Source organism: Peromyscus californicus, unplaced genomic scaffold, assembly GCF_007827085.1.
Source record: "Peromyscus californicus insignis strain IS unplaced genomic scaffold, ASM782708v3 Scaffold_21__1_contigs__length_65335640, whole genome shotgun sequence".
In the NCBI taxonomy this organism is placed as follows: Eukaryota; Metazoa; Chordata; class Mammalia; order Rodentia; family Cricetidae; genus Peromyscus; species Peromyscus californicus.
Genome location: NW_026294514.1, coordinates 31,454,565 through 31,598,743, shown reverse-complemented (window position 1 = coordinate 31,598,743; position 144,179 = coordinate 31,454,565). Strand labels below are relative to the sequence as shown.

Below are 144,179 nucleotides of genomic sequence, written 5' to 3'. Positions count from 1 at the left end.
TATATATTAACCTAAGCTATTGTCCAGTAGGATGTAAGCTCTCCAAAGGCAGAGGCTGTTTGGATTGCTGTCGCCACTGCACACAGCTTAGTGTTATTCATAGAAAACATCCCATGTAGTGAACAGCTAAACCACCAGTCAAGCCTGCCTTCGAACAGTTTACACTCCCCGACCCACACCCCAAACACAACCCACCCCCACCCCACCCCCATTACCAATTCCCTTATCTGACACTGACCTCTTATCCACATTCCTGGGAGCTTCCCTACACTTTTCATTTAGTGTATTAGGAGCGCGACTTTCCATTGAATACTGAAGCAGAATGCTTTAAATGTCAGCTATCTTGTGAAGACCTGAAAGGCTTCATCAAACCAAACCATCTTCCAGACTTAATGGCTGTGCGCCGGGACGCTGTGAACAGAGTTCCTCCGCCATCTTGTGGGCAACTCTGGAACTACAACTACAACCAAGCCGATTTCCTGCTTCCACGCGTGCGCGTGAGAAATGAGTGCTTATTGAAGTCCCTTCCCAATCCCAAAAGCATCCCCCCCGACACACACACACACACACACCCCGAGGCCCTCGCCAGGCCTCGGTTTCCAAACGTTCCTTGGCTAGAAGTGTTTTTAAGTTAGTGATTCTCACTCTCATGAAAACCAAATTTCCTCTTGGCCCAGCAAGCAGGCCTCCATCCTCCCAGCACCCGCCCCACACCCCAAATCAGGAAGCCCTGGGGGAAAGAGGCATGACTCCAGGAGCAGAGCTTGCGGTCCTCCCAAATCAAACCTGATGAGGCAGCTTGAGGCGTGCTACCATATGTCTTCCGTTCCAATGTCAGACCCCAGGTGCTAGGTATAAACACTCCTAGGAGAAGGGACCACCGAGCTAGCGGTTCAGTGATTGTGGCTATCACGACCACCAGCTAACATGCAGATCCTTGAGGACAGAGGTGGAAGGCTACTGGTCCACTAGAAGGCAAATTGTAGAGGCAGGTGGACATGAAGGGGCGGGTCTGTGACTCAGGCCAGGGGACTCCAAATTCAACTTCACAGGTGTATGAATTACCTTCTGCTCTGCCTGGCTAGCTATACACGACAGCACAGAATCCCCGCCATGTGCTGGGATCCGGGGAGCGAAAAGAGGCCAGGGAGTAAGTAGTTCTGTGTCACCTCAGCTCAGCCTGTCTGGACAACAGTCACGTAAAGCTGCTGGGAAAGGGCTGTGGACTGCGTGGCGCAGCTTGTTGGAATGAGATGAATCATTTGAGAAGACCCCATTTCTGAGTTATGAGAAGGTTCTGGAATCACATTAGCCAAGATTATAGAGGCTTTTTTGCTTTTGCATCATTTATAGAAGAAATGAAAAAGAGCACAAAGTCTTAAGATTTCAACTTCGAGCCGATGTATCTGAATTACCCTCAAGATGGGAAGGAGGAAAATCCACGGTAGTGGAGCGCTGTGGGAAGCACAACCCAGGCACCTAAATTAAATAGCTCTTCTCAGCAGCCAGCTATGTGAACTTGGGCTCCACCTCTCTGGCTTCCATGTCCCACCCTGTGAAATGGTAAACTAAAGCTGTGAAAGGCAGTTTGCCGACTCCTCAAAAAGTTCAACACAGGGCTCTCTGCTCCTCCCGCTTCCAGAGTCTGCTGCATCTTCTCGTGCAGGGCCAGCCTCATCCCTGAGACACGATGGTGAAGGTCAGAATGAACGGATTTGGCGGTATTGGGAGCCTGGTTACCGGGGCTTCCTTCATGTCTGGCAAAGTGGATGTTGTGGCCATCAATGACCCTTTCATTGATCTCAACTACATGGGCTACAGGCTCCAGTGTGACTACAGTGTGACTCTGCCCATGGCAAGTTCAATGGCACAGTCAAGGCTGGGAACGGGAAGCTCTTCATCAACAGGAAGGCCATTACCATCTTCCAGGAGCAAGATCCCGCCAACATCAAATGGGGTGATGCTGGTGCCCGAGTATGTTGTGGAATCTACTGGCATCTTTATCACCATGGAGAAGGCTGGGGCTCACTTAAAGGGTGGGGCCAAAAGGGTCATCATCTCCACCTCTTCTGCTGATGCCCTCATGGCTGTGATAGGTGTGAATCATAAGAAGTATGATAACCCACTAGAGATTGCCAGCAATGCTTCCTGCACCACCAACTGCTTAGCACCCTTTGACCAACATCATCCATGACAACTTTGGCATTATGGAAGGACTCATGACCACAGTCATTGTTGTCACTGCCACCCAGAAGACTGTGAATGGACCCTCTAGGAAGCTGTGGCATGATGGCCATGGGGCTGCCCAGAACATCATCCCTGCATCCACTGGTGCTGCCAAGGCTGTGGGCAAGGTCATCCCAGAACTGAACAGGAAGCTTACAGGCATGGCCTTCCATGTTCCTATGTCCAATGTGTCTGTCATGGATCTGACATGCCATCTGGAAAAAATCTGCCAAGTATGATGACATCAAGAAGTTGGTGAAGAAGGCATGTGGGGATCCACTAAAGGGCATCCTGGTCCACACTGAGGAGCAGGTTGTCTCCTGGGACTTTAACAGTGATGCCCACTCTTCCACCTTTGATGCTGGGGCTGGCATTGCTCTCAATGACAACGTTGTAAAGCTCAGTTCCTGGTATAACAATGAATATGACTACAGCAACAGGGTGGTGGACCTCATGGCCTACATGGCCTCCAAGGAGTAAGAAGTCCTAGACCACCTGCCCCAGAAAGGACACAAGAGCAAGAGAGAAGCCCTAAGCTGCTGAGGATGAGTCTCTATCCCAACTCAGCCCTGGACACAGAGTATCTCCCTCACAGTTTCCATCCCAGACCCCCAAAAGAAGGAGGGAGACTCAGGGAGCCCTATTCTCTTGAATACCATAAAGTTCACTGCATACATGAGAGAGAGAGAGAGAGAGAGAGAGAGAGAGAGAGAGAGAGAGAGAGAGAGAAGTAGGCAGGCACTCAACCAGAATTCCGCACTGATGAAGGTGAAATACCCCAAACGCCCATCACCAAGTGATTGAATAAACAAAATGTTGCACTGTGATGATGGGTTATCATCATGCTTTTGAATGAAAAGAAATTATGCACTGAGCAGTTAAGAACACTTACAGAGAACCAGATTCCAGTTCCCATGTCAGGTAGCTCGCAGCCCTATGTAACTCCAGGGAATCCAACATCACTTAATGGCCTCTGTGGGTACACACACACATGCATGCATACAGAGCATACACACAAAGAGGGACAAATGAAAAATGAATCTTGAAAAAAGAAAGACGCTCTCATGCCAATTATAGCATGAAGTTGGAGACATCAATGGTATAGCCAGGTCCTAAAGGATGAACATGTCTCCACTGAGGTTCCTAGAATAGATGATCTTCAGAGAGCACTTGGGCTTGTGAGGAGATGGAAGGGGAGTCCTTCTTCCATATGTGTAGAATTTCTTTTCAAAATGAAAGGCAATGTTACCACAATAAGAAGCAAACCCATAGATCAATAGATGAACCGGTATGAAGACTAGTGTTAATTATCAACTTGATAGAATCTAGACTCACCTGGAAGTTGGCCTACAGGCATACCTGTGGAGGACTGTCATGTGTTCATTGATATGGGATGGCCCATCTTAATGGTGGGTGGCACCATTCCCTGGGCTGGCAATCCTGACTGCACAAAATGGAGAGAATCAGTTGAGCATGACTACTCCTTGCTCTGAATGAGGACATGATGTGGCCAGCTGCGTCAAGCCCCCCGCTGCCTTGATATCCACACCATGATGGACTGGGCCTGAAATGATGAGCCAGAGTAAACCCTCTCACCCTTAAGTTGCTTTGGCCAGAGTGTTTTACTGCCCCGACAGGGAAACTGAGAAGAAAGGTAAGAGCTGCATAACAGGAGATGACAGGTAGGTGAAACAGATAGATAATGATGGGAGGTTATAGACAGATGTGTGGGCAGAGAGGCAGTAGGAAAGACAGAAAGAATGGGAAGTGACTGCACAGTCATCCCTTGTGATGGCTAACCTGGGTTGTCAACTTGACGCTGTTGGGACCAGGAAGCTTGAAGAATTGCCTCCGTCAGATTGGACAGTGGCCATGGCCGTGGGGCATTTTCGTGGTCATTGATTAATGTAGGAAGACCCAGCCCTCTGTGGACCGTTAACACCTCTGGGTGTGTGGATATGCACACACGTAGAAGGAAGGTGGATGGACATGAGCCTAGGAACAAAACAGGAAGTGGGTGTCTGCTCCAGGCCCCTGTCTTGAACTCCTGCCTTGGCCTCCCTCAATGATGAACTGTAACCTATAAGAGGAAATAAACCTTTTCCTCCCCAAGCTGCTTTGGGTCCATGCTGATTACAGTATTGCATTATTGCAAACAGTTGCTCAGTCTCTCCTCCAAAACAGCCAGTGCCTGTACTATACTATCTATAGGGCTGTGTAAATGTAGGTTCATTCACTGTGTTCAAAAATTGAGTTCAGTAGACTCTGTGAGCTAATAGGTGTAGCTTTGTTGATTATTAGAGCACAAAATGATAAAATGTTCTAATGAGTTGACACAGGAAGGATACTCATAGTTTTCCTCCTGAGTCTCCTCCATCCTGGACCAGACTCTCTCCAACTCCTGTAGGGATGGCAACTTCCTTCTCTGGAATTAAGAATAAAATCTCTAAAATACACTTTTCCTCCCATGTTCAATGTAGAAGAATGACTGTTCTTCTTCCCCTTTTAATCAATATGGACCATTCTGAAGCCAGGAAAAGTCATGTAATAGATGAATGGGGAAGCTGGACACCATGGGAATGACAGTTAACAGGATACAGCCATTTGCCAAAAATGTGACCTATGAGGCTGAAGACCGTGTCATGATGCTCCGCTCATGGTTTTTATTTGGGTGTGCTGGAATCGGCCACTTGGTTTGCTTTGGGGAAAAACATCCGGCTACTCTGGGTGTGGGTGAGGGAAAGAGAAAGGAAGAAGGTACTGCTCCAGAAGGGGAGGAAGGGGAGAATCCCTCAACTCAAAACAACTGGAAATTCCAAGCGGAAGTAACCTACTTGCCCCAGCAAACCAAAACAAACAAAAACAAGAGATAATTGATAGTAAGACTCCCAAGCTCTAGTTTTTCTAGAAGGAAAGGAAGTCAAGCGGATCGTAACTCTAAAGGAGTTAGAGCGTGGGTGTCTACACACAGAGCCCTTCCCGTGGTTTCTTATCACATCCAAATCCTGTAGATGTGCATGATCCGGGTTGGAAATATTGAAGACCATAAAGTAGAGATCCAAATGCCTCTCCGGCTATGAGTCCCTCCTGTGAGAAAACACGTCTGTGAGTGCTGGTGACCAGAAACATAGAGCAAAGCAGTGATGCTCAGTGTAAAAGCTGTCTCCATTGGTGAATGTGCTGGAGTGCCTTCTATACAGACCTCTCAATAAGGAACAAAATGAGCTCTTTCTCCACTGCAGACCATATTATAGTTGAGCATTTTAAAGAAGCTAATCCCAAACAAGGAACTGACTGGAGTAGCTAATCAGTAAATGATGTAGAAAGTGGGAATCCTAGGGACTGGGACCACAGCCCAATTGATAGAATTCTCACCAAGTATACACGAGGCCCCAGGTTGGTCTCACAGCACCACAAGAACCAGGTCTGGCAGTTCATTCCTATAATGTCAGCACTCCATGTCCATCCACCTTCCTTCTACATGTGCATATCCACACACCCAGAGGTGTTACGGTCCACAGAGGGCTGGGTCCTCCTACATTAATCAATGATCAAGAAAATGCCCCACAGCCATGGCCACTGTCCAATCTGACGGAGGCAATTCTTCATTTGAAGCTTCCCGGTCCCAACAGTGTCAAGTTGACAACCAAGGTTAGCCATCACAAGGGATAACTGTAGTCATTTTCCATTTTTTTTCCTGTCTTTCCTACTGCCTCTCTGGCCACACATCTGTCTATAACCTTTCATCATTATCTATCTGTATTTCATCTACCTGTCATCTTCTGGGGTTTTTTTTCTTTTTCTTTCTTTCTTTTTTTTTTTTTCGAAGCAGGAGAACCAGAAGTTTAAGGCTGTCCTCGGCTACATAGCAAGCCTGGTAAAAAGTGAGACATCTTTTATGTATGTAATTGGTTTTTTCAAGACATGGAACTAGTTCTGTAGACCAGACTGGCCTCAGACTCACATAGATCTGCCTGCCTCCACCTCCCAAGAACTGGAATTAAAGGTGTGCACCCTGTAAAAAAAAAAAAAAAAAAAAAGAAGAATTCTAGCTCCAAATAAAAAGTTGGGAAGGTTGGATATGTGCGTCTAATTCCTCTCTCACCTGAGTTTCCAGTAAAATGACTGAAAGAAACGTTAATAAAGATATAGACCTTCTAAAAGAAAATAAGGATGTGGAGACTCATAAATATTCAAAGATAACTAGAAGACAAAGTAGGAAGGGGATCGAAGCAAAGACGGAGGAGGAGGAGGAGGAGGAGGAGGAGGAGGAGGAGGAGGAGTCTCCTAAGGACGCTGTAGTCAGGAGTCTCCACGAAGGGGGACACATTTCAGGACGAGCCTGCCTGCTCTGCTAACCCCCAATGAGACTCAGCTCTCAGGAAGAGCATGGGTGTTGAGAGAAGTGAAATGGAACCCTGGACTTTTCCTGTCCTCCATCTAAATCCCCTCAGAGCACCCACAAGCCACGCGTCCTCATGCCTCAGTCTCCTCTTCGAGTGTTCTCCTCAAATCACGTTGACCCATTGGAAGCATCTCCACTCTCTGTCCTTCAGGATCCCCACACCTCCCAAAGGCAAGGCCACACAGCCAATGGATTGTATCCCTCCACAGGACCTCCGCCATACCTCACACTTACCTTGTGCGAGGGCAACCAAACATTTCAGGATAGATGGGGTCATTTTTTAATGACCCAAGCCAGTGTAAAAAGAAAAAAAAATTAAACCTCTAACAATTGTGCCCATAAAACAAAAAATAAGATGTTATGTCAAGGGAACAAACAAAAATAAGCCCCTCTGTCACAAAATAGCTATCAGAAATGTTCAAAGACTACAAAGAGAAAAATCAGTTAAATAATTAAATTAAATAGAGGGGCTGGAGAGATGGTTCAGTGGTTAAGAGCACTGGCTGCTCTTCCAGAGGACCCAGGTTCAATTCCCAGCACCCACATGGCAGCTCACAATTGTCTGTAACTCCAGTTCCAGGGGATCTGACACCTCCACACCAATGTACATAAAATAAATTTTAAAAAAAATTAAATAGAATCCAGATCATTCAAAACATAGATGGGGGTGGGAAACAAGAGACAAAAAAGACAGGAGAGCTGGAAGACCATTCTGTAGACTCAGTGAGAGACTGGGAACTTAGAGAAAGAGAGGTAAAGAAGTTATTAACGACATAATACAAGACAGTGAGAATTCAGAGGCGCATCTGGACCCTGAGGACTCAGGTCATGAGGAAGTCCGCACAAAGGAGGGAAATTTTCCACCCCGCCTTAAAGAATGCACAAGATTCTGACCAATGGGAAGAGGCAAGACTGTGGAGGTGCACGACACAGCGTCAAGTCAAAGGTCTGGACCAGGAAACGGCACAATCTTAGATTTAAACACCGGTTTCCTAGCATCAGCTTCTTCAGCCACCAGTCTGAGCTCCCTCATGCTGTGCTCACCGGAATCCTCTCCACCACCTCACAGTTCTCATTGATGGACTAGAACCCTCATCCTGGCAGAAGGGGGTGATACATTGATGGACCACACAGCCAGCTGGTCTAGAATTCATGTCCATGATACCTTCAGACTCTATGCGCCCCACTTACTCATCTGACTGGAACTGAAGGTCCTCGGGATGAAAGGGAGGACTCTTTGACTAGACAGATCAAAACATGTAACATAGATGACATGTTCAAAAGCTTCAACGACAGGAGTAGAGAGATGGCTCTGAAGTTAAGGGCACTTTCTACTCTTGCAGAGGACCCAGATTCAGTTCCTAACACTTGTACCTACATGGTGCTTACAACCATTTGCAACTCCAGTTCCAGGGAATCCAGCCTCTGGGAACACTCCATGCGTGTGGTGCAGACACACCCAGGCAAGACACTCACACCTGAAATGAAAAGAAATCTTTTCTTTAAAGTCTCAAATATTATGCAATGGAGTTTTAGGTGCATCGCTAAGGCCATGGGAAGCCGTAGGAGGTTTGTGAAAGGTGAATGGCATGGAGAAAGAGTGCTGTGGAAGGCTGAGCTGGCAGCAGTTGGGCGGTCTGAGGTAAAATAAAAGGCCTCATCATGTCACACTTCTGCATGAAGTCAGGTCTCCATGCGGTTGTGAACCCAAACATATCTCAGCAGGGACTGGGTAGACTCAATCCATTTTTGCACTTTAATCCTAACATACACCCCCAAGAAGTAGCTACACTGCCCATGCTCTCCCCCCGCCCCAGGATCCATGTTTATCACTGGTCTCTATCCCACTTCGTTTGCTGGGCTCTGATTCTAATGGCAGCGCTTGGGGCTCTTTTGCAGAGGCTGGGCCTCCCGTTCCTGGGGTGGGCTTGTGTCTAAAAGCAAGGTAAGGAAACTGAGGTTCTTTGAACTCCAACCCCACAGGCCCTTACCCAGGAGAGATGGGACGTGAATATTAACAGTCCCCTCCACAGCCTGGAGTCAGGCATCCCTGCAGTAGGGTTTATACTCCAGGGACTTTGCAGGGTCCAGCAGAAGCATCCTTCTGTGGGCTCTCCCAAGTGTGTGCTGCTGCCTGTCTGTCTGTCTGTCTGTCTCCTACCACGCTTTCCCAGGAGTCCTCCATACAGCCCTTGCACACACATCTTCAGCTCAGCATCCACGTTGGAGGACTCTAAGCTGAGACAGCGAGAAAGAGGGAGGGAAAGAGGAAGGACATGTCAGGGCAGGTGCAATGTGATGCGGAGCATCTCCAGACCACGGTCCTTGGCAAAACAGCCTCCACAGGATGAATGTGGCATCCTTTTACTGAGATTTGAGATAGGATGCTGTCACCAGGGTTCTTGAAATGTCAAGAGGGCAAAAGATCTGGGGACAGCCCTCCCTCATCACTCTGCCCAGGGGACTTCTTTAAGCCGGTAGGAAAACTGCTCAGAGCCACCCCACCTTGAAGGGGTTTCCTGTCCCATAATTCACAAAGCCAGAAGGAAGCTTCAAAGTTCAGAGGGTAGCCAGACAATTGCTCCCAGGGAGCCACGTTTATCTCCTTCCAGTTTCCCAAAACATACTTGGGGAGGATGGTGCTTCTTTTTTTAATTCTCTTGTTTCAGTTGAAGGGAGGAAAGGCGGCGCTCGGCTTACATTTTGATCTAATTAAGTTAGAGCCCTCGGAGGCAGCTGCGGGGATCAGACAGGAAGTCTATGGAGGTGTGTCAAAATGCAGCAGTGTGCTCCTGACCCTGTGTGAGAAATCCTGAGCTCTGCACCCCAGAGCAATCCAGTTAAATGGCAGATCCTGGAGTTCTCTGCTCCGTGGGAAACAGAATTCTTATTCCTGGTGAGTTTACTTTCCCAGAAGCCTCATGAGTCCATGTACTGCTGAAAAGTCAATTCCCACCGCAAAATTATACTCAGCTGCTGGGGTGGTCTTTGGGAAAGACACGCCATTTTATCATTCATATTCGTGACATATTCTAACTGAAATCACTGTGACTCACTGTTTCATCAATGTGACAGAAGACTTCAGGAAAGCTACTTAAGAGGATAGAAGGTCTGCTTGGGCCCATGCTGGCAGAGGTTTCACCCCCCTGGCCGCCCTGGCCCCATTGCTTTGGGCCTGAGGCAAATCCTGTCATGGTAGCAGAAGAATGTGGTGGAGGCTACTTACCTCATAGTAGACAGAAGCAGAGACATACAGAGAGGAAGAGGCTGAAGACAGGACATGCACTAACTGAAGAAGTAGCCACTCACGAGACTACAGAAACAGGAAAAAAAAAAAAAAGCCAAGTTCACAGAGGTCCCCAAAGCCAATGGACTCTGTGTGAGCCCAATAAAAACTGTGCCTCCAAAAATAAAATAGTCTGGACAGGGTGGGGCACAATTTTAATCCCAGTACTCGGGAGGTAAAGGCAGGTGAATCTTTGAGGGTTCAATGCCAGCCTGGTCTACATAGCAAGTGCCCAGTGAGTCAAAGATATACTCTCAAAAAGAAAAGGATATACCCTTCAAAGGAACATCCCAGTGACCCACTTCCTCCATTCAGGCTCTACCTTTCACGTTTTCTACCATAACCAGTAGTCAATCAATGAGAAAACCATCACTTAATTAATCCATTGATTAGGTCAACACCTTCATGATCCAATCACTTCTTGAAAACACAACTTCTAAGCCTTTAGCATATGAGCCTTTGGAGTTGGGGTAGAGGTGCTAAAGTCATTCTCATAGAGAGATGAAAATGGACCTCACCCAAAAACATGGACATTAATGTTTATATTGGCATTAGTCAAAATAGCCCCAGAGTGGAAACAGTTCAAATGCCTAGCAAGCGATTGACAGGTAAACAAAGTACAATAAATATATCTATACAGAGCTCTCACTTAGCCAGTAAACTTGCAAATGAGACACTTGCACATGCCACAGCACTGACGAACTTTGAAAACCCACTAAGTAAGCTCACACTCCAGTCAGAATGGCTTTCATTAAGAATGACAATGGCTGGGGGCTGGAGAGATGGCTCAGTGGTTAACAGCACTGGCTGTTCTTCCAGAGGACCTGAGTTCAATTCCCAGCACCCACATGGTAGCTCACAACCATCTGTAGTGAGATCTGGTACCTTCTTCTGGCCTGCAGGCAAACATGCAGACAGAACACTGTATACATAATAAGTAAATAAATCTTTAAAAAAAAAAAAAAAAGAATGACAATGGTCAAAAAAAATGCTGGCGAGGATGTGGGGAAAGAGGGACCCTTGTCTACAGTTGGCAAGAATATAAATTGGATCATCCACTATGGAAATCAGCATGTATTTTTCAAAAACTAAAAGAAGAAATGCTCTATGCTCCAGCTATACCATTCTTGGGTATATAGCTGAAGGATTCTAAGTGAACTTTCAGAGGCGCCTGCACATCCGTGTCACAGCAGCCAAGATATGGAAAAACAACCAAGATATGGAACCAGCCTAGACATCTGCCAACAATACCAGGGTGTCGCCTGATAAGATAACAATACCCATGGGTCAGTAAAGGGTGCAGAGATGAACCACTCTGGAGATGGTTTCAGGAAACAGCATCTGCTTTATTGCATGTAAACAGCTATGTAGTGAAAGCCTATTGACTGATTGATCAGTACATTACCTCAGACTGGACAGTGTGTCCTGACACCACCAGGGTCTCTATGTGGAAGAAGCACATACAAGGAGACATGGAGAAAGCACACTCATCAGCAGGCCAGCTACTGGCTACTCACACTACTTCAGAATCAATGTTCTGACTTCTGGGAATACTCAGGAGCATGGTGTGCCATGCTTCTTATTCAGAGGCACAGTGTGCCAGAGAGGCTGGCCACTAGGTCATGTCTGCATGTTCTCCTATAGACATCCACCAACAGATAAATGGATGTGTGTGTGTGTGTGTGTGTGTGTGTGTGTGTGTGTGTGTGTGTGTGATGAAAGAAGGAAAGGGACAATGATGGGTAGGAAAAGGCCTAAAGGGAGAGGTGGAACAAGGGAAGGTAATGGAATATATGTATCATAAAAGTAGAGAGGGACATTATTTGGAGAGAATCAGCTAGAGAGGAGACATAGGCATGGAGGTAGTTTGGGCATGTAAAGGAACAATGCATATTGGAAAGAAGGGGCTTAGTGGGAATGAAAGTGAGCTGAGAGAGCAATGGGGGTAAATATGATCTAAATACATTATGTATATGCATGAAAATGCCATCATGAAACCCATTGTCATGTATAATTGATATATGCTAATAAAATACTTAAATGTATAATGATATGCATATTAAAATGTGAAGATAAAACCTATTTCTTCGTATGCTAACCAAAAAGTAAAAAATAAAAATTTCCCACTGAAAATAAAGTTTGTAAATAAAATCATGTTTTCTAAACAGAAAAAAAAAAACAACAATTTGCTGGGTAGACAAGTTAGCTAAGTGAAGGTACTTAATCCCCACATGGTAGGAGGAAAGAACCCACACCTAGAAGTTGTCTTGAAGCCCCTATATGCTGCCATAATGTGAATACATGTGCACACACACAGACACAAAATGTTAGAAAAATCCTTTTAAAAAAGAAGCCAATCGGGGCTGGAGAGATGGCTCAGAGGTTAAGAGCACTGACTGCACTTCCAGAGGTCCTGAGTTCAATTCCCAGCAACCACATGGTGGCTCACAACCATCTGTAATGAGATTTGGTGCCCTCTTCTGTATACATAATAAATAAATAAATTTAAAAAAAAAGAAGCCAATCATAACTGGCCACATGTTATATATATGTGGTGGAGGTATATGAAATGTCCAGAATAGGTAAATCCATAGAAACAGAAAGTAACTCAGAAGTCTCGAGGGATGAGGGAAGAGAACAGGAAACGATTGCTAATGAATGCAGGGAAATGTTAAAATTAGATGTTGTACTGTTTGCACACATCCCTTAATGTTAGGCATGAACTTTAAGCTTTAAGTGGGTGAATTATATCTCGATGAAATTATTTTTTATAAGGCATAATTCAATTTATGTTTTGGAAAGGTCACCCTGGCGGTAGTGTGGGAAAAAAATCTGAGAAGTATTTTTAAAAAATGAACACAGAAGGGCCAGTGAGGAGGATACCCTAAATGCCAAAGTATCTGTTGACGGGTTGGACCACAGAGGGGCAGAAGGAGGGGACTATTTGAAGAAGACCAAGGTGTCACACCCAGTTCTTGGTGCCTGGTTGGCTCCTGAGCTTGGGTGCAATATGAAGCCAGCCAAGTTCCTGGGTGGTCACAGGGTGGACATGAAGCTTTGTTCCTTCTACTGGAGCAGAAAGCAAAGAGACCAAGCTTGTTTTGATGAAAGGGCAGCTTGGGGCTGAGAATGAGATTCCAAGTTTTGATAGATGGCCAGAGGAGGACAAGCACCATGGGAAATGCTGGAGGAAAGTCAAGACATGTCAGGAGAAAGCAAAGGAGGCCTCCAGTGAAAAGCAATACCTCAAGCTCAGGGCTAACTTAAAGGGGACAGAGGCCAACTTCAAACTTTGGATCCATTGACATAGTGGCCCTGGGACACCACGTAAGGGCTGCTTCCTTAGAGTGATGGGGCCAGAAGCACACGGACATGGAATGAAGAATGAGGTCAAGAAATAGAGGTGACGGGTTGGAGAGATGGCTCAGAGGTTAAGAGCACTGGCTGTTCCCACAGAGGTCCTGAGTTCAATTCCCAGCAACCACGTGGTGGCTCACAACCATCTGTAATGAGATCTGGCGCCCTCTTCTGGCGTGCAGGCAGAACACTGTGTACATAATAAAAAAAAAGAGAGAGGAAAAGAAAGAAAGAAAGAAAGAAAGAAAGAAAGAAAGAAAGAAAGAGAGGTGAGGTCTTTGAGTCAGATTCCACAAGCACACACACACACACACACACACACACACACACACACACACACACACACACACACACACAGAAAGAATGTTTACATCTAGGATCCTCAAGACTGGACCAGCAGAACAAGTGGGAATTGCTACCAAGAAAATACCTCATCCTACGAAAGGCCCTAGAGTCAGCGTGGATGCCAGTGCATTACAGCAAAACCACATTAGCCTAGTGGACTTAAAAATCGATAAATTTTGAGCTCACTCAGTGGAGCAACATGTGATCAGCTTCCCCCTAGCTTGCAGGAGATAACGCCTCTGATGTGAGCTATGATAACCGTTGCCTAAGTTACCTGACAGAAACTTATAGGCCACTTTTGCTAAGAGTTCCTCTCTAGAGACGACAAATGTCTGATGTATGACTGAAATGGGGTCCAAGGCAAGGCCTGTTATCTTCCTTTTTTAAAAAAAAAAAATTTATTAATTTTTTTCATTTATTTTACATCTCAACCACAGCTTCCCTTCCCCCTACCTCCCCTCTGACCCACCTTCCCAATCCACCCGTCTTCCACCTCTGTTCAGAAAAGAGCTGGCCTCCCATGGGTGCCAACAAAGCACGGCCTATCAAGTTGAGGTGGGACTAAGTTCCTTTCCTTGTATTAAGGCTGGGCAAGGCAACCCAGCATTAGGAACAGGTTCCCAAAAGCCAGCCAAAGCATTAGGGACAAGCCTGGCTCCCACTGCCAGGAATACCACAAGTAGACCAAGCCACACAGCCAGCACACTATGCAGAGGGCCTAGGCCTGTCCCATTCAGGCTCCCTAACCGTCAGTCCATAGTCTGCTCCCATGAGCAGGCCAATTGCTTCTGTGGGTTCCCTTGTGATGACCCTGACCCTCCTGGCTCATACAATCCTTCCTCTCTCTCATCAACAGGATGCCTCGGGCTCGGCCCAGTGCTTGCCTATGGGTTTCTGCATCTGTTTCCATCAGCTACTGGATGAAGGCTCTTCGATGACAATTGGGGTAGTTACCAATCTGATCACAGGAGATGGCCAGTTCAGGCTACCTACCCACTATTGCCAGGAGTCTTAGTTGGGGTAATCCTTGTAGATTCAAGGGAGTTTTCCTTGCATCAGGTTTCTACCTGACCCTGAAATGCCCCCCCACATCAAGACATCTCTTTCATTACTCTCCCCCTCCACCTACCCCTCAGCCCTCATGTTCCTATCCCCACCTGCCCCCTGTCTACCCAGGAGATTTCTTCTATTTCCCCTTCCTAGGGAAATACATGCATTCCCCCTTAGGGCCCTCCTTGTTACCTAGTCTCTCTGGGGCTGTGGATTGTAGCATGCTTATCATTTACAGCTAATATCCACTTGTAACTGAGTACATACCATGTTTATCTTTATAGGTCTGGGTTACCTCACTCAGGATGATTTTTTTCTAGTTCCATCCATTTGCCTTCAAATTTCCTGATAGCATTGTTTTTAACAGTTGAGTAATACTCCATTGTGTAAATGTACCACATTTTCTTTGTCCATTCTTCAGTTGAGGGGATCTAGGTTGTTTCCAGGTTCAGGCTAGACATCAAAATATCTAACAGTCCAATTAAAAAATGGGCTAAAGAGCTAAACAGAGAATTCTCAAAAGAAGAATGTCAAATGGTTGAAAGACATTTAAAGAAATGCTCAACATCCTTAGTCATCAGAGAAATGCAAATCAAAATGACTCTGAGATACCGCCTTACACCTGTCAGAATGGCTATGATCAAAAACACTAATGACAGTCTATGTTGGAGAGGATGTGCAGCAAAGGGAACACTCCTCCACTGTTGGTGGGAGTGCAAACTTGTACAACCACTATGGAAATCAGTACGGCGGTTTCTCAGAAATTTGGGGATTGATCTACCTCAAGACCCAGCCATACCACTCTTGGGCATATACCCAAGGAATTCTCTATCATACCACAAAGATGCATGCTCAACTATGTTCTTAGCAGCACTATTCGTAATAGCCAGGACCTGGAAACAACCTAGATGCCCATCAACTGAAGAATGGATTAAGAAAATGTGGTACATATACACAATGGAGTACTACCCTACTTTTCAGGAGTGGCTCTGTGCAACATTTATTGGCCTCCTGAAATTCATCTACCCTCCTTTGATGATACCTTTAAAATTTGTGAGCCTGAATGTAGCCATTATTGAGACCATTGATTCTGCTCCTTGTGTGCTGTTTCTTTTTCCTGTATGGTTCTTAGTTGTTCTTTTGCAGAGCTGCCAGTTTAAGTTGTGCTGGGATCAAGAAAAATGGTCCTTGGCGGTTCGTGTTCCTGGAGCTGTGTCCATGCCAGTGGACTGTGGCAGTTAGACAGATGATGCTCACATGCTCCAGAAGAGAATCTGACATCGCTGTTGCCGTTGTTGCTGTTATAGCAGTGGTGGCCACTGCTGCTACTGTTTCTGGGATTGCTATTTCTTACAACTAGCACAATGGAGACTCTGGCAGCAAAAGTAGCTACCACAGTTAATTAATCTTCCATTCTATTGGGCATGATAAATTTAATTCAACAGTTATATACATTTGAATTGACTTTGTAAGTTGTAAAATTTAAAACTCAAGTTCCATTTGCTTTTGGGATACCATCTTAACAAGGACTCCAATTTGCATAAGGCTCAAAGGAAGGGAATGGCTCAATTGCCTTTAGCCTCCTGGAATGGGTGGGTTAGGACTTCTGTTGGTCTTTTCTGTGTCGCACAGATTGCAAGCCCAGCACCACTTTGAGATCTTTGGCAACAGTTTACTCTACAGCTCACGTGGTTGAGCCTGTATAATAATGAGTATTAAGAGATGGGTAATACTTGGGGAGCACTCACCAACCTAAGACAGAGCACTTGTGTGGCCTGGGCGGGTGTCTCCATGACGGGTAAGGTGACCTGCTGATGTCCCATGCAACCTAAGTCAGAAGCTCATTTTTTAGTAAAAAGGGGGGAACCTGTAGGGCCCTGGTCTCCTCCCATATTGAGTAAGGCCGTTGCCTGCTTGCCGACCTTGACCAGATGTCCTCCCTATGCTAATTCCCTGCTGGTATCCACCCTCCTGAATGCTTAATTGGAAGTTCCTTGTTTGTGTATCCTGCATATTGGGCGTTAACAGCTTAGATGCAAGAATGTAGAACGTTCTGTAGTGAACTTCTGCTCTCTGGGTTCTCCCATTGTGCTATAAGCCTGTATTTAAGGTTTCCTCCCTCTTTCTTTTTTTTTTTTTTTTTGGTTTTTCGAGACAGGGTTTCTCTGTGTAGCTTTGCGCCTTTCCTGGAACTCGCTTTGGAGACCAGGCTGGCCTCGAACTCACAGAGATCCGCCTGCCTCTGCCTCCCGAGTGCTGGGATTAAAGGCGTGCGCCACCACCGCCTGGCTCCTCCCTCTTTCAATAAACGGTATTCGGCATTCTGCTGTGGCGAATGAAAAAAAAAATGTGGTACATATACACTATGGAGTACTACTCAGCAGAGAAAAACAATGACAGCATGAAATTTGCAGGCAAATGGATGGAACTAGAAAATATCCTAAGTGAGGTAACCCAAACCCAGTAGGACAAACATGGTATGTACTCACTCATAAGTGGATACTAGATATAAAGTAAAGAGCAATCAGACTGCAACCCACAAAACCAGGGAGGCTACACAGCAGGGGGGACCCTAAGATGACTGTGGCTTATAGTAAGTTTTGGTTTTACTCAATCACTGGGCAAGCCTCAGTGAAACATTTCACTATTAGGATAAGAATTTGTACTGTATCAAGCTGATAATAGAATAAATAAATAAATAAAAATGAAAAAATAATGCTGCTGAGAACATAGTTGAGCAAATGTCCTTTGGTATGATTGAACTTCCTTTGGGTATATGCTCAAGAGTGGTATAGTTGGGTCTTGAGGTAGATTGATTCCCCAATTTTCTGAGAAACCACCATATTGATTTCCAAAGTGGCTGTACAGGTTTGCACTCCCACCAGCAGTGGAAGAGTGTTCCCCTTACTCCACATCCTCTCCAGCATAAGCTGTTTTTTGTCTTAGTCATTCTGACAGGTGTAAGAATTGTTTTGATTTGCATTCCCCTGATGGCTAAGGATGTTGAACGATTCTTTTTCAGCCATTTGAGATTCTTCTGTTGACAATTCTCTTTAGATCTGTACTCCATTTTTTTAACTGGATTATTTGGTTTTTTATGTCTAGTTTCTTGAGTTCTTTTTATATTTTGGATATCAACCCTCTGTCAGATATGGGATTGGTGAAGAACTTTTCCCATTCTGTAAGCTGCTGTTTTGCCTTACTGACAGTGTCCTTTGCCTTACAGAAGCTTTATAGTTTCAGGAGGTCCTATTTATTAATTGTTGATCTCAGTGTCTGTGCTACACACTTCACAATAGCCATAAATAATATACAATCTTAGGGTAACTAACCTGTTTTCTTTCTACATGTGGTGTCTGTCCCCTTCTTCTTCCTGATAATTTGGCTCAGATTTTACTCAGCTTAGTATGTAGACACAGTGATCATCTTTTAAAAAATGTTTTATCCAAGAATATAACAAAGGGTGAACTTGGCCTAGTGTCCTTTCAAGCTGCCATGTTTCTTCCTATAATTGTATTGTTTCTTTCAACCATTCTTCTCTTACTCAACAAGGATTAATATTAAAAAAAAAAAACTGCAAATGTGGAAAAAGTAGTTAATGGCCAAGTTCAAACTGGAGAAGATGGCCAGTGTGGGGAGATCTTCCTTTTAGTGTGCCCTTCACTGAATATAAAAGAATTCACACTAAGAAAAACTGTGAAGGCATGGGGAAAGCTGTAGCTGTGGGCTGTCCCCTTCCATCTGAGGAAGCTCTCCAGAAGGAAAATCTGTTCGTACACATTTGCAACACCCACAGAGCCATACTAGAGAGGAAGTTTCTATGAAGGGCATCCTTGAGGAAGTCTTCAAGCTGGAATCTTTTTGTATTTGCTAACAAAACCCACATGGGAGGGAAACCCTTTCATCACAAGAAACTGAGGACCGATATGAAAAGGAATCACCAATGGGAGATATATAGATGGAAAAGGGCTAGATGAAGAACTCACACAAGACTGAATGAAGATACATATGTATTAACTCACTCACCAGCTCCATATACTGTCTCTAGAGGCCACACATCATGTTAAGGCACTGGGTTTACTGAGGTAATTCTGAATGGACAGGCCCTTAGTTTACATGTGGAAAGAAATAGTGAGGAGGAGATGCGTTAGAAAGAGATGGAGTTAGAAGAGGTTGAACATGCCGGGCGGTGATGGCGCACGCCTGTAATCCCAGCACTCGGGAGGCAGAGCCAGGTGGATCTCTATGAGTTCGAGGCCAGCCTGGTCTACAGAGCGAGATCCAGGACAGGCACCACAACTACACAGAGAAACCCTGTCTCAAAAAAACCAAAAAACCAAAAAAAAAAAAAAAGGACGGTGAACGTGATAAAAATACATTGTATCTAATTCCTAAAGAATTAATAGATATGTATTTTTAAAAGTAATCTGCAAAAGGATGTTTTTGTGACATATCAATGAAAAACATCACTGAAACCAAGATATATAGATATATGCACTCTGCTGTGTTTAATGCAGTATATCACTGTTTGGATCTTAGATGTCCCTCATAGGTTTTGAAGGATTAGACCCCAGCTGATGGTAAGGAGCCAGGGCTTAATGGGAGGATGCTAGGCTTCTGGGGACATTTACCTGAAGGTGTGGGAAAATCTACCCATGTTTTCCTTCCTGACCACCACAGGACCAGGCACAACAAAGCCTGATTCGAACTTAAACTGATTTGAACTGATCACGAACTGAAACTTCTGAAACCAGAAGCCAAATCAAACTTTGCCTCAACTTAACTTTCCAAGGTATTTTGTCAGAGCAATGGAAAGCTAAAACAGAATCTTTGTATGACAATACTACCTTATGCTAAAATCATATACAAATTTGATGTGCTAACAATGTTTTAAAATAATATTCTGAGCAGTTATTGAAAATGAGATCTGGGTATTTTGTTGATGCAACTAACAAGTAAAACATACTGAAGCTTCAGATACATGAAAATACCTTACCTTGGTTACTACAGGATAACATAAAAAATGCTTTTATATAAAGTGCTAAGTTGGGGCTGGAGAGATGGCTCCACTATTAAGAGAATTGCCTACTCTTCCAGAGGACTTGGGTTCGATTCCCAACATCTATATGGTGGCTCACAACCATCTATTAACTCCAGTTCCAGGGTATCCAACACCTTCTTCTGGCCTCTGTGAGCACTGTACTCACTGTATAGTACATACATATACATGCAGAAAAAAAGCACCTATACACATAAAAATTTAAAAAAAAACTTAAAAGCTAAGTTATAATCAAGTTACATATACCCTGTCTTACCATAAATAAACATTACTGGCAAGGTGGAGTTAGCTTCTGAGATACTTGGCCTGATACAGTCTTCCTACCATAAGCATGGCATTAAAAGTTGGAGAAAAAAAAAAAAGATAGACATTATTTTTACCCAACCAATTTTAATGGTAAATTTACAAGTCTTTATGTTTATCAGTACTGTAACCAAAAGGAGTGAAGGAGGAACTAAGGATAGGCTAGGGAGAAGTTAAGAGTACAAGAATGCTACAACATATTAAGAACACAATTTGCTAGGCCACAGAGGAAAATTCTTCAAACTCCCTTTTTCAACCAATATTTCAGGAATGTCAGTCAAAGTTTAACTTTTATAGAACTTTTCCTTCTTTAGAAAAACACCATAGTTTGCCAGAAACTCTTATATATCTTTATCTTCAAACTTCATGTCATTACAACCAACTTGTTTAGGATGCATACTTTCTTGAGCAAAAAAACAGCAATACCCAAGAACACACTGGAAATCAGCTCACAATAGGCAAGCAGCAGATCCAGGCAGGATGCATCATGGCCATTCAGTGTGGTCCAGCATGCAATGTTTAGCAGAAGCTCTTTGGGGGCACTGCAAATGGACATACTCTTCCTACAAAAGGGACTCACAAGGCAGGTATTTTCCTAAATGTCTTAAAAAGTTGTATCACAGGGGATGTATGTTTTAAGGCTGTAAAACATCTAGTATTCTGTCAGCTGCTGTTATTTTGGATTCATCTATTTTTAAGCAATGCTGAAAAATTACAAACTTTATGCAACATTGTAGACGTCGATGAGAGCTCACAAACTCGGTTTTAATAACAGGTGCTCATTTTAGCTCTTCTGTAGTCAGCGAAACCTGTTAAGTGAAATTTCACCACCACAAAAGCAAGCAAACAACAAAAGACTGAGTGTGAGCATGAGGAGAGATGGCCACCAGGACATATTCTAGAGACAGCTACTTACTGATGTTCAGTTATTCCACAGTTAGCTTATTTCTAGAAAAGAGTAAAAGTGGTTCAGAACCATTCTTTAAGGATCCACATTATTTACACAAGTACATATTTACTTTGAAATTCCTTAGTTTTTGTCCTAAACTAATTAATAATCCATTGGTTTCATTTGGTTAGTTTGGATTTGGGGGATAGGTTCTTGGGTCTTTTTTTTTTTTTTTAACTGAAAGATTTTTCTCCTTGAAACAAAAAAATTTTGTGAATTTTTCAGGTCACCTTGATTGGGCTAGAGAACGGTTTGTTTGAAATGGGTCATTATCATGTTCTACTGTGGCATTTAAGACTTGCCCTCTGATATTTTAGAACTAAACATAATTCTAAACTTAATTCGTGCAAGGAAGTGAATGGAATTTGATAGACTAAAGCAGCTTTATTTGCTGTTCAGAGAAATCGGCCATTACTCTGACCTGATGAGACACTACCTCTTAATTTGACACTTCAAATCACAATTATTAGTATCTTTCCAAATACACTGAAGCTTACATTTAATCTTAAAAAAAAAAATCCTTTGAACAACGGCTGGGAGACTGGGAGGCTGGCTTAGCATTAATAGCATGTACCTCTCATGCACAGGGCTAGAGTTTGGTTCCAATCACCCACATCAGGCTCACAGTAGCCTGTAGCTTCAGAAGATTACATGTCCCCTTCTGACCGCTTCAGTCAACTGCACTTACGCACATACCACCACCACCCATACATATACATATTTTAACACAATTATTCTGAAGGTAAGACATCAGACACAAATGCTCTCCACCCACCATGGGTTAATTATCAGCTCACAGCATTCTGATATTGAGAAGTTTCATTTACTTCTTTCTACACTTTTCCTTCTTTGGAAAGTTTGAAAGTTTTCAAACATCATTTAAGAGTTAAATTTCAACAAAGAAAAAAGTATTCCAAACGTAATATACAAAACCACAAAACACCGTACTAGGATATCTCCAAATAAGTAGTTTGTAACGTGCCGATTCCTCTCCCCACCCCAGCCCACTCCTGACACACACATAAACCTCACCTACACAGGCCTGCATTCTCATGTGCTTTCTGTTCTCTACATCCTTTTTTACTTTTGACGCCTAAAGTAACTGAGATCAAGAAAAATGTCTGGCTGGGTATGGTGGTGTATACTACTTTAATCCCAGCACTTGAGAAGCAGAGGCAAGAGGATTCTCTGTGAGTTCCAGACCATCTTGGTCTATGTGGCAAGACACTGTCAAGAAAGGAGGGAGGGATGAGAGACGGAGAGGAGGAAAGACAGGCTGATGAGTACACTACCACACATGTATCCTAACTGATGCAATAGGACTCTTCACTAGAAATGACGCAGTAAGAAGGATTCATGGACAGGCTAAACTTTCATGTTCGAATATGAAATGCTACAGTGGTAAGGAATTGTGATTTTAACAAGCTCCTACCACTGAGATATCGGTCTACCCATCTCTCTACTTCTTGTACTCACTCTCTCTTGAACATGTGCACTACTGTTAAAACAATTCATTACAAAATGAGAACTATCTAATGTTAGAAAGTAGGCGAGTTTGAACAGAATCGTTTTCTATGACTAACCTGAGGCAAATAAGTGTGCATACAATCAGCGAAATAAATAACAGGTTTCCATCCTTTATTTTTGTCTTTTTTTTTCCCCCGTGAGAAAGGGTCACACTGTGTAACTGTGGCTGACCTGGAACTTTCTATGGAGACCAGACTGCCCTCATACACATCTGTCTGCATCTGCCTCCAAGTGCTGGAATTAAAGGCGTGTACTGCTAGCGCCAGCACACACAGCTCCGTCCTTTCCTTGTGAGATTGCACTGTCATTCAGACTGTGCCCACTCACTCTAGTCGTGAGGCTGGGAAGCCACATGACAAGCACTGACTGTGCTGGCGTCAGGCCCTGAAGTGCCACCAGCCTTGTCACTGAACTCCATCGCTCTCCTGCTACTTCATTTCATGCAGTGCCAACCCAACTGTCTTCCCAGTTGAAAAATAAGTATACAAAACCAACAGTGTCAGGCAGGTATTCGCAAGATCTGAATTTCTTAAAACGTAAGTCTGAGTATATTTATTTCTCTCAAATGCATACAAGACAATAATTACACAGCAACAAATCTTTTGTTCAACAGTGACTTGATTCATAAGCATTTAAAATTTACATAATTTCACATTGATACCCTTTTATTTTTAAATACAATAAGTAAAAAAGCCCCCCAAATAACCAATTTTTATATTTCCTATTTATCCTTCTATACATCCAAACTTTAAAAAGTTACAAACTGAACAATTGTACAGAACATATAAATCATGTTTAAAAACTTGAGGTTTTAAAATCACTGCTTCCCCAGTATGATTCAGAAAAATTCTCCTATTGACAAACACAGTCGTAGATGCCGAAGCAAACTGGAGGAGGGGAAGAAACAGACACAGGTTTGCTGTCTTAACATTTTACTAATCCTGTCCGTTAAAAATGGTGATGGAGTGAGAAGTAACAGCTGGGGTAATATGAGGACCGGAGTTTGCCTCGGCCAGAGACGTACATTTCAAGTATTTTCCTATTTGATCTGAGCTCACTTTAGCAAACTGATGCCAAAACGAATTATTTTCTCCCATACATCCGCTCAATGTCTGCCTGGTAGTGTGTTTTAAGCTCTTTGCGTTTCAACTTGAAGGCATCCGTCACCAGACCAGTTTCAGGAGTCCATGGGTCAGGGCTCAAACGAATTTTCACTGGAATTTCAAACTTTTCCAGACTTGCTGAGATGGTGAAAACAAAGGAAAACACAACAATAAGAATCCACACTCATTAGAAACAGAGTCAACGTTCTGAGCAACCAGTACAGTTCTTCGAGGCATACCCACCCAAACAAGCAACCCATCAGTATCAGTCTCACTTCTGAGCTTCAAACATATAAGTTTTTGACACATGGGGACTATAATAGAAAAAATCATTTAACAAATTAATTTATCCATAGGAGAATAAACTAAATAAATGATATAGGTGTTAATGGAAGGCAGTTCTGTCATTAAAACAATTGCGTTTATGTGGTTATCCAATCCATTACTGGGCTGGAAAAGTGCAGCACACAGCACTAACTAGACAGACAGACAAGAAGAGCACATACAGACTCACTGGACAGGGACACACACCAAACTACACCATGCACCTCCGGGAGCTGGAACCAAGGAGGAAGGACAAAGAAAATGAAAAATGACATCTGCAGGAAAATGAAAAGAACTAGACATTGTTGTGTCAAACACAACATGCTAGACTCAGAAAGGCAAGCATTACATGCTGCCTTCACATAACACGTAACGTCGTTTAAATTTCTATGTCTGTGCGTGTAGAACATGCAAGTGAGAAAGGGAGTGTGAGAGGAGAGAAAAAAGCCTGAAGTTGAAAAAGAAGGTGGTACAGGCTATGCATGACATTAAAGCAGAGGGGAATTATTTGGGAGGACTACAATCAAAAAGGAATAAGGGAGGGGAGCGATGTATAGTGAAGTGTATGTACAAACGTGTCACGACAACATTAATCTGCACGCTAAGTAGTAATAAAAGTATATCTTCTGGCTAAACTACTCCTGGGAAAATACAGACTTAAATGATTACAACTCAACATACCACAGAGACACACCTCAATGTTTACTGTTACAACAGTCAATACATGGATCCTGGCAGATACTATAGTGGGATACACCTCTAATCCAGAAAGACACAGACACAAAACTGGCCTAGATATCGTCAACAGATCAGCTTACATAGTGAGTTCAAGGTCAGCATAGGCTACACCCTATCTCAAAAACAAGCAAGTAAAGGAGAACAAAGACTGAAAAAACATTTGCAAAAGAAGACATACAGGCCAGCAAGTGCAATGAAACATAACCAATAATCATTAAAAATGGCAATCAAGCCATAAGAAGATTAACACCTGGAATCAAAAGAGCAATCAATAAGGCAGGGATATGGAAAAATTGGAATTCTTAAACACCAGTGGTTAAAAGGCATCATTTTGGAAAATCATATAGAAAATGATGAAATAATTTTAGAAAAAAAAGTCTGGCTACTCTTTAAAAGGAGTTATGAAAAGTTAACCTGGGATCCACTGCTTTCACTAACAGGTATGCACCAGGGAGGGAGAAAACATGTCCACATCAAAGCTGGAGTATGAATGGTCATATCAGCTCCACTTTCAAGAGCCAAAAGTGAGAAGGAAAATGTCCTTCTATCTATCCATCCACACAACTGACAATAAACGAGGCTGAGGACTGATCTATGCTACAACACGGATGGACTTTGAAAACATGTTCAAACGTCTACAATCCTGCAGGATGGCCCCACTAACATAAACATTCCCAAACTGGCCAGTCTGCCCAGACAGAATGTCTACTAGTGGTTTCCGAGGACAGGGAACTGAGAGGCTAAGGAACAGTGACTGCTAATGGGTAAGGATTTTTTCTGCGGGTAGAGGCGGGTGATGAAAATTGACTAGGGTAACAGTTGTACAAGCTGTTGAATGTAAAAACCATGTATTTATACGTATTAAATAGGCAAGTTGTATGGTACGCTCACTGCAGTGCAGTAAACTTGTTACATGTAAAAATAGGATTTTTTATTTACTTTTATTTATGTGTGTCTGTGTTTAAGTGCATGTAAGTACAAGTCCCTACACCAGAAAAGCATGTCAGATGCCCTAGAGCTGTGAACTGACCTCCATCCTCTGAGAGAGCAGCAAGCACTCTTTAACTGCTGAACCATCTCTTCAGACCCACTGGACAAGCCTTAATGTTTCCATATTCTACCTTGCTTAATAATGGTATATGTTTTAATGAATATTAATTAATAGTATTAATGTTGGATATAAACTAAGTCAATTTAGAATTAGTCCAAAGTTTTATATTACTAAAAAAATGTTAGAAACTATTTTCAAGTTCATAAATTCCAAAATATAATTACAGTTGAAATAATGGACCAAAATAATTACCTCATTTGGAAAATGCAAATTTAAATTTTTTAATATCATATCTAACAGATCCAGGTAAAAATAGAATGCAATGCTTGTGTGATATTTAGTATTTCACTTAGACACAGATGTTTATTACTGAACAAACATCAGTCTTTGACAGGAAGAAAAGGAGAGGCCTCTAGGCGGCTGTGAACAGTTGCCAGGAGCAGGAGCCACTCTCCAGTGGTGTGGCCACTAGTACAACACTCCTGCTCCTACAACTGCCCCTCATCCACACTCCTCTAAGACACCCTGATTACCTCACCTAGGAACTGAAGGACATCGTAGCATGTAGGAAAATGCCATGAGACTCATTATTACATATAATTAACATAAACTAATACAGATCTTTAAAATACAAAAAGAGGATATAGGACATCCCAGTATAACATACTGGTGACCTTTCACTGGGAACTACCACGCCCTGGAAACAGCAGGGCTCTGCAGAACAACAGAGGCAAGCAGAGAAGAGGCAAAGGCAGAACATAAAGGCTAAAAAGGATGAGAACAGCCAAGAGACTATAAATCCCAACTTGGCATTTCCTGATTGCGGTGCTTAATACTGTCCACTTAACAGGATCTAGAACCACCTGGAAAATGGGCCTCGAAGAATGCCTATGGGAGACTGTTAGAGAATATTATTTTAAGGTGTGTTATTTTTGTTTATGTTGCCTTTGTTTAACTCTGTGAAGCTGTGTTACTGTGCCTGTCTAAAACACCTGACTGTCTAATAAAGAGCTGAATGGTCAATAGCAAGGCAGGAGAAAGGATAGGCAGGGCTGGCAGGCAGAGAAAATAGAAGGAGAAATCTGGGAGGAAAGGAAGGAGCAAGATGTTAGGGGCCAGCCACCCAGCCACCATGGAGTAAGAGTGAAAGTAAGATTAGAGAAGTAAGAAAATGAAAAATCCCAAAGGTAAAAAGTAGATGGGATAATTAAAGTTAAGAAAAGCTGGCTAGAAATAAGCTAAGGCCGGACATTTATAATTATTAATAAGCCTCTGTGTGTGATTTATTTGGGAGCTGGGTGGTGGGTCCCCCAAAAGAGCAAAGAGTAAAAGAGCAAAAACCAAACAATAACAGGAGATTATCCTGATTAGGTTAACTCAAGTGGGAAGATCTGCCCACTATGAGTGGTACCATTCCCTACACAGCATAAAAAAGATGAAAGCTGGTTGAAAACCAACATTCACCTCTCTGCTTCCTGACTACGACATGGATGCAATGTGTCTGGTTTCCTCAAACTTCTGCCACCATAACCTCCCCACCACGATGGACTGAACTGTGAGCCAAAACAGACTTGCCCTTAAGTTGCTTTTAGCAGGGTATTTTATTACAGCAACAGAAAAGGAAGACACTAATTCCATATTATATATGTATTATAAAAGTGCCATGCACGCATTTTAAAAGAAAATTAGAAATTTTTTAAACTTATTTTAAAAAATCAGTTTAGGGCCAGGCGGTAGTGGCGCACGCCTTTAATCCCAGCACTTGGGAGGCAGAGCCAGGCGGATCTCTGTGAGTTCGAGGCCAGCCTGGACTACCAAGTGAGTTCCAGGAAAGGCGCAAAGCTACACAGAGAAACCCTGTCTCGAAAAACCAAAAAAAAAAAAAAAAAAAAATCAGTTTAGGGCCAGGCAGTGATGGCATACGCCTTTAATCCCAGCACTTTTGGGAAGCAGAGGTAGAAAGAGCTCTGTGATTTCAAGGACAGCCTGAACTACAGAGTGAGATGCAGGAGAGCCAGGGCTACACAGAGAAACTCTGTCTCAAAAAAAAAAAAAAAAAAAAAACAATAACAAACAAACAAAAATCAGTGTAGTTGAAGCAAATACTTGAATGTCCTGCAAAGAGGCCTGAAAAGGCTGCATTCCAGCCTTTATAACCTAACAGGTTAAATAAATGCATATTTTTTTTTCCACATTTCAGTTCTAAGAAATCAGTTTACCAGAACACTCACCTGAAATAGCAGCTTCAGAAAGTACTTTTAGGACCTCATTTTCCATCTCACTGCTATTACACAGCTCTTCCCAAGTCCCTTCAAATCCTTTCGTTCTAGCTAGCTCCGTGAGTTCCTTTTGATTTGGCACAACAAATCCAATTACGTAAGAATGGTAACTGAAACACAGAAAGGATAACTTAGAAAGGACCAAAATAGCATGCACCATGCTTACCAATGTAACCGATTACCTTGGCACTCTATAGCCAATGCTTTACTATCGGAAAAACTACAAACATACATTAAAAACTATCATCACACTTACCTCACGCAATGCCTCTCACAAACATACATTAAAAACTATCATCACACTTACCTCACGCAATGCCTCTCACAAACATACATTAAAAACTATCATCACACTTATCTCACGCAATGCCTCTCACAAACATATATTAAAAACTATCACACTTATCTCACGCAATGCCTCTCACAAACATACATTAAAAACTATCACACTTACCTCACGCAATGCCTCTCACAAACATACATTAAAAACTATCATCACACTTACCTCACACAATGCCTCTCACAAACATACATTAAAAACTATCATCACACTTATCTCATGCAATGCCTCTCACTACTCAGTAGTACACTTAAGAGCTCTGGCGGAGTTCACTGCAAGTAAACTTCATAAATTCTAAGTGTGCCTAAGTAATGTAATGTACACATTTTTAAAGGAAAATTAAATCTTTTCCCAATCCTTTGAAATGACCAGTAAATTCTTGGAAACAAGATAAGAAAAGTAAAACCTGTAAATTATGTTTCTGAAAAAATGTAGCAGCAAGTCAAAATCTTGTGATGAGCCAGGTATGGTGGAACATGCCTTTTATCCAAACACTCGGGAGGAAGAAGCAGGCAGTCTGATCTACAGAGTGAGTTCACGACACCCAGGGCTACACAGAGAAACCCTGCCTTGACAGAAGGGAAGGAAGGAGGGAGGGAGGAAAGAAAGGAGGGAGGGAGTCCAGCAAAGATGCTCATTTTCTTCTGATGAAGAATTTGTATTACCAAAGGAACTTGGTATGCACAAAGACAGGCATTGTTTTGAAAAACAGACAACAGCATTAAACAGTATGCTTGCTGAGCAGAAAGCCTGGGGACCCCACCCCAGAGAGGCTAAGGTAGAGGACTGCCATGAATTCAAAGTCAGCCTGAACCTGAAAATAACAGCATCATGAAGAATGGAAACATTTAGAGTTTTTTGTCTTATTTGTTTGTTTGTTTTTTTGAGACAGGGTTTCTTTGTGTAATAGTTCCGGCTGTCCTGGAACTCACTTTGTAAAGCAGGCTGGCCTGGAATTCAGAGATTCGCCTGCCTCTGCCTCCCTAGTACTGGGATTAAAGCGTGTGTCACTACTGCCAGGTTTGGAGTTATTCTTAAATAAATAAAACCCAGCTCTGAAACAATGCTGAAGGAAACAAACGGCTGATGACAGTGCAGAGTCACTGATGAGCCCATGTACTAACTGGTCAAGTCTAGACAAATATTTTAAGAATCCACCATCTTGGAATGGGTGTGGGAGTGCACACCATTAATTCCAGCAGCACTTGAGAGGCAGAGGCAGGTAGGTCAAGGGTGGACTGGACTACACAGTGAGTTCCAAGACAGTCAGGGCTATGTTGAGAGACCCTGTCTCAAAATCACAAAATCCACATCTCCAAAACCTGAAACATTTCTTGTCACAATTATTTCAGAAGACAACTAACTACTCCACCAGAAGCTCATCTACTACTTGGGGTACACGGCGGCGAGGTCTACTTCTAAGTTGATTTTCCTATGACACCCACGACTGTATCAACTGCTACAGGCAGGTGTCTAGGCTTACCCACCGATAAGCAACCATGATCACTGGAGAAGAACTGTCACTTAACTACAATTCTTTGTGACTTTGCAATTGTCACTGCATCACAATCTCCGTAACTTCTGCAGTCAGGTCTAGTCTCCATCACACTGCTCAACACAGCTCTAGGTTCCTAAACGTAAACTTCCTTCCCTGCTGCCAGTGCGACCATGGGCTGTGAGGCTGTGAGGCTGTGAGGCTGTGAGGCTGTGAGGCTGTGAGGCTGTGAGGCTGTGGTTAGCCTCGGCCAGAAGTCAGGGAGAAGGAAAGGCGGGTCTGCGGGAAGACCCTGCTTATTCCCCTGGTCTCTGATTGGGTCTGCGAAGGAAAGGCGGGCCTGCGGGAAGACCCTGCTTATTCCCCTGGTCTCTGATTGGGTCTGCGAAGCTCCCATGTGCAGACAGATAGCTAGGTGTTGAGGCAGCAGCAGGAAGAAGAATTTATTTTCCTAAACTCTGTCACGCAGGACACTTACAGAGAGATGGGAAGCAGCGCACAAACACGGAAGATGAAGTGGAGAGCACCACAGGGAAGGAAGGAAGTGCCAGCTCACGAGCTGTGGGCCCATGAATCACAAGAGCTCCCAGAGTGATCTCACAAGCAGTTCATATGGGCTGCAACTGCTCATGGCACACTCATCAACTCCTATACACTCTGCCCAGACTCCATGTGCTTACCTGTTTGCATACGCACAGATGTTATCTATTAATGGGAGGTTCTTCAAAGCTGCCTCTACTTTCCCAAGAGAAACATACTCTCCTGCCTGTAGTTTCACAAGGTCCTTTTTACGATCTGCACAGAACAAAGGCAGAAACATTGAGAACAGTACTTAACACCTTAAGCACATAGAAATACTGTCACCGAGTTATTTAAAACTTTTCTCAACTAAGCATTGATGGTTGCCCTAAAGTTTACACTACATTAATAAAATCAGACCCTAATTTTCTACAGTTAAATAAATCCTTTAGTGGAAAAAGTTATACTTAAGGGACATCAACCTGAGGACTCCAATATATTCTACTGAGCCAATATGCTCCTGGCACTCGTGAGTACCCAGCAGGTAAAGCAGCCGTGCAAGGCAATGGGCAAACACATACTACCCAGAGAGAAAAGTAACACAAAAACAGCATTCCACCCAGCACAGCCAACCCGTGGATTGGAAGGAATTCTTACAAGTGGGGCCTGAGATGAGTTTACTGACAAGAGTAAGAAGTATCCAGGTGGAATAGCACTGGCAAGGGCCATGTCGGTGAATCATCACTAAAGCCTAAAAGAGGAGGGAAAGAATTCAAAAGAGGCAGGGAGGTGAATGATGGTTGTGTAAAGACACATCTTGAAAGGAACTTCGAGCAGCCATTCAAGGTTTCTGAGAACAATGAGGTTTCGCCACTGCGTGATGGAAGTAAAAAGGGTTGGAGAGGTGCAGAGAGGCAGAAAGAAGTCCTTACAAGAGGGTGGCAGAAGGCAAAGGCCCAGCCTACAAGTGTGGAAAGACAGAAAGATTTTGAGGCACATCTCCGTAAGTTGTACATGAACTAGGGATGCAGAGCTGATGGAAAGGAAGCCTCTGATACCCTTCTGGGCTTCAAGTTATGACCAGGTGTTGTGCAGAAATTTCCTACAAGATAAAACATTCGATGAAACTTTCCATCCTGCAGGGAAGGGCCTCAAGACTCAGACGTTACAAAGGTAGGTTCACTTAGGAAGTAATGCAAAAGCTCTATGACAGTTCTCAACTTGTGGGTCGCGACCCCTTGGGGGGGTCAAACAACCCTTTCACGGAGGTTGCATGAGACCATCAGAAAACAGATATTTACATTATGGTTCATAACAGTAGCAAAACTTCAGTTATGAAGTAGCACTGGAATAATTTTATGGTTGGGGGTCACAACATGAGGAACTATATCAAAGGGTCACAGCATTAGGAAGGTTGAGAACCACTGCTCTGGGAAGTCACTGATACACTAGACTCTTCTCTCCTGAAGCTTATGTGAGCAGTAAAGGCTACTAAGAGACACTCTCAGATAAGCCAAGCTGCCCAGAAGAGGCTTAGGCCAACTGAGTTGCCAAGAAGACACTTCTTCAACTTGTCAATCTGCCAGCAAAGTCATGCAGGAAGCTCCTGAGTTCCAGCTGTTGTGAGCTCTCACTCATGCTAGGGTGGACCTCTGTTGATGCACCTGTTTTTGAGTCATTCCTGCTTCAGGTAAGTAATCCATCACCCATTCACCCACACTCCTTCCTCTAAGTCCAATAAAACTCCCTAGTACACTAACTTAGACTTTAGTGATATCAGTATCTACACAAACCATGGAGAATAACTAAGGTTAACTGACAATGATTACAAATCTGTGACTGAATGGCTTTTACAACCTCATCCAGAATGTGTCAAGCTTTAGGAACACTTGGTCCCTCTTTAAAATGTTGTATTTGGAGGATGATATAAGAGCCTGCCTCATTATTACAGAGATAAGCTCCTTCACTGTTAAAAAGTCTCTCTAAACACGGGCACCTCTTTGTAAAAGCATCTGAGAAATACTCACTTTCAATAAAGGATTCAGGGCCTGAGGATGGCTCAGCTGTTAAGACCATGTACTGCTCTGACAAAGGACATGTGTTTAATTCCCAGCACCCACATGGTGGCTCACAAACATCTGTAACTTCTGTTCCAGAGGATTTAACACCTTCTTCTAACCTCAGTGGACATTGTGCATACATACAGTGCACAAACATACATGTAGGCAAAACAGTCATCCATGTAATATAAAATAAGATAATCTAAAAAGGAAGGACGGACGAAATAAACTCACCAATAATCTTCAGACAACCATCAGGGTCAAACTCTCCAATGTCTCCAGTGCAGAGCCACCGCTGTCCATTTTCATCTTCAAAGAAATCAGTATTTGTTTTTGCTTCATTTTTGTAGTACCCCATTGTCACATTCTGGCCACCAATAAGGATTTCACCTCTGGGATGTGGTTTATCAGTATTAAAATAGCCACCTAAATAAACCATAGAGGTATTACAAAAAAATTCAAAACTATTAGTTTCAAAGTACACATCTTATTTTAACCAATTAGAGTCCCAAGAACAATGAAGTAGACACTGTGGCTAAACCTTATCAATAAGCTAGAGACAAACCTCAGTTGTTCAATAATAAGTAACCACGCTTTTAAGCTACTATTCCAAGAAAAAAGCACATTCTAAATTTCAGCATTCTCCACCTACTATGTAAAATAATTACAAAGTTTTAGGCAGGCAGTGGTGTCTTAAGCCTTTAATCCCAGCATTTCAGAGGCAGACACAGACAGATCTCTGTGAGTTCAAGGCTAGCCTGGGCTGCAGAATGAGTACCAGGACAGTCAGGGATGTTACACAAAGAAACCCTGTCTCAAAAAAAAAAAGGAATGAAGGGGGGAAAAATACAATAATTACAAAGTTTCTACTCAGTCCATTTATCATGCTAGCAAAATGATAAAAGAACTGCCAAATAATAAATAACAGAACAAATCCCTTCATAAAATCACACTATTATATACTTAGAAGTTTGTTCTTTCAGATAATTTCAGACCGATTCTGAGCTTAAACTTCATTGAATATTTTTCTAACTTCTGCAAAAAAGATGAGAAATTTTATAAGAGCCTTAGAATCTTTAGAAAGAAGGTGATGTCCCAATAAATCACAGATAATCTATATACTTTGATATGACACAAACATTTTACAATGATTTTTATTTTAAATAAACAAACTTAAAGAATTACAGTGCAATTTGTCCTTCAAAAAAACTTTGAAGCCCACAGGGAAAAGGAAAAATATAAAAATCCATATGAAATAAATGTGTTTTTTTTTCTTCTACAAAGTAAAATTATGACCACTCTTTTATATTAATCTCTCTCCCTCCTCCCCCCCCGCCCCACTGTGTGACTGTGTGTGTGTGTGTGTGTGCATATGTGTGCATACATAAACTGCAGCATATGTGTAAAGGTCAGAGAACAACTTTGTCACTTAATTCTATTTTACAACCATGTGGGTTCTAAGGACTGACCTCGGGTCTTGAGCTTTTACCTGATGAATCATCTTGTTGGCCCTCCTAACTTAGTAACACTATTCACTTAGCACAGTTCTCAAATCTCTGCTATCATTTTTACTTTATGTAATTTATGTAATAAAATGATAAGCAAGGACTGGGAAGACTGCCCAGTCAATAGAGAGCTTACTGTGCAAGTAGAAGACATGGGGTCAACTGCCAAAATCCTATTTAAAAAGCCATGCATGGTGCATAGGCTTGTCATCTCAGTCCTCAGGAGGCAGAGACAGATTCCTGGGGCTCACTGGCCGGCCAGTCTAGCCTAACCCACAGTCTCGGTTTCAGAAAATAAGGTAAACAAGTCTCCTGAGGAATGATACCCAAGATTGATATCTAGCCTCCACACACATGAACACACACACACACACACACACACACACACACACACACACACACACACACACAAATAGTAAGCAAAATAAAAATAATTCTATTCTTCAGAATCAATTCTAAAGCATGCAAATTAAGTACATCTGCTCAGCTCTACATAAAACACAGGTAATATAATCAACAGAATGAACACTTAGAATTTTACATTCTAAACTATGCAACAAAAGGAAAGAGAGTGCATTTCTCATTTCCGTCTTACACAAGTTAATGTTCTGTGACTAAAGGAAGCTGTTACCTTCCTCCCAGTTCTTCAATTTGATTTCACAGCAAACTAATGGTGCTCCCACTCGGCCGGTATTGTAGTCCCACACTAAGAGGAAAACGTATTTGAAGACTAGTTAATCAACTGCTTCCTTTTCCTAAGTGATTTAAAATGACAATTTATCCTAAACCTTAGATAGTCGCCCCCATCCCCAAGAGAATCCTCACAAACAGAAGCAAGCCACAGGATGCTTGCTCTGCTCAGCACAGGTACACTGCTTGGTCAGAACTTTTTTAAGACCTAAATTATTACTGAAACTGATTTCACTTGCTGTGTTTATGAAGCAGAGTTTGGAGTTTACTAAAGAAATTTTCAGAGTTTAAGCAAAAGAGTTACGAGAATGAGAGGCCCTCAGAAAGTGAAACACACCCAAGTACATGGGCATAGCCTTCTCTTAGAGGGTCACCTCTTACAACCATTGAAAAAAGAAGTTTCAAATGGTTTGGAGTCCTGTGAAATCAGTCATGCCTACTCTAAGTCCCCAGACTCTCTGCCCATCACACGCCCTCACATACAGACCTAGCTCACTCATGACTGGCTGCCTAGTTCATAGCTGGGAGTCCCTATCTTACAGGACAGTGGAGCACAACAGCTTATACCTGCTCTTCTTCCTTGTTAGGTCTTCAGCACTGTGACGCTGACGACCTGTCCCACCCATCTTTCCCCATATCACTATGTCAAGGCTGTGGTACCCCTGACATCATCTTCAGCTATCATACCCTACTTAAATTCATAGTTATGCTGAAAGCCAGAAGAAAACTGATGATAGCTCCCAAGATCTCGGAGCAAAACCCCAGAATGATGGATTATTAGTACACCGATTCCTCAACAAAGACCATTCAAATACCAGAAATAAAAGGTTGATATTTAACACATTAAGATTTATTTGTCACATGTGGTGGCTCACACCTGTAACCCCACCACTGAGGAGACTAAGATAAAAAGAATGCTATGGAACTGAAGCCCTGGGCTACTAAGTGAGAGCCTGGCTGAAAGAGAAATAAAGATTCAAAGAAGAAATTGCATATACATGCATTTGTGATTGATTCCTTGCAAACAAGGACTTGCAAATAGCTTTCAAAAATACAAAGACCAAACTAAGAGCAGGGAGATGAAGAAGTAATGCAAAGTAAGTAGAGTGGCCGGCCCGCTGAAGACTCACGACAAGCCCAAGAAATGCTCAGCTGACAAGTTCAGTGTCTGGCTGTATCTAGAAAATGAGGTAGAAGCGTCCATTTTTCCAGTACTGGGAAGCAGAACAGCTCTTCTATGAAGGGAGGCCCAGAGCATGCTGGGTCCACCTGAAGCACTGAGGGTAGTGGATTCCCTCCACACCGCTTACCACTTCACTGGGGTAAGCTGCAGCAGTCACAGCGTCTAGACCTGCCTCCAGTTTCTCTCTACACATATATAGTCCCATAAACACTTCTAAGTCTGAGCCTTGCTAACTAAATGACTAGAAAAAAGAAAAAAAAAAAAAAAACACTAGTCTATATAACTGCTGGGACAAAATAAATGCACAAAACAATGCTTCTTGGAAAACTTCTTTCCCAGAATATTCAATAGCGTATGACAATATATAGTACGAAAAGCTCTAGTAGATGAATTAACTACCACCTCATCCAATACATTCTAAAAATATCTATCAATAATTACAGTACCCAGAGTTAATCACAATTCTATTATTTAAAACCTTGAAAGCTCGATTATTCGTGTATTTTTACAAAATAATTCATACCAAATTGGGGGGCGGGGGGAAGCTATGCTGTACTCCAGCCTCTGACAAGCACACAGGGGACATCTCAGACTACAGCACCTACCTTCTGTAATCGTTCCAGCCCCAGTTGATTCCGTGAGTCCATACCCCTGGCCAACAGGACAGCAGAAACAGATATTCATGAATCGCTGTGTCTTTGCAGAAAGTGGAGCACCACCACACAATAAAAGACGAATATTTCCACCCAGCAGCTTTCGAACATTCCGGAAAACAAAGCTAAAAATATCAATAGAAAATTCTAAGACTTTTTAAAGCAGTGTGGTAATCTGAATGAAAACTGGCTGCACAAACTCAGATACTTGAATGTTTGGTTCCCCGCTGTTGGAACTGTCTAGGAAGGATTAGTACCATTCCCAGGTGGCTCCTCCACCTGCTGCCTTCGGATTAGGATGGGAGCTCTCGGCTACTGTCCCAGTGACCAGTTGGTGCCTGCCTGCCTGCTGCCGTGCTCCCTACTATGATGGCCATGGACTACACCCTCTCAAACTGTAAGCAAGCCCCAATTACATGCTTTCTTTTATAAACTGCCTTGGCCATGTGCCTTTACATACACAGAAAAGTAAGCCAACAGAATGAGATTTTCTAAATCTTTAATCTCTCAGTTTTGTTATATGGAGCTTTGGAGATTAAGTAATCAAAGTGATATAGTCAATTAAAGAGTTTATCTTGAGCCATTCTGTCTTAAATATCAATGGTACAAGCAGCAAAGAAAATGTCATTTCCTCTCAGTTATTTTGCATGTAATATTCAAATATAAAATTGACATATTTAAATGTTTATACTAATAGATTTTTTAATGATCAGAGAATTTGTTATGATAAATGCATTTATTACATCTTCAAATAATTTATTAAAAGGAGGTTAATTCTCTGCTTGCAGTTATTCATTAGAAATTTATGCTTTTTGTTTGTTTGGTTTTTTTTTTGAGACAGGATTTCTCTGTGAAGTTTTGGTGCATGTCCTGAATCTAGCTCTGTAGACCAGGCTGGCCTTGAACTCAGAGATCCACCTGGCTCTACCTCCCAAGTGCTGGGATTAAAGGCATGCGCCACCACCGCCCAGCTTATGCATATTTTCTACATAGCAATCTCTTTAAAACTCTAATACAAGCTTTGAAATAAACATTATAGCTTTTAAAATATGGCAAATTATCTGGGAGAAATTTTTAAAAGAAAGTATTTCAAATATCTATTTGATATGTTTCTGACCCACTCAAGTAAGAGGCGAGGCTAGAGGCTGGGAATGTAGCTTAGTGGTGGTGCTCCTTACCGAGAAGCACACCCTAGGGTAGGCTCCAAAGGCTATGGAAACTGATGTTTGTTAAACATTTTGAAAAGGATGTAGATATGTGGCAATCATTTTATTAGTTGAATTGAGCCAGGATGTGGTGGCATACACCTTAAGACTGATGCTCTGCCAAGTGAGCTATCCAGTCTCTTAACCTGAGCACTCAGAAGGGAGATCCTGTCTTCAAAAAGAAAAAAATGTGTTAGATTTTCCATTATCAACCTACATATCTTCCTAAAATATATAATGTAAGGCATCAGAAAACTATCTTTATATTCCCAATCCAAAAAAAAATTTAAACATATAGGCAGGTGGTGGTGGTGAATGCCTTTAATCCCAGCACTTGGGAGGCAGCAGCAGGCGGATCTCCGTGAGTTCAAGGCCAGCCTGGTCTACAGAGTGATTTCCAGGACAGCCAACCCTGTCTTGGAAAACAAACAAACAAACAAAAAACCTATTTTCACTTTATAATTTTCAAACTATTTAGTACTACTCTATTAACACTGTAAAAATATAGGTGAAGTGTATGGGTGACAATCTTTTAAAACTTTAAAAATAAAAGTTGATAATTTACAGCAATATGCATATCCAAATACATTATAAAATAGTGTTTTGAAACATGTCTTTAAAAATGTAAGTACAATATTAAACACAAAAAAATAATAACTGAAAATTTTCCAGTTCTTATGCAGGATGGATTGTTACAGTCCCTTTGACTTTTCAAATGAATTTCTTGCTACACAGCCCAAAATGGGTTGCTATGGAGCCCAGGCTAGTGTTGGACTTTTTTTAAGATCATGTGTGCCCACATAGAGGCCAGAAGGTGGCGCTGGAGTCCAGCTCTCGCACTCTCCCACCGTCCATCCTTTCTGCAGTAACACTGAATGACATGTGCAGCCCTCAGCCTTGGGCTCTAGATGCTCCTCCTCCCTCACTTCCCAAATTTCAGGTCTGTGCCACCACACCCATGCTAACGTATATTTACTACGTATTTAGGCCTCCTCACTTCCCTGGGCTGTCCAAGTGAACTGGCGTTAACAGAGAAGTGGCTTTACTCACCGGTCACACAGTGGAGTACTACAGCCTTTTGAAATCTGTTCCATCTTATAATTATAGGCCAAAATAAACAAGTTTCGTTGAAAACTACTCATTTCATTCACTTTATTCATGACATTTTTGTAGATCCGATCCATGATTTCCTAGATATATAAACAAGTTCATTAATTATATAAGCAATCTTCATATTTTAGGATTAATACTTCTAATTATCGTATATATGATGTAGGGCAGTTTTTGGGGTGCATGTGCCATGGTGTGTATGTAGAGGAGGTCAGAGGACAACTATACAGAGTTGGGTCTCCTCTTCCACCATTACGTGGGTTCTCGGAACTGAATTCAGGTCCTCAGATTGGTACAACAAGCACTTTACCCACTCGGCCACCTTACTGCCAAGATACTAAGCCATGTTAACGATACAGTCTATCAGAACTAAAAACTCTAAGTAAGCAGAGTCACAATTACCACTCCATCACCCGTGGCTGACAGACAGCACTTCTGGACGGCTCGGTACTGAACAGGCAGTTCTTACCGGAACAGCGGCCATCAGCGTTGGCTTCAACATGGATGTGTCTCCTTTGCTTCCTTTTTTTATTTTTGAAGACTACAAAACATAAAAAATAACCTATATAAAGACCTTTCACTTTAGTCAGGCGGTGGTGGTGCAAACATTTAACCCCAGCACAAGGGAGGCAGAGGCAGGTGGATCTCTGTGAGTTTAAGACCAGCATGATCTACAGAGTGAGTTCCAGGACAGCCAAGGCTACATAGAGAAAGCTTGTCTTGAAACCAAAAACAACAAAAAAACCTAACTTAAAAACTTGATGGCATTCTTAGCTCAAAAGCTAAGAATAAGATAAACTTATCCTTTCAATGTATTTATATTCTAAAAGGTCTATTTCAAAATAATTAACAAAGCCGGGCGGTGGTGGCACATGTCTTTAATCCCAGCACTTGGGAGGCAGAGGCAAGTGGATCTGTGAGTTTGAGGCCAGCCTGGTCTATAGAGCGAGTTCCAGAATGGGCTCCCAAAGCTACACAGAAACCTTGTCTCGAAAAACCAAATAATAATGATAATAATAATAATAATAATAATAATAATAATAATAAACAATATACTGTAAATGGATAGGAAAAGAAATGTTAAAAATATGTTTTAGTATACCAAATCACAAATACTTAACTTACCTGATCTGCTAAAGTCTGTGGTGAAGAGTAGCCGATTCGGCATCCATGAGAAAGACACACAAGCTCAGCACTTAATTCTAGAACATGGGCCAGGGGCAAATATCCAATGTATACATCTTCCTCTCTGAAAGAAAGGACAGATAAAAGCAACTGTGATGGAGTTCTCTGCACACAGCAGGCTTCCAGATACACAGAGGAACAGCTATGCACCCACCGAAGCTCCCTGCTGATAGGGTGCAGGTCAGACAGACAAAAAAAGAAAAAAAAAAACTACAGTTCAATCCAAAACCACAGAGGTAGGCACTTTCAGAATGTGGTCTCTCGCAGAAGCAAAGTGCTAAGGCAAAAGAAGAGCCTAGTGGGTCTTTTCAACTGCAGGATGTCACCACAGGAGATGCCCTTTTGAGATGGTGGGCACCTACTGGGACACTCATAGAACAGATGCCTGTTCCAGGAGATGGGTCCTTCGTATGCAAGACAGTATGTGCATTCGTCCAGTTTTCAAGAAATGGCCCTGCATCTACAACGTGAAGAGCAACTAAGGAAAGTCCACAGGGAAAGAGATGCTGCGTTTTCCAGCTCTATTCCCAAACTCAGTCCCACAGCTAAGTGCATGTGTCTAAATGTCTGTCTGTCTGTGCATAAGGGCAACAGAACAGCAGAGCAGTGTCCCAGCTCAGGCATCAGGACAGATTTCATCTCTGAAGTACGGTCTCAACTCCTCTCACCCCGTCTGGTTTCTTCGGTCATTTCTCTGCCCACTCCACTCCACTCCACTCCCAGAATCCAATCAGTTGACTATGAATACCTCTCTGCCCACCAGGACTGCACTTAACATATAAAAATGACTATGTACATCAGGAAGCAATACTACCTGACTGAAACAATTTAAATTTAGGGTATTTAAAACTACAAAGTCAGCTGAACTTTGCATGGTTAAAATATTCAACCACTGAACTATCACTTAAAATTACATGAATGTAACTACTTTGAGAGGCTGGAGAGATGGCTCAGGAGTTAACAACTCAGGGAACCTCAGTCTGGTTCTCAGCACCTCTGCTGGGCACTCACAGCTCCAGCTCCAAGGGGATCTGACACTCTGGCCTCTGCAGCTTCATGAGCAGGGATGGGGAGACACATGCACACACGTACACTTTAAAATAAACCTTTTTAAAAGTGTGACTCTTTAAATTACTATTCTCTAAAATGTCTACTTTCGTAGACACTTGGGGATACCGTGGCCATGTACTAAAATGGCACGAACATTTGTGCTCTAACAGCTGCAAATACAAAGTCACTCTGCATTTGACCGTGACATACATACCCCAGACTTGGAATCCTTCTCGCCATCCCAGTTATAGCAGCAATGATGTTGCTGTGGGAGATCATGACTCCCTTTGGGATTCCTGTAGACCCGCTTGTATACATGATTACTGCAATGTCTGAGGGCACTGGCTTGCTGTGAGCTTTGTTTTCTATATTGAAGAACAGAAAAACATACACTTCTGAGGAACTCAGCTACATCATCAACTTCCTTCTCACTCATTTATACAATTCAACCAAAATAAACAACAGTCAACACATAAGGAGGGATAAACAATACTGGGACACACATTTAAATGAACAGTAATGAGTAAATGCTGGCATTTTCCTTCAGTCTCTCTTTAAGGACTAGATAAAAGTACTTGTAGAAGATCCCATTTCTACAGTTGACAGTCTAGAAAGCTGATGTGTGATCTAACTCCAGGATCAAACCTTTGGTTGGTTCTAGAACAAGGGGAGCAGAGAACGCACACATGGAATGATGAGCACACAACGTACCCACGTTGGCCTTCACTCCGAGAGCCTGCACCGCAGCCATGGTGTGTACGATGACGCCCTTGGGGAACTCAGACCAGGTTGGAGGCTTCCCATCAACAGTTATGATATGCCGCAGACGTGGGACCAAAGAGACTATGTCCTGAAGAAACACCAACAGTCACCATCATGTGTTAACCAAGTTTGAGTGACTAGTTCAAAACGTGTGAGAGTAGCTACCACATGGAGTGACCAATTGACTTCCTGTCCCCAAAAAGTTAAGTGGTGGGACTGGGAAGGAAGGGATGGAGGGAGGAAGGATGGGAGAGAAGGAAGGAGGGGTGAGTAGGTAGAAAGGATGGAAGGGAGGAAGGTGGGGGGAGTACACTCACTGTCCTGTAGTATTATGTATACTCTGTTCTTTGATAAAATCCTTATGAACAACGTTACTACTCCACAAAATGAACATATAAACACAGAACACCAACTACATATAGGGAAGCCCATAGTCCCTCAAGAACATATGGGAGAAGGGAGAAAACACTTGTATATTTACTAAAAAAGAAAAACGAAAGAATGCCTGAGACGGTAATGTTTTCAGGGGAAATTGCCTAGAAATTACAAGAATCCTTTGCCTATTATTTCATAAAATGTCTCCCATTTTAGTACTTAAAATCTTCAAGCAAATCATTACTCAGTGATTCATAAATGAATTTAAAATATTCCGCGGTCTGGAGAGTGGTTTAGAGCACCCACCCATATAGCATCCTGTAACTGGTTCCAGGGAATCCAGCACCCGTCTCTGACCACCCTGTACACCTCTTGGCACCCCTTCCTCCAACCCTTTCTTCCCCTACTTCCTCTCTTCTCTCTCTCTCTCTCTCTCTCCCTACTTTCCCCTCCCTCTTGTTTTTCCTTTTGTCCTTCCTTCCTTCCTTCCTTCCTTTCTTTCAGGAGATAAGATCTCATGCCCCTTAGGTTGGCCTCAATTTTACTAAGTAACTGAGGATGACTTTGAACTACTAATCTTCCAACTTCCATCTCCCCATGTTGAGATTTTGTGTGCACCTGTGGATGCCTATGAACAATTCTGTGCTCTCCAAGCCTTCCCCCACAGGATGCTCTCGCCTGGAACATAACAAATATAAGCCTCAGGGATCCACCTATTCCACTCACACAGTGCTGGGATTGTGAGCAGATACCACCACACTTTTATTATAATCGAACTCAGGTCCTCGTGCTTACAAAGGCAAGCATTTCACTTGACCTACATGGTACATATACAGGAATGCAGGCAAAAAACATATCCACATAAAATATAAAATGCTGAGGGACCAGCAAGATGGTTCAGGAGGTAAGGCCTGACGATCTTCAACAAAACCCACAAGGAATCTCATGGTGAATGGAGGGAGAGTTGACTCCTATAGGTTATCTGTGGAGGACAAGAAGGCTTTGTGCACACAGATAAGCACTGGAGGAGCCAGGAAGGCTGAACACACAGCTCACCTTTTCAATGGAATGAGGTGCGCAGCTGCTCTTCCTGGAATGCCAGGAATGATGGAGTTTTACAACCTGGCAATCCTTTGCTGTCTGAGGAGACAGGCTCTGCCGGTATCTCCCAGACTTTATGTTTTTACTTGTCCAAGACCTTTCCCCTAAATCCTGAGCATTGTTTTTAGACCATAAACCCACTCTTAGGAGTGAGGTCATTTGTGCTTTACAAAAGCCTTAGTGACTTCTATGTTAACTTAGGCCAGGCCAATCTGGACACCCATAAGCATTATGCTTAGCTCAAACAAGCTCCCTAGACCCTAAATCTTGGGCACTATCTCTGAGTCAACAGTACCCACTCTTGTGAAAGAAGCCAGATGGACTTTGTAAGGAATCTCAATGTAAACATGTCTTAAATTGTTGTGCACTTGGGACTGAGTTATCTGAATACATTTTTTAAAAATTGTACTGTGATAAAGTAAAATGATCTGAGCCAGACTCTACAAGTCCTGGGCCAGCACCGGATACAATAAAATTGGGTTGAGCTGAATTTCATTCTTGTCTCTTCATGGATTGCTTTTTTCCTTGCCTGCTATAAAGGCTGCAGGGGAATCACCACAGTTGTCCTCACTTTTCACAGGTGTGCCATGACACATATGCATGCACATGAGCACAGACACACAAATTCAAAAACTACAGACATTCAAAACTATTAACTTACTTAAATACACTATAAAACAAGCACAATAAAGTTGCTATCCTTTCAACAGACACTGGTATAGTTCACAGTTTTTAGCAACTTCCTAATTCTGTTCTAAATCCACTTTTATGTTCTAAAGAAAAGAACAAAACCTCCCAAAGATAACTGAGAATCAGTATGACTGGTCAAGGCAAGAGTCAAAGCGATTTCCACTTAGAGTTAACTGCAGTCCTCACCTTCAGCTTTGTCTGCAAGAGTTCTTTACTAGTAATGATGTTGGTCACCTCGGTCTCATTAAGTCCGTGAACAATGGCTGGCCCTCCCAGGGTAGCATACAGCGTAACAACTATGAGGAAAAGAACACAGGTCACACGTAAAAAAAGGCACACTTATCACATAGCAGCACCTCTGGAAGTGCACGTGAATCATAAAGGAGTGCTCTCACGCACAGCCCATGAGGAGAAACTACCATGGCTGTGGACATCACTCCTGTACTACTCAGTATCCTACCTACTCCCCTTCCTCTAACCTTCCCAAGGTCTCTAGTATTTTAAGTGAAGATTTAAGTGAAGTGACCTATGGCCACTTGAGTCTAATCAGGTGGTTCTCAACCTTCCTAATGCTGTGACCCTTTAATACAGTTCCTTGTGTTGTGGTGACCCCCCAACTATAACATTATTTTCATTGCTACTTCATAACTGTAATTTTGCTATTGTTATGAATCATAATGTTAGTATCTGTGTTTTCCAAAGGTCTTATGCAACCCATGAAAGGGCCATTCCACCCCCAACCCTCAAATGAGTTGAGACCCACATGTTGAGACCCACTAGACAAGCCAGTAAGACAGCACATTGAATGTCAGATTTTAAGTATCACGTGTCAACAAATAACACGAGCCAGGAGTAGTGGTGACACCTGTAATCCCAGCACTTGGGAGGAGAGACTGGAGGTCACCCTCCATTACTCAGTGAGTTTAATCCAGCTACATGAGACCCTGGCTCAAAAAAAAAAAAAAAAAAAAAAAGGAATTCATAAGCGGTATAGCTTATTCTACAGCTGAAAAAATCAAAACAAAACAAAAAATTAGTGTTTTTCATTTTTTTTTTTTTTTTTTACTTTCCGTATGACTGGAAAAGAAGTGAAAGGACAAACAATAAAGAAGTGTAAACTCGAAGCCGGGCGGTGGTGGCGCACGCCTTTAATCCCAGCACTCGGGAGGCAGAGGCAGGCGGATCTCTGTGAGTTCAAGGCCAGCCTGGTCTACAAAGTGAGTTCCAGGAAAGGCGCAAAGCTACAGAGAGACCCTGTCTTGAAAAACCAAAAAAAAAAAAAGTGTAAACTCGAACCTTGGAAACACAAAGGCAGTCCCTAGTTTACAAAGTGGAAGTCGCCTTGGTGTAGCAGTACACGTCTTTAATCCCAAGCAGGGTTCAGGGGTTCAAAGCCAGCTGGTCTCCAGGCCAGCTAGAGAACACAGTGACACCCGGTCTCAACTAAAGAAAGAAGAAAAGGGGGGACTGCGGGACAGGTGCCTCAGAGGTTAACTAAGAGCACTTGCTCTTCTTGCAGAAGACCCACGCTCAATTCCCAGCACCTACATGGTGGCTATCTCCAGTCCCAAGGGAATTCAGTGCTCTCTTCTGACCTCCATGAGCAACGCGTGTACCCATTGCATAAAATAAAATAACTCTTAGAAAAGAAAAGAAAAACAGAGGAGTGCATAACAAGAAGTCTGCCGAAGCACTGTTTTTGTTTCCTGTTCATTTACCATGACTTTGGCACCCAGACTTCCCAACCGACCTTCCAGGACTGCTTTGCAGGGCTAGCCACCATGATCACCATGAAAAACTTCAGCCATACTAAGATTCTTCACCATGTAACCTAGCGCTTGGAAGTCCACCAAGTTATGACAGGGATGTACTCTAGGGGTTAACTGTAGCTACTAGCAGAAGTGGATTAACAAAACGGCAGTAGGTCCAAAAAGGTCCCTAAGGGATGGTAACCAAGAAAGGACCCTGTAAGTTAGGTCTAGTTTTCCAGATGCAGAAACCCCCCTTAACATCTGACCAGCAGGGTTTCTTCCCAAACTGATTCTTTTTTTCAAAATAGATGAATGAATGAATGAATGAGTATCTGAGTCCTAACAAACACCCCTCCACTAAGTAGATAAAAGAAAAAACTGGTATCAGAAAGTTAACCTCTCAAATATTACTTTAGGGCCAAGTGTGGTGGCAAACACCTCTACTCCCAGCACTTAGCAGGCAAACAGGTGGACCTCTGAGTTTGAGGTCAGCCTGGTGACCTCACAATGAGTTCCAGGACAGCCAAGGCTATGTAGAGACTCTGTCTCAAAAACAAAAGAACAAAAAAGAACCATTCTTTTAAAAAGTGTCGTCCATACGTACGCTGGAAGTTATACATGAAACAGGCCTGTGCGGCAATCATCCACTCAGCCCTGGTCTCACAGAAGATGGCGATGTTGGTCTTTGGTTTCTGGCCCAACATCTGCAACCCATTTCCAAAGTCAAGGGCTCGAATGAAGACATCTTCATAGGAAAGCCAATTATAGTGCCCCAGAATAACCTGATAAAGCAAAGTATAAAACACAAATATCTTTTAACATGGCCAAAATACTATTTTACAGGAAGAAATTAGAGCAAATTTCAGACTTTATATAGCCAGAAAGTTATATGAATATAAAACATATTAGCTTCAAGTAAAGATGTATCTCTAAAAAATAGCTTTGTGACATTGTCTACGACAACCCAAATCCCATGTTAGCGTTTAACTATGACAGAAGTGGGAGTTGGCTTTATTTCTGGTTTTCCAAATTATTCAGAATTGAGCTAAAACATCAGGATCTATATAGCTCAAGACCAGCAGAGTTATACAGTAAGGCACTATTTTATGCAGTGCGGCCTTATTTTAATGAACCATAAGACAAGCTGGTGTGGTGGCGCATGCCTGAAATCGACACTTCACAAGTGCAAGGATCGAGGTCACCATGAGTTGGGGATTATACAAGATGGAGGTAGGGGAGAACCCTGAACATGTTTGAAGGAATCACAAAGGTCAATTCCCTAGACAGATGGCCCTATACTAATAATTTGTTTAGAGAAAAATTTGACTTATTCTCTGCATGAGAATTTTTGGATTTCAAAAACAGATGGTATGTGATCTATAGCTAGAATGTGACCCTACTGTCCAAGTTCATAGAAATATTTATGGCCACTTAATTTGAATAATTATCCATCATGATAAAGTACAAAGTCTCTCTACAACTAAGTGGAGACTGAGTTATATTATTCACAGTCCCTCTGTTTAAACCTCCTATACTTAACCAGCCTGCAGTATTTTATTTGGATTTGTCAGAAGTGCAGGTTACCCAAGCTTACGTTAATAAGCTTCTTTTAAAGCTGGTTAACAAATTCCTGTCTTTAAGGATTTTCAACTTAAAGACAATCAATCAATCAGGATTTCCCCATTATATGTAAAAACTGAACAAAAAGCAAACTACAAATGCATACAGCTGGTTTCCAAGCATGGCTGTGCTAATCTGTGTCTCAAGCATCTTAAAAATCATCAGCACAGGGACTAGAGAGATAGCCCAGAGACTGCTTTTCCAGAGGACCCTGGCGTGAGTCCCTGGACCCACATGGCGGCTCACAAGCATCTGTAACTCCAGGTCCAGAGGATCCAATCAACACCCACTTCTGGCCTCCACAGGCCCTGGCACACAAGTAGTGCATAGTCATACATGCAGGCAAAAACACTCATACACATAAAATTAAAATTTAAAATCAAAACCATCTGAACACATTTATTTCTAAAAATGCAATGTTCCCTAAGAGGCTAGATCGATGAGGGAATAAATGGTGCCCTCTGGTGTTCTAGTCAGTATAGATGTAAGATTACACTTCTTTAACTGGAGCAGTCCCAAACTCTCACCTTGCTCTGCACCCCCAGGAAATGCTCAGCATGGGAGCTCCAATGACTTCAAAAGGAGCTCTGTGTGGGTGAGAAGACAGATGAGAATTTGGCTAAAATGTGCAGGAACCGGACTATAGTTACTAAGAACTATAAACTCCAAGATAAGAATGGGGCACCTGCCTAGATTCTAAACCTAAATGACCAGCTTTACCATTGTCTAAGAACGTGGAAAAGTCACTTAATATACAACCCAAATATATAAACTCATGTGATGATGCCACCATCTCACAAAGAAATGAAATTCTAGAATTTAATTCAAGTGCCCATGTCTATAATCCCAGTACTCAGCTGGCTGAAGGAAAGGATTGCCTTGAATCTTAGGCCAGCCCAGGCTACATAACGAAAATTCAGGCCACAAAGGAAGGAAGGAAGGAAGGAAGGAAGGAGGGAGGGAGGGAGGGAGGGAGGGAGGGAGGGAGAAAAGGAAAAGAAAAAAAAAAAAGAACTAACCGGGCCTAGCTGGCACCCACTTTTAATCCTAGCACCCAGGAGGCAGACGCAAGCAGATCTCTCTAAGGTCAAGACCAGCCTGGTCTACACTGAGTTCCAGAACAGTCAAGACTACATAGCAAAAACCTGTCAGGAAGGAAGGAAGGAAGGAAGGAGGGAGGGAGGGAGGGAGGGAGAGAGAGAGAGAAAGGAAAGAAAGAAGAAAGAAAGAAAGAAAGAAAGAAAGAGAGAGAGAGAGAGAGAGAGAGAGAGAAAGAAAGAAAGAAAGAAAGAAAGAAAGAAAGAAAGAAAGAAAGAAAGAAAGAAAGAAAGAAAGAAAGAAAGAAAGAAAGAAAGAAAGAAAGAAAGAAAGAAAGAAAGAAAGAAAGAAAAGAAATATAAGGGAAACCTGGGTTTCATTATTTAAGGCACTGAGTGTCCTAATTAATTATCTTTCTCACAAAGGTTACATTTGTGGACACTGTCTACCCATCCGTATCTGGCTCATCCTGCAGTTTCTAATCCTAACTGTTCCTATGGCTAACCCAAAACTAAACGCATTAATTTAACCCTCTGCCTATGCCATTAAACACTGCTGCAGAAGAACATGAACCTCACTAAATGCAGGACCACAGATTTCATCAGCCCACAGTCTAAGACACTTCCCCAGTTATTCATTTTCTCATCCTCTAATAATTGTAAGGTTTTTCTCTCTTTAAATACCCTCCCTCTAACTGGAAACAACAATCATTGTCGCCCACTTCACTAAACCATCAGAAATTAAACAGACACTCTTAAACCTTCTACCACCAAACTGAATAACCCACATACACCGGTACTCACATTCTGCAGTCCACATGGTTGGATGTCCCTGACAAAAGCCAGACTCCCACCGGGCGGTGGTGGCGCACGCCTTTAATCCCAGCACTCAGGAGGATCTCTGTGAGTTTGAGGCCAGCCTGGGCTACAGAGTGAGTTCCAGGAAAGGCGCAAAGCTACACAGAGAAACCCTGTCTCGAAAAACAAAAAAAACAAAACAAAAAAAGCCAGACTCCCAAGGACTGCTTCAAACAGCTCCTCAAATTCCCACCTCCACTACAGCCACCTGTTTTTACTTGTTCAACAAGGTATCTGACAGACAGACCAAACTCAGCAAGTCCCAAACCGAAAGTTCTCTCACTCGCCCCCTTTTCACTACTCAGCTCTACATTATTCCTATGTGCGCAGTAAGTTATTAGCCTTAACGTTCATCTTCAGTCTCATCTCTAAATCTATCCAGAGTCTATCAACTTATCTACAAATACAGCCTGATTTCTTTCATGTCCATTACTGTCACGCCAGGCCATCTTCTCCATAATTCACACCACCTTTTTTTTTATTAAGGAATTTTTTATTCATCTTACATACCAACCACAGATGCCCCTCTCTTCCCTCCTCCTGCCCCTCCAGCCTTCCCCTCCCACAATTCACACCACTCTTATCCCTACAAACACACAAGCAAGGTCCCTTACTTCAGACTGCAGGCTGCTTCCTTTCTAGTAGCACTGAGGCCCAGGACCGGAAGCTATAAGCCTCTGTGACCCTTGCAAACCCCTTTCCAAACTCACATATTAAAACTCAACCCCATCCTTTCTGTTCTTCAGAAATGCCAGAATAGGGGAAGAGGGTGCCCTCTCCGGGATCCTTAAATGATCCACCCCAAGTCCCTCACTCAGCTGAGCTCACTCTTATCTGGGACCCACTACTCTGTCTTCCTGCTCAGAAGGTTCTTTATCCAAGTTTGCTAGATCTTGTTCAGGTCTCATCTTAACTGCAACCTATTCAGGCAGGCATTCCTTAAATCACCCGTCTGCTTTTCTTTTCACACTATTGATGAGCTAAGACCCATGCCAAGATGAACCAGTGTGTCTTCTCGGTGCTAAGACACTCACTCAGTGATGATGCGCTCAGTGTGTGGAAGAAATACCTGGAGCCATAACCATGTTTGCTCTCATCCCCATTCAGTCCTGTTGCCATACATTTGCTCTACAACGCAAACAGGCTCAGGACTCCTGACAGTACAGTTCTCAGAGCCGCTTCCTCGTGGTAACCTCAGGTGAGCATTCTATCCTGGAGCTATAGATCCCCAGTCCTCGTGGTAACCTCATGTGAGCATTCTATCCTGGAGCTAGAGATCCCCAGTCCTCGTGGTAACCTCAGGTGAGCATTCTGTCATGGAGCTAGAGATCCCCAGTCCTCGTGGTAACCTCAGGTGAGCATTCTGTCATGGAGCTAGAGATCCCCAGTCCTCGTGGTAACCTCAGGTGAACGTTCTATCCTGGAGCTAGAGATCCCCAGTCCTCATGGTAACCTTGGGGGTCACTTGGTTCTTGCCCATTTGGCTATTTTTTATCCTGTCAAAGGAGTGACACACAATATCACTGTGTGTGTCATAATATCAATTATCACTCAAAGAATACTATCTAAAAAAGTATAACTTCCTGGAATGTAGAACCTTAGTATTTTAAAGCTGTTCCAGGAACATAAAAAATGCAATGCTTTTTGATGACTGTCTTGCACCTCAAAAGAAAAATAATAAATGGTGACAGCATACAGAAGTTATTAAAATCAAAGCACACCAACATTTAACCATTAGGACATCTGGTTGATGTGACAGTCTAATAGAAATCAAGATTTCAGACAGCTGATTCAAACCTCTTTTAAGAACGAGGTTGTTGGGTTTTCTCCTCATTCACTATCTAGAATAGAACTATTGCAGAATTACACATTTCCTGTCTTCTTTAACAAAGTATGCCTGGCTTTCTTTAACCTTCTCTTTGTGTTTTGGGCTTGTGTGATTTGGGACACGCAGTTAACAACAGGAAGTAGGGACAGCAACCATGAAAGGGAGATCCATAGGAGAGTGAAGAAAGAACATAGCCTCGATCCCAGGCCAAGAAAGCTACTACTTTTCATATGAACTATGATGTAAATGTCCCCACAACTCAGAAAGTGCAGGAGGGTAGTGTGGATTATACTCATTGTTAATAATAAAGCTGATTGGCTGATGGCTAGGCAGGAAGAGATTGGAGAACCAGACTAGGAGAATTCTGGGAAGAGCAAGGGTGGAGTCAGGGCAGACACCAGCCAGCGTCTGAGGAAACAAGGCATGTAAAAAATGAGGTAACAAGCCACGAACCACGTGGCAAAGCACAGATAAGAAATGCAGGTTAATTTAAATTAAGAAATAGCTAGGAATAAGCCTGTGCCGTCGGCAAAGCATTTATAAGCCTCCGAGTGATAATTTTGGAAGTGAGTGCAGAACAGTGTGGGACAGAGAAAAGCATCCGTTTACAGGAGGGGGCCATGTTTACACAGGGTTCTACTACTATTGTAGCCCTGGCTGGCCTGGAACCTCTGTCTATCCTCCTGCCTGTCTCTTTCCTGAGTGTTGTTGAATCATAGGCTTATTAGTAGTGTGAACCCAGCCGAAAGGGGAAAGACGGTCATTCTCCATATTTTTGTTTGGATTTATTTGGGGTGGGGGAACCACCTGAGGACTGAACCTAGAGTCTTGAGTATAACAGGCAACTAACTAACTGTTCTACTACTAAGCTGTAACTTCAGCATTTTTTTTTCTTTTTTGGTCCTTTGAGACAGGATATTGATATGTAGCCCAGGATGGTCTTGAATTCATAATCATCCTACCTGAGCCTTCAACTGCTAGGATCGCAAGCATATGTCACCCAACCCGACTTTCCAAAAGTAAGTATCATAATAAACAGAAATGATAAACACGTGACTCTGAAGAAAAAGACCACACAAAAGCCAGCACTGAGAAAAAACAAAAGAGGAAGCTAGATCAACTAACAAAGCATGCCTACTGACTTTCATGTTAACTGTCTGAAATTTTCTATAACCACTATTAACTACATTCTCTCTAATGTGTTTAGAATATGTATAAAACATCAAAAGTGTCTCATACTTAACAAAATAAGTATTGAAACAGTTTGTGTCTAATGTTTTAGTTCTTCAAGATTTCAGGCACACTTGTACCAGAAGAAGGCTCTGAAATCTAGCCATTCCCTGCCCTTCCTGTCTACAGGGCACTGGGCAATCCATTTGCTGCTGGGAAAGCTGCAAGCAGATTCCACGTAGTTTCTGTGCTACAGCTTTGTAAGCCCCATTCGGACAACTAAGACAACAAGTCAGTATTTCTGAAAAGGCTTGTCGGGCCTCAGAAACATGGCAGCTTCTACTCCAGGTTTGTGTTCCCCGTTTTCCATCTTGGTGAAGATGGTGGTCACTCTTTGTGGAGCATAAGATTGTCACCACTGCTGCTCCACCTTATCACAGCCCCAGAGCTTAGAACGATGGTTAGGGCACTAGGGAGACAACACTTTGAAGTTCATTATTCTCAAGAAGCCTGGGGCATAGAACACTTGCCTGGCATTCGTAAGGCCCTAGGTTCCATCTCGGACGGACACACGAATGGAGAGGGACACATACATATACACATATACACACACACACACACACACACACACACACACACACACACACACACACACAGAGAGAGAGAGAGAGAGTGAGTGGACTAATCTGAAATAAGGTTTGCATAACTTTGCTTTAACAATATTTTATTCTATGCTGCCACTTCTCAAAGTAAGGACTATGGTGATATTTTATTTGTACTGAAATGTGATTTTATTTGTATGTTAATAAATAAAGTTGCCTGGGGGTCAGAGCTAATAGCAAGCCATAGCAGAAGCTGGGTGGTGGGGGTACACGCCTTTAATCCCAGCACTTGGGAGGCAGAGCTAAGCAGATCTCTGTGTGTTCAAGGATACAGCCAGCATGGAGACACATGCCTTTAATCTCAATACCAACTATAGAAGACCTGGAGGTCTGTATAGATGGGCAGTGACGAGGAGGTCATGTGGTTGGGTTTACAACCAATGAGAAGGCAGAACAGAAAGTCTATAAGACAGACAGACACACAGGAAGTAGTGCTCTGGCTGAGGAGGACAGCAGCGGCAGTGAAGGGTAAGGTTTTTAGCTCTTAGCTATTGCTCTGACCTCCTGGGCTTTTTAACTCTGCAATCGGCTCTGTGTTTCTTATTAAAAAGATGGTTACATCTACAAAGGACACTTTTAGATATTAATACACATAAGCTCCTCAAATTGAAGGTTATCTTTAAATGTGGTAACTATTCTAATGAAAACAAGTCACCAAAAACAGGTCTTCTGTCTGCTGTGGTAGCCAGAGCAATGCAATCAGTCCCAGCGCCCTGCAAGTCCCAGGGAGGCAGGAGGATCAAGAGTTTGATACCAGCCTGGGCTGCATGAGACTCTAAAAATAAATGAAAGCCTTCTGCCAGCCCTCTGCTGTCTGTTCAGTAAGACTAACTTAAGCTATGTCACCCAATACCCTGCCGTGACAGATGCTGGTCCTGACACAACACAATGGGTGTGACAAGAACCCAGAGCACGTGGGTGCGTGCAGGGTAAGCTTGCTTAACTCAGTCTCTAGCTTGCAGCCCCCATTCCCACAGCTGCTACACATCAAGAGAAACACCAGTCTTGGCTAACTGACAGCAAAGCACACTCTAATACAGACAACAGACAGTATGTTTCACTTATTATATATACAAAACCTAAAAATTAATTCTAGGTCCCCAAAACAGCTGATTCTAGACAAGAAAAATATAATGTTTTTGTCCATCTATATATAACCTTAGAAAAAACTGATAAACCACAAATGCAAATTTAACAGCAAGTACTAATAATAGGCATATCTTCTGACAAAGAATTCAAGGCACAGACAGGCCTTTAATCCCAGCACTTTGTGGAGGTAGGAGGTAGGCAGATCTCTGAGTCTGAGAGCAGCCTGGTCTGCACAGTGTTCTAAGACCTAATTTATAAATAATAAATAAATAGGAAAATGACATCATAATTGTTTGGCTTTTTCCCTCCTCTCTGACAATCTGTAGTTAGTTACAAAAGCCTGCGTTCAAATCCCAGCTTTCCACTCAGGAGCTTTAGGGTCCTTGGTTCGTTAGTTAGCTAATTCATCCATGCTTCAATGTTCTGATCTTCCAAGTAGAGATGACATCATCTAACCCATAAGGTTACTTCCAGTTTTAAAACAACGTGATACTAATTAAAACACCTTGGCTCATAAACACTAATTCCACAGTCATTAAATAACTTTTCTAATGCCACAAGACTAGTAAGTGGCGAAACCAAAATTCAAACTTGCATTCTGGAGCCAAAGCCCAGGCTCTTAACCACACTATTTCTATCTGTAAAGACAGCTTGTTTCTGTTTCAAGCCAATGGCAGGCAAGATTCTCTGCAGTGGTTAAAAAAAAAAAAAAAAAAATGTAAGTCATACAATTGCTATAACCAAAGTACTAAGATATTAACACCCACTGTAATTTCCATGAAAAATCAAAACAAGTCACATGGTGCCAAGCACCCTAGAATAGGGTTCCCACCCCAAACTACCTAGCAGGTTTTGTTTTTGTTTGGTTGGTTTTTGGTTTTTCTTTTAATAATTTATTTAAATTTTTATGTACACTGGTGTGAAAGTGTCAGATCCCCTGGAACTGGAGTTACAGACAGTTGTGAGCTGCCATGTGGGTGCTGGGAACTGAACCCGGGTCCTCTGAAGGAACAGCCAAGTGCTCTTAACTGCTGAGCCATCATCTCTCCAGCCCCGTTTTTTGGTTTTTGGAGGTTTTCTCTATGTAGCTTTGGAGCCTTTCCTAGAGCTCACGCTGTAGCCCTACCTCTGCCTCTGGAGTGCTTGGATTAAAGGTGTGTGCCACCACCGCCCGGCTACTACCTAGGAGTTTTATCCTAACCCGAGGAGATGCCAGGTTCAGGAGCCCCACACCAGGGCACATTCTCCATATTTGACCATTTTGAAAAATATGGTCAAATCAGTAAACGTGAAGACAGAGGACTGAAAGCAGTCTATGGCCCTGGAGGGAGACTTTCTCCTACAACACCAGCAGGTTCCACCTGCAGGAGACTACACTTCCCACAATGCTAAGTGTACAAGGAGAGGAGGCCTGTGGGTACAAGTATGGAGGGGATTCAAGGCAGCAGAGATCATCTTACCTTTTTAAAAATTTTTCCATTTGGTTGAATTTCATCTTCCTCACTCAAAATTTCACGTGTTCCCAATAGCCTTTTGTCCTTAAATTTATCTTTTGCATATATAAAGACTTTATCAAGTGTATCGCAGCCAGGATACAATACTGAAGCCAAACTGTCCAAGCTGTTAGTAGATCTGTATGCAGAATCCGGTTTTGAATTGACAGGCTTTGCTTTAATTTTGTTTGATTTTTCTTGTCTTGACTCACACAAAAAGTAAAATGGAATGTATGTTAAAATAGTATAGAGTGATATTATAAAATGTATGAAATATAAAAGTATGGGGTTGATGGTTTGTTTTAGCTTCATGGTAGATGGTTTTGAAGATGCGTGGTTATTCATAAGTGTTCAAAAAATAGAATTAACAGATTTCAACAAGAATCTGGAAGGAAGAAAAAGAAATAGGTTACTTCAAGATCACTTTAGAAGAAAAACTCTTCAATATTAGCTAGGCAACTAGAATTGTCTTTGGTGAGTTAGTATACTGGCCCTCTGTTAATACTCTAAACTTAAGAAACTTAGTCTATTAACATTTTCCACATACTGGGAAAAGTAGCCTTTCCAACCTAACCTTACGTATCCACAAATACTTCAAGTAGTGAGGACAATGAGGAAGAGGAAAAGAAACCACAAATTTGCCCACCTCATGTTCTTATGTTACAGTAGCATCAGCCACTATAAATACAAACTGCGTATTTCCCAGTGAGCCCCATCAGTACTCTATGTAGTAGTAAGGAACTGGACTGGCAGACATGTACACTGAACTTTATTTTCCATGGCAGTTCAACATGTTGGTCAATTTTTGCAGATCAAATTATGAAGCGAGATGGTAAAGTATGCATGACCATTGTGTGTCTTTAGCATTCACCAATTTCCTGATCAACACTGGTGCAGCCATTATGGAAATCAGTATGGAGAATTCTCAAAAAGCTGAAAGATCTACCATATTACCCCAAAGGATTCAACATCCTACTCCACAAATACTTGCTCAGTATATCCACTGATGCTCTATTCACCATAATTAGAAAAAGAAAACAACCTAACTTCAACTGATGGATAATATGTGATACATATTCACAAGGGAATTTTATTCAGCTGTAAAGAAAAAAATCATAAAATTTCAGGTAAATGGATGGAACTAGAAAATATACTGAGCAGATAAGCTAGATCCAGAAAGAAAAACATCACATTTCTCTCTTAATTATGGATTTATGGATATCTGAATCTTTAGATAGGAGTATATAACCTGGAATAACCATAGAAACCAGAAATTAAAGAGACCATACTTAGGGAGGGGCATTTCTATGGCAGGGGGAAACAGTAGGACACAGGGGCTATAAAGGGAGAAATGGGGAAAACTGGAACGGGGGAGGGGGGATTACCTGGAAATGCAAAGGGAGGGAGAAAGGACAGACAAATCGCATTAAGGATGCTTGAAAGCCATAGGGAAACATTTTAGGTTTACTTATAAATATACTTATAATATATGTAATATAGTATGTGTATACAAATATACATACATACACATACTTTGAATGAAGTTATGCCACTTGAGGTGATAATGCCTTCCCCAAGAGCCATATACTACCTAACAACAACCCCAGTGCCAGGCAGGGGAAACTTTCAAGTTGGTCAGGAGAGCTGGAAAGACTCCCAACAAGAAAGGCTAGTATGGTTGCCTTTGGTAATCTCCCAGAACTTAGAGGCAAGACACTATTGCTAATACCACCACATACTTCAGACACAGGACTTAGAAGAATCAAGCTGGAACTGACCTGGAAACCCCCTCACTGAGGACTAGCTCTCACAGCATCTAAGGGTGCTATGCAAGCTGCCAAGTGAGAAAAGTAACCAGCAGTCCTACCCAGCTGTGATGGCCTATGAACCACAAGGACCAGCATGGCAATCTTCTCAAGGGTAAAGTAGTGACACAAACTTGGGATAACCACAACTGTCTAACTGAACGTTAAGGAATTCGGGCCTAGCTGTAACCCTAGCCAACTACCTGTGGTTTCAGGTTATGGACCCTGAAGGAGAACATACTACTGCCACTTTCCTAAACCAGTATAATTTCTAACTATATTCTAAATACTTAATTCTTGTACCCACAGATAAGTGTAGCTCTCTCTCTTCATCAAAAAAATTTCTTTTTGCTACAAATGGACTTCATTACAGAAATCCACAACTGGTTAAAATGCTGAGAACTGACTATGCAGTACCCAACCCCAACTGATACAACTATAATACAAGCCCTGCACCTAAGGCTCAGGGAACATCATGGAAGAGTGGACAGAAAGACTGTAGGAGCCTCTGGATACCATCTGTGAGATGCCTTCTAGACATGACAGGAAAACTGTCTTCAAAATATGGCAGCTCCTGTACAGTTTCAACAGCAACTGACATGCCAACTATGAAAACCTCACAAGACCCTACCCCTGGATGAAGAACTGCAGAAATGACTGCTGAGAAAGACAGAATCAGTCTTCTCCAGGGATGAGGTCCTTCATAGATTATCCAATCCCAAATGCCCAGTTCTAAACAAGTATATATGTGAGAAACACTAAATGTACTCAGCAGGCACTCTCCTTCCTCTCCCCCACCTCTCTGCCTGCCTCTCTCTCTCTCTCTCTCTCTCTCTCTCTCTCTCTCTCTCTCTCTCTCTCTCTCTCTGTTTATCTGTGTTTAATAATTGAAGAGAACATGGATTTGAGTGGGGGAACATGGTAGGCATTTTAAGAAGAGGAAAGGTGGAAATGATGTAAACATAATACTTGCATATAAATTCTCAAAACATTTATAGTAAGATGGGAGGGAGGGAGAGTCAGCCAGCCTAATTTACAGAATAAGAAAGATATCCAAGCCAGGCGATGGTGGTGCACGCCTTTAATCCCAGCACTCGGGAGACAGAGCCAGGCGGGTCTCTGTGAGTTCAAGGCCAGCTTGGGCTACAAAGTGAGTTCCAGGAAAGGCGCAAAGCTACACAGAGAAACCCTGTCTCCAAAAACCAAAAAAAAAAAAAAAAAAAAAAAAAGAAAGGAAGGAAGGAAGGAAGATATCCAAACCTGCTATATACCACTAGTGGGCAGCCAGAACTCTCCACTGAGCCTGGACTAGTCACCATTCCAGGCTAATGTTTGTTTTGTTGTTGACAATCATTGCACAGTATTATGAAGACCAGTCCAGAGAATATGGATTTTTGCCCTAAGGGGGACAGAGACTGTGTGGCACTAATAGCTTTTATAGGTAAGCGGTAGCATGAAAACAAATGGTCTTGGTGTTCCCAGAACATCAGAGTCTGAAAGAACAAAGATATCCTACTAACTCCAAAAAATGGTATTATCTAATGTGGTGGTTTGAGCAAGAATGCCCCCATGGGATCATGTATTTGAATTCTTAGTCACCAGGGACTAGAACTGTTTGAAAAGCTCAGAAAGACTACAAAGTGTGGCTTTGTAGTGGAGGAAGTATCACTGCGGTCCAGTCTTAGTCTCTCTCTCTCCCTCTCCCTCCCTCCTCGCTTCTCTGAGGATCAGGATGTAGCCCTCAGCTACTACTGCCCTAGTTCCAAGAGTGCGGCCATGCTCCTCACCATGATGAAAATGGATTAAACCACTGAAACTATAAGTAAGGCCACAAGTAAGTTGCCTTGGTCATAGTGTCTCTCTTTTACAGCAAGAACACTGACTAAGACATTCAGCTACTCTCTTTTAAACTTAATTTTACATCTTTTTAGTTCATTAAGAAGCTGGGTCCTGCTGGACGTGGTAGCGCTCACCTTTAATCCCCGCACTCGGGAGGCAGAGGCAGACAAACCTCTGTGAGTTCAAGGCTAGCCTGGTCTACTAAGTGAGTTCCAGGACAGGCACCAAAACTACACGGAGAAACACTGTCTTGAAAAACCAAAAAAAAAAAAAAAAAAGGTGGGTACTTCACTACCTCTGAGGTTTTCCTCAGTTATTTGCATTCGCCAAAACATATAGGAAAAAAAAGCATATAGGAACTTACTTATTTAGATGTCACATGACCTGCTGAGTACTATTACTGGCAGTATTATTTTGATAACAGGTTAAAAAAAAACTTCAGAAGACTTGTTCCTTTGAGAACAATGGTAACAAGGATTTGGTTTAATGCTGGCTCCCATTACTCATCATGGAAATATGGTATGTCACTAATATCCTAAAGCTGTGAGGCTAAACAGACAATACCAAGTACCCCCAGAAAACTCCTCCTAGGAGCAAACAAGAAAACATGGGACCATCCCTACATACACTGCAAACTGCAATGCATCTGCTGCTAGGACTTGATTTCCACCCATCAAACGACCATTCCAATAGTCTCACTTGACAATAAGGACTTCTCACACACCTTGCTCAGTCTGAAAACACTGAAGTCTATTCAACTTCACTCCTAAGCACTAAAACTATGAAGCCAAATACCAGGATTAACTCTCAGCTTACTAAATGTCACCTAAATTGTGCTTCTATCTCTCATTTACAGAAAGTGGAGAATTCTCATATCATGAGGTCATTATGAGGATTAAGTCATTAACATATTTCAAGTCTGTTGCACGTTTCTCACGAGGTCATTTCAGCCACGTTTTCATCACCATCAATTTGTTTGCCACCCTTAAGCTTTTAGGTTCATACAGGAGTCTGAAGTCATGTGTCTACCCATGCTGTGCCTTATGACATGAAATAAATAGTAATCACAGAAAGTCACCCACTCATGTGAGAGCCAGCAACAGCCTCTGCAGCAGCAGCAGCAACACATTCTGTACAACTGAGGCAAGGGTCCCAGCCAGCCCCACATGCCCGGAAAGCAGATGGCCCAGAGCCTTGATGCCCAAAGGTGCCTTTCGCCAGCCCATTCTCAGCGGCAAATCTGGCTTGGTTTACAAAAATATAATTCCTAAGTATTTTCGACAGAAATTAGTACTATTCTGCTTTGAGCTCTCTCCATGAGCTTCAGTAAGTCAGTTACTCTAACTCAAGGCAGTCCTCCTGCCTCAGCCTGCTGAGAGATCTGTACATTCATCAGTTTCTGAAGAATGCAAGTGACCATGCCTGGTTACAAAATTTAATATACACTCACACACTAGTAATCTATCTTTCCCATGTCTAGTACTCCATGCTAAGTTAAACATCACTAGAGTTTATAGCACACAACTATGAAAACAAGTGCTGAGCACTACTTTCTAAACCTCACTACAATCCCACAAGAAGAAACGCATTTAGATAAATTTCCACACCAATTTTGACCAATTCTACTTACACAACCTCAACAATGTTCCTTTAAGAAGCTTCCTTAGGGCCCAGAGGAAGATACAGCAGTGTAACACGAATTGCTAACCGGTCTTATTAATAGAAAACCCGGAGCCAGATACTGGGGTGAAAGCTGAAAGATCAGAGAAGCAGAGCAAGCCAGTCACTAGTTCTTACCTCTATGAAATCCTCAGTCTAAAGAGGGCAAGTTCCTGTTTCCTCACGCCTTATATACCTTTCTGTGTCCTGCCATTTTAATTCCTGGGATTAAAGGCGTGTGCCACCACTGCCTGGTTCTGTTTCTCTCATGTAGCCCAGTGTGGCCCTGAACTCACAGACATCCACATGGATCTCCGCCTCCCGAGTGATAGGATTAAAGGTGTGTGCTACCACTGCCTGATCTCTATGTCTAATTTAGACGCTGGCTCTGTCCTCTTATCCCCGGGTAAGCTTTATTGGGGTACACAATACAGAACCCCCTAAAGTGCTGTGGTCCACTCTGCTGTCTTAGCTTCTTCACTGAGTGCTACACAAACACACAATTGGTAAACAAAAAAAAGACTTATATTCTGTACTGGATTCTGAATCGCCTTGTTTCAACTTGCTTACCCCAGGAAAATCTATTCCTACTCTTCTTTCTAATTTACTTTTCTAAACCATAATCCACACTTCATATTATATCCAAAGGAAGTGGTCTGAAGTTGTCTCAATTCAAAGATGCAATTTTATATGAGGATTTGTTTATATGAGGATTTGTTGGATTAAAGGAAGGGAATGGTATGTCCAACCATCTCTGTGTCAAGTGTAAAAGCAGAGTGACTGGAGCTGGGTACTCATATCTCATTGACAGCAACTGTGTTGATCAGTAATGTGCCAACCAGCCAATAACTGAATGCCCTGTGAATTCAGACAATAATGATTAGAATTATGTACGCTTTGTATACTATTTTGTATACGAAATCCTCAGTCTAAAGAAAGCGAGTTCCTATTTCTTCACCTGTCCTACCATATTACTTCCTGGGATTAAAGACGTGTGCCCCCAGGCGGTGGTGGCGCACGCCTTTAATCCCAGCGCTCAGGAGGCAGAGGCAGGCGGATCTCTGAGTTCAAGGCCAGCCTGGGCTACATAGTAAGATCCAGGACAGGCACCAAAAACTACACGAAGAAAACCTGTCGGGGGGGGGGGGGGGGGGGGGACCAAAAAAAAAAAAAAAGGAATAAAGTATCTAGTATCTAACTGCTGTTCTTGATGTGATTTTAAATGCTTGTTCATTGTGAGTGAAAGCTGCAGTAGCTCAAATTTTGGGCGAATTGTTGTCTTTATGAGAAGGTTTTTGAGACAGGGTCTCATGTATTCCCAAACTAGACTCAGAGGTCCAAGGTCATCCTTGGTTACAAGCCAGGCTGTACTCATTCATACAGAGAAACACAGGCACTTACACCACGCCGGCGGTGGCACACGCCTTTAATCCCAGCACTGGGAGGCAGAGACAGGCCTATCTCTGTGAGTTCAAGGCCAGCCTGGTCTACAGAGTGAGTTCTAGGACAGGCTCCAAAGCTACAGAGAAACCCTGTCTCGAAAAAACAAAAGACATGGGTTTGGGGATTTAGCTCAGTGGTAGAGCGCTTGCCTAGCAATCGCAAGGCCCTGGGTTCAGTCTTCAGCTCTGGGGACGGACACACACACACACCACACACACACACACACTAAAAATAAATAAAAAATAAAAAATAAAGATCTCTTCAGGCCCAGGATTGTGGCACATGCCCATAATCCCAGCACTCAGGAAGCAACAGGAGAGCCAGGTGCACATTCAAGGCCCAGCCTACACTACAGAGCAAACTCTTGTCTCAAAAAGGAAGCAGCGGCAACAGCTGGGTCACTGTGTAAGTTGTAATGGTCATAAAACTACAATGACGTGGAACCAGGTTTGTGGATTTAACCCCGCTGCGGCCTCAGCTTCCAAGCTCATCTGTATCCATCTACCACTCCAATCTCTTCCTACTTACACTTGGACTACTCTGTTCTACATCCCAGACCTTATCTCAGCCCCAGTAGTCGTCACTCCCTCCCCCATATCTCCCATCCCAGCATACTGGGTTTTTTTCCATGCCTAGAAGATAATATACCAACTAAACAGCTTTACTGTGTAAGTGCCTAAAAGCCTCAGGCGTCAATGCTCATGTCATGGTTACTTTGAATGAATGATAAATACAAATTCTACAGCAGTCTCCCAATATACAAAGTTATATGATATAGTAAACAAAAAAAAAAAAGACTTAGGGAAATACTAACAGTGACCACATAAAAAATAAATATTCCACATATTATTGTCCCTATCAGTAAGACTGATTTCATCTGTTTACATTAAAATTACCTACACTTCAGACTAGGGTTACAGTAGCTCAGTGACTGAGTTCTTACTCAAATGCATGAGACTATTTCAGAATGGCAAAAGAAAAAAAAAAGAAAAGAAAAAAGACATCAAAAACACCTCAAGGAACCAGGTATGATGACTGTGGCAAGAGGGACCAACCTGGGTTACATGGTGAGATCCTGTTTTGACATGTGTGTACATGTAATGCCAGATTAATTCACCCTGGATCATTTTGGTTTTCTGTTAAAACTAAAACTTCCTGCTTCATTTTAGAAGAAACTTGGCAACATTCTCCTGCCTCAAACAGTGGAAACCCAACCCAGCGATCAAGTCCACAGGAACAAGAGGACTGTCTTATGTTTAGTTTTATGGTAACAAAGCCAGCATTGTGGTAATACAGTCTGAATAAAAGCAAACTGTGTAAAATATGGTAACAAAGCCAGCATTGTGGCAATACAGTCTGAATAAAAGCAAACTGTGTAAAATAAAAAACAAATAATAAACCTTGCGCTCGAAAGGAACATTTCAAGTCAGGTAGTGGTGGTGCACAGATCTCCAAGTTCCAGGCCAGCCTGGTCTACGGAGTTCCAGGACAGCCGGAACTGCGATGATAGAGAAACCCTGTCTCAGAGAAAAAAAGAAAAAGAAAAAGGAACATTTCATAATTTAGCCAAAAAATTTTACTAAACATCCTTCGAAACATTAATACAGATAATTAAAATTTGCTATATGCAAAGCTAGGGTGGGAACTGGAAAGAGGAAGAGGAGGAAAGGAAGCTGGCCCACATGTCCTATGCCTATAAAATCATTTTAGAACCAAGATAATTTTTAAAGGGCAATAGGTAGCTGTATAGTGAGTACTCATAATTAAAACAAATGTCAATACAGACATTTCTCACTAAAAAAAGAAAAAAAAAAAACCTTAGGAAAATAGCAAGTATGTTTTTCTTTTTATCTCGATACTTGAAAGATCAGATCTACATAGTAAGCCCAGAGCATTAGACAGGCCTGCCCATCTGGGCTGTCACCTGTTTAACCTTTCAAATTCTAAGGAAAACTACAAACCTGACCTTCAGAAAAAGAAAACTCTAAACAGGCCTGACATGTACACTGATACCTGTTTAGGCTGTTAAGCACTTCCCTTAGACATTAGAAATGTTTAGGCCAAGCTGGGGGTTGGGGAGAGGTGCAGGCCTTTAATCCCAGCAGGCAGAGGAAGATGGATCTCCGTGAGTTCGAGGTCAGCCTGGTCTACAAAGTGAGTTCCAGGACAGCCAAGGCTATGCAGAGGAAACCCTGTCTCAAAAAACAAAACCAAAAAATATATATATTTAGGCCAGAGATGGCTTAGTGGGTAAAAGTTCTTGCTATCAAGTACCTGTCAACCCAAGCTTTAACTCGGGGACTTGCAGGGCAGAGGCAAGAACCGACACCCATAAAATGCCATGACTTCCACAAGAGGGCGATGGCATACACGAGTATGCACACATACACACAAATAAAAGACTTTAATGTTTCTGTTATTAAAAAATAATTTTTAGCCGGGCGGTGGTGGCGCACGCCTTTAATCCCAGCACTCGGGAGGCAGAGGCAGGCGGATCTCTGTGAGTTCGAGGCCAGCCTGGGCTACCAAGTGAGTTCCAGGAGAGGCACAAAGCTACACAGAGAAACCCTGTCTCGAAAAACCAAAAAAAAATAATAATAATAATAATTTTTATTTAATAAGAGAATTGCTTAAACACAAATTTTCAAAACCATATTTTACTCAGAAGCAGCCCAATTCTAGCAGTCTACTCCATCCTTCCCTGATGTCGTTAGTACCATTTCCTTTGACCTCTCCAGGTCCTCTCCAGTATCTCAGGCCATCCTGGCCTGACTCAGTTCATCTCTGCAGCCCAAGTGCTCCATTCTCAAATTCCCAACTCCCTACACGATCCTTCCACCGCTGTGCCTCTCTAGTCTGTACTAGTCCCTCTTCTGCATCCTTCAGTGGATTTCTCCCTAACCCTTTCCTGAGTCTCTTCCACCCACTCCTACTGCCAGAACATCCTGGAGGGGAGACCTCAGGACTTAACATCAGCACCACTTTAAAACCACTGGGTCATTTCTATTCACTCCATCCCCTTCAGAGAGCTATCTTCTCTACTCGTTTAGTTCCAATTTGAAATGAAAGAGAAAATATTTTAGCCATAAAGTAACCATTAGCTAATGTTCACGCATCTGTTGAGGACTGGACATGCTACTCAGTGGTAGAGTGCACACCTGAACCCTTGTGAGGTCCAGCACTGGAGAGGGCTGCTGAAGGTTCCCTCTCACACACAAATGGACAGGGTACAGTCATTGATACTATGAGAATTTACAAATCCTACTTTTCTCCTCCCCTGACATGAATCCCAGTGCTGCTGTGGACATCGCTCTGTATGCTGTAAATGTGTTGCTCTGATTGACTAATAAAGTGCTGATTGGTCAGTAGCCAGGCAGAAAGTATAGGAGGGACAAGCAGAGAGAATTCTGGGAACAGGAAGGCTGAGTCAGGAGACGCTGCCATGAGAAGCAAGATGTAAAGATACTGATAAGCCATGAGCCACGTGGCAAGGTATAGATTTATAGAAATGGGTTAATTTAAGATGTAAGATCTAGCTAGTGCAGGGCATTTACCCACCAACTCCACAGTTCCCCAGAGTTTTCTTGAGTGTGAGCAACAGGAAGTATTAGATAGACGGATTTAGATTGTGGAGATAAACAGAAAATAAAGGATAGCCTCGAGAGGGCCCTGACTGTCTCTGCTCCAAGGTATTTATAGAGATGCCAAGGGGTGGAACAAAAGACCTCCCCCCAGCACACACAAGTGCAGACCATCTCAGACACCTGCACTCAGGCCTGTGGTTCAATCATCCTCTCTATGCGGACCTGCTGGGTAAAGCCACAAGGAACCTGAAAATGGGCTCCCACAAGCTAGCAAGAAACCTGAACCATTAGGCCATACAGTTCATAATTAATATAAGCCTCTGTATGTGAGCGGCTGTGGGCCCGGGCGGTAAGATGATTCTAAAGATTCTAAGTTAGCCACAGTCTGCAGGCTTGAGCTTCTCTATGGCGGGTTCGTGGTATGCGGGCTTGACCTACAGCATGGCGGGAATGCGTGGATTTAGCCTTTGCTAGTACAGACCCCCCAAAAAAAAAAAAAAGTTTCTGGGCTACACACTGTTTTGATAGAAGCACAAACCCACTGTTTCTGAGAGTTGATGGCAAACATGGCTCCCAGACCCAGAGCTGGCAGTAAACGTAGTTCCGCCATGTTGACAAGCTGAGGCGGGCAGAGAATGCTGCAGTTTAAAGCAAGAGATTCACAGTAAGACAGATTCAGATGGGATAAACCTCTAAACAGTTTACAATGTGTGTAAAAATGTACATAGGCTTGGAAGAGAGAAAAAAAGTAATATATGCAGTTATATAAACAAATAGTTTTAAAAAATAAAGTGTTTAAAGAGAAAGTAAAATATTTTTTAAAAGCCACGTAAAGATGGATATCACACAGAGAATCTGGATTGTGTTGCCTTTGGGAGTTTTAACTGCAGAAAGACATTTGATTTGTAAAGGCTGCTCAGTTAAACCAATATTTATATATACTGGTATTTTGACTTCAAAATTCAGATCTAAGGCTATGTTGCTTTGGAAAGGAGGCTCTGCTTTTGTTTCCACAGAAAGCAAGAGGCTATGCATTTGTTCCAGATTAAGATACATCAGGTTTGACCAGCCAAAACCGCCTGAAAAGTCTCCGATGACACCATGGCCCAGATGAACCAACATCCAGAACCGTTTCGAGGCAACTGGCTCAGACAATACAGCCTCACCGACTACTCCATAATCCTGAAATTTTCTTTGTGTCCCCATAAGAATACAGTGCCCTAATCCAGCAGGAAGCAGTATGAGAAGCCATACCTAAATTCCCAAATATACCAAGCTGGCTTTGGAGATGGAATTGGCTCACTCCTTCTCTAAATCCAAGCATATTGGTAAAACAAAAGGTTGAGATATTCTTCTGTCCCATATCAAGAGCCCTGTGGTGTGGGACAGAGGAAAACCAGTATTTTTATTTAAAACAGGTTGATTATAAATACAATCTGTTTCTAAAGAAAAAAAGGAGATAGTATAGATATGATAGGATAAAAGGGTAGGTTAATGAACCTTTTAAAGAGCAACTTGTTTAGAAATGTTTTACATTGCTATGGATTTTAGTTTACTGATACAAGTTTAAACTTAATTTTGTTACACTATATATATATTTCTACTCTCGTTTGAGGTATTATGTTTATGTAACTCATTTAGATTATAATGGGTAATTTAAAATACAGATTAATGAGTCTTCTACAATAGTCAAACTTACAGTCCTGTTAATTTTTCTAGGTATACATAGATATAATTCAATTAGGTAGGTAATCTTCAAACACTTCAAAGACCTATAGAATAAGGCATTTAAAAATTTAGACTTTCTGGACAGTGAGACATGTCTGCTCCTGGCAGCACCGATTTACTTCAGAGAAGATGGGCATCAAAGACACTCTATATGGAGTTTATCTTCTTGGCAAAAATAGACATTTGGGCAAGAAACTGTTCTTGCCTGGACTGCTTGACAAATGTATCGACTGGACATGCAGAACCCGTAGGAAGCTGACCACTGAACTCTGCTTGGTGAAATGGTCCTTCAGGTTTCTGCTTTGCAGAGTAAACTGCCAGACACAGGACACAGAGAGAAGTGACTGAGACTCTAGGCCTGTGGGCTGAAGACAGATGCCCAACTTTACAAAGGAACTTTTGATGACTGTCCAGGCTTCCAGCTGTCTTTGTTTTTAGTTTTGCTTTTTTGTTTTTGTCACTTTATGAACTTATTTCCAAAAGAGTAAAACAAGAAACATCACAGAAAACACAGTAAGGAATCTTTTGTCTTTGCTTCTGAAAAACAGGTTAGAAATTTCAAAGAAAAGCAAGGGGATAAAAAATCTGGTTACCTGGATCTCTGTCAACTCACTCAACAACCAGTAAATCGTTGAAGGGTTTATGTTGTCACCTGAGCAGTAGTGTTCTTCAAATCTTTCAGTAGAATATAGATAATGGTTAAGTATGGTGAAGTATGGTGACTATTTAAATCAGAACATCTGGTTTAACCAAATACTCAAGAGGCCAAGTTGTTTGTGGAGGGTTACATAATAGAGACCCTGTCTCAAAAAAAAAAACCGGGGGGGGGGGGGGGGGGGTCTTTCTTCTGGCTTTGGGTACTCAAATGCAAGCACCAATAAAATTAAGTCACCCTCATGATGAGGCCACAAGAATGAAGCACCACCACTCGGAAGCAAGTTTGTGATTTTTATTAAGAGCACTCAAGTTTTTCATATCCTTTACCCAGTATTTTCACTTCTTGAAATCTTTAATAAAGAAAACATTTCAAGCTTTCCATTAGTCATTTGTAACAGGCATTCAAAAAGAAATAAGCAAACACACAATAACTGGGAATGTCAAACACACTATGACATGTACATTCACTAGATTATTATATAGCCACTAAAAATATTCAAAACATCTACTAACACGGTAATTGCTTGTGACATAATGACAAGGAAAAGTAGGCTGAATACTAAATATAAACAATATAGTATCACTTGTTAACAAAAAACACCAAAATATCAGCAGTGGCCATATTTGAGATGCAAAATTAGTACTGATTGTTAACATTTCATCTTTATGCTTTTACATATTTTGTTTTTCATATAGAACATATATTGTTATAACCAAGGAAAATCCTAAAGAAATACGTACATAATGATTTCTACACATTCAGACAGGAACAAATTTTATATACTAAAAATCACAACATTGAGCCAATTTATGACTTTTTTTTTTTTTTAAACAAGAAACTAAATAGAACCTGGAAAATCCAACACTAACTTGAAATATTTCTTCTAAACATAAAACTTGAAACGTGGCTCATAATGATCCCAGCATTTAAGAGGCAGAGACAAGAGGATCTCTGAGAGCTCTAGGCCAGTCTGGTCGATATAGCAAGTTCCAGGACAGCCAGGGTTACATAGAGAGACCTTGTCATAAGGAAGGAAGAAGGGAGGGAGAGACTGAAGCAGAGGAATAGCTATTAAGTTCAAATGCAGCCTGGTCTTCATAACGAGTTTTAGTCCAACCAGGGATACATGGTGGGACCTTGCTCAAAACAAACAACTCGAGCCAAGCATGGTAGCACAAGCAGGCAGATTTTGAGACTGAGTTTGAAGACAGCCTGAATATATTAAAAAAAAAAAAAAAAAAAAAAAAGCAAAGCATACAATTTTATAGAATTTTTAATTTTATGTAGTCTGGCTGAAAAGTTTCCCAACGGCCTCAATAAGTGAGTAATCCCAAAACTAACACAATAAATTATAATTAGGTATAATAGTTAAGCTTTTATAGATACTTTGACTTAGAAAAAAAAAAGACTGGTAAATTCTAACATTTCTAATCATATAATGTGAACCACAGGAAGAAAAATGTTAGCTCCTTCCATGTCTTTTTTTTTTTTTCCCAGAGCTGAGGACCGAGTCCAGGGCCTTATGCTTGCTAGGCAAGCACTCTACCACTGAGCTAAATCCCCAACCCCTCCTTCCATGTCCTGTAGTAATAAAACTAACCTTTTTGTAGTGAGATCAAAAGAGTAAACTGACTTGAGACAGACACTGCTGGTCAGTTGGCACAGAACAATCTCCACGTTCCCTAACTTTCCCAGCCTACTCTCAGTTCAGAGCCTTTGAGACTATTTTTACTTGTTTCTCTTATCAGATGCCTTATACTTCAGGCCCAGTTTTATCTTAGAGAGTCTCCACAAAGTACTCACCCTCTGGGGGCCTTGGGTACTAGCCCCAGTGCCAAGTCTCCACCTCATTCCAACTGCTTTACGTCTCTGGCCTAGTATACTGCCCACTGTGCCCTACCTCCCTGCTACTATCCCTCTTCTATTGGATTTGTGCAACACCACTTCATCCAAGATTTCCACTCTCACCGCCTTCTACATTTTGCCTCAGCAGTATCTATTATGCTATATAATTAAATGATTGTTTATAAAACTGTTTAATGTCCATCTTCTCTATGCATGAAGGAACAATGTCTCTTAGTCATTCTATCCCTAGTGACCATCATCACAGAACCTGGTGAAACTTACATCACATGGATGAGTGGGTGGGTAGATGGATAAATGAATGGATAATATATGGGCAGGCAGGCATGGAAAAACTAACACATGGGTGAATTAGAGATGCTAAATAATGAGTTATTGGGCACAGTGATACATGCCTATAAGCCTGGCTACTCAGAAAGCTTAAGCTGTAAATTCCTAAATTCAAGGACTACCTGAACTACATAATGAGCTCAATCCTGGCCTGGGCAACTTAATGAGACCCTGTCTTAAAAATAAAGGAGCCGGGCAATAGTGAATCATGACTTTAATCCCAGCACTTGGGAGGCAGAGGCAGGCAGATCTCTGAGAGTTCGAGGCCTGGTTTACAGAGTGAGTTCCAGGACAGTCACTACTGCTACACAGAGAAACCCTGTCTTGAAAAACCAAAAACAGAAAAAAGGGGGGAGGGGGGTTCCTTGGGGGTGGGTGGGATACAGTTCTAAATGTAGGGAGGCAGCTGCAGATATAGCTCATCAACAGAGCTCATAAATAGCATACATAAGGCCATGAGTTCAATCCCAGTATCATAGAAAAAGATTATTAATCCCAGAGGTTTCTTGGGGAGGCAGGATGGAGAGCTCAAGGCCAGCCTGCCAGTCTGGGCTACACATCAAGGTCAAAGCTAGTCTAAGATGCTGATTAAGACGCTCTCGAAAAAAGAAAAAGAAACAAAACTGAAGACATAGCTCAGTGGTAGAGCACTTGCCTAAACTGGCTGAGGCCAAGGTTTGAGGCCCAATTAGTGGGAGAAGAAAAAACAAAATTTAGTAATTTAGATGACTTTTCCTATAATCCTTTTATTTATTTATATATAAAATTATAAAATATAATAAATATATAATATATAAAAATATAAAATATGTAAATTATAACTTTCTTAGCATTGTCATCTATTTTATAAGTTTAGTAATTCTTGTGATCCTAAATTTAAAGCTGCTTCCAACAGATTTGCCCTACTCAAATTTTTCCATAGAATGTATTCCTTTATGGTAAATACTATACTCACCAAAAAGCAAGAACAAAAAATACCCTACAGAGCACTACCTTACTGAAATGACTCAAATTAAACAAGTAAAAAGCAGGGACCCACAGAGTTTGATTTGTGGATCTCAAGAACAAGATTCCCATCAACAGAAAACTAATTCAATATTTTAAAAATGAATAGTTACAATGGGCTGAGTATGACCCCCACTCTGAACACCATCCCTTTCTAGCCTCACTTGCCCCATGGATCTGGTCCCAAAGACTCACAGATGCATTCTTGGCAGCCATGTTCTTGATGGAAAAAATCTTGAGCACTAAGTGCCAAAACATGACCTCCCCCTCAAGAGTCTCTATTTCTACACTCAAGGAGACAGCTGCAGTTAACCCTGGTCAATGTCACACATTTTGGGGCCCAATTTAGCTGAAGCCTCCCTAGACAATGCCTAGTGGGGGCTAACTAGAAGAAGTTATTTCATGTGTCTTACTGAGTGGTTCTTGCCAAGTCTATAAAGTTCTAAACCCATTTTTGCCACTCCCTCACTGCCCACTCTAGCCATCACTTACTAAAAGATCCCTCTCTAACGATGAGATCCTTACCTGGAACTATGTAGACCCTCCCGGCCTTGAACCTGCAGCTATCCTGCTTCTGCCTGCTCCCAAGTGCTGGGATTAAAAGGACTATCCCATTATGCTCAGTTTCACTTCACACTTATCACTCTACCTTTCATCTTTCCAAGAATAAATAAATGGAAAGCTAAATCCTCCCAGGTCCAAAACCCTGCTCAAAACTTCAAAGCATGCAGTAAAATTTCCTTTGCTCTTTATTCTCCAGATCTCTTGCCAAGTGATTGTTCTACTTCCTATCATCCACCCTCCTGCCCATGCTCACTCTAACTTCTGTAGCTGAGGTCTTTAACTCTCACCCCCCTCAATAAATCCTGCATGCACACTGCCAGTTTGGCACCCACATTCCTTTAACATAAAGGTCACCACATCTATCCCCTATACAAATCTTACTTGCTCTACATTGCCTAAGAGAAAAGAAATAAAATGTAATTCCAAATTTATCTGCAAAGCATTTAAGGCCCTCCACAACTGACTTTTCAATCCTCCCAATTCTGTTACACTTTATTCTTAAATAAACTCTAGTCACCTCTATCCTCATTGTGTTCTCCAAATCTCTGAATTTGTTCATTTTTGTCTATTAACTCTTCCTAAAATACTTTTGAGGTTGTTTTGTTTTGTAAAGCCAAGTTCTCACTCAAGTAAATAATTCTTTTGTCTCAGCCTCTCAGAATGCTAGATTACATATATGAGCCACATTAGAAGCTATTAACTTAATATCTAAACTAACTGAGCATTCTTTGCTGCTCATACTTCCTCTGCCTTATTCCAGACTGAATTTCTCTGTCCACTCACTGACCCCTCTTTAATCCTAGGATAGGTACTACACATAGGTACTCTAACTTATGGTAGTCATTTTTCCCATGAATGAATCATTTCTGTCTTTATCATATATTTCAGAATGGAATGGAAGCCCTTTACTAGACAAAAAAATGTCTTATTTCTACAATGTGGCTTAACTACAAAGTGTTCTGTCAATTTAGGAAATACCCCTGAAGCACTATGAAGCAACCAAGAGAAACACTCAAGGTTCCTAGTCCCAGGAACAAAGATGCTAGACCCCTGGCAGCTCAATCTGCACAGCTTTTCTTCAGCTCTTTTTGTTGCTTTTTGGAGAGCTGCTTCCGATTGCTCTGTAGGACAGAAAGGTCGGACCTTGAGGAAGAGCAGTAGCCCACATTTTCTGCTTTTAAGGGCTTAATAATATGGCCTAGTTTGGTGCTAACCTTGGGAACTGTCAGCTTTTGGAAGGCCCTCTGCGTGTTCCATGTGCACCCAATAGGGTTCTGGATAGTCCTTTCAAATTGCTGGTGATGGGTGAATGGGTGTGGAACAGCCCGCACCTGATGAGCTGCTGCATGGATGTTGCGATTCTCATTGATAATCACATTTGGCAAATTCTTGTCTTTTCTTGGAGCACTTTCAGGAGCTTTAATAAGAAAACGGCGTCTTTTCTTGGCACTGGGCTTCAGGCCTATACCAACCCACTCACCCCATCCAGGCAATGTCAGGTCCAAGTCCTTTGGTTTATTCGCCTCTACAGCTTCCCTTTTCTCTTTTAAGAATTCTCTGATGACATCATCCCCAGCAAAAGCTTCCTTTATTATCTGCTTGTGGTCTGTCTCCACTTCATCTTCCAACTCCTCTACTGTGGGCACTGCCAAAGACTTCACAGAAGGTCTAGTAGTTAGGAGATTCTGTAGATCAATCATTGGTTCCTTTTTTCTCTTCTTTCTGGAGGCATCAGGTATACTGGGTGGGTTCCTCTCCTTCCCCTCTCCTTTTACCATAGGTCTGGGAAGCCCCTTTTTTGGATAATGTCCCTCTTTGCTCAACTCTCCTTGTTCTTCCAGAACATGTGCTCTCTCTAGCCTTTGAAGCATCGGGCTCTCCTCCGGAGCAAGTTCCTCTCTCTGGGTCTGGAGAACAGTTCCCACTGAGCTCCCTTTTTGCTGCTCAGATTGATGGTTTTCCTTGTGGAGTTTCTGAAGCAATACCCTCGATTCAGATAATACCTCCTGGCTATCAGAGTCTTCTGTTTCTTGGCCACCCACTGGCTTAGCACTGTTGGGCTCAACTCTTTCTTGAAAGAATTTTTCTTTCACCAAAAGCTCTTCTGCCACTGCTTTCTCATCTCGCTCACTTTCAGAAGACCCATCAGCCACCAGTTCGGGCAGCTGTCCAGGGTCGGTCTTGACCTCACCCCTTGCTGCATCGCCGTTGCAAGTGCTGAGCATCCAGGGATTCCGACCAGCTGCATCCATCTGGAGGTGGTCCATTCCATCAGAGGCAGGGATTACTCCCTCTTCGGTGCATTCCTCCTCCTCCGCTTCACTCTCCGAAACTACCTGGAGTTTCTGTGTCAGTTCTCTGTTCTTCGCCAATTGTTCTTGCATAGCTTTGCGAGCCTCCAGGTCATACCTGGCCCTAATTGCCTTTGACCTGGCCCATTTCCCACCACCCTGGTGCTTAAGGCTCATGCGCTCTATCATTCTGGCCTCTTCCATTTTTCCCAGTTCTTGCAATGCAGCACTTGGGTAGTCCTTCCATAGCTGCTCAAACTCTTTTAAGGCTTTCTTGGTCTTGCCTTTCTTTATAAATTTGTGATACTTCTTACTTTTGATTTTCTTCTCTCTTCGAGCTCGGGCCTCATAGTAGGACTGTAGAGCTCGCATCCTCTGGAGCTCTGCTCGGTGTATTTTCGCTTCTTCCAGGCTCATGGCTTTAAGGGAGGCTTTTTCCATGGGAGTCAATAAAGGGTCTGTTACTGGCTGCTTGTTCTTGTGAAGGAGGTTGAAAACTTCTTGCTCCAGGGGAGTTCTTGTTTTCCAGTCAGTGAAGACATGTTCAATGGGAGCAACAGCTGGCGGCTCCTTCTCCATAGGAAAAACCAGCTGTTCTGCTTGCCGGTTCTTCAGAACAACGGGATCCCACTTTGAGAGCATCTGTGAGGTTTTGCTGAATGCTGCTTCCCTGAGGATCTGGTCAGCCTCTTTTTTGTCAAGGGGTACCGCAAGAGTCTTTGACCTAGACCTAAGCAGTTGCTTTTTCACAGCAGTCAACGAAGATAAAGCTGTAGCAGACTCCAGCAAATCTGAAAGAACCAGCTTTTCACCTGACCCTTCAGAAGTGACATTGAACTCGGACACCATCAGACTAGCCTCCGATCTCTCTGCCAATTTCCAACTCTTCTTTCCGCCAAGGGAACTGACTGCTTCCAGAAGCTTTTGACACTTTCTTTCTCCATCACTGTCCCCCTCATCTTCACTTGTACTCAATGGGTAGTGGTTTGACAAATCCACTAGTTCGTCCTGGTGGCTCAAAGGCAGAAGCTCTGCCACATTCTTGGTCATGGTCATGGTAGCAGCCTGCTTTCTCTTAGCAGGCTGTGAGCTCTTGAAGAAGCGTCCGGTCTGACTCCTCTTTGGCTCCATCTATTTACTGCCCACTGTCTCTGATATAGATGTGTTCTGAGAATCTTAGTTACTGAGATGTCTAAAGAAGAAAAGACCCATATAAATACCCCAGCAATTTCCATGTAGTCAACATAAAATATACAAGCCAGCCAGGATGGTGACATACAAGGACAGCCTAGGTTACATACGACTCAGTCTCTCCAGGTGGTGGCGGCAGCAGCAGCGCACGCCTTTGATCCCAGCACTCGGGAGTTCGAGGCCAGCCTGGTCTACAAAACAAGTTCCAGGACAGCCAGGACTGTTATATAGAGAAACCTTGTCTCTATATAACCAAACCTTGTCTCAGGAAAAAAAAAAAAAAAGACTCAGTCTCTGTGTCTGTCTCTCTCGTGAGTGTGTGTATGTGTGTGTGTGTGTGTGTGTGTGTGTGTGTATGGACACCTAAAAATTATGGCACAGGTAACAAAAATCTCAAGCCAAGGAAAAGGAAAGCGGAAGTGAAGATAAAGAGCCATGATGGAAAAAGACTTTATGGCAAGAGAAGATCAGACGGGAAACGAAGTCCAATGGAAAGGCCAAAGGTTGTGGACAAGGCTCCATCACCAGTCCTAGCCGCATCATGGCAACCAACTCAAGTCGAGGCTTCTCAATATACTTCCTGGACAGAACAAGTGAAAAGACCACCCGCCTTCTTCACTTGCTATACCCCAGAATTCATCCAACTTTAGTTCATCTGACAATTACTCTGAGTTGATTCACTGAATGAAATGCATGCAGGATCTTAACTGGATCTGTCTCTCAAGTCTCTGCTCCACGCCTCCCCCAAAGGATGTACTCTCCTCTCCTTAGTCCTCAACAGCTGACCCTCAATGCTGGCCAATGATGCGCTCTTCCAAACCCCACTGCCCCTCAACATTCACTGTGAGCACCTTCCTTAAACCTCTGTCTACTTCCAACCCACCTCAAGGCTCACTTCATTTCCTTAGCTGACCCTTCCCTGGCTACTCTGACCAAACAGGAGCTCCCTGTCCACATTCTTCTCACTTGGCCTTTACCATGCCTTATATTATCTTCATGGAGCTTGCAAAAACTTAAGGAACACTTCCAATCAATCCCCTTTAAAATGTAGACTTTGGGCTGGAGAGATGGCTCAGTGGTTAAGGGCACTGGCTGTTCTTCCAGAGGACCTGAGTTCAATTCCCAGCACCCACATGATGGCTCACAGCCATCTGTAATGAGATCTGGCGCCCTCTTCTGGCCTGCAGGCATACATGCAGACAGAACACTGTATACATAATAAATAAATAAATCTTTTTAAAAAAATGTAGACTTTATATAAGTTTGTTAACCTGCCAGATTCAGAATGCTTGTTACTATGTAATACAAAAAAAAAACAAAAAAAAAAAAAACGGAGACAGCAGGAGAAGAAGAAAGGAAAAAGCAAATTAAAACAGGAGGAAGGCAGAGGTAAGGAAAGCAGCAAGCACTCAGCTGTGTCCCCTCAACTACTGTTCTCTTCCCCGCCTAACTCTGTTAAGAATTTAAACTGTCATATTACAAAAACTGAAAGGGGGCTGGAGAGATGGCTCAGAGGTTAAGAGCACCGACTGCTCTTCCAGGGGTCCTGAGTTCAATTCCCAGCAACCACATGGTGGCTCACAACCATCTGTAATGAGATCTGGTGTCCTCTTCTGGCCTGCAGGCAAACATGCAGATAGAACACTATACATAATAAATAAATAAATCTTTAAAAAAAAAACTGAAATGGAAAGCTAAGAGACACGGTATTACATGTCTGTAATCCTAGCACCTGGGAGACTGAGACAGATTTTAAGGTCAAGGCTGATAGTATGGGGTTACATTTAGAAGAAGAAAAATAAACCCTGCCCCCACCCTACCAAAAACAAAACAAAACAAACATTTTTTTAGAAAGAAAACAAAAGTCTGAGAAAGAAGTGACTAGTTCCAATTTACATACCAAGTTTTATATACAGGGATGGCAAGGTGCCTTCTCCACTCAGCAACTCAAAGTTGATGATATGGCATTCAGAAGCTGAGGCAGAAGGATCTCACATTCAAGGCCAACCTGAGCCTCACAGCAAGTTCAAGGTCACCTTGGAGTTACCAGTGAGACCCTGTTTCAAAATAAAGAGAGAGAAATGCCACCTGAATTATTATCAGTCATATGACATAAGCCTTATAATTAATCAAAGTAGATGTCTGTTACCTGAGGAAATGAGAACGCCACAATGTCAGCCTGCTTGCAACGTGTTACACACGGAAATTTAATTTTCCCAAGAAAATTAAAGCACAAGTCCAAAATAACTAATGCTAAATAAAAGAAAACAAAATCATGGGGTCAGTGAGACGGCTCGGCCAATAAGGCTTGCCTGCCACCCAAGCCTGGGGAACGGAGTTCGCTGTCTAGAACCCACACAAAGGCAGGAGAGGATCAACTCCCAAGCTGTCCTCTGACCTTCACGTGTGTATTGTGGCATGCACACAGGCACACATAATCGCGTATACACATGTGTATTGTGGCAGGCACACAGGCACACATAATCATGCATACACATGTCGTTTGTTTTCTGGTCTTTTGGGGGGGCTTGCCACCCACCTCCCAAATAAATCACACACACGGAGGCTTGTTCTTAATTATGAATGTCCAGCCTTAGTTTGGCTTAGTTTGTAGCCACCTTTTCTTAACTTTAAATTATCCCATCTACCTTTTGCTCTGGGCTTTTCCTGTTCCCTTCTGTAAATCTTACTCTTACTCCATGGCTTGCTGTGTAGCTGGGTGGCTGGCCCCTGGAGTCCTCTTCCTTCTCTTGCTCCTCCATCTCCTTCTCCCAGATTTCTCCCTCTATTTATTCTCTCTCTCTCTCTGCCTGCCAGCCTGTCTATTTCTCTCTCCTGCCTCGCTATTGGCCGTTCAGCTCTTTATTAGACCATCAGGTGTTTTAGACAGGCAAAGTAACACAGCTTCACAGAGTTAAACAAATGCAACATAAACAAAAGTAACACCATCTTAAAATAATATTCTACAACATACACATGCTATTAATTTTTTAAATAATAGAACTAGTCAATATTCCTCACTTATGGCTTTCTGCTTACATACAATATCTCAAACTCCACTAAAAAGAGGTTCTAATATATAAGACACTTCCTTATGGTGTGACTGTAATACAGAAGCTACTGCTACTTCAAGAGAGAAGGCAAAGCTAGGTGGCGGTGGCGCAGGCCTTTAATCCCAGCACTGGGGAGGCAGAGGCAGGTGGATCTCTGTTCAAGGCCAGCCTGGTCTACAAAGCGAGTTCCAGGACAGCCAAGACAACACAGAGAAACTGTCTCGAAACACCAAAAAAGAGACGGAGCTGAGCAGTAAACTGAATTCTCTAAAAACAAATAAAATTGGCTCATATTTATTGTCAACAATACTGCAAACACACTTAAATTCTCCTCAAAATAGTCAACAATAGGTTCGATTATCATCACCATTCAGTAAAGAAACCAAGGCCCAGAAAAGGTAACTAAGCTGTCAGGACAGTCATCTAGTGAGTAAGAGGATTCAAACCCAAGCATTACCAATATCAACCTGATGCTTCTGTCCAACAAACCACCATGGGGAAGAAAGGGGTACTACACTTAAAGGGAAATTCTTGCAAGAAGCAGGTACTAATGCAAAGAATTGGCAGAATGACTAGTACTTACAAAGAAGAAACATACAAGGGAAATGGTTTCTCTGGTTTTTTTTTCCCCCAGATAGGGTTTCTCTATAGCTTTGGAGTGTGTCCTGGAACTCACTCTGTAGACCAGGCTAGCCTGGAAATCTCAGAGATCCACCTGCCTCTGCCTCCTGAGTGCTGGGATTAAAGGGATGCACAACCACCGCCAGCATAAACGGTTGTTTCTTTGTGAAATAATTAAGATGTGCACAAATGGAAAAATACTAAGAACATTTGAAAACTAGACACAAAGAAAGTAAAGCTAGACTGATTAAAATAAAAATTACCAAAAAGAGAGCCTTAAAGGAAAAGTATTTACTAGAGTTTTTGTACTCTTGATTATAAGGACAAATGTACCAATTCTTCCCATGCCCCAGCAACTTACTCAAATAAGGTAACCATCTATAATCCAACAGCACCCTCTCCACCAAGCCTCCCTTTAAAGTATAAGATCAAAACCTCTATTAACAGGCCAAGCAGTGGTGGTGCACTCCTTTAATACCAGCACTTAGGAGACAGAGACAGGAAGATTTCCAAGTTTGGGGCTAGCCTGGTTTACACAGTGAGCTCCAGAATAGCCAGGGCTACCCAGAAAAACCCTGTCTTGAGGGTTTTTTTTTTTTTTTAAATAAAACTGTTAGTAGTGGGGCATAGTGGTGCATGGTTTTAATCCCAGCTCTTCAGAAGCAGAGGCAGGAGGATCTCTGTGCACTGGAGCAAGACCAGCCTGGAAGACAGCCAGGACTACATAGAGAGACGCTGTCCAACAAACTACCTGTCTCAAAACAAAAGGGGAAAAAAAAAATACCTCTGGGAAACACTTCCTATCTACGTGTCCGGTTTCCTCACCTATGGCTTGACCCATCCTGCCACATTGGCAAGGGTCACCAAGAACTTCTCATAGGAGAGAACACTCCTCAGTACTGACTGCCTCCCTGCAGTGGTAAATTACTTCTGGCAATTTCCTCACCGCACTGAGATGGTTAATCCTAATTGTCACCTTGACTGGATTAATAAATACCTAGAAGATTAGTAAAGCATACCTCTGCTTAGGGCAGAGGGTCTAGAAGGCATTTCCAGAGACAATCAAATCACAGAGCTCTAGCCTAACTGACCCACTAACCCTTGATGGATTCATAGCACAGCGTAACTAGGAGGTGTCTTTGGAAGTCATGCATCATTGGGGGGACATCCTTGGGGGTTTATCTTCCCCTAGAACCTTCCTATATTCCCCCTTTCTCTATTCCCTGGCCACCTTGGTATGAAATGCTCTTTCAACAAGCCCTCTCCCTCCCACTAAAAGACAATGACATCTTGGAAACTATGAGCCAAAAGAAATCTTTCCTGCCTTCTTTGAGCAGATATTTTTTGTCACAATAACACACAATAACGCCACTCTTCCTAGTTCTTTTGCAAACTGCCTCTTCTGGTCAGTACTAACACAAGCCTCTTTCTGCTCGTCTGTGAGCTCCATAGGCAGCCTGACATGCACATGGCTTCAGAAACTATCACCTCTCCAACAGAAGGTCCCCAAGTGGCTTAAGTCCATTCTACTTCTGAATACTAACCCAGTACCCTAAAGAAAAGGCAACTCCAACGGAACAGTTCTACATCTAGAAAACATGTTCTCCCACATCCAAAACCTAGTTCTTTCCCAATAAGCCTCGGCTCAGAGAAGAGCGCAGGCACTGCCCTCCAGCTGCCTGAGTCTGAAACAGTGCCTTCTCCTCGCAGTTCATGTATTTATTACCATTCCATGACAACTTTACATCTAACATCTCCCTCCGCGTTCTTGAAATTTCCGCTCATCATCATAACCTCTTTAAAGGCTCAACTAATCTAACATATGACAGTTTTAAATGCTGGACTGAAATATTTATATAGTTAGCAGTTTATATTTCCCAATTCATGCCTGGTTTTTCTTGCTTCTTAAGAATTGAAATGTGTTTGGTTGGTTGGTTTTGGAGACAGGGTTTCACTACGTGGACTACGTAAAACCAGGTTGGCCTTGAACTCAGAGATCCCCCTGCCTCTGCCTCCCAAGTGCTGGGATAAAAGGTGTGTGCCACCACATCTAGCTACGAGTTGAAATCATGTTAAATTACCCAGAATATAAACTACAATGAATACTTTCGAAAGTTATGATGCTGCTTATTGAAAGTTAGAAAAGCCTGTCACTTTGGGCCTAGCATGGGCATTGGGAGAATTGTCTAAATCATACCTTCAGATCCAAAGCTCATAAAAGATTCTTGCTTCTGAACTATTCATGGGGAGAAAAATCGAAGTACTACAGGAATATTTAAACTTAAAGCACCCTAAAGGGAGGCAGAATAAATGCTTGGAAACATTCCCTATCTCACTCAGATCTCTTGCAACGTGAGCTGAAATGACAATCCGTTGGAAACAGATATTGAAAGGAAAAGAATTATAGTTGCTCAAAAGTGTTTAAGCTATTGTGCTACGTACATTTAATTACAGCCTCAGAACACAAGGCTGAAATCTAGGAAAACCTCACACTATCAGTTTTTAAAAGGCAGCTCCCCAAATTTCCATCTAAATCGAAATCCTCATAATCTCCACTCACTCAATACCTCACCTTTATTGCATGAACATAGCTTGCAATCACCAAATCTACAAGATCATTGGCTTGGAGTCTAATTCCTGCCTAAGGGCACAAGATCACATCAATTCTGTCCCTGTTGTATTTCCCTGCACCTGACAAGGTGTTTGACTTAACAGAATCGGGAAGGCTCGAGGTGAGCAATTAACTGAATCAGGAATGAGCCAGTGGCGTTCCCCCTAATGTCCTTCATTTTGCCCTTCTTTCTTTGAGGACGACATCTTGGACTCAGAATACTTGTGCTTGAAGTCACACCGCACAAATGTCCTACAAATCCAGTAACTGGGCTCCAAAGACACCTGGTGACTCTCTCCTATGGCTAATGTCACTGCAATCAAGGCAGACGAATCAAAGAATAACTTAAACTACAATCAGCCTTCATCTCTATATATGAGAACTGCACAGGAAGATACCAGAAAACACAAAGTCTGTGCAACTGACTCCAGCATCCCAACACTTCCTCTCTGAAATATGCTTCTCCTGTTGTGCTTTTAGAGGCAACTCAGCAGCACTTTCTTTCTTTCTTCAACAACTCCCAGAACCAACGTGGACATACAAAACTGGCTACCACAAACAAGAAAAACAACACCGAACTCTGCAAGAGCCCAGCAAGAACCCCACCCCACCCCACCCCACCCCCAGACCCAAAGCCACGGTGAAAGCTGTTCATTCATGCTGCCAACAGCTGCAAGCTACTGAAGCCATCAGAGTAAGTGCTCTGGATTCAGAGGGGCCCTCCAGAGGCTCCAGTTTCTCCTACTAGCTCAGACCTGGGGTAAGTTAATGTGTCCACGGTGCGAGTTCTCTCGCTGTAAAACGGGAACTGGCATCCGTCCTGGCGGACTAACAATGTAAACATACCTGTGCATAAAGTACTCGGTGTGTGGCGTTTAACAAAGGCTCAATAATCTCAGCTCTGTCATTCTGATTAGTTATCACCACTTCCACAAAGCCGGCCCCCTCTCTAGCTTCTAGATAATTCCCAAGAATTATCCTGCCTTTCCTATCTCGGAGGGGGATCTACGGAGAAGAGATCAGGTTGCCTGTTCTAGAACCAGACCGGGCACCGCTGCGGGATCTGCATCTGTGAAATCCCTTCACCCGATCACACCTGATCCCCCCCGGGGGGGGCTGCTGGTGTGTGTGCACCGCATGACTGACTCGTGGGAGACTAAAAACCCACTTCAGAGGATAAACCAGAAAGAGAGAGAGAGAGAGAGAGGTCCCCACGCCAGTCCCACCGCCCCGCACCCGCAGTTTCTGCTTCCCCCGCCTCCCCGCCCGCAGCAAGCCCCGGCCTGGGTGTCTGGAGCCCGCTGGGCGCGGGTTCCCTCCCACGGACGCCGCGCGGCCGCGTGGAGCGGGGCGACCCCACCCCCGCGCCCGCAGCCGGCGCCCGCAGCCGAGGCCGCGGTGCATCCTTCCTCCCGCGCCCCCCCGGCCGGGGCTCCACGCCGGCGGTTTCCCCGACCGACGCCGCGCGGGCGCCCCACTACTACTCCTCACCCTCCTCCACCCACCCCTTACCCCCGCCCCCCCCGAGCCCGACCCCGACCCCGCCGCGGCCCGGCCGTTCCCCCCGCCTCAGGCACCGGCGGGCCGCGTGCATGCCGAGGGGGGGGGGGCCTCGCCGCCATCCCGCCGCCCCTCCGTCTCCTCACAACGGGCGCTGCGCACACTCACCGTGGGCTCCGACCCACGCAGGCAGGCCTGGCTAGGTCCCCGGAGCGGTTCCCGCCCCAGCGCCACCTCTCCTCAAGACCCTGGCGGAGCGACCGGGGCCGCCCGCCCTGCGGGATTCGGAAGGACGACCGGCCGCCGCCTGCTCCGCCTCCCGCTGCTGCTGCTCCGCCGCCGCCGCCGCCGCCGCCGCCGCCGGCTCTCCGTCCCAGCCCGCAGCCCCGGCCGCAACCGCAGCGACGACGCTCCCCCGGCGCCGGCTGAACAGCGTCTGTTGAGCCGCAGTCCAGGACGCGCAGCCCCGGCCCGGCGCTCGTTGCATATGCAAAGAGGCCGCCGCCCATTGGCCCGCGGGCGGTGGCGCGTGCGGGGCTGGGCCTATCAAATGCCGGGCCGGGGGGGGGGGCGGGAGCGCGGCGCTGGCGGCCGGGGGCGGGGCGAGGTTACTATAGGTCATTCTGCCGAGCCGCTCGCCGCCGGCTGGACGGGGCTGGGGCTGGGTCTGGGGCGGGCGGGGGGCGGAGGGGCGGGCGGGGGGGGGATGGAACCCTCCGGGAGGGGAGCGGCGGGACGGACCGGCTGCTCGGGTTGCTGCTGCTGCTGCTGCTGCTGCTGCAGAGGGGAGCGGGACCTGGGTGGGGGAAGGTGGGGGCGGTACGAGGGAAGAGGAGAGGCGGCGACTAGGGTTTCCCCCCCTGCAGAGAACCGCAAAACCCGCTTTCACTGCCTGGATGCAGAAAAATCTCAATGTAGAGCGATCGAGAAAAAGCATGCTTGGTTTTTTGGTTTGTTATTGGTTTTTTTGTTTTTTTTCATTCTTCTCTGGAATGGATTCCTTAGCCTAGTTGGAGCAGGAATTTCTAGCAAAATCTTGCAAGCGGGGGTGAGGAGTGGGGGGGATGACGTCTGGAAATGCCTGTGGAGGGAAAAGGTTCTAAAGCTCAAAGCACGCCCAGTATTATTTCTCTTGCATGGACTTCACTTAACGCAGTGTGTAACCAGTTTACCCCCCTCAAAATCTTCGCGTACCCCAGGGTTCATGTTTGTTTTCAAAGGGCGAAAGTTTACTCCAAATTATTGTTTATGAACGGGAAATGTGTGTGTGTGTGTTTAGCTAGCCATTGTACATCGTTTTGGACACCGCACCAGGGAAAGGCATGTATTAAGGTTGCTTCCCTTACCCCCCCCACCCCCCCACGATTCAAACAAACACACACAGAGCGAAGCACAAATGACTGAAACAACCACTCCGGTGTAATATTAGAAGACTGTTCATGGCAGGATTTTTTTTTTCTTAACCCAACGTATTATTTAGTTGGTCTGTGAACTTTTCTTGAAGTAGGTGAAAGGTTGAGTTGCTGAGGTAGCCTCAAGCAAAGGCAGAGGCTCACTTCCCAGGACAATCTTAAAAAAAAAAAAAAAAGGCAGGAAGCTGCCAGAACCTGAGCTAGGTGGAGCCACGATGCACTCGACAAAGACAGCTCACACACCTGGGGCCCCTGGCCAGTCTAAAAGAACAGACAGTGCTTGACTCAAGCAACCTGTTCCGACGAGGAAATCGACATATCTGTCGCTTTTCATCTTGTCCAAGGAAACCCTGCCAACAAATGGAATGCAGAATTTCTGCTCTATAGACGTGGTAATCCTAGAACCACAAGAAAACTCTAGAAAAACTAAGCGACTTCGAGATAGGAAAAAATGAAGATTGAACCTTCCTCCCACATTAATAAACATAAAACACATGTGTAGGATTCCAGGGATGTCTTTTCTTCCTTATCTCTTTATATGTTAGACAATATTTTATGGACTTGTATTTACGTTTAACAGAAAATACTCTTGAAATTCAAACACTGTTCGCTGTGTAAGGCTAAACAGAAATTATTGTATTTCTATTGGCTAGGCCTCTTTGTATGGCTGTTTCGTTACTTGTGGGAGAATGGAAACCAAGATCTTGGGTAGCTCAGACAGGCCTGGATTTTTACTATATAGACCAGGGTGGCCTAGAATTCATGGTGATCCTAAGTGGTTCTAGAATTACAGGTGTGATCCACCATGTTAGGCTTTTTTTATGTCAGGTATTGGGCCTTACACTGTGCCAGAAGCCTGGCCTTGAACTCCAGGCAATCTTCCTTCCTCGCCTAGGTTTATTTATTTGTTATTGTTATTGTTGCTTTAAAAACAGGAGGGGACCATGTCGTTAATCCCAGCACTCCGGAGGCAGAGGCAGGTGGATCTCTGTGAGTTCCAGCCTGGTCTACAGAATGAGTTCCAGGACAATCAGAGAAACCTTGTCTTGAGGGCGGCCGGGGTGGGGGTGAGGGAGAGGGGACAGCAGGGTATGATGACACATACCTTTAATCTCAGTACTCGGAAGGCAGAGGCAGGTAGATCTCTGAATTTGAGGCCTGTCTAGTCTTCTTAGCAAGTTCCAGGCCAGCTAGAAGACTTTTTTTTTGGAAATCCTGTCTCAAAAAAATAAAAAAATAAAGGCTGGCAAGGTGGTTCTTAAGGTAAAGGTGCCTGTTGCCAATTTGTGGCCTGACTTCAGTCCGTGAACCATATTTTGGAAGAAGAGAATTGGCTCTCAAAAGTTGTCCTTTGACCTTCCCTGAAGCACCACGGGATGCGTGTACGCAAATACAAAAAAAAAAAAAAAAAAAAAAAAAAAAAAGAGACAAAAGGGGAAAACAAACGAAAATACCCTGGGTGTAGTGACTCACATCTGCAGCCCCAGCGCTGGAGACTCTGAGGCAGGCAGGAGGGCTGCCATGACAGGGACCCCAGCTGGGACTGAAGAGAACTGTAGGAGTGAACCTCCAGCGTGAACCTTGTCTCAGAATAGCACATGCACACACACACACACACACACACACACACACACACACACACACGTGCTTTTCTCTTACAAAGGTTTTCAGTGTGTGTGTTCATTCGGAGCTTTTCAGGGTATTGAATTTTGATTACATTTTTTCTTCCTTTTGTAAAATTTTGAGTCAGAAACTTTTAATGGCCAACCAAATGAAATCATGAATAGGAACAAGGCAGTCCCTTTTGCCATTTTGATATATTTCCAACTTAAAGGGACATTGAGGGGACTTTGTCTACAATTGGCATGAACATGTAATGGTCTGTTTCCTGTGAAGACTCATAGAAAGACTCTGTGATTATATCACAAAAACTACATTTTTCCTTCTGACACAGCAGCAGGACCAGCTGATATTCAGTTTCACCAGGAATGGTTTTGTTGTTTCGCTTCCAGCGAGTGGGTGGGTGTGAATATAGCACACGATACTGTTTGAATGAAGCAGGCTTATTCCAAGGAGCAGAATAATCAACAAAAGCAACTTTAAAATGTCAAGTACAGCCTGGCAGGGTGGCCCAAGCCTTTAATCCCAACTTGGAGACAGAGGCAGGTGGATCTCTTTGAGTTCAAGGACAGCCAGGGCTATGTGTAGAGAAATAATTAATTAATTAATTAATCACTTACTGTCTCACATAAAGAGACCTCAAAAGGCAGGGCAAGTATAGGCGAAAATTCCCAGCACTTCGGATGCAGAGGCAGGAGGATCTGCTGTAAGTTCAAGTCAGCTTGCTCTACATACAAGGCCATCCCGGATGGCTTTCACTGTCAGTTTGACACAACCTAACATCACCTGAGAGGAGAATCTCAATTGAGAAACTGCCTCCACTTGTGGACGTAGCTATGGAGGATTGCTTTGGTTGTTAACCAATATAGCAGGACACGACCCACTGTGGGCAGCACCAACCCTAGGCCTGTGGTTGGCGCCAGCAGTGTTAGGATCCCGCCCTCACTCCTGCACATGGGCAGTTCAGGGTCTTGCGTCTTACATCATCAGTGTGCACTGGCGATTACGTATGCACCTTACAAGCCGGACACAGACCCTGCTCTTTCTCTCTACTCAGCTCTGCCCCCTTCCCCGCCCACCCATCTTTCTCTCCTCCCCAGGCCTGGTCCCCTCTTCCCCTCTCCCTTCCCTCCTAATAAAGCTCTGAAAACTAACACTGGGTTCTGTTTTGACTGTGACCTTTCCATGCTGTAACCAGCACCACCACCAGCGCCGTTTATCATCCTTTCTTTTCTTTTCTTTTTTCTTCCCCCCCCAACACCCCTCCCACCCCCGGAGCCGAGGATCGAACCCAGGGCCTTGCGCTTCCTAGGCAAGCACTCTACCACTGAGCTAAATCCTCAACCCGTTTATCATCCCTTCAAGCAGAGCATGGACCAGCACGTGAGACAGCTAGCAAACAACATTCTCCATGATTCCTGCTGTGCTCCTTGGCTGTGAAGTGAGTTCCTTGGTTGAAGGTAATGCTGTGTACAACAGTAAGCAGCCCTGCCTTGACTATCAAGTTCCCGCCCTGACTATCCCCAGTAATGGACTGCAACTTGGAGTTGTCAGCGATCCTGTGAGTCCCGAAGAACCTGGATGTTTCCTGTCTTCTCTGTACCTTCTTACTCTACAGTCTGTTTCGTATATGTCAGGAACCCAGCATTCAGGCTGTTACAGTAAACTCTCCAAAATAGTTGATTTTTCTTATTAAAGATTTTCTGAGATGGGCATGGCAGTGCACATCTGGATTTCTAGCACTTGGGAGGTAGGAGGAGGAAGATTAGAAGTTCAAGGTCAGCCTCAACCACATCGTAAGTTAAAGGACAGCTTGGTCACAAGAGCCCCTACCTCAAAAAAATAATCTTCCCTGGGGTGGATTTGATATATTTGATTAAGGAAGAGAAGACATAAGTATGGCCAATTAAGTCTGACTGCATGTAACTAAGTTTAGAAATATTAGTGGCTTAAAAAAAAAAAAAGCAGGGAGTGGGGGCTTCCACATAAAAGGAGTCCCAGATTCATAACTTATGACTTGACAAAATCATCAGAGACCCAAGACATGGGGCTGCAGAGATGGCTCAGTGGTTAAGAGCACGGGCTGCTCTTCCAGAGGACCCAGGTTCAATTCCCAGCACCCACATGGCAGCTGACAACTGTCTGCAACTCCAGTTCCAGGGGCTCTGGTGCCTTCATACCAATGCACACAAAATAAAGTTAAATGAATTATTTAAAAAAAAAAAAGAAAAGACAAGAACCCCAAGATGCATTTCCTTCCTATTTTTTTTTCATTCCCAGTGTACAACTCTCATACTCAAAGTTATAAAACAAGTGCTGGAGTCCAGCCAATATGTCTGCATCAGAAAAAAAAAATAGAAGCATAGCAAAGGGATTTGATATCTAGTAGAAACTTGGATTTTTCTCCACAGGCTTTACCTTAGGTCTCATTGACTAGAAAGCCATCACATCTAAGGAAACTGGGAAGTACAAACACACAATGCCAACTCAAATAAAAGTCAAGGTCTGCTCCTAACCACGGAGGAGGAAGTATCCATTGGGCAAGGAACCAACAGTCTCTGCTGACTTCTGAAATGCTTAGTGTGGCAATAGTCAAGTTCTTCATTCAGAACACTATCTTTTTCTCCCTGTGATTTAGAAATTGTGACACTAGCTAACAACTTTTCCGTATTTTTCTAATAAAAAGCTCTTACATAATTATCTTAGTTGCTCTACTAACTGCTGTAACAAAAATCCCTGACAAGAAGCAACTTCAGACTTACAATTCCAGGGAATGGAGTCCATCATGGCATGGACTCATGGATGACACAGTGGCAAGAATTGGTCCCGATGCATACAAAGCCAGGAAATAGAGAGAAACAGATCTGGTTGGTGCTGCTTGCTCTCTCTGTTTTGTTCAGTCCAGATGACAGCCCAAGGAATGGTGTTGTCCATATCTAGGGCCTGTCTTTCTCAGCTCATTCAACCTAATCTAGAAACTCCCTCCCAGATCAGTCCAAAGATTTGTCTTCTAGATGATTCTCAATCCTATCAAGCTGACGAACAACAAAAACCATCACACTGGCCTGGGCAGTGGTAGCCCACAACTTTGATCCCAGCACTTGGGAGGCAGAGGCAGGCTGATCTCTGTGAGTTTGAGGCCAACCTGGTCTACAGAACAAATTCCAGGACACGAGGACAGCCAGAGTTACACAGAAAAATCCTGTCTTGGAAAACAAAAGAGGATAAGTAAATAAAGGCTGAGGTGGTAACTCAGTAGACTGCTTGCCATCCTTGTATGCACAAAATTCTAGGTCCAATCCCCAGCAAAGCATAAACCAGGTATGATGGTGTCATACCTGAAATCCCAGCATTCAGGAAATGCAGGAAAAGAAAGATCAAAACCAAGGATGTCCAGTGAGTTTGAGACCAGCCTGGGATACAGGAGACCTTATCACAAAATATAGGAAAATAGTAAACATAAATAATCTGGATGTGGTGGCACACACCTATAATTCCAGCATGTCAGAGGCTGTGAGACCACATGATCGCCCGAAGGCTCAACTAGATTACTATGTGAGACCCTGTCACAAAATAAGACCATTAAAGATAATGACAGTGGTCACTGAAATGTGAATCAGGTAACTGGGAAGAGGGCATAGAGACAGTTTAGATGGATAGGTCAGAAAAGATAGTTCCAGGAGATAATGATAATTGACACCTAATGAGAACCTGACCGGTATTTACAGCAGAAAAAACCAACAACAAAATATCCCAATGTTCCTGCACGTTAGAGAACCTTGCTGAAGCTACAATCACTTCTTGTCACTCGTGGACACAGGTATTTTGGGGAATCCTGACCAATTTGCAAAATTCATACAAGCAACAAGAAACACATGCCTTTTAATCCCACAATTCTGGAAGCCAAGACCCACGAATCTCTGTGAGTTCCAGCCCAGTCTGCATGGTGAGTCCAAGGCCAGCCAAGGATACAGAGTGAGACCCTGTTTCAAAAAAAAAAAAAAAAAAAACAAAAACAACATAGTTCTGTGATCTAAAGTTTCCACTCGATTTCAGCTTTTAAGGCAATGAACTTGAACATGCCAAGAGAAACCTTCAGGTGTAGTAGAATATTTTAAAGTGTGTTGCTTTTGTTTATGTTACATTTGCTTAATTCTGTGAAGCTATTGCTGTGCCTGTCTGATGGTCTAATAAAGAACTGGCCAATAGCAAGGCAGGAGAAAGGATAGGCGGGGCTGGCAAGCAGAAAGTATATATAGAAGGAGAAAAAAAAACGGAGAGGGAGGATCTAAGGCTAGGAGTCAGAGAAGGACTTCAGGGGCCAGCCACCCAGCTACACAACCAGCAAGTCACAGAGTAAGAGTAAGATTTATGGAAGTAAGAGAACAGGAAAAGGCAAGAGGCAAAAGATAGACGGGATAATTTAAGATAAGGAAAGCTGGCTAGAAACTAAGCCAAGCTAAGGCCGTGCATTCATACATAAGAATAATTGGGGTTGGGGATTTAGCTCAGTGGTAGAGCGCCTGCCTAGCAAGCACAAGGCCCTGGGTTCGGTCCTCAGCTCCGGGGGGGGGGGGGGGGGGGGGGGGGGGGGGGGGGGGGAATAAGCTTCTGTGTGTGATTTATTTGGGAGCTGGGTGGTGGGCCCCCCAAAAGGCCAAAAACTCCTAACGACATAATCTTTATTAAACCATCAGGTGTTTTAGACAGGCACAGTAACACAGCTTAACAGAGTTAAACAAAGGCAACATAAACAAAAGTAACACATCTTAAAATAATATTCTACTACATTCATGCAAAATAACAATTATCCATGCTGTTGTTCCTGTTGTTGATTTATGGGTTAGGCCTCTTTAGGCTAAAGGGAAGAGAAATGCAAATTACACTTGCTACGGCAAATGGAATTTATTAGCTTCTAAAATAAAGGCCCCAGGAGTATATCCACCCTCAGAGTCATCTTGATAAAGATATCAAAAGCCAGGTGTGGCGGCACATGTGATTCCAGCACTGTGAAGGTGGAGGCAGGAGGCTCAGGAGTTCCTCTGCTATATAATGAGTTCCAGGACCGCTTGATACAGCGCATGAAAAACAAAGGAACGAACAAACAAAAGAGACATCCAGATGATTGATGTCATCACTGTACAGGTCGGCTTCCTTCCTGCTGGTTTTTGCTCCCCTCTCAGGTTCCCATGACGGTGAGATGGCAAGAGGCCCCTCCTATCTCTCATCCCACTGGAAATTCAAGTCTCTTCCCAGAAATCTGACTCGCTTTTGTAGGGTTGTGTGTCTCTGTACCCAATCTTTCTGTCCGTCCAGGGCTGATTCACACACTCCAGTTTGGCTCCTAGGGTGGAGTTCTGCAGTATAGAATCCTAAAATAATGAAGGAATGTGTTTGGGGAGATGATAAAATTTGCTACAAGAAACTCAGAGTACACTATTCACAAAAAAATGAGAGAGAGAACAAATTATCAGATGCCCCTACCATGAGCTTCATACAGTTTACCTTGTAGTATGCTCAGTTATAGTTCTCCATGATTCTACAATTAGGTTTTTGAGAGCCAGGGTCACGTTGCCTTCATTTTCTAATCCCCAGGGTCTGCCAAGGGGCTATAGGTACAATGACAACATCCAGTCATCTCAGTACAGAGCTATTGAATTCAACTATGGATACTGAAAATACATGCATGTACTTGGAGAAGTACCACACACAGATGTTAATATGGATAACTCACATTTAAACATATTTTGGATTGAAGTGTTTATTCAATGTTTCATGGGAAAACAGTCCTTGTATGGCCTAGCTTCAGTTATTTCTCCTGTGATGTTTATCATTTTTTGCATAATAAGTTCATTCTCATTTTTATTTTTGTTTTGTCTTTTGAGACAGGGTTTCTCTGTGTAGCTTTGGAGCCTGTCCTGAAACTCACTCTGTAGACCAAGCTGGCCTTGAACTCACAGAGATCCTCCTGGCTCTGCCTTCCGAGTGCTGGGATTAAAGGCATATGCCACCAACCGCCCAGCTCTCATTCATATTTTTTATGAGCTTTGGATCATAGCCCATATCGATTGGTTACCTCCCAAGTCCTCCAGCTCCTAGTACTCACAATGTGTTCTGTGCACAGCCACATCAACCCAGCCTGGGAGTAAGAAATGCAGAATCTTTGGCCCTACAGACCTACTCAAATGAGACCTGCAAAATGTTCATGTGATAGATTGATCAGTCCATAGATAACCACTTATCTAGATCAACACCCTTCACTAGAGATTCAAGAGAGGCCAAATACGGAGTCTCAGATTTTCTGATCCACTAAAGCACAAAAAGAAAAAAAATCAAATTAATTTCAAGCAATTTATTTTGCACAACCTAATAAATCCAAAATATTCTAACTTTTTGAAAACAATTTTAAAACCTGTTAAGCAGATCTACCCCTGGTGACTTACTTCAGCCAGGCAGGCTCCTAAAGTTGCCACAGCTTCCCCAACCATCACTGCTTGCCAAGGGGAAAAAAAATCAAAACGCAAGTTTGGGAGGACATTTCAGATTCAAATGACTAATGTTTTGTTGTTGTGTTGGTTTGGTTTGTTGTTGTTGTTGTTGTTGTTTTCCTGTTCGTTTGTTTGTTTGTTTGCTTATTGTATGTGTGTTCCCTTTTGCAGAAGAGCCCCTCCTCATTCTGACTTTCTGAAAGAATTTTTAAGTCATCAATTTTGTTGACCACACTGATGATAGACATAAAAACAGACTCCAAATGGCAATCAAATCATTCCTTTCCAACTCTTGCCAGGAGTATCATTTCAAAGGGTGTCTCCTCCATCCAGGGAGGACCAGCCAGAGTCCATCCCTGGTGTGGTCTTCTGTATCTTGACAAGGACACAGGCTTGAAAGCGTAAGCGCCTGAAGTCCATAGCAGAGTTGCTGAGAAGTCAACCATTTCGCCAACACACAGATGAGAGCCTAGGAAAGAGGCGAGAGTGGGGATCCCTAAAAAAAGTGTTGGGGTCAGCACCTACCCCTATTTTCACATAAAATAAGTCAATAGAGTAAAGTATGCACATTTGCTTAAGCTACTTTTGGCTCCTTCACAACTCAGGCTTCCTCACACACAAACAGAAAGATGGAAAAAGGATTTTAAATTGAAATTCACTGCTGCTTAAGAAGACAGCTTGTTGCTATGGTGAAACGGAGGCTGAGGTTACTAAACAAACATTTAGCCAGGCCCTCTGCTGGTTCCTGAATGGGCTGTATTCTATCATCCCATCTCTGCAAGCAGGAGTCATATTTCAAGGGTTTCTCTCTTCCTTCTCTAGGCCACAGGAGATCAGAGATCAGGTTTCTAAGCAAATATGGCAGAGAAGAAGTGGGAAGTGGGAAGCAGACAGGTCTTCTCTCTAAGTCCAGCTTTCTGGGTCCTGGTTGACTGGGGGGGAGTTATAAAATTTCCATCAATGATTCTCAAAAATCAAAGGGGAAAAATGGGAAAAATGGCATTCATTTATTAAATCAATGTCACGTGAATGCCACTATATATGTTTTTTTAATCTTCATGAAGCATTTCCCTGAACCTTTGCTGGGTTACTATTTTTCTTTCCCCAGGAGGGTTCTCCTGCAGATTCAGACTGGCCTTGAACTTGCACATATGGGAGAGTAACCTTAACCTTCTGATCCTCCCGCCTCTGCCCCCAAAGAGTTGAAATCACAGGTGTGCTCCACTTCACCCAGTTTTCTTTTTTTTTTTTTCCTTTTTCTTTTTTTTTTTTTTGGTTTTTCGAGACAGGGTTTCTCTGTGTAGCTTTGCGCCTTTTCCTGGAACTCACTTGGTAGCCCAGGCTGGCCTTGAACTCACAGAGATCCGCCTGGCTCTGCCTCCCGAGTGCTGGGATTAAAGGCGTGCGCCACCACCGCCCGGCCTTCACTCAGTTTTCTATGATGCTGGGGACCCAACAGAGGGCTCTGTGCAGGGCGGGCAAGCAGTCTAGCAACTAAGTGACATCCCCAGCTTACCAAGTGGCATCTTGAGATCCTGAAGGTAGTGGGGACTCGAACCTAGACACGCCTCCAGGCCTCTCTGACTCCCTGAAGCAGATCCCTGCTTTCTGAGTTCTTTGTGTCCAGAGGACAGGTTGGTACTATCTGCAATCCTAGTGCCTCCCTCGCCACCGCAAAGCCCACGTCCTCCAGTTCTACAGAGCGGATCCATCTTTGCTTAAGTCTCAGTGTCAAGTATCATACCAAGAAGCAATCGGATTGAGCTGGAATTAAATGAGAATCCAAAAAAGGAGAGAAAATGAACTTCCTGTCTTCCCCTTCCCCTTCCCCAAAACTTGACTGGGGGGAGCGGGAGGGTGGGGGTGGAGGTGGGACGAAAACCAATGAGAAAAAATAAACAGAAGAAAAGCAGAGGAGAGAAAGAAAGAAGAAACTTCTGCCAGGTAAAAAGAACTCAAAACAAGAACCATTCTTCAAAGGCTGTGCATCTCAAATCATGACTAAGAGGGCCCAGCAACATGACTCAGCAGGTAAAGACATGGCTACTCAATGATGTAAACCTGATGACGGGGATTTGATACCCAGAACCCACAGAACAGAGGAAGGAGAGAATCAAATTATGAACGAGAAAGGGAAAATATATATGGTTTAAATTTATTTGAGAAAAAACCCACTATGATAAAAATGTTAAATTTAAGTAGAAATTAGGAATAAAATATAAGCATCTCATTATTACCGCTTATATAATATCCTACTAGACTTGGGGTTTGAAAAACAGAGCTAACACAATTGGAAGCTCAGGGAGGTTTGCATTTGACAATGCTTCAGGGCACCATACCCAAGCAGACTCAACACTCCACCCAGCACAACCTTGTGGACAAAGCTTTCCTGGCCCTTCTCCACCCTTCGAAACTTGCCCATCCTGTATCTTGTGACCTAAAGGCAGATCCTCGCACTTTATAACGTCACCTTCATTTGTTTGTTTCGAGACAAGGTCTTACTATGTGGCTCAGTCAGTCTTCTGACAGCTGTGATTACAAGTGTGCACCACCAGACTTGACTCCTCATGTCTTAGGCATGTAATACCAACATGGAAAAAGTCATTAAAGCAGACTGCTGCAATGTCTGTAAAAAGGCATGGCGAAAGAACTGGACCAATCCACCATATAATGAGGAGAAGCAGGAAAGGCAAAGTGAGACTGTGAAAGCAAGGCAGGTTTTCACCTTTCGTTCTATGCATTTCTGTGTTTTTAGCATCTGTTGTTACATTAAGCACATGTTCATGTTGCTTATGAAATTTCTAAATGAACAAGGAAAATGAAAGAAATGTGTTTGCTAAACCTCTCTTCCCCCCCGGGGGGGGGGGGATTTAGAGAGGGTTTTTAAATATCCAGAAAGTATTTAAAAGTCAGGTCAAACTGGCCTTCAAGGCATCAAGTTTGAGCCCAGCCAGAGCTAACAGTTGCTGAAATTTTTTCCAGTCCCGCTCAGACCCAAGTAAACACACAGAGACTTGTATTACTTATAAACTGTATGGCCGTGGCAGGCTCCTTGCTAGCTAGATCTTACATCTTAAATTAACCCATTTCTATTAATCTATAAGTTGCTATGTGGCTCGTGGCTTACCAGTACTTTACACCTTGCTTCTCATGGCGGCGGCTGGCAGCGTCTCCTCACTCAACCTTCCACTTCCCAGAATTCTCCTCTCTGCTTATCCTGCCTATACTATACTTCCTGCCTGGCTACTGGCCAATCAGCGTTTTATTTATCAATCAATCATAGCAACACATTTTCACAGCATACAGAAAGACATCCACAGCAAACAGTCATGTGCTGCCATGCTTGGTGGCTGGGACTTCTTTCAGTGTGGATGTGGGCAGAACCTACACAATCTCAGTCAATGTTCCTCAAAGTGCCACTGTTTAAACACCTTCTATATTCTTATGTGTGCATGTAGTAAAATTTAATGGCTTAAAGGATGCTTATTGAATACAGGATGGACCTCGGGAAGGAAAAGTTGAAAGGAAATTGTATGTGTGTGTGTGTGTGTGTGTGTGTGTGTGTGTGTGTGTGTGTGTGTGTTGTGGAATATTCCTTTTACACTGTGTGAAGATATATCACTGGGATTGGTTTAATAAAAAGCTAAATGGCCAATAGCTAGGCAGGATTTTCAGGGCAGAGAGAACGCTGGGAAGAAGAAGGCACAGTTGCCAGCCAGGTGAAGAAGCAGCAGCATGGTTAGTACACAGTAAAGATAACTGAGCCACATTAAAAAAAATAGATTAAAAGATATGGGCTAATTTAAGTTATAAGAACTAGTTAAGAACAAGCCTAAGCTATCTGCTGAGATTTCATAATTAATAATAAGTCTCCGTGTCATTATTTGTGAGCTGGTGGCCCAAAGAAACGTCTGCCTACAAATGACACCCACGTGAAGGATGCATTTCTACACAAGACCTGAGAAAACTTTAAAAAAGGTTTCAAACACACAAAAAAAATGGAGCCAAATGTGGGTTCCTAGTTCTGCAGTCTCTTATACTGGCTGCAGTACAGAAACATATCTCCCAGCCACTGCTTATGGGCTTGAGCCACCAGCATACCATGAGGTTAGATGCACAGTGGTTTAAGATTTTGCTGTGCAGACAGAAAAGGTTACAGATATGCAGTATAACAGGATCAGATGGAAAAAAACTCTAAACGGGTTCCAATGTGTTTAAAAATGTGTGTGGGGTTACGTTATTGTGTTGTCTGTGGTGGAGAGCTGTTGGAGCCATGCCCTGAAGCACCATTCCTAGTGAGGCAGCCGCAGCTGTTACACCTGCCTATGACCTTGGGGTACCTGCCCCTTAGGAGGGGCCACCAGGACCCTTAAGATAGGGGATGCACGTCCACCCTCTCTCTCTTGGCTACCTTGTGGTTTTGGATGCTAAGATCTTGGACCAAGCTGTTCAGTGTGGGACATAGCTCAGCTTTCCCGGCCCCTATGATAAATCTCCTGTGGTTGTGAGTTTACCCCCAAATAAATTCCTTTGATTGGAGCTGGAGGGATGGCTCAGAAGTTAAGAACACTGGCTGCTCTTCCAGAGGTCCTGAATTAAATTCCCAGCAACCACATGGTTGCTCACAACCATCTGTAATGAGACCTGGTGCCCTCTCTGGCATACAGGCAGAATACTGTATACATAATAAATAAATCTTTAAAAAAATTAAATTCCTTTGATCATTAAATAGACTCCGTGGATTAATCCCATTATCTGGCACCCAACATGTGGCTCAAACCCATGACCCTGAGGTTAAGAGTCTCATGCTCTACTGACTGAGCTAGCTGGGTGTTTCACTGATAGAAATGTGCAATCTACTTTTGATGAATATATAATATCCCTATGCCATACGGCACCTTAAAATACTTGGAAAAAACTTCCAGAACCAGGAAAAACAACTGAGCTATATACAAAAATTTTCCAAGGGCTACAACAATCATTTACTGATTTCTTACAAAGGCTGACCATGGCTATCAGACCCACAATGAAGACAAGTATTAACTCAGTCTTTGGCTTTTGATAATGCTAATACAGAATGCAAAAGCATTTACACCTTTAAAGGTCAGATCAGCATCTTTGGAGGAATAGATTCAATATACAAATGGTGTTGAGTCTCTTAACCATGGTAATGAAGCTTGGATAAGAGAGGCAATTCCCATAGGTGGAAGGAGACCTCGAGGTACCAAACGTTTTAACTGTGTTACACTAGGTCATATGAGAAGAAATTGTACACAGGGTGCTCCTAGAAGCAATACTTCTTCTAGAAATAACTCAAAAGGGAGACCCCAACCTTCTAGACTATGCAGAAGATGCGGCAAAGGCCGATATTGGACCAATGAAAGTCACACTGTTTATCACAGTGATAGAAAGCTAACTAGAACAAAAGGGAATTGTATCAAACATATGTCTGAGATATAGAAGGATTTGGGCATGGTGGTGTATACCCATAATCGTGTTGCTTGGGAAGTATGGATAGAATGTTCATGAGTTCAAGGTTATCCTTGATTACATATCAAATTCAAGGCTAGTCTGAGCTACAGGAGACCCCCTCTGTCTTAGTTAGGGTTTCTATTGCTTCGATGAAACATAATGACCAAAAAGAAAGTTGGGAAGGAAAGGGTTTATTTGGCTTACACTTCAGCAAGTCAGGACAGGAACTCAAACAGGGCAGGATCCTGGAGGCAGGAGCTGATGCAGAGGCTATGGAGGGGAGCAGCTTACTGGTTTGCTTCCCATGATGTGCTCAACCCACCTTCTTGTAGAACCTAGGACCAGCAGCCCAGGGATGGCACCGCCCATCATGGGCTGGGCCTTCCCGCACTGATCACTAAATGAGAAAATGCCTTACAGCTGGATTCTATCACTGCAATAAACAGTGTGACTTAAAGCATCTCAGGGCAGGGGAAGGGAGTTTGCTTTATTTGGCATGCTGATCAGCCCTGATCACAGATTAGCACTGTGAAGTCAGGCCAAGAACTCAAGTAGGACCCTAGAGTCAGGAAGTAAGGCAGAGAGAGCCTGTGGAGGAATGCTCCTTACTGACTTGCTCCCTGTGTCTTGCTCAGATTTCTTGTACAAACCAATATCATCTACCCAGAGGGGGCACCATCAAAAGTGGGCTGGGCCCTCCTACATCAATCATTAATCAAGAAAATGCCCCCACAGAACTGCCTACCGGCCCTCCTACATCAATCATTAATCAAGAAAATGCCCCCACAGAACTGCCTACTGGCCAACCTGATGGCAGCATTTTCTCAATTGCGATTCCCTCTTTCCAGATGACTCTAGCTTGGGTCAAGCTGACCACAAACAAACCAGCACACCTTTATAATATTTAACCTAGAAAGGGTACTTACAAGAAAATTAGTATGAGAAGATGTAAAGTTTAGCATAGGCTGAGAAAAGAGGGCCACGAAGGAGAAGAGTGGGAATCAGATCTGAGTGCTGAGGGTGTACTTCTAAGAGATGATATTTGAGCCAAGTCCCTAAGGGCATGCAAGAGTAGAAGACAAGGAAGTGAACCGACTAGTTTGAGCCCACAGTAAGGGCCAAGGCACAGAAGCCAGGGCGCATGTCTGAAATGTCAAGTCAATCAATGTAATTATTTCTTAGGCGATGGAGGAAAATGGCCTAAGAACATGTGGGAAAGAACATGAATGGACTTGCGAGCCAGTCTGGCTGGAATGCTTGAACTGTAGCTTGTGAGTAAGCATTAGCCACTAAATGCTCTTAAGTAGGAGACAAACAGAAAAACACAGCCAGGTGTGGTTTTGTTAGTTTATTGAAGCACAATCACACTCGGAGAGTAGCTTGCAGGAGACTTGACTTGGAAACAAGCAGTCTGCACAGGTTCTGGAAGGAGGAATTAGGTGTTGCACACTGAAAGTGGGAGAGAGAAATTGAATGAGCAGTGGAGAGGATGTGAGATTGGCAGGGGCGGAAAAGGGAGAAGGATGCAAACGGAAGAGAAGCAGGGAGGGTAGAGATGGTTACCAGGTTACTGGTTTGAGTGACTGGCCGGTTGTTGTCATTCAAATGGAAGCCCACGTGTGTGAAGAAGATGCTGAACACAGTTGGGGGCCTCCATCTGGAGATACAGAATGGACAGCATGGTCAGAGTTCAGGGCTAGAACCACAGCTGACATCAGGCCACAGGGTGGCTGCTGGATTAGGCACCAGGCATTAGCATCAGCACTGTGCTTTTCTGCAGTGGGTGGGAGTATATAGAACAGTGGTTCTCAACCTATGGGTCTCGACCCCTTTGGGGGTCGAAAATCAGATATCCTGCATAGCAGATATTTACGTCACAATTCATAACAGTAGCAAAATTGCAGTTATAAAGTAGAAATGAAAATAGTTTTGTGGTTGGGAACATGAGGGTCGCAGCACAAGGAAGACTGAGAACCACTGGTATGGAACACGAAAATGTGGATCAGCAACATCTGAGTCCAGTGGATTAAGAGTGAAAAAAAAAAAACACAAAACCAAGCATAGAAGCTCACACTGTCCATCTCGGCATTCTGGAAGTTCAGGCAGAAGGACTATCTGTAGTTCAAGGCCAGCCTGGTCTACATAGCAAAACCCTGTGTCAAAACAACAAATGAAAGGAAGGAACGGGAGGAAGGGAGGGAGAAAAGGAGGGAGGGAGGGAAGAGAGAGGGGAAGGAAAGGAGGAGAGGGAAATGTCTTAGTTAAGGTTTCTATTGTGATGAAACACCATGACCAAAAACAAGTTGAGGAGGAAAGGGTTTATTTGGCTTACATGTCCATATCACTGCTTATCATCAAAGGAAGTCAGGACAGGTACTCAGGGCAGGAACCTGAAGGCAGGAGCTGATGCAGAGGCGGTAGACAAGTTGCTCCCCATGGCTTTTTCAGTCTGCTTTCTTATAGAACCCATGACCATCTTCCCCGGGGTGGCTCCCTGCACAATGGGCTGAGTCCCCCATTAATAACTAATAAAATGCCCTATAGCCTGATGATATGGGGGCATTTTTCTCAGCCGAGGTCTCCTCCTTCAGATGTCTCTAGATTGTGTCAAAAACCAGCCAGCACAGGGCCAGACCTACAAGCATGCAGTGAGACATTCCATCTTACCAGAAAGCTAAGAATGTCTTCTTCTTGCTGGGGGTAGTGGTACACGCCTTTAATCCCAGCACTTGGGAGGCAGAGGCAGGCAGATCTCACTGAGTTCAAGGCCAGCCTGGTCTACAGAGTGAGTTCTAGGACAGCCAGGGCTGTTATACAGAGAAACCCTGTCTTAAAAAAACAAAATAAATAAATAAAAAAGAATTTTTTTTCTTTTGAAACATGGTCTGATTCCTCTCTCTGCTCTGGCTCCAATAGAATAGCCAGCTATGGTTCATTGATGTAATGTACTTTTCTCTATTCCCCTATGCATTGTTACCAAGGGCTTTGGGCTCGCTTCTGCATATTGGCTCTCCGGATGTCATTATATACACCTTCTATATATTGGTTACAAGAATCTGTTCTTCATAAATATTCAGATGGACTTCCTGGGAAAACTCAATTTCCTTTTTGTTTTTTTGTTTTTTTTTTTTTTTTGGTTTTTCGAGACAGGGTTTCTCTGTGTAGCTTTGCGCCTTTCCTGGAACTCACTTGGTAGCCCAGGCTGGCCTCGAACTCACAGAGATCCGCCTGGCTCTGCCTCCCGAGTGCTGGGATTAAAGGCGTGCGCCACCACCGCCCGGCTTTTTTTTTTTTTTCCTTTTTTTTCCTTTTTGTTGTTTTAAACAAAGCAAAACAAAACAACAACAACAACAAAAGGTTTCTCTATATAACCCTGGCCAGCTTGGAACTTACTATGTAGACCAGACAAACTTAGAGCAGTCCCCCTGCCTCTGCCTCCTGAACACAAAGATGGCAGATGCACACTACAACACCCGGTCTGTGCTGTAATGGGGATGACGCTCAAGGCTTCATAAATGCTAGGCAAGCGCTCTACCACCCCAGCTCCAAAATTGGTCTTTTAAAAGTAGATATTTGATTGTCGTTAACAACAGGCAATATTGTGCAACTTCGCTACTGTTTTCAAAACGTGTTTGAGGCTGCGGAGATGGCTCAGGGGGTAAAAGTATTCTCCATGCAAACCTCATGACCCAAATTTGAATCCCCGGAAAACTCCAAACAAGCTTGATGCAGCCATACAAACATCTGTATTTTTTGAACTCTTAAAAATATTTTTTATTCATGTCATTTTTAATCATGTATGTAGGTGTGTAGGTACATGCACATAAGTGTAAGTGCCCATGGAGTTCAGAGGCATGGGATCCCTTGAAGCTGGAGTTGCAGAAAGTTGTTGCCCACCCCACACCTACCGTAGGTGCCAGGAACTGAACTCAAGTTCCCTGCAAGAGCGTTAAGCTCTCAGAACCACGGAGCCATCTCACAAGTTGCAAGCATCTGTCCTGTTTTATTTTTACGTTTTCATTGACTTATTGATTCTGAGGGTAGGGGAGGTGAGTAACATAACATGCGTGTAGAAGTCAGAAGACCAGTTGCAGAGTCAGGTCTCTCCTCTCACGATGTTGGTTCTGGGCATTGAACCTGGGTCCTCTGCAAGAGCAACAAGGGCTCTTAAGAGCTGAGCCATCTCTCCAGCTCTGCTGAATAGTTCTAGGCCAACTTTACCCAAGCTCCAGCCACCTGAGAGGAGGGCGTCTCAATTGAGAAAAATGCCTCCATAGCTTGGTCTGCAGGCAAACCTGTGGGGCATTTTCTTAATTAGTGATTGATGAGGGGGTGTGGAGTAAGCAGTCCATTGTGCTTGGGGCCACCCCTGTGGTCCTGGGTTCTATAAGAAAGCAGGCTGAACAAACTGGGGGTGGGGGGAGGCGGTGGGGAGCAAGCCAGTAAGCAGCACCCCTCCATGGTCTCTGCATTGGCTTCTGCCTCTAGGTTCCTGCCCCGCTTGAGTTCCTACCCTGACTTCCTTCAATGATGGACTACAATCTGGAAGTAAAAGCAAAACAAACCCTTTCCTCTCGGGCTTGCTTCTGGTTGATGGTGTTTCGTCGCAGCCATGATAATCCCGACTAGGACACCAGCCCTGGATGCTAACCTATAAATGAAGTCAGCCATGTCACTCTTACACCTGCTTTATGTCACTTGGCATGGCACCTGGGTGGAGCCTGCATCAGAACCTCCTCCCTTTCTACAGCCACATGTGATGCCGCGGGCAGCTACTTCTCCTTTCTCGGCCCTGTCATCTGCTGATGGCCACCTGTGTCGCCTCTGCCTTTACCGACCGTGAGTGAAGCTGCCGTGAGTTCTGACCTGCAGCAGCCTCTGCTTTAGGCCTTGTTTCAGTTCTTCCAGGAGCGTACCCAGGAGTTCCCAGGTCATACAGCAATTCTTTACTGAAGCCTTTTAAGGAATCACTCAACCGTGTTTGTCCTTGGCACTGTACGGCTTAAATTTTCACCGGCAAACTCAAGGCTTTGACTTTCTCCACATTCCACGTGTCTTTTCCCCCAATGTTTTAATTTAATCCGTCCTAGGGGAGAGGTAATATCTCATAAATGGCTTTTGATTTCTCCATCTATCCAAGAGGAATGGATTGCTCCAATCATCTAAAGCCCATCTTGTAGTGGGTAGCTGTTCCAGCTTTGACCTGGAAGTACTACCCTCAGTGAGGCTTCTAGTAACTGTCACACCTACCTATGACCTGCCCCTGAGGCGGGGCCGAGATGAGAGACCTTAAGACCTAAGATGTGCTGTTTTTCTTTGTCCCTAGAGATCCTGGATGCTGGATGGTAGACCGAGCAGAGTTCTCCAGAGAACACCGCTGGACTGCATTTCACCTCTCCTGGATCCTGTAACCTATCCCTTTACTTGTTGTAAGTTACCCCCAAATAAACCTCCCTTTTAACTACATGGAGTTGCCTTCATAAATCCCCCATTACCACCTATACTTAATTTTGTAATGCTTGGGTGTTATTTGAAAGTTTCTGTGACATATAAACCAAGGATGGCTAAATGGCCTAAAATATCCACTTAAAACAATAATATCCAGGTGCTGGAGAGATGACTCAGCAGTTAAGAGCACTTACTTGCTTTGGCAAAGGACCTAGGTTCAGTTCCCAGAATGCACAGTGGCTCAAAACCATCCACCGTCTGTAAGTCCAGATCTGGGCATTTGACATCCTCTGTGGGTACCAACCATGCATATAGTGCCAATACATACACGCAGGCTAACACTCATATACATAAAATGACAATGGATAAATCTTTTTGTTTGTTTGTTTGTTTCGAGACAGGGTTTCTCTGTGTAGCTTTGCGCCTTTCCTGGAACTCACTTGGTTGCCCAGGCTGGCCTCGAACTCACAGAGATCCGCCTGGCTCTGCCTCTCGAGTGCTGGGATTAAAGGCGTGCACCACTACCACCCAGCTAAATCTCTTAATAATAATAGTAATATCTTACTCAAAAGAGGCTGGTACCCCACTGGATGACTCTGTAAACCTGACCTGTACGGCTAACTAATGGTTAACATCCTCAGAAGGCTTGTGCACAATGGCTTGTCTTAACAAACAAGCTGGGTACTTTCTCCACGGTTAGATTTCTGGCTTCTAACTTCCTCGATACATAAGATAATTAGTAGCTTTGTTTCAGGAGATGGAACTGCCTTTGTCACTGAGAGCTGAGCAGAAGTGACAGTAACATTAATAATTGGTACTGATGGCTTGCTGCACGGTGAGTGTCTGCTGGAGTGTGGCCAAGGGGCCTCGGGTGATACTCTTGAATTGAAAAGTAGCTGGAAAGGAAGGATTTTATTGGGTCCTTTCACATTCAAAAAGCCTCTTTGGTAGATACTGCTAAGCTTCTTATTTTATACAAGAGAAAACAGACTGGAGAAATAAAAGTCAGTTGCCCAAAGACGGCTCCGCAGTCATGTCCATTCCACAGTCCAGCTGCCTTCACAGCTGTCCGAGGCTTGCCTGACAAGGTGCTATTGGAGCAGTGATCTTCACTTCCTGGGGCCGCCTTAGCAGAGCGTTACCAGACAGGTGACTTGCACAACAGGAAGTAAAGCTACAAGTTCAAAATAAAGGCGACAACGCAATTGTCTCCTTTCGAAGAATCCAGAGAAAACGTGTTTTGTGTCCTTTCTCCTCTCCATGTTTCTTGGATTGTAGACAAAACTCTCCCGGTGTCCCTTACAATGGTGTCTCTCTAGAGCTGTCTTTGTGTCCAAATTTACTTTTTATTTCACTTAATTAAATTTTTATAAAAACTCAGGGTTTTTTTTTTATTTATATATGTTATTTTTAATTTTTTTTCACTTTATGTGCATGGATGTTTTGCCTGTGTGTATGTCTGGTACTTGCAGACGCTAGAAGAAGGTATGGGGGGGGGGGGGGCCCCCCGGACTGGAGTTATAGATGGATGTGAGCCACCATGTGGGTGCTGGGAATCGAACCCAGGTCAACCACTGAGCCATCTCTCTAGCTGCTAATTAGTTAGTTTTTGAGAGTGTTTCTCATCATGTAGCCCTGGCTGGCCTCAAACTGACAATCTTCCTGCCTCAGCTGCCAAAGTGCTGGATTTTAGGTATGATGAGGCTCTATTATAGGCTCCAAAGTTTCCCTTTTAAAGGACACCAGTTATACATTTGAACTTGATTACCTTCTATAAAGAGTCTGTCTGGGGGCTGGAGAGATGGCTCAGAGGTTAAGAGTACTGACTGCTCTTCCAGAGGACCTGAGTTCAATTCCCATAACCACATGGTGGCTCACAACCATCAGTAATGAGATCTGGTGCCCTCTTCTGGCATGTAGGCAGAACACTGTGTACATGATAGATAAATCTTTAAAAAAAAAAAAAAAAGAGTCTGTCTGGGGCTGGCAAGATGGGTCAGGGGTTACGACAAATTTGACAACCTAAGGACCCACATGGCAGAAGGAAAGAGCAGATTCTCACAGTTGTCTTCTGACTGCTACTCATGGGCATGTATGCACTGAGACACTCTTACAAGCATGTGCCCGTGTACACACACACACACACACACACACACACACACAAATAAAATAATAAGAAAAAAAGTCTATCTTACTTAAAGATTAAGTGGTAGAGTTCTTGCCTAGCATACATAAGGCTCTGGGTTCAATTCTGAGAAATACACACAGACACACACAAGTACACACATGTACACACACATCACATATGCCTTGTTAAAGACATGGAAAGAGGCTGGTGATTTAGCTCAGTTGGTTAGAGGGCTAACCTGGCATGCATAAAGCCCTGGGTTTGAACTTCAGCACTGTATAAAACCAAGAGTGGTGATCTTACACACCTGTAATCCCACCATTTAGGAGGTGGAGGCAGGAGGATCAGAAGTTCAAAGTCATCTGCAGCTGCCTAGGGTGCTCAAGGCCAACCTAGGTTACATGTGACCCTATATATATATATATTTAAATCCTTTTAAAAGACCCATGTCCAAATAAAGATGCATTCTGTAATAAAGGTAGCTACTACTCCAGTATATTTTTCCTATCCTTTTCTGGGGAGGGGACTGGGGGACAGAACACAACTCAGCCTGTAATAGTGACTTAAAATTGTGTTCTTCCTCTGCACAGGCTGGCCATGCGCCAATACAAACAGTCTGAAGGACCTTAGAACACACTTAGAGTTCATAAAAAGTAATACCTAAGTTTCTAACCAGAAGCCTGTCTAGTATGCCCTCAGCTACTTAACAACCTTGTCACACACGAGGACATCTGTCATTCCAATCTTCTGGTTCTTAAGAAGTCTTGAGACCTTTCACGGACAGTGCCTCTGGGCCCCCTTGACCTTTAGAATTGGTTCAGAAGGAAAATCCTCTTTATTTTCAGTTTGCTTCAAGGTTTATTTTTAAAGTAGTTTCCATTTCTTATAAATTTACTAAGTTTAGTGTATCTAGAAAAGAATGCCTTAGGTTTCCAAAGTGTACTTGGGAGCACCCAAAAAAAAAAAAAAAAGTATCATTTTTTTTTGTTTGTCTGTGGCAGGGCCTTACTAGGTTTCTCAGGATGACCTAAAACTCACAATCCTCCTGCCTCAGATTCCCGGGTTTTACCCCATCAAGCCTCACTCTATTCTCCCAAGATAAAAATTTGTAAAAAGAGAAATATTTTTAAAAACTGAGGGAAAAATAAAAAACATTGTAAAAAAAATAGGACCATCTTATAGCATGATTTTTATGTTTTCCAATTTGTTTGGCTTTTGAAGGATGCTGCTAGGTATTTGGTTTTTTATCTCAAAGCTCTGTAGACAGTTTACTTAGGATGAAGGTGTGAGAGGATGAATGGTAGGAGATAAAGCAATAGAAGAGAAGATGGGTGGATGACACACTTCTCAGATTCCCTGCCTCTCCTCAGGCTGAAGAGTGTATCTCCTCAGCTGCGGGAATGACTTTCAGCTGTTCACCCTCTGTGGTCCTTTATAGGAATGTCTGAGCTGACTTGAGTCCCCAGGCCCAAGGCCACTATGTCTTAGAGCAGTCTACAAGGGGGTCATCAAGGTTGAGCTTTTGGCCCGGTCATAGAAGACTGTGAAGAACCCTACCAGCTCTGGGCAGGGTGTGGAACAAGTTCTTCCCGCAGCTGACTGTGTCTGTTCCCGCCCTCTGGCCAGACTTGCCCTTTTCTCTCACCCCCACCCAGCATTACTGAAGAATGAACTCCGAGTAGACTGGCAGAGAACCCAACCTGTGGCAGGACTCCAAACAAGGACACGAAAAGAGAAAGGGGCAGCCATGAGAAGAAAATGGGTCCATAGCAAGATGATGGGAAACCACTGGATGGGACATGGTTTCCAAGGCTGTTATTTCTGCCAGCATCCAAGGAGCGTGATCCTCCACAAACCCACAACCCCCCCCCCAAAAAAAAATCAAAGGAAAGGGGTGAACTGGGGAAAAACTCAAAGTCAAGATTGTTTAAGAAAAAGCTTGCTCTCTAGAATGTGGACAGGTAGTGTAACTATAAAGAAATGCTGTCTAATGACTTGAAGCTGGGCTGAGCCAATGGGGGACATTAGGGCTCTGTTGTTGTTATGGCTGTTTGCTGGCTTGCTTTATTTATAGTCCACATTGCTTATGTAGCCAAGACTGGCCTTGAACTCCTGGTCTTCTTAAACCTCAACTCCCAAGGGGGCCACCATGTCCCACTCAGTAACAGAGAGACCTGAATCTACACTTGTTTTAGTTCAAGAGCTTGGCATTTTCTCATACTGTTCTAGGAGACTCTTTTTGCACTTGAACCTGTTGACTGACTATGGTGAGGGCACATTTAGAATAAATCTGTACCATATAGCCCAAAACTGGGAGAAAAGGTCAGAATCAAGGAACATATTTTTGATGGAAAGACAGTCTTAATTTTTATCCTTAGCTGATTATCAGAATTCACACTCTCCCTCCCTCCCTCATTTTCCCCCACTGTGTGTGTGTGTGTGTGTGTGTGTGTGTGTGTGTGTGTGTGTGTGTGTGTGTGTGTGTGTGTGTGCTGAAATTGGGAAGAGTCTATTCCTCCTCCTGGGTATATTATGTCCTAATTGTCATTGGTTTGGTTTGGATATCCCCCAAAAAGAGGTAGGATTTGAGTGTAGGTAGTTTAATTGGGAGGTGATATTGTTGAATGACTTAAAGTTAGGGTAAGCCAAGCTGGGTGGCAGCAGTAAAACATGCCTTTAATCCCAGCACTAGGGAGGCAGAGGCAGGCAGATCTCTGAGTTCAAGGCCAACCTGGTCTACAGAGAGAGTTTCAGGATAGCCAGAGCTACACAGAGAAACCCTGTCTTGAACAACCATAAACAGATAGATAGATAGATAGATAGATAGATAGATAGATAGATAGATAGATAGATAGGAAGGAAGGAAGGAAGGAAGGAAGGAAGGAAGGAAGGAAGGAAGGAAGGAAGGAAGGTAGGTTAGGGTAGGCCAACAGGGACCATTGGAGTAGCCAGAAGATGATAGAAAAATATGAAAGAAAAAAAAACACTAATTAAAAAGGCCTTCCTGAGAAGGGTTCAGAATGTTTCCCTGAGCCAGCCACCCTCAAGACAGAAGCCTGGAGTACTCATTTTGGGCTCTTGCCCTAAGGCTGTCCCAGAAGGCTCAGCTCCTCACAGTTGCAGGCAGTGTTGCTTGGAGTCTGGCTGGGCATCTTCCTACCCCAGCCTGAGGGGAAGGGTGGGGGGATGAGCAGGCATCTGCAGGAGGAGGGTTATGTGGGGTTTGCCTTAAGTTGTGGCAGGCATCAGACAGGAGAGCTGTGATGGTGGTGGTAAGAACCTTGGCTGAAGCCACGAAGGATCATGGGCTCTGGGAACAGCAGTCACAGGTTTTAAAAAGGTACACTTGGACTGGAGATGTAGCTCAGGTGGTAGAATGTCTGCGTCCCTTGCAGGCACAAAGTTTGATCTCTACCACTGAAGAAGCTGGGTGTGACAGCTCAACTCTCAGCGTTGGGGAGGTAGAGGCAGAAGGAACAGGTCACGGTCATCTTACCAGCATAGGGATTTGAAGCCAGCCTGGGATACACATGATCCTTACCAACTGAACTCCACCCTAGACTATGCTTTCAGTCGACGGTGGCAAAATTATAATTCCTACTTTGGAGGTTTGTTGTGAAGAATTAACAACAGTGTAAGTCAAGTGAATAATGGTGTGCCTAGGAGGCGTTCACTAAATGGCAGTGATTACCTTTGTTAGTGAAGAAGAGAATTTTAAAATATCATTATAAGATACCTGGTTTGAAAATAGGAGCCTCTTAAAACGGATCCTTGAATAGCTAATTAACAACCTTGAAAAATCCCTAGGCATTTCTAGGTAAAAGTGGGTGTAGGTAGTTACATTTCTATAAGAAAAGCTCTGGGCAGACCTGCCTGCTAGCACAGAAAATTCTTCCTGGAACATCTCTTCTGCACCCATCCCCTCTCCCCATACTGGTTCTGCCTGGGTCCAGCTCCTTCAGCCAAGGACAGCACACCCAGTCCTAAGAGAAGATAGGAAGCAAAACACAACACTAGGCACATAGATGTATACTGAATGTGCATGTGAAATAATATAAATCATAGTTGAATGAGTCATAGTAACAGAAGGACTCTGACTTAAGTTATTGTTCCATTGCTGTGAAGAGAAACCATGACTAAGGTAACTTATAAAATAAAGCATTTGATTGTCAGCTTGCTTACAGTCTCAGGTTAGTTCACGATCATCACCGTGACATGGACCACGGCAGCAGGCTGGTAGGCATGGTGCTGGAGCAGTAGCTGAGAGCCTACATCTGATCCAGAGGCCCAGAGGCAGAGATAGTGACTGGGCTTTTAGAATTTCCAAGTTCACCCCCAGTGACACACCTCCTCCAACAAGGACACACCTCTTAATCCTTCCTAAACAGTTCACCAACAGTGGCCCAAGCATTCAAAAAGTTAAGCCAAGGTTGCCATTCTCATTCAAACCAACACAGTTACCAACTTTGTCTTACTTTATGGAAACTGAGACAACATACTACTTACTCTAGAGGGACAGATCAAAGAGTATACAGACTTCTAACATCTGCACAGCCTCATCCTGTAGTCCAGGCTAGCCTTGAACTCCCAGAAACTCGCCTGCTTCCGCCTTCTGAGTGTTGGGACATGGGTGTGATCTACCACGCCCTGCCTGGGTAGCTATTTTCTACATCCTCAAGCCTTCAGGAGGAAGGCAACAGAAAAGAATACCAAGGGAAGAGAAAGGCGATCACTCCTTCTTCCTCTGTTATCCCATCTTCTGTCTTTGTGGGAGGGTGGGGATTGGAGCTCTACCAAGGGATCATCCTCATTCTGGGAAGGGATTTGAAGTGGTTGATCTAAGATCATTCACCCATTCCTGCAAAGAATGCTTCAGGAAAGATGTTTCTGAAATTGTGAGGGTCAGAGCCTCAGCCGTGAAAGTCCTAGCAAGCTAGGCTTGGGCACCTGTCCTGGATAGGCTGATTAAACAGACAAGTAATAGAAGGCCAGTGATCACAAGTCCATCTTCCTGATTCAGGCATGAGGTGTAGGTTTAAATACAAAGCAGGAGCTGTGCATCACTGAGCAGTCCTGGTCCAGTTGTGGCCTCGTCCATCATTGTCTCAGCTCTGGTCTCACCTGGAAGGTCCTCAGGTAAGCCGTCAGCACTGCGGCAAACCCCTTCCCACTAGATGGGTTCCTCCTCTAACTGATAGCAGGTTCAGCCGTTGCTTTTCCTCCCAGGAGATTCCTGGGCAGAGGCCAATTCCTTGGGTTTATTGTTTCAATATTTTTTTAAAGGTTTATTTATTTATTATGTATACAGAAGAGGGAGCCAGATCTCATTACAGATGGTTGTGAGCCACCATGTGGGTGCTGGGAATTGAACTCAGGACCTCTGGAAGAACAGTCAGTGCTCTTAACCTCTGAGCCATCTCTCCAGCCCTGTTTCAATATTTTAATAGCCAAAGGGAGGGACAAAAACATTCCTGCCGGGATGGTTTCAGGGATGGGAAAGTTACACTTTTTATTTTGTTTACGTTGTTTTCTTTCTTTTTTCTTTTTGGTTTTTTGGTTTGTTTATTTTGTTTTTTTGTTTTTCAAAACATGGTTTCTCTGCGTATCCTTGGCTGTCCTGGAACTCACTTTGTAGACCAGGCTGTCCTTGAACTCAGAGATCCACCTGCCTCTGCCTCCCGAGTGCTGGAATGAAAGCTGTGCACCACCGCCACCCCCCCCACCACCACCCGGCTTACTTATTTTATTTTCATTTTTGAGATAGGGTCTTCCTCTGTAGCCCAAGCTAGTCTTAAATAAAAGCTATCATTCTGCCCTAGACTTCTGAGAGCTGAGATTACAGGTATGGGCCACTACACTCTGCTTGGTTACCCAATTTTCATGAGAGAAGATAAAATCTAAGGCTTGGGAAGGAGCTAGATACCCTGGAAGTATGGTGTGAAGGCAGGAGGTCCAAGAAGCTGGCAGCTATTTTGCTACCCAGAGCTACTCGGAGGCATGGAGGGTGGTGAGGTGCCCAGCAGAAACAATAGCCTGAAGAAGACAGATTTCCTCTATGATGGACAGACTGTGAGTTTAGACCTTGTCTAAAGGCTATATATTTGTAGACTTTTAATTATATGGGCCAATAGATCCCCTTCACTATCTAAATTAGGGCTGTTCATCATTGTAAAAAGTCCTAATTAATACAATGAGTGTTATTTCTTCCTTGCCTACAATCCTGCCTTGGCCTTCCAAGTGCTGGGATTATAGGTGTGAGCCACCATCCTGGCAAAAATAAACTTCTAAAATATTTTAAAACCTTTTTTCCTCCCAAGATTTACTTTGTATTATTTTAATGATGTGTATCTCTGTGGGTTTGTTTGAGGGCATATGCATGTGAGTGCAGGTGCTCATGGGGGCTAGAGGTGTTCATCCCCTGATGCGTGAGCTACAGTTGAGTATGAGCTGCCCGACAGGGGTGCTGGGAACCAACTCTGTCTGAAAGAACAGTAAGTACTCTTAACCACTGAGTCATCTCTCCAGCCTCTTAATTAAAAAAAAAAAAACAAAAACAAACAAACAAAAAACCCCACTGATTTATTCTCTGTGTGTGTGTGTATAAATGGGGACTCACGAGTACCACAGCATGAAGGTGGACATCAGAGAAGGTCAGTTTCTGGGGTTGATTATCTCCTTCCGCTGTCTGGGTCCCAAGGACAGAACTCAAGTTGTCTGTCTTTGCAGTTGATGTCTTTACTTCATGAGCCGTCTTGCCAGCCTTCTACAGTGTTTTCAAAGACTTACCTGGAATGGATGTAGATACCATGGCAGAGCGTCCACCCTGAAGGGTTTTCTATAGACCCCGACAGAAACTTTTTGAGTTTGCATAGCTCCTTGCTTAACAAATACTGCTTAACAGACCATTGGAAACTGTATACAAACTATTTAGAACTACGAACATGGGGTTCCACAGTCTTTCACGCTGCATTGAAAGCGAGAGTCGTTGAATTTGACCAAGAAATTTTTTTTTGAAAAGAAAAAGATACATGCCCACTCCAAACACCAGTGTTTAATTCTTGGAATCCAAAAGACAACTCTGTTCCCATGAATAAGATTTTAAGTTAAAAAAAAAAAAGAAGAAGAATCAACTTGGACTCCTGGAGGTTGAGGAATACAGGCATGGGAATGGAAGAGAAGAATAAAAACCAGACTCCCTCTTTATGATCACATAGTTTTAAAACATTACTGTGAAGATGCAGAATCTAAAAACATTACCTTTAAAAGTTGGTAGAAAGATTACTAAAGGGGTTCTTTGGTTAGTTCATGCTTGATTCATGTATTAAGTCTTTATCTGAACACAGTCAAACTAACAAGATTCACCAAGCATGAAGGACAGAAATCTAACTGTAGCCCATCTGCAACAAGATTCCACGACTTGCCACTGTATTTTAGTCATAACGCATATTTCATTCATAATTTTGTTCCGAGAAGAGGGCCTCTGAAGTGGAGTGGTTATTAAAAGTGTATAGATGGAATTCTTGGCGCCTTTGCAGAGGATTCAAGTTCAGTTCCCAGATCACACATCCGGCAGCTCACAACCATCTGTGACTCCAATTCCAGGGGATCTGATACCATCTTTTGGCCTCTGCAGGTACCTGAACACATCTGGCATGCATTCACAAAGATGTATTTACATGTACACATAAATAGAAAGTGTTTTAAATAAATTTTTGAAAATGTCCAGAAAGTTAAATGACAAAAAGTAGAAAATTAAGAGTAACTTCTTAGCTGTTATGTACACTTAAAATATTTTAAAATTCAATTATGTTATGTATAAGAGGGTTTCTTTTTCTTTCTTTCTTTTTTTTTTTTTTTTTTGGTTTTTTTGAGACAGGGTTTCTCTGCGTAGCTTTGCGCCTTTTCCTGGATCTTGCTCTGTAGACCAGGCTGGCCTCGAACTCACAAAGATCCACCTGCCTCTGCCTCCTGAGTGCTGGGATTAAAGGCGTGCGCTGCCACCGCCCGGCTTTTTTTTTTTTTTTTTTTTTTTTTTTTTTTTTTTGGTTTCATCTGCATGTATGTTGGTCTAGTTCTCATGGCACAGTATTATTTTAATTAGCATGATCTGCTCTATTATGTTCAAGGTTCAGATGAGTACTGTTCACCCCATAACCACACACCCCCCCCCCCCAAAGTAACTAGAATCCCTGTTCTTAGAGAGTTTAAATTCTCTTTATGGGACTAAAATGGTCTTCAGGAAAATCTGGCTAGGGAGGAAAGAGCAGACTGACCCTGACTCTCCTAGGGCTAGTGTCAAGGATCTAGTCTTCAGAGAGCTGGTTCTGAAGAATTAGCCTCCCTCCGTCTTAGGCTTAAAAGTCATCTTATAGTAAAGACAAACTAGGTTCATTCCTGTTTATGATTAAACTTCTGTTTCTCAAGGATTGGGCTATGCCCCACCTGTAACCTTAAGTACAAATGGATCTGTACTGCCTGTTCCAGGAAACGGTAACCATGTCTTTGTTTCAAAATATTATTTATAACCATCTTGCAACCCGACCTTTGTTTCAAAAGGTTGAATGACCCCCTATGATTACTTCGTTTGGACTACCTGTTTATGTTCTGCTGCTGTGACCCCACCTATTTTCCCCCATTTAGAAACCCCTTCCCCCTGATATAAGAGCCTTGTCTTCCTCACATCGAATGCTGATCTCCTGAACTCCGCCTTAGGGGGAGGCAGCCCATGTACATGACTTAAAAAACTTGCTTTAATGAATTACTTGCTTTAATTAATTTGGCCATGATGATTTGGGTTGGTGGTCTTTCTCCTTCTATCTTTGGGATTGACAGTTCGAGTGGTTCTTTTGAGGATCGTGGCACAGCCATGACAAACAGCCACATTTGAGAAGCTGCAACCTCAGAAAATGTGACGCCGGGGGATGAATCAGATTCCCCAGGCTCTTTCACAAGATGTTTGGAAGCAGCTCTAAGCTGGACTGGACTGTGGGACCCCTTGATAGTGAGGGGAGAACCTTGGAGAGAGAAAAGAGATTTCATATATATATATATATGTATATATATATATACATATATATATATATATGTATATATATATATATATACATATATATATATATATATATGAGCCAGTAGAGTCTCAATGATTAACTATTAATGGGAAATGTGGACTCATTTGAACCTTGACCATGATAGAGCAGGTCGTGCTAATTAAAAATGATACCATGGCATGATTTCAGCAGGTGCTAGATACTCTGTAGCTTTCATTAAACTAGATCTATAGACAGCCAGATGGGCATGTTTGCTTCAATACAACAGTCTCCTGTAGATTCATGGCCAGATTACAGTGTTATACATGTACCTTTTAACTACTCTTAGACTTGGTCCAACTTAATATACTGTATACATTTTCTTTATGAAATTCCAAAGAGGTATGACATATATATTATCCAGATAGGATGTCTGTAGCCAGGATGGCCTTGAACTCCAGGTCTTTCTTTTTTTTTTTTTTTTTTTTTTTTTTTTCTAGACAGAGTCTCTTTGTGTAGCTTTGGAGCCTGTCCTAGAACTCACTCAGTAGACCAGGGTGGCCTTGAACTCATAGAGATCCACCTGCCTCTGCCTCATGAGTGCTGGGATCAAAGGCATGCGCCACCACCATCCAGCAACTCCAGGTCTTTCTTTGTCTCTTCCAAGTGCTAGGATTATAAGTGTACAACATCATACATCATGCAAACACACTGTCTTTATATTATTACTTATACTTTTGTTTGTAAAAGGGTCTCATTGTGTAGCCCAGGCTGGCCTCTAATTTGAGGTTGATCCTCCAGTCTCAGCTTGGATTGCAGGTATGTACTACCACGCACGCCTTTAATCCCAGCACTTGGGAGGCAGAGGCAGGCAGATCTCTGTGAGTTGGAGGCCAGCCTGGTCTACAAAGTGAGTTCCAGGCTCCAGAGCTACACAGAGAAACCCTGTCTCGAAAAGCAAAAAAAAAAATTATTAGTAAATTTTTTTCAAACAGTCTTATTGGGTGTTCTTTCTTTACTTCTTTCTCTTCTCTCCCTTTCACTCTCAGACAGGATGTCAAAAAAAATTTTAGGCTCTTTTTGGAACTCACTATGTATCCCAGGCTGGCCCTGAACTCTGGGAGAGCCTTCTATTTGGCCTCCAGAATGTCCGGGAAATAGCAGTGAGCTGACCTACTCAGCTACCTGAATGATCACATTTAATTAATACTTCAAGGAATGTTGCCCCACACAATTTCTCTTCAATTTAAAATATTTTGTGAAGATGATATGTCACTCGAGTCTCATAAATGCTCTGGTGACAAATTTGCTTGGGGTGCTATTTGGGCTTTTTTGTTGTTGTTGTCATTTAAGACTTGTTCCTCCATGATTACTGATAGTAATCAAAACACTACTTTTCTTGAGAAGACGAAGAGACAACTATGATTATGGAGAGGAGGCATCCTGCAGTGACTGACAGCTGTACTATTGAACTCACTCAATATTGGTGATATTCATATCTAATTTATAAAATGTATGGCTGGTAGTCCAAGGAACTTAACAACCAAGTTCTTGCTGGGTTCCACGGAGAATAGCGTTCGGCTGGGACGATGTTGAGACAGTGAAAGGATCCAAGTCCTTCGGCCAAATGTCCAAGGCAAACAGTGCATCCTAAGCCAAGGCTGAAGTGTGTATGGGTGGTGAGGGGAAACACAACTGAGGGGGGTGTGGCGGTGCCTGGCTGTCAGTGTAGCACCCTTGAAGGACAAACAGGACAATCAGAAGCTTAAGGGTGAGCTCACGCTCAGCCTGGGCTAATTTTAAGACCCCCCCCCATCTCAAAAAGGGGTGCTGGAGAGATGGCTCAGTGGTTAAGAGTGCTTACACTGCTTGCAGAGGACCCTCAGTTCCTAGCACCCATGTTGGATGGCTCACACAGGCCTGTGGCCCTGGCTCCAGGGGATCTGATCCCTTCTCCTCTTATATTTTCAGACTTATTTTATTTTATGTGTATGAATGTTTTGCCTGCATGGATGTGTGCCATGGGCATGTTTAGTGCCCACAGAAGTAAGAAGAGGGCATCAGGTCCCCTAGAACTGGAGTTACAGATGGCTGTGAGCCACCGTGTGGGTACTGGGAATTGAACTAGGGTCCTCTTCAAGAGCAACAAGTGCTCTAAACCACTAAGCCATCTCTCCAGCCCCATGAAATCCTCTTTTAAAGGCACCTGCATTTATATGTTCATAACCCTTACCCTATACATAACACATCTATCTATCTATCTATCTATCTATCTATCTATCTATCTATCTATCTATCTATTTAAGCCAACTAATAACTGTAATAGAGGCAAAATTGCAAGTGGTTATTTTGCTGAGTGCCAAAAAATCCAATTCAAACTTCAGTTTCCATGACATCAAAAGAGGTGTAATTCACTCACTCAGACACGTTTATTGAAATTTCACTCTGAACCGGGCATCATGCGATTTCTTGGCAAAAACCATTGTGAGCAAAACAAACATATTATCTTTGTAACCTTCAGATGCAGATGGGGACAAAGGACTTTAGACTTGACTTCCTTGCCAGGCTACCATCTACTTCATTATTCTTTAGACTTGTGCTCATAGGTCCGTTTCTTCCATCTCCCTGGCTCCCCTTAGCGCCAATGAAACATACAGAATGAGTCACAGCTTTTTACTGAAAGGGAATAGGGTTAAGAACCACTATGAACCCCATTCAGCCCCCAAAAGCAAGGCTGTTATATAAGGCAGGAACAAAAGAGGACCCAAATGTCTCCCACTCCAGAACAAATGAAGGCAGCACCCCGAGGAGCATTATTGGGGACATCCGTCATGCCTGCAGTGGCTTCTTCACGGCATCTCTGGTGGTGTTTTCTCCTAAATTTGAAGTCAGGCCTGCAGGAACTCACTTTTTACAAAAATATTTATTTTAATTTATGTGTATATGCCTCTATGTGTGTGCAAGGTGGGACCCGCTTGAAGGTTCTGAGAGCTTGGGGACTGTCCTCAGAAAGGATTAGTAAGTCCCACCTCTCTCTGCTTCCTGCTACTCTGAGGCAAGGTCTCACAGGGCCCTGTCTGGCTTTGAACTCACTATGTAGCCAAGGCTGGTCTTCAACTCTTCATCTCCCGGCCTCTACTTCCCAAATGCTGGGATTATGGGCATGTGCCACCACACCCAACTGCTCTCTTGTTTTAAGATGTGATTTCTTCCTTCTACTGTGGCCCTCTGCCAGAGGTGAGGTAGGCAAATGGGGCCCTTGCCAGAGTCTGTATTAGGCTGTTGACTCTTTCAACCTCCCAAACTGTGAAATTATTATGAGCAACTCTCTTGTCTTTATGAAGCTAGCCTGCCTCAGTTATTTCATTATATTATCAAGAAGAAAAAAAAAAAAAGAAACTAGTAAAGCCCTTGCATTTGCTTCTGGTGTGTGAGCAATAACAGTAATTACAACAGTGGCATTGAGTTTTTTTATACCCTGTCTTTCATCTCAGGGATGCATCAGCATCATCAACTCATTAGTCATGGGAACACTTGTTTCAAGTTACCTTTAGTGGATAATTTTATTAACCTTCTTATGAACTGAGAAGCTGCGATTAAAGTATAGTCAGTTCTAATGCTATTAAAAACTGATTTTTTTTTAAAAAGCAAGATTTCTAAGTCTTTCAAGCTTGAAGGCATCTACCCTGTGAATTAATATTTGGGACATTCAGGTCTTGGAGCATCATGTACTAACTAGCATCTATACATCTTAGAAAAACTTTTCTTGGTAGTAAACCAAGCTTGTTGAGATTAAAACTAAAATGTAAAACACCATGGGGCCTGGTGGTGCATGTTTTAATTCTAGTACTCAGGAGGCAGAGACAGATGGATCTCTCTCAGTGAGTTTGAGGCTAGCCTCGTCTACGTAGCAAGTTCTAGCCCAGTCAAGGCTACAGAGTGAGATCATGTCTCAAACAAAAACAAAACAAAACAAAAACCATAGAAAGCCAACTCCTTCAATATGAGTCAATCAGGAGCCATGGGTTGGTTTGGTTCTTTAAATTAGTTAATTAACTTAATGTGTACAGGTTTTTGTCTTCATGTGTGTCTTGCATTGTGTGCATGCCTAATGCCCTCAAAGTCCAGAAGAGGGTGTTGGATACTTGGCACCGGACTTACACACAGCTATAAGCTGCCATGTGTAGCTTGAGTTTTCCTGCTTGCCCACAGCCAGGACAAATCTCTCTCACCTGCCAGTCCCACAGCCGCTCAGACCCGACCAAGTAAACACAGAGACTTATATTGGTTACAAATTGTATAGCTGTGGCAGGCTGCTTGCTAACTGTTCTTACAGCTTAAATTAATCCATTTCCACAAATCTATACCTTGCCACGTGGCTCGTGGCTTACCGGCATCTTCACATGCTGTTTGTCATTGTGGCAGCTGGCAGTGTCTCTCTGACTCAGCCTTCCACTTCCCAGCTTTATTCTCCTTCTTGTCCCACCTACACTTCCTGCCTGGCCACTGGCCAATCAGTGATTTATTTATTGACCAATCAGCAACACACTTGACATACAGACCATCCCACAGCAGCCATGTGTATGCTGTGAACTAAACCCAGGTCCTCTGGAAGAGCAGCCAGTGTTCTTAACCACTGAGACATCACTTTAGCCCTAGCTGATTGGTTCTTTACACATTCCTTCCTTTTTTTTTTTTTTTTTTGAGACGGGGCTTTTGTATATCTTTGGAGCCTGTCCTGGAAATCGATTTGTAGATCAGGCTGGCCTTGAACTCACACAGGTCCACCTGCCTCTGCCTCCCCAGTGCTGGGACTAAAGGTGTGGGCCACCACTGCCTGGCCATTTCTTCCTTTTTTTTAAAAAAAAAAAACATTCTTTTTTTTTAGAGCTGTTCTAGATTAGCAGGAACATGCATGCAGAGGAAGGTCCAGATTCCTCCTGGACTCCTCCACCCCCACCGTAAACAGCATCCTCCACTGTCAACAGCCCCACAAGAGGAGGAGCTACCTTGTACTAGATGATTCACACTGACACATCTTATGGCTGACAGGTAACAACAGTTCATTCTCACACTGTAAATTCTGAGTTTGCATAGAAGTATAATGACATAGACCCCCCGCTCCGCAGCACAGTGTGATACTGAATATTTTCACTATCCCCAAATCTGTGCTCTGCCTGTTCATCTGTCCCTTCTAGTCATTGGCACCCCCTGATCTTTGTACAGTATCAATGGCTTGGCATTTTTTGAATGTTATTGAATTGTGCGGTAATTCTGTCTTTTCAGATGACTTCTTTTTTTGTTTGTTTATTTCGTTTTTCAAGACCCGGTCTCTCTGTGTGGACCTGACTGTTCTGGAACTCACTCTGTAGACCAAGCTGGCCTCAAACTCAGAGATCCGCCTGCCTCTGCCCCACCCACCGCCCCCCAAGTGCTGGGATCAAAATTGTGCACCACCGCTGGGCGGTGGTGGCACACGCCTTTAATCCCAGCACTCAGGAGGCAGAGCCAGGCGGATCTCTGTGAGTTTGAGGCCAGCCTGGGCTACCGAGTGAGTTCCAGGAAAGGCGCAAAGCTACACAGAGGAACCCTATCTCGAAAAACAAAACAAAAAAAAAAAAAAAAAAAAAAAAAATTGTGCACCACCACTGCCTGGCCAGACGATGATGTCTTACACTTAGCAAAACGCATTTCAGTTTCCTCTCTGTCCCAGCTCTTTTCCTTTTAGCATTAAATGATATTCCATTATTTGGGCACACCACGATGGTTAATTCGCTCAACTCCATTTCATTTTTAATTGGGCACAGACTCTCAGTAGATAACTGGGAGCCAGATAGGAAGTGAAGAGGCAGGCTGAAGATGAAGAAAACTTGAGATCTGCTCTCAAACAAACGAAAAGAAAATCTTCTTTTAAGGTGGTTTTGCTGAGGCTTGGGGAAGACTGACTTAGTTCTTGAGCGAGGATCTCCTTCCCTCCCCCTTCTCTTCCCTTCTTTCTTCCTCTGGTAGCAGAAGCAGCTCTTCCGATTATCTTCCTGTCAGAGTGTTTCAGGTCAAGAGGAGCTAGGCATGGGGGTGGGGCGGGCTCAGCTGCTCAAGGTCAGGAGCTTCTCGGTGATGCCGCGTCAAATGGCTAGGCTATGGAGATGATTTGTGAGGAAGGGATGACTTGCTTGAGCTCTGCCGATACAAGATTCCGGCTTCATTGTGTTGCTGTTTTCTCCTTTTGTATCTGCTTCCAGTGGTCTGAACGTAAGGCATGCTTCACACAGGCGGCAAAGCTACTTTGAATCTGAGTGTGCCACACTCAGTGTGTTGGAGGAGGTGTGTCGCTGGGGGTGGGCTTTGAGGTTTCAAAAGCCCTTGCCATTCACAGTTAGCTCTGCTCTGTCTGTCTCATGCTTGTGGATCAGTGTGAACTCTCAGCTACTGCTCCAGCGCCGCCACAGCTGCCATGCTTCCTGCCGTGATAGCAATGGGCTCTATGTTAATATTCTGATCTGCCTCTTGAAATCCCGCCCCTTGGGGCCAACCTGCATCCTGATGTAAAAGCCTCTTTTTAAGGGAAAATTCCACCCCTTCCTCTCTTTCGCTTTTCCTCCCACGAGGTGTGCACCTCTGGAACCATCCCCCCAACCCCCCCATCTCTCTCTTTCCTATCTTTCCCTTCATCTCTGTTATAATAATAAACTCTCCACGTGGATACAGTATCTGGGTTGTAAATTATTGGTTGTTGCCTTCACCACCATGCCCCCATGGCGTGCATCTGCCCAGCATGCCAGCATGGTTTCCTGCACAAGTGGGATAATCCTAGCTTGGCCAGTGGGGGGGCTTCCCACGTGTGCATAATTCATAACACTCTAACTCTCTGGAACTGTTTTATTTATTGACTTCTTTATTTTTGTTTTTCGAGACAGGGTTTCTCTGTTTAGTCCTGGCTGTCCTAGAACTCACCCTGTAGACTAGGTCAGTTGGCTTTGAACTCATAGAGATTTGCCTGCCTCTGCCTTCTGAGTGCTGGGATTAAAGTTGTGAACCACCACCAGCTGGCTTTATTTATTTTAATAAGTTGCTTTGGTCATGGTATTTTGTCACAACAGTATGGTGATATATTGTGTAACCTAATAAAATTTGCCTAAAATATCAGAGGACAGAACAAGCCACTAGATCAAACATAGATGCCAGGCAGTAGTGGCACACACCTTTAATCCTAGCACTCAGGAGGCAGAAATCCATCTGGTTCTCTGCCAGTTCAAAGCCACCCTGGACTACATGAGATTGACTCAGTCTAGGAGAGAAACAGAGCCAGGCAGTGGAGGCATTTGACATCTCAGGCCTTTGCTTGGGAAGTCACATGCCTTTAATCCCAGCACTAAAAAGAAAGTGATGTGGTGGGCGGAGAAAGGTATATAAGTGAAGAGACAGGAACTGTCTTTTCGAACTTCCTTTTCGGCTGAGGAACCCCTTTCGGATAGAGGTTTATCGGCTGAGGCTTTTCAGACTGAAGAGTCCTAGAGGTAAGACGTGGCAGTGGCTTGTTCCTTTGTCTCTCTGATCTTTCAACATTTACGCCAATATCTGGTACCGGGATTTTTTCTAAAAGACCTTTTAAAATTCAAACAACACAACAGTCAACAAGTAACCAGGACACACTGTATTACTAAAATTCCTTCTCTATGGAAGAAGAGAATAATGTCAACCCACTCTTTGTAAGGTTCTGATAATAAACCAAAGTACAATTCTACCATAGTTCACCTTGGGGGGGGGGGGGGGAACCAGTGATTTTAATGGGCTTAATTACAATAGGAGAGGGTATTGACACCAGTAAGTCTTCACCCAGCATGGATGATGACTTCCAGATAGACATGCAAATGGAGTCCCCGCTTGCCCTAGCCCCTCCCAGAGACAGGACAGACCTGCATGCAAATGGCTGAAAGAGTAGCCAGATGTTCAGGCAAAGGCTCAATACCTACATACCCCACCCTTCTAAGACGGAATGACAACTGTCTACAGGTTAGATCCTGGTAGATTCTTGAAAGCAGGCACAGCTGATGTGATAAGGATGGCTGTTTGGCTCAGAGGGTGCCTCAATATGTAACATAGAAACCAACTGAGGAAAACACCAGATGTTAACCTTGGGCTTCCCAGTACACACACACACACACACACACACACACACACAACCTTTATTTTGTACGTGTTCAGTTGGTCCCAGTCCCGAGCTCCACATTCCGAACCCCGTCCCTCTCAGGAAGCCTGCCAAACAGCCCCCATCCCCCCAGCTGTTCAAGACCATGCCTACAGGGTATTAAAACTGCCTTCTAGAGAGCAGCCATGTGGTTTTTCCTGGCTGCTCTCCCCATCTGATTTCTAGGGGCTGGAAAGGTTGCCTGAAAATGTTTTGCCTGATAAATCTGGTCTTTTATTTCTAATTCAGCTTGTATTGGCTTATTGCCTCGGCGGAGAGACTTACTACCTTTCAGTACTTATACGTGTATGCATGTTTATGTGTGCACAGCAGTACATGGAGGGCACTAGATAGCCTAGGGTGGCACATGGCTATTTTCTTTCTTTGAGGCAGGTCTTTTACTGGCCTAGAGCTCACCAAGTCGGCTAGATGGCTAGCCAGCAAGCCTCCAAGATTCTGCCTATTTCCCCAGCCCCAGCGCTGGGTTTATAAACATGTGCCACTAAAACTGGCGGTTTGTTTTTGTTTTGTTTCAAGACAGAGTTTCTCTGTGTAACAGCTCTGGCTGTCCTGGAACTCACTCTGTAGCCCAGGCTGGCCTCGAACTCACAGAGATCCTCTTGCCTCTGCCTCCTGAGTGCTGGGATTAAAGGCGTGTAGCACCACTGCCCGGCAAAGTCAGCATTTTTAGTGTGGGTTCTGAAGGTTGAACTCAGGTCTTCACTTGTAGAAGGCAAACTCTCTAGTGACTGAACTGTCCCCCCAGCCACAGACTTTCTTTTTTAGGACAGTTTTGAGCTCATAACACTGAGTGAGGCCCTGACAGCTGCTGTCACCTGTCCCCTGTTAGTAATCTGAGCCAATTTAATTGAGAAAAATCTTAAGTAACAACAATCTAAAGGGTGCAGACACTATGTTGCTGGGCCTTGGAATAGTGTCGTCATGATACTAATAGATGTTTCACATGTTCATAACCACTCCAAACTCAAAAAGCCTTTTCAGTTTGAGTTCCATCCACATGGCTGTGACTTTTTAATTAATAGTTCCATAGGATTCACATCAACTCGCCAGCTGTCGACCCTTTCCCTGGGGATCTCTGATGTAATGGACCCTGAGGTGCCACAAAGGGTCTCTTATTCCCTCCAGCAGCCCAGGCTGTCCTTAATTCCTGCTGTTTCTCTGCTCCCTCCCCAACTCAGGTAGCATTTCTAGTTCCTTTGAAGTGAACTTTTGCAAGGTTTTCTATAAAGTTCCCACAGAGCAGGGAGAGCTAACATTCCAAATCCAGTGCTCACAGGATGCTTGTTGTTATGCTGGAATTAACATTAAAATGATTTCCACTCTGCTACCCATGGCCTTACATTTTTATAGTAAAAAACAACAACCGCCTAGGTAGCTCCTTGTTAAGTCTACAGAGAACTTTTTTTTTCAGACATTTTAAAATCTTTACCGAGTGATGCTTTTGATGACTTTTGCAAGGGACTTGATTGCTTCAAAAACAATCATATAAGTATTTTAACCAGGTTTATGCTGCTGGTAAGCCAGGCAGGAAAGCCAAAAAGGCTTTAAGCTTTTTATTTTAATCTATTTTAGGATCACATTACTGAATGAGGAGAACCAAACATCCCTATCACAAAACATCCCAGCTGTTGAATTGGCTGGAACCTTAGGAAATTCAATTCCCAACACCCACCTGGCAGCTCACAACTTCTGTAACTCCTGTTCCAGGGGATCTGACACCTTCACACAGACATACATTCAGGCAAAACACCAATGTACGTGAAATACAAGCAAATTATTAAAAAAATAAAAGAATCCCCTGTCCAATTGAACCAATGGTAAGAAACAGGACCGCAAGTCTGTTTGCAGAAGGCCGGTTCCTCTTGAATCAGGTAAGCCTGCTCTTTGTTCAAACGTGCCCAAGAAACTAGCTTCAGAAACAGTTGATTTAGTTCCTGGAACTAGAAAGTGCCTAGGAGCCCACATCCTTAAAAATCACAGAACCAAGGGGAAGCACGTGCATTCCAAAAACAGTCTTCTTTTAGGTGAGTTGCCACATCCGCTTTCCTAGACTCCTCGCCGCCTCCTCCCGACTGGTACTGTGGTGCACGCTGCTATTGAAGCGGGTGGGGGGGTGAGAGCGACTTTATAGGCGGGACAAGGAGGAGAATAAAGCTGGGAAGTGGACGGTTGAGTCAGAGAGACACTGCCAGCCACCATGATGAGAAACAGCATGTGAAGATGCCGGTAAGCCACGAGCCACGTGGCAAGGTATAGATTAATGGAAATGGATTAATTTAAGCTGTAAGAACAGCAAGAAGCCTGCCACGGCCATACAGTTTGTAACCAGTATAAGTCTCTGTGTTTACTTGGTTGGGTCTGAGCAGCTGTGGGACTGGCGGGTGAGAGAGATTTGTCCTGACTGTGGGCCAGGCAGGAAAACTCTAGCTACACGACTTAGCCTTTCTCTCCTTTCGAGACAAATGAAGTCCAAACACGCAGCCCGGAGCGGAAACTTATCACGTGATGAGAAGGCAGGCTCCAGAGAAAGCGCTTCCACAAGATCAGCAGCAGAAGCCAGGTGGGACTTGTCCGTGCCTTCATGACAGAGTAGGTCGGAATTTCATCTCCGTTTACTCATGGGTTTATGTCAGTTTATCTTGGAAAAGGAACACCTTCTCATCTTTACAGTTTTTTTTTTTCCTCAAAGCAGCTTCACATATATTTATGTTGTTCGGGGAAAGGGGTGCCTTATCTTTGGTTTGATTGAAATGGGGTCTTGTAGCTCATGCTATCCTGAAACTCACTGTGTAGTCCAGCCTGGTGTTGAACTCGGGGTGATCAACCTGCCTTTGTCGCCCAAGGGCTGAGATGGCATGCATGTGTCAGAATATCTGACTGCTTTCTCTTTTCGAGAATTTGGGGGAGGGGGTGTGGTGGCATACACCTCATAATCTCTGCCCTCAGGAAGAAGAGTGAAGATTGCTGTGAATTTGAGGGTAGCCTGGGCTACAGAGTTTCAGGCCAGCTTGGGCTAGAGTGAAACCTGGTCTCAAAAAACAACTAAGTAACTAAGTAAACAAAAGCAAACTTATCTAACAGTGGTGAAGTTGAGGCTGGAAACTTCATCTTTTGTAGGAGGGTCTGAACATACCTCTGCCACCAGGGCTGGTCCACTAGCTTAGGCATTTCCGGGCCACCACCCTAGCTCATTAAAGACACCCCCCCTACTCCCCCATCCCCACCCCCACCCCCGCTCCCGCCCCAACCAGAACCACACCTGAAGAGTGCTTCTGTCTCGCTCCCAGCACAGCAATGAATCACCGGCTCTGACCCCTGGCACCTGTTATCTGCGGTTCCTTAGTCACATGCCCTAGTCTCTGGGAGAGCATCAGGGCATCTACAAGTCAGGGCAGGCTCCCGTTTGAGGAGTATTTGTGTCAGAGTCTGGAGGGCCTGGTCACCAGCCCTGACTGCTTCACCGTGCCTTTGATGAGATATGGATAACACACTGAGAATTCCTGCTGCCTTGCCTTGACACCCTGGTCTGTCAGGGTGCAGTGAGACCTCTCTGCTGGACAGTGCCCTTGGAGAGGATGACGGTCCTCTGTCAGGAAGAGCTGCTTAAAGGGAAACACTTTTATGCCCTGTGCAGAAGTCTCAGAATTTTTGTTCAGTGAATGTAAGTAAATCAGAACATGTACAAATCCATTTACTTTTTTTTTTCAAAAATATTTATTTTTGTTTTATATGTATGAGTATCTTGCCTGCATGTATGTAAGTGTACCACATGCATTCAGTGGCCATAGAAGCCAGCAGAGGGTACCAGATCCTTGGAACTTGATGAAACTAGGGTTATAGACATTGTGAACTGCCATGTGGGCACTGGGAACCAAACCCAGGTCCTCTGCAAGAGCAACCAGTGCACTTAACCACTGAGTCAACCCTCCAGGCCCCCATTTACTTCTTTAAAAATGTCTTAGTTCCAACAGGCGGTGGCGGCGCACACCTTTAATCCCAGCACTTGGGAGGCAGAGGCAGGCAGATCTCTGTGAGTTCGAGGCCAGCCTGGGCTACAGAGTGAGTTCCAGGAAAGGCGCAAAGTTACACAGAGAAACCCTGTCTCGAAAAACAAAAACAAACAAACAAGCAAAAAGGTCTTAGTTCCAAAAGGACAAGTTCACTTGATAAAATATCAAGTGGAAAGGCCAGGTTTCGGTGACACATGCCTATAATCCCAGCATAGAAGGTGGGAACAAGAGGATCAGGAGTTCAAGGTCACCCTCTGCCACAAAATGAGTTTGAGGCTACAGAGCTGGGCTATGTGAAACCAAAACATGAAACACACACACACACACACACACACACACACACACACACACACACGCGCACACACAGACGAGACTATTCAAAGTAATACTTTCTAATTTTTTTGTTTGGGGCTTTTTGTTTGTTTATTTTGGCTTTGGTACTCTTCTTCCAGAAAATCCTAGGGATTATTATTTCTAAGAAACCCAAGTGCAATTAATGGCAGGCATCTAACATACATTAAGTAGCTCAATTGGCTATAAGGAAATGTGTTGTTTTATTTAATATGAATTTCAGTTTCACAAGAACAGTGATGCCGCCAACCAAAGTGGCCATCCCAGTGATGGACAATTCCTCTTTCCACTGATCTAGGAAAACCATTTGGGAAGAAACAAATCATAACCCTCTTACTATGTATATTACAAAGGTAATTAACCCTGCTTAAAATGTATACCTTTGTTGTATATTAGTGCAAAAGGGCAAAATATCAAAGATGTGAAAATCTAGCACTGGAAAACCCTCACTACCACTCTATGAAATCAGGGAACTGTGGCTCCAATGAGGGCCTCACACAGAGCTGTCTATAGACATCAGTCTCAACCATAAAAAAATATTCCAAGATGTGCTCATTCAGCAGCACATAGAAATTGGGATGATGCAGAGAAGGTCAGCACGGCCCCTGAACAAGGATGACACAAATTTGTGGACTATTCATATTATGTAAGAAAAGAAAGCAATAATGAAATGAAAGCCGTGCAGAGATGACGGAGATGTGGTTTGTTTGTATATTTGTTTGGTTTGAGACAGAGGTTCATCGAACTCAAGCTGGTCTTGAACTAGCTATGAAGCCCAGGTTGCCTTTGAACTCTTGATGCCCCCATCTTTCAAGTCCTGGGATTACAGGTTTGCACTACTATATCTGGTTCACTCTCTCTTTCTCCCTCTTCCTCTCCCTCTCTCCCTCCCTCTCTCCTTACCTCATCCAGTAGATTAGCATAAATGCATGACTTTGGTTGACAGCATGCAATTCTGGAAAGCTCAGAGCAAATAGGCTTCCCATACCTGGATCTTGGAAGTGCAATAGAGCAATTTTGTAATCCAAAAAAAGTAGAGTTGCATTTATGATCTGCTCTAAAACCATCAGTTCTTGGAGTGTGCTGTACATATGTGCCAGCACACACAGGAAAAGACATATGTTCAGAGTTACCCATTAAAGCCTCACTCAAAAGAGCGATGACTGGAATCAACCCCTGGGTCTTAGAGGGGGTTGGATGGCTTAACAAGCTTTAGCATCTCTGCAAATCAAATACAATACCAGTTGGGTGTGCCAGTACAGCCTTGTAATCCCACTGTTCAAGAGGGCTGAGGCCACAAGGTTTCAAGTTCAAGGCCAGTTTGGGATACATAGTGAGACCCTGACTCAAAACAAACATGGGAACACACACGCTCAGAGAGCCAACCAATCCAACAATAACAAAAAAACTATGTGACTGACTATACAGGGAACAAGTGGTAATCACAAATAAACTTGAAAACATGATGTTACATAAAAGGAGCCAGTCACAAAAGACCATGGACTGTATAATTCCATTTGCTTGAAATGTTCGCAAAAGCAACCAATAAAGACAAAAAGTAAATTAGAGGTTGCTGTGCACGAAGATGTGGGAGCACAGTGGGGGGTTGGGAAATGATGGCTAAGGGGCTCGAGGTTTCTTTTAAAGGTAATGAGAATGTAGTAAAATCAATTTTTGCATTTGGATGCACAACCCTGTGGATGTGGCAAGAGTCATCAAATTGTGCGTTTGAATCAAGTGTGACTTTCAGCGTGTGAATTTTTTTTGGTAAAACTGTTCTAGGAATGAGGATGCGGGGCCGCTGAGATGGCTCCGTGGGTAAAGGCTTCTGCTGTGAAGCCTGAGACGCTGAGTTCGATCCCCAGGACCCACATGGTAGAAGGAAAATAACTGACTCCCATAAGTTGTCCTCTTTAATATAGCCCTAGAGATATGTAGAATAAAGAGGAAAAAGCAATCTTTCATTTAGAAGAGAGAGAAAGTAAAAATTATCATGTTCCTGAAAAGACCCTGGGAGGGGAACAGACACAATGCTGTCTCACTGGAGCACCTTAATTAAGGAACTCAGCTGCCAAGGTGTACATGGATAGTCATTGGCTGTGACTGATTTAGGCAATGTACACATTTTAACACTGTATTTCAATCTTGGGGCAATGTTTTACTTATCCAGACACATAATAATAAAACACAATCAATAATTCATCCAGGCAGATAGATTGATCAGGTTTGCCCTGACTGTGTGCCCATGTGTACAGTTATAATTGGTAAGTCGATGTGCCCCATTTAACTCTTTGTGGTTGGGGGTCTGATGGGCAGGTGGAGGCAGCCATAAAAGAAGGAGCATGTGTCCCTGGGCTTAATTCTGAAGACCGAGCCTGTGTGCAGAAGCCCTTCACAGCACCACAATAAGATCCCTAGCACCCACAGATTGCCACCCACGTGCCTACAGAAGGGATCAGAAGAGGAGATGAAGTCGAGAGAGGCAGACAGCCCCATCACTGCAGACACTGCCCGAAAGACGAAGTATCAGCCATCACATGCAGCTTTCTCCCTGCGCACATCTAAGAGAAAGTTATAATTCACAGACTTCAAAATATTGATACAATCTCATTTTTTTCCAACCAGTGCCAACCTATCACCACAGTGGAGGCATATGAAAACCTGGCACTGCATCCTGTCATGTATAAGAACTGGTGGGAGGCACCATGCTGTCTCACACATGCCAACTAGAGAGAGCAATCTCAGCCAACGCAGTGCGGCTGCCCTTGACCTCTGCTCTGGGGATCCATTTTCAGAATGTTTCCTAGATGGTTTGTTGGATTCTCTGCCTTCAAAAACACCACCCTCAGTACCAATAGCAGGCCATTCCTCATAGGAACGTTGTTCAGCTACTCGGCTCTGTTAGGATCCCAGAAGCATGACTTCAAATAAAATTGGTTCTAAAAATGGCAGAAGAGTATGTTAAAATTGGCGGTGACAGATGAATGGACAGGAAGTGCATGTTTGGGGGTTAGGTGAAATTGTGCAAATTACATCATTGTTTATTTTTTTTTAATGCATCTAGAGCTCCAGAGCCCTACATTTATAAGATTAGCCCTTATATAAAAGTTGCCATGACCCACTTAACTCTTTGGCGGCTGGGGATGTGTAGGTATTTGTCTTAGGAAACCCTAAAACAACACCATTGCTGCCATTTCTTATTTATCTGTTCTATTTCATCTAAACTGTACCACAAGTTCAGAGAAAAATGTGCTGTTCTTAGCCCTCAATTCTCCTTTCCTGTTTTCTGTGTTAGACTGTTTCCCAAAAAGTTTCCTAAACATTTTTATCCCAGATACACATAATCTGAGCTTTACAAAATAACAGGCTGAAACATTTTTCCAGCCAAGACTGCTGTGGAAAAAAAATATGAAATGAACAAAGAACACAGTAAAACAGTATTATAACACATTACTATTTATTTTAAAGTATGGATTTTTTTATGTATATGTTTTAAGTTTTTTCTTTTAAATTGTGTGTGTGTGTCTGTGTACGTGTGTTTGTGCGTGCGTGTGCGTGTGTGTGTGTGTGTGTGTGTGTGTGTGTGTGTGTGTGTGTGTACATGAGTTCACGTGCCTACACAAGCCAGAGGCATCAGATACCCTGGAGCTGGAGTTACAGGTGGTTGTGAGTTGCCCAGCATGGGTGCTGGGAACTGAATTCAGATCCTCTGGATGTACGCACTCTTAGCCCCTGAGGTGCCCCTCCAGATCCTTAAAAGGCTTCTTTTGAGACAGGATCCATGTGTCCTAGTCTGTTCTGGAACTTGCTATGTATGACTGTGAGCTTCTTATCCCTGTTTCCTCCTCTAGAGTGCTTCCATTGTAGGCAGAGGCTACACATCTGGTTTCTACTTGTTTCTGTTTTTCACAGGTAATACATTTTCTTCCTATAGTCTCAAGAAATAAAGGTATTTGGGGCTGGGAATGTAGTCGGAAGGTTTTCTCTAGTCCTGCCCAGTCCCACAACCCCTCAAACCCAAGTAAAGACATAGAGGGTTATATCAATTATAAATGGCATGGCCATGGTCTATGGCTCAATTTTCTTGCCAGCTAGCTCTTATAACTAAACTCAGCCCATTTCTATTCTATATGTCGCCACATGTTCTGTGGCTTTACCTGTGTGCCATTACATGCTGCTCCCTGGATGGCATCTCCCCCGCCTCTCCTTTCTTCTTCCTGTCTCTCTCCTGGATTTCCCACCTGCCTCTAAGCTGCCTTGCCATAGGCCAAACAGCTTTATTTATCAACCAATCAAAGCAACACATGTTCACACCATACAGAAAGATATCCCACAGCATGAGGAGATGGCTTATCTGTTAAGAGAATTTGCTGCTCTTCCAGAGGACCAAGGTACAATAACCAGCACCCACATGGTAGCTCACAACCATCAGTATCTCCAGTTCCAAGGGATCCAACAACCTCTTCTGGCTTTTTTGGGCACTGGGCATGCACATGGTATATAGACATACATGTTGGCAGAATACACATACACATAAAATAAAATTTAAAAAAATAAATCTTAAAATAAATAGATATTCCATTGTATTTCTTTTTTAAACAACAAAACAAAAATGCAATATTTACACACACACATACACACACACACACACATACACTAAATTTTTTAAAAGTCAATATGTATTCTGGAAGGTGATTTGTATATTCCAAGTAGCAGCTATCAACCGTTTCCAACATAATCTCTAAGATTATTTTACAATTTAGAACATTTCCAGAACTCTGCCAGGCTTATTCATCGTTGGTAACAATGGCATCTGTTACTGCAGGATTTACTGGTTTTGCTTTTGAGACAGGAGCTCATGTAACCTTGACTGTGTAGCCCTGCCCGGCCTGGAACTTTTGATGTAGACCAGGCTGGCCTACCACTGTCCTGAGTACTGGAATTAAGCTGAAGTTTTTTTGTTTGTGTTTTTTTTTTTTCCTATTTATCTGTCTCCGGTAAACTTATTTTATTTATTTGGGGAGAGATGATTGAAACAAGTTCTCGTTTGTAACTCAGCGTGGCCTGGAAATTTCTATGTAGCTCAGGCTAGCCTCAAACTTGAAGTAATCCTCCTGTCTCAACCTACTGAAAACCTTGAGATTGCTCTAAAGATATACTTTCAAGGGCACTGCTACGCTGTGTGACAATCACCACAGGTTAGACGTCAGCATGACTGAAAAAGAAACCGAGGACGTGGTTGAGCCACACTAGACAGACCACTCCTAAAATGTTCTGTTAGGAAGCAGGTAAAAAGTCTAAGAACACTCGGGCCAGGTGGTGCACGCCTTTAATCCCAGCACTCAGGAGGCAGAGCCAGGCGGATCTCTGTGAGTTCGAGGCCAGCCTGGTCTATAGAGCAAGTTCCAGGACAGGCACCAAAGCTACACAGAGAAACCCTGTCTCGATAAACAAAACAAAACAAAACAACAAAAAAAAAGAAGTCTAAGAAGGTTGGGGGGTGTCAACTGTCCTATTCACCCTGTTAGTTAGAAAGTAGCCTGTAGGAAACAGAATTTCTGATACAAATGGTCTCAATCCAAAACTGAGGTGAGTTTTGTTGTTGTGTGTTTGTTTATTGGCCATTTCTCTTCCCTTAAAAGGAGTCATTCACGTGGGCTACAGTGACACATATATATCTGATCCCAGCATTTCAGAGGCCCAAGCTGACTGATCTCTATATGAGTTCAGGGCCAGCCTGGTGCAAATGTCAAGTTCCAGGACAACCAGGACTACATAGCGAGACCCTGTCTCAAAATAAATAAAAAATAATGTCAGCTCCCCAATTTTGTCATTGTAATCAATGTATTTATGCAAACTTTCTAAGCATCTGAAAGGTCTTTTTTTTTAAAAGATTTATTTATGAATATGTGTGTACGCCTCTGTGAGTACATGCCACATATATGTGGGTGCCCGTGGAGGCTAGAAAAGGTATTGCAACCCTTGAACTGAAGTTAAAGGCAGTTGTGAGCTGTGGGAGGCTTGCTCTCACCTTTTACAGGGTTCCTATGAGGAGGAGAGAGGCAAAAGGAATTTGTAGATAGAAAGATAGTAGTGGAGATGAGACAGACAGAAACACAGGACAGCTTCGGGAGGACCTGGATCAAAATCCACCGGCCCCTTCTGTCTCTTCAAAAGGGCTTTTTATAACAATGCCAAAGGGCAGGGCAAAAGACCTCCCCCTTGCTAGATCAAAGCACACCGCAGACCCTTCCAAACACCTGGTTACCATGCACCTGGTCAAGCCATCCTCTAATGCAGCCTTACTGGGTAAAAGCAAGATCTGTTCTGACTAGGAAACCTCTGTGGGCTCCCACAGTGAGCTGCCCAGCATGGGTGCCGGAAACTGAACTCAGATCCTCTGAAAGATCAGTGAGTGCTCTTAACCTTTGAGCTATCTCTCCAAACCCTATTGGAAAGCCCATTTTTAAAAGAAGGAATTTTATTTTGTTTTAAATAAGAAGAAAATGTTTCGTAAAATTAACTGCTCTCAATTTAACGCACTAACAGCTTCCAGGAAAGGAATCCTAAAGCAGTATGAGAAAATAATTGCTAAGACCTCGAAGCAATGTCCTCCCTATTAAGAAATTAGTCATCTGGTATTGTAATATGAGTTCCAAATTAGGTTTTCAATGCCAGGCAATCAGATGACGTAACACTTTAATGGATCAGTCCTCAAAAACTTCAAGGCATGAGCACAGGATTCTCCGAACTTGGAGATGGGAAGCCCCGATGTGTATGGCAGAAAAGAACGTTATTTTCTATGGACAGCAATTTATCAACAGCTTCAAGAGCAACCAAACAGGGCTGAACCCGCTATGGGCATAGCTTTTGTTTCTAGAACTTGCAGACAAGGCTCTCTTCAGGAGCTGCCTGAAATGGATATGGAAGGCTCTTCTCAGCTCTGGACCCCATAAGGAATATCAGCAGATGTCCTTAGGCCAAGAATTAGTCCTGCTGGACACCCAATCCCACCTCACCTCTGAGACCCCTGGGGTTGGGATTTAGATGGGACCCATTTGGGTACTTGTTAGAGTTCCACAGAGAACCAAGTGGCTTGGCGCTGAAGTCTTCTCCATCCGAGCAGCAGCAGATCAGCTCTGAAAGAGGCTGGCCTGACAATTCAGGGGGAATCGTCCGGTCCAGTGAGCTGCCCGCTGGGCCTCACCTACTCCTTCAGAGCTGCTGTTTATCTTAACATTCCCATACCCAGGAGGTACAAGCAGGGGTGGCGAGTGCCTGCTACCTGCCAACACTTCTGAGTCACCTGTCACCACACCCAGTTCAGGAGATTTGCCTGGAAATAAATAGACTGGGACTTTTGAGGGACCTCACAGACCAGCCCACTCATTCTTTAAAACGGTCTAGAAAATTGAGATGATTAAAAAAAAAAAAAAAAAAAAGAACAGGCGGAATCATATTTCTGTCTAAGTGCCACTTAAGAGAAAGGAAGTCCACTTTGTGACTCCAGAGTGAACATTAATCATAATCTTCCTCTTGCTGAGTTTAAGTCTTCCTATCTTTAAGAACTACAATTATTTATAGCAAATAAATAATGATGGCAAATATAGGTTGAAAATGAATCTGGGGCGGGGGCAAGGGAGACAGCCCAGCAGGCAGAGTACTTTCTGTGCGAGCCTGAGGGCCTTGAGTTGAGGCCCAGAACTCACGTAAGAAAGTGGTGGGTGGAACACACTTGCAATCAGAGGTAGGAGGATCCCTGACTCTCTCTCAGAAAAGGGTGGATTTCCCCTCTCCCGCCAGGCACGTAGTTGCTTGGTGAAGAAATGGGATTTTTGTTCACTTCCTCAGGGCTGGAGTCTTGTGCGGCTTGAACGCTGTCATGGACTCTGTGCACTCTTTTTTTTTCTGAGATAATTCTCTGTGTAGTCCAGGCTGTCCTGGAACTTCCTCTGTAGACCGGGCTGGCCTCGAACTCAGGGATCCACCTGCTTCTGCCTCCTGAGGACTGGAACTAAAGGCGTGCGCCACCACTGCTCGGCTTGTCATGGACTCTGAATCAGTTTTCTTCTGTGGAGTCAGTGGGTGTGTCAAGCACACTCCAGGGCAAACCTCCTGCTCCGGAGTAGTTGGCCACCTGTCCGTCACAAATGAGACTGACTCCATGGGTGGTGTTTTATTGTTCTTTTGATGTTAGTGTGGTCTTGGTTTCGTTCCTTTTTTTTGTTTTTTGTTTTTTTTTTTTTTGGTTTTTGAGACAGGGTTTCTCTGTGTAGCTTTGGAGCCTGTCCTGGATCTCGCGCTGTAGACCAGGCTGGCCTCGAACTCACAGGGATCCGCCTGGCTCTGCCTCCCGAGTGCTGGGATTAAAGGCGTGCGCCACCACCGCCCGGCTGTGTTTCATTTTTAAGAGAGAGAAAGACCATGAAGTTGAGTGGATGGAGGAAAGGGACCTGGGAGGAGCTGAGGGAGGGAAAAGGATAGAATCAAAATATAGTGTGTGAAAATCTAAAAATACATAAAAACATTGAACAAATAAACCCAAGGTGGGTGGCTCCCAAGGAACAGCCCCTAGAGTAAAAAACAAACGGAACAGAAAAGGAACAGCTGAATGACAAGGGCACAGGGTGAGGGTGGGGTGAAGGGTCATGTGGGAGGGGTGACGGTTCACGGGGTTGTGGGGAGTGAGGTGTAGGGGCATGTAGGAGGGTGACGGGACTCGGGGGAGGAGGGAGGGGTAGGGGCATGTGGGGGGGGCAGGCAGTGATGGGCCCAAGAACTGCTGGGTTTTAAAACTTTCAAATAGTAACTTTCAAAAGTAATAATAGGACAATTCTCAGCTGAGGCAGGTGGCATTCTTATCGAAAAGGATAAAAACCTAATGGGAAGGCTGTGCTGCAGAAGACAGACTGCAGGAAAGATTTGCGGGAAGAGAGTGTTGTGGGGAGAGATGTGATCCCATCCCTGAAGGCAGCATTAACTTCTGCGCACATGTCATCTGCATTTATTTACCAAAGATTCTGAGGCCCCGGCCACCATCAGACGCTTCTTAAAGAGACGAAACACGTTTGAAAATGATTTCTGAAGAGTGGACACTAGGCACCGTCTCTTTAATGTGGGTGATGGGTAGGTACTGCTGGGGAAGGGGAGAGTCTGTTCTTCACCTTTGTCCTGTAGGAAAAACCTTTCCCCCAGCGGAGGAGTCAAGGTCTCTGATGTGACAGGACAGATGTCACCTGCTGTGCTCTGGGGCAGCAGGGGAGACTCCGAGGCCTGAGCAATGGGTTTCGCAGGACCAGCTCACTGCCCTCCAGCTTAGCATGTTCACATCACTGCCCAGGGTGATGACCCACTGCCTGGAGCCCAGGGCCACCCACTGGGAGGACTGGAGCTCCCAGAGTTCCTGCTGACTCTTTCACTTTGGATACTCCTAGTGCAGTACGGAAGTGGCCCTCCGTGCCTTCACTGGGTAATGAACAACCGGGTAAGCAGCATGGAGCCACTTCTGAGGCTTTTAAGTCAGGGCCTTCCCCAGGGGGTCTTGATTTCAGAGAGCCAGCATCTGTGACATGAATGCGGAAAATGAGTCCCTCTCCATTCCAGTCGTGAGGACCTGAGACATGGTCCTTCATGGATGTTTTAGCAGGTAAACCTCATGCTTCACTCACCATCTGTGGTTCCCGGAAACATTCTAGGCCATTTTCCTATGTGGCAGGGCCAATATCTTCACTGTCGTTTCATAAATAGTGAAAAAGAAGCCAGAGCTGAGCATAGGGGCACACACCTTTAACCTCAGCATTGAGAGGCTGAGACAAGTAGATCTCTCTGAGTTCAAGGCTAGCCTAGTCTACATAGTGAGTTCCAGGACAGCCAGGGCTACACAATGAGACTGTCTAGAAAAGAAAGGACTTGTCTTTCCACTGATGGGCTTAGAGGCCTAGAAGGACTTTACTCAGGAAGAGGAAGGTTCTCTGATCACTGGTGTGAGACAATTTATTATCACACTGTCAAGGAGTACCTGTCTAATATGCAGAACCCAGAACACACACACACACACACACACACACACACACACACTTTACTTTAATGTATATCAAAGACCAGGTATGGTTTTCTGTGCCTGTGACCCTAGCACTTGGGAGACAAGATTAAGACCAGCCTGAACTAAAGTGAGCCCGAGCTACATAGAGAAGCTGTTTTAAAGGGAAGGGGCAGTTAAAAATGTCTTTTTGTATTTGTCAGAGTTCCAAGTAGCCTTTGGGTTTATGTTCCAGAACAAGATTTTGCATGATTTAAATTATTTGTTCTAGGAAGAATGTGTGTAACAGGACACGGGACCAAAGACTACTGCAGACATCCACGTGGGACAGGGATGAAGCAATGGCAGGTGGGTGCAATTCGGGTTTGGATGTAAAAGCAAATGCACTAACCACGGACATTTCTTCTTCCCTGTGGCTGAGGATGCAGCTTGCCCCTGACAGTCCAAGAGACAGGGGTAACGCCAAACCTTGCACGGGAAAAGTGATGTTGTTCAGTGTGTGTACATACAGCTGTCAACCAAAGGGAGAAGAAGATGGAGATCATGAAAATAAGAACAAGGAAAGGAAGTACAAGAAGTACTGAGAATGAGAAGAAAAAGTTTCCAAGCCGGGGTGGCGGTGGTGCATGCCTTTAATCCCAGCACTCGGGAGGCAGAGGCAGGTGGATCTCTGTGAGTTCGAGGCCAGCCTGGTCTACAGAGCGAGATCCAGGACAGGCACCAAAACTACACAGAGAAACCCTGTCTCGAAAAACCAAAAGAAGAAGGAGGAGGAGGAGGAGGAGGAGGAGGAGGAGGAGGAGGAGGAGGAGGAGAAGGAGAAGGAGAAGGAGAAGGAGAAGAAAATAATTTCCTGGGGAGGAGAGTAAAGCCAAGGAAGGAACGCTTCAGCAGCTGAGGCAGGAGCAGTTCAGGAAAGGGGGTGACCTGGAAAGGGAGCACCCGAAAAGCACTGGTTTTAGTACTTGAGTGCATTGTGATAGAGGGTGAGGCTGAAACCCCAGCCTTAAGATAGGATCAAATAAAGCAGCAAAGGACTGTATGCAATCCCAAGGGTGAGCAGGGATCAGCTGGTACCATGGAGGGTCAAGTTCAAACACAAAGAACCCTAAAGCCTCAGGCGTTAAAAACCCAGACACAGAACCCCTGGAATCTGTGTCAGATGCAAACCTGCATGGATGGCACTCTACCTAGGTTTGAGTCAGCTCTCAGAGGAGTCAGAACAAGACTGACCTTGATACCCAGCCAGCCTCTTTCAGGACAGACACTGTAATTATGAGGGAAAATACTTAAAAAGACTCACTGAGGCAGAAAAATACAGGGACCTCCAATAGACAGGTCCTGGCAAAGAGCAGTGGTGTACTGAGTCAGGGGCATGTCTTCCTGTCTCTGCTCCCTCAAGGACCAGCTCTCTCCAAGTTCCCCCCTTTGCTATGTAATGAGATTACTTAGGCCTCCTTCTCAGCCGGCAGGCACTTGTTTCTAGCCACGATTCACTCTGGGTGGTGAAAAGAATTTCTTTTTGCGTATCACTCTGGGACTAATGACACTTCCCTCTGGGAGTTTTATAAGACTATGCGTGAGCCTGATACTTCACGCAGGTCATTCTGGTATTCAGTGGGAGCAGGAGGATTACGGAGAGTTTGAGACCACCCTGGGCTACACAATGAGTTCAAGTCCAGCCTGCATGACACAGACTCATCTTAGAAAAACAAACTAGAGAAAGAAAACATCACACACACACACACACACACACACACACACACACACACACACAAAGCATGCTGTATGCCTTGTCTAACATACAGTAGGCACATAAACCAATAGCAGCTTTGATTACTATTTTATTAAAATCGATATTAATATTGCTTACTGTTGGTGGAAACAAATATTCCTAGTATCTTGTGAGAAGCACAGGAGCAAAGAGCGAGTGACTTGGCCAGGCAACTTCTTTTGGAAAAAAAAAGGGGGAATGGTTGGGTAAGAGTGGGATTGGAGGAGCCACAGTTCTGTCTAGGCTAGCAAGCATGCTGAGACAGAAAGTTCACTTGTTTTTGTTTGTTTGTTTGTGTTTCTTTGATTTTTTTTTTGAGACAGGGTTTCTCTGTGTAGCCTTGGCTGTCCTGGAACTCACTTTGTAGACCAGGCTGGCCTTGAACTCACAGAGATCTGCCTACCTGTGCCTCCCAAGCGCTGGGATTAAAGGCATGCACCACCACTGCCCAGCCATTCACTTGGTTTTCACTCTAATTCCCTAAATGACTGTGTCTTTTCTCCTTTGGCTGGGCCCAACCTACTGGCCTTTGTGATGTGTTGGTTTTGGAAGGACTGATGCACAGGAGCTGAGGGCAAGGGGCCAGCCTCTCCAGGCCACCATGTTCTGGGAAAACGGGAGGGGAGGAGGCTTTGCTAAGCAAAAGTTTTACTATTTAGGAGAAATTTAAAGATTCACATAAAAGTTTTACAAGGTGGGAGAGATTTATGGAATATTTGCCCTTAGCTGGCTAGCTACTTAGATAGGAGAGAGAGAGAGAGAGAGAGAGAGAGAGAGAGAGAAACATTTCTTACACCTTTATGGACTGAATTATGCCTGCCCCAGCCCAACACACATACAACTTGATAAATCCCTAGTGCCCAGCTGTATTTAAGGAGGCAATGGGGCTGGAATGAGGTCATAAGGTCTAATCAGAGAATGGTGTCCTTATTAAAAGAAAGACCGTAAACTGTTTTGTAAATATGTTGATGCTGATAGACTAATGTTGCTCTCGGCCCTGGTCCAAGAAGCTTCCTTTGTGGTGGGTGACAGTTAATACAGAGACTCATAACTGTTCGGCTAGAATCTCCAGCTCGCTCCTGCTTGATCCTGCGAAAGCCCCATTCCTCTCTCTCCAAACCCTGCCCTCTCAGAATCTCCAACAAAGAAAAGCTACCCGAAAGCCCAGCTCCTTCCCTAAAGACACCCCTCTCCCTGCCTAAAAGCGTTCCATATGTGGGCACAAACCCAGCTTATGGAGGACAAGTCATCACCCCTCCCCTACAGGGTACATAAGTGCCCTGCCTTAGATCTGCCCTGTGATTTTCTCCTGCCCCTTCCCCAGCCTGGATCTCTGGGGGCTGGAGGACTCACCTGGGAGTGGCTTTGCCCAAAACAAACCTGGTCCTTTACTTTTTAATTTGGCTTGATCTGGCTTAATTTCATTGGCTGATAAATCTATTATCGGGATACAGAAAACCTATTAATAACTAACTGGTCAAACTGTTGAGAATAAGTGATTTTTGAGTATTCAGCTCTAAGCCGGATGTCTATATCACCTCCTCTAAGGCTCAGAGAATGTTGCAGAAGCGGGGGAAGAAGTAATGTAAGAGGCAGAGCATGGGAAGGAAGGTTGTCTTTTGGATATGATGTGGCTGTGGCATTCATGAACTCGCAGGAGCAGTGGCTTCCTTCGCCACTCCTGCAAAGCACTGAAACCATCAGCTCCCTGAGGAGCTATTGGCAGTTGGTGCTTCCTTGGGGAAGAGGGGTTCATATTCCTCAGTGGTATAGCCACTGATCACTGATAAGCTGCTCTTGCTCAATAAACCCTCCACCTGTGCTCATGCGGGCAAACTAATAAAATGAAGCAGGTCACATTCTTTTTTTAAAGACACAGAATTAGCTGAGGACATGTTAGGAATAAGAAATGGTTTGGTGGGAGGGAATGATGGATTAACTTTTATTACTATTTCATTAAAAATCAGTATCAATTGGTGGTAAGTATTGGATCCCCAGTTATTGGGTATCCTCCACCAATGAAATAAAGCCGAATTAATAAGTCCAGGTTAATAAACAGAGCAAAGTAACTCCCAGGTGACTCTGCAGAAGGCATGAGAGGAATGACCTGGCAGGTCTGACAACCAGATCTTAAATACCCTGTAGGCATGGTTTTGAACAGCCCCGGGAGAGAGGCTGACCCTTGGCGGGCTTTTTGAGGTATGGGGTCTGGAAAGGGCAGGTCCAGGGAACTGCTGCTGCTTAGCTCGATAAGGGCGGGGTTTGGGATGCCCCTCCCCCATCTGGAGATCCCCCAACATCAATATTGATCACTGTTATATCTAGTTAGATCCCTGACGGGCAGACACGTAAGGAGAGGGGGCATAGAAGGATAATGCAGATGGCAAACTTCTGGCTTCTTCTTAAACTGAGACGAAGACCCGGAAGCTGGAGACAAAGGTCAGACAGGTATTTTCTATCACCAGTACATCCCCACTCCTGCCTGATTGGCTAACTGGTCCAGACTGGTCAGATAAGCTCTGAAGGCCTGACTGGGACATGTGGTTCCAAAGCTGTGAGCTTATCCGCTTCTCTTTCCTCATCTAAACCAGTCAATTCTAAATTACAGAAAGGGTACCCCACTCCATCTCAACAAACACCTTTTGGGGCCCCACCCAGCTTTCCAGAAGAGCCAGCCAGTCAGCTTCCTAGGTCTTTCTCCTGCTGCACAGGGGAGTCTTTCTGTCTCTCTGTCTCATTCTCTGCCTCTCTCTCCTCTCTCTCTCTCCTCTCTCTCTCTCTCTCTCTCTCTCTCTCTCTCTCTCTCTCTCTCTCTCTCAATGTGTATGTGTGTATATGTGTTTCCTCATCTTGAATAAAAGCATTTTTCATCTGTTGATTCTGCCTGCTGAGTTTGAGATTTTTGCCTGCAGCTACCTGTTGAGATCAGAACACCCCACCCTTCACATTTGAATTCTTCGATTAGCAGAGAAAACAAACTGGATCCAGACCTGTAGTCAGTAACAGGAGGGGGACGAGAGGAGGTAATGAGGGAGATGATCAAAGTCGACGTGTGTGTGTGTGTGTGTGTGTGTGTGTGTGTGTGTGTGTGTGTGTATGCAATTATGAAAGAATAAATGTTTACAAAAGAAGAGACATGAAGTCAGAAATGGTGACACACACTTGAAATCCCATCACTTAGGAGGCTGTGTTAGTGTTGCAAACTTGGGGATCACAACTTGTGCCCGAGGTCAGGTCTGGCCACCTATCCTCAATAAGCTTATTAAACATGGAAAGCAGAAAAAGGAAACTTATTCCATGTGGGCCACACTCAGAAGAGGGACCAAAAGAGCCAGCAAACTGCTAGAGTCCATCTTCAGGATGCTCAAGTCAAATCCAAGTGTAAATGGAGGGCCAAGAGAAAGCCCATCTACGCAGTCCCAGTCTGGACGTGTGGTGTTCCCACCATTGACTCGTTATCTGGTTTTCAGTCTCACCTATAAGGTGATTGTTAGAACTATTTGAAATTTTTGGGAGAGGTGGACAAGTTCCCCTCTGGCTGGATCCCTTACCTTCTCCCAGAATGAACCAGCATGAGATTCCTGTGAAAATTCTCATTTTGGTGGGGGTGGGGGTGGGGGTGGGGGTGGTCCATTGTTTCAATAATCCGACAGTCAAATGAAGGAAATACAAGGAATGCCAGATTCCCCAGAACTGGAGAAAAAGGACGATTGTAAACTGACATGTGGGCGCTGGGAACCAAACCCATAGAGCGTACTCTTAACCACTAAGCCCCCTCTCCAGCCCTGATACTCTCTTTGGAATCTTCGATCCTGCCATGCTGGTTACATCAGGAGGATCATGAATTCCAAACTAGCCTGGACCGCATAGCAAAACCCTATCTCAAAGACAGGGGAAGAATACATCAGCTCCCAGGAAGCTGAAGCAGGAGGATGGATTAGAAGTTTGAGGTCAGTGCTGGCTACATAGTAAAAGCCTGTCACAAAAACGAAGTGATAAATCACAACCAAAAACAGACAAGAAGAAACGAAATAGCAGGTAGTTCCTCCCCTGCTCAGAGCAAAGGCCATGGTTATGTGAGGACACAGGAGAAGGTGGCCATATGTGAGCCAGCAATGGAGAGCCTCACCAGAAACTTCCCGCACCCAGTTCTTAGACCTTTCCAGAGTCCAGGCCTGGGAGGAAAGAAATCTGCTGTTTAAATGACCTTGTCTAGGACTGTCAAGATGGCTCAGCTCGAAAAGACAGGTAAAGGTCACCACTCATGACGGGAGTTCGAGCTTAACCACCTGAATTTGACCCCTGGGACCTGTGCGGTGAAAGGAAAGAACAATTCCTGCAGGTTGTCCTCTGACTTCCATATTTGTTCATGGCATGCCTGGCACTCAGACACACACAAACACAGGCGGAAAATTAACAAATAAATGTCACTTTAAAAATCACATCACGCAGTCTGCAGTATTTCCTCAGCTCTCTCTGAGGTGATGGAAGCTGTCGTGATTTACATTTGTAGAATAAAGAAGCGTTCCCCAAAGCAATCAGCTTGGGCCCACAGTTTAGAACTGTGCCTACCATAAGCAAGAGTGAGATGTCTCCTGACCTATGGCTATGAGCCCAGGGAGGCCCTCTGTAGTGAAGGTTAGATGAATCAAAGCCTGGGAGCTTCACAGTGGCATCCAAGACACGTCAGGACCTCCCCTTCTCCTGGGGAACGGTAGGACACTTTCTCTGAACTACAAATTTTGTCATTTTTGTGAGACTCAAGCTACCATGTCAGGAAACACTCCTATATAAACCATCCAGAAATACACACAAGAAGCTGTCTTCAGGGGGAATCGGGGATAGGATAGCATTAGTTTTCATCATTTCAATTACTTTATGGTTTAGAAAAAGAAAATGATACACTTTCCCCAAAAGAAGTTCTACTTTATGGCTATTTCTTATTGACTTGATAATGACTTTCAGCCGTGTCCAAAAATAACATCTTATTGAAGGAGGCGGAGGAGGAAAAGGAGGTGTTG

The 144,179-nt window shown here is 43.6% G+C and overlaps 3 protein-coding genes and 2 pseudogenes across 4 annotated transcripts in view; 2 read left to right on the top strand and 3 right to left on the bottom strand.

Annotated features, from left to right (window-relative positions):
* Positions 1 to 381, bottom strand: part of Kcne4 (potassium voltage-gated channel subfamily E regulatory subunit 4) — a 70,395-nt gene extending 70,014 nt beyond the window's left edge. The window contains exon 1 of the mRNA XM_052749985.1: positions 239 to 381. The gene's annotated coding sequence lies outside the window, so the exon portion shown is untranslated. The remainder of the gene's footprint in view (positions 1 to 238) is intronic.
* Positions 382 to 1,690: 1,309 nt separating this feature from the next.
* On the top strand, positions 1,691 to 2,706 carry LOC128117341 (glyceraldehyde-3-phosphate dehydrogenase-like; annotated as a pseudogene).
* Positions 2,707 to 23,044: 20,338 nt separating this feature from the next.
* Acsl3 (acyl-CoA synthetase long chain family member 3) lies at positions 23,045 to 83,466 on the bottom strand. Of its 2 annotated transcripts, none has more exons than XM_052749983.1 (15): positions 83,347 to 83,466; positions 55,401 to 55,818; positions 46,281 to 46,458; positions 44,112 to 44,221; positions 41,709 to 41,847; positions 41,212 to 41,362; positions 39,888 to 40,011; positions 39,232 to 39,303; positions 38,703 to 38,842; positions 36,400 to 36,572; positions 34,553 to 34,627; positions 32,651 to 32,842; positions 30,518 to 30,632; positions 27,955 to 28,112; positions 23,045 to 23,748 (listed from the first exon to the last, which is right to left on the bottom strand). In XM_052749983.1, the coding sequence occupies exons 2-15, from the start codon at positions 55,776 to 55,778 to the stop codon at positions 23,591 to 23,593; spliced, it is 2,163 nt and encodes a 720-aa protein (XP_052605943.1). In that variant the 5' UTR covers positions 55,779 to 55,818; positions 83,347 to 83,466; the 3' UTR covers positions 23,045 to 23,590. The 2 variants fall into 2 exon arrangements, with proteins under 2 accessions (XP_052605943.1, XP_052605944.1); XM_052749984.1 differs by lacking the exon at positions 83,347 to 83,466 and adding an exon at positions 77,294 to 77,408.
* LOC128117739 (U3 small nucleolar RNA-associated protein 14 homolog B-like) lies at positions 68,427 to 77,407 on the bottom strand. Its single transcript, XM_052749982.1, has 2 exons — positions 77,294 to 77,407; positions 68,427 to 75,394 (listed from the first exon to the last, which is right to left on the bottom strand). The coding sequence occupies exon 2, from the start codon at positions 75,331 to 75,333 to the stop codon at positions 72,970 to 72,972; it is 2,364 nt and encodes a 787-aa protein (XP_052605942.1). The 5' UTR covers positions 75,334 to 75,394; positions 77,294 to 77,407; the 3' UTR covers positions 68,427 to 72,969.
* Positions 83,467 to 127,893: 44,427 nt separating the features above from the next.
* On the top strand, positions 127,894 to 127,993 carry LOC128118078 (uncharacterized; annotated as a pseudogene).
* Positions 127,994 to 144,179: the final 16,186 nt, after the last annotated feature.

Bases quoted from the DNA above. Each gene is read 5' to 3' on its own strand.
- LOC128117739 (XM_052749982.1), bottom strand. From the start codon at position 75,333: ATGGAGCCAAAGAGGAGTCAGACCGGACGCTTCTTCAAGAGCTCACAG.
- Acsl3 (XM_052749983.1), bottom strand. From the start codon at position 55,778: ATGAATAACCACGCATCTTCAAAACCATCTACCATGAAGCTAAAACAA. The intron at 32,843-34,552 runs GTAACAGCTTCC...TGGTTTATTTAG, and splicing joins ATTGAAGAACTGGGAGGAAG to GTGGCTATTTTAATACTGAT. The intron at 28,113-30,517 runs GTAAGCACATGG...TCTGTGTTTCAG, and splicing joins ATCTGTGCGTATGCAAACAG to TTACCATTCTTACGTAATTG.